The sequence below is a fragment of the Azolla caroliniana genome, unplaced genomic scaffold (genome assembly GCF_043228905.1).
Source record: "Azolla caroliniana isolate FFs.n. ecotype wild unplaced genomic scaffold, voAzoCaro1.0.p SCAF_9, whole genome shotgun sequence".
NCBI classification, from domain to species: domain Eukaryota; kingdom Viridiplantae; phylum Streptophyta; class Polypodiopsida; order Salviniales; family Salviniaceae; genus Azolla; species Azolla caroliniana.
The window spans coordinates 18335445-18477220 of NW_028230444.1; the positions used below are offsets into that span (position 1 = coordinate 18335445).

A 141776-nucleotide genomic window follows, 5' to 3' on the forward strand; every position below is an offset into this window, starting at 1 on the left:
GTCCGAACCGGGTCTCATACCTCTGCGGGGGACCCACCCCCCTGGCCTTTCCTGCCCGTTTGTCTTCCACCAAAACCTCGTAGTTTTGGCAAGCGGCTTCTACGAAGCCCGTTTTCTCTTCGATCGGATCGTCCCATCTGGTGACCTCTTGGACCCGCTATTCCGCGCGGTCCGCCTCTTCCTTCTTCAACCGAACTCCGGAGAAGCCTTCTAACACTAGCGGCTAGAATCCGGAGTCCTTCACCTTTCAGGACTCGTCACCCCCGACCTGAATTCCCGCCGACACTGAGTAGGTAATGACTTCTACATGCCGTGCTGCAGCCTCTTCCATCAACCTCTTCATTCCGTTGCGCCCCGTATTCAGTTCTACGGCTCTCCGGGTCTCACTCGTGTGCACCCGCCCGTTCTAGAGGTACACCACGTTGGCCCTGAGTGTGTCAGCGAAATCCGCGCAATCCTTTCGAATGTGACCGATTGCGTCACACCACATGCACCGCTGCCCAGCCGTCGGCCTCTGGTCGCGAGGTTGTTCGCCGCTGTCTCTCCAAGCCTGTGCGAACTACATGTTGCGCACCATCTGTGTCAGCTCCTCCAGAGCCGCTCCTCCGGATGGGCCTCTGACCGCGTCTTTCGATGCCGACCCTGACTCTAGCCAGATTCGGGTCTCATCCTTCCTACCGGCCGACACCGATATTGGCTCCTCGAGCCTCCTTGCCGGGACCGGCTCTGACCCCGACGAGCCTCCGTCGCTCCAACCGCGCCGTTTGTCGAAACGGCTGCAGACCCGTCTTACCACGACCCAGTTTGCCGTGAGCCCTTCGTCCGTTTCCAATAGGGGACCCACCTTTTCCCTGTTGAGTGTGTCCACCGACTTGACAAACAGTAGTACTCGACTCATTTCGAGCACGGTCCAGTCCAGCGTCGATAGCTGCGCGAACCATTTTTCGAACTCCTGGAGGAGCGCCGACGTGTTCCTCCCTTTTCCGGGGCTTTCCACCCACGCCATGAAGTCCTGCCTCGACAACCAAAGCAAGTCATCAAACCCGTACTTCTCGAGGAGCTGCAGCTCGAACTTCTCCCAAGTCTGGCATCCGGCCAGCACCTCGAGCACCTCCGCGTGGATGCTCGGCGTCACCACCCGAGGGAATCCGGACAACTACCTGTCCACCGGGATATCCCTCATGATCATTTCGGCCCGGTAAGCCTCCAAATAACTTGTGGCGTCTTTCCCTCCGAACCGGCCTATAGTGCCGACGATCGAGTCAACGGCTCTGTCGAGGGTACCCATCCCCTCACGAGCGCTTACCAGCCGGTCGACGGCTACCGCCATTGCCTCCGCTATCTTCGATCCCCTCATCTTTTGACTACTTTGCCACCTTTCCACGTCGTGTTCACCAATGATGTCGTGAAGTTTCGCGTTCGCGTGTAGGAAGAGGCGGGACCACAGGGGTCTTGGACCAAGGAGAGAGTGAGAGAGAGAGAGAGAGAAAGAGACAGAGAGATGCAAGCTCATAGGAAGAGATTAAGAGCAAGAAAGCAGGAATCCGGTTACTATAGTCAATAGCTTACAACTCGAACAGTTACAACTGGCAACCTTGGTAATGGACCCGACACGGGGTCCTACTCACACACATTGACGACAGCCACACGACTCGAAGAAACAAAGGGGAAAAGTGGAGAGACAGACTCTGCTGGAAGCACATGGGTTGTCCACGAAGCAGAGGCAGCGAACTCCCGACACCCGCAGAGAACGACGATCGGAGGAGAGAGAGCTCGGCACTCGGTTCTGCAGCAGCACTTCGTCCTCCCCAACGCGCGATCCCCTTTTTCTCCCCTCTCTCCTCTCCTTAAATAGTTCTCAAAAGGGGGTGCCCTTTCTCCCTAGTCAAATCGCTTTATTCCCTGTCCCTTCTGATAGAGATACGCACAATCCCTAATAAATGTGTACTACTTAGTATTTACATTAGCCGATCCATTTATGAATCATGTACACAATATAAAAATATCAATTCATGCGCCCATCCGTGTAAGAGCTGGTTCATGTGCCTTTTTCTCCGATTCTGCCTATGCCCGGTTTTCTTCACGACACCAGTCCACAGTCTTGTACTTTGTACTCACGCGGGCTGTCCGATCCGACCCGATTCTTTCCCAGAAGTCCGCGATGACTTCATACATTCCCATCGAACCTACGGAACGGTCCGGTCTTCTCTAAGGTCTTCACCGATCACCTTTCGCAACTCGCCCAAGGTGTCGTCAAAAGAGACCGCCTCCACGGCACCGCTGATCTCTTCGTCGGGGGAGAGGACTCCGCATCCCCTGAGCCGCTCCTCCACTCGCTTCCTTTCCCGGCCGCTGATGCCGGCCATAGTACAACCTCCGTTGTCGGAGAACCAAAATTTCCTACCTATGGTACAGGTCTTCCTCCGTACTGTACATTTGTGCGGTTTTTCCGGGGTGTCCGGACTATCGCGGCCCCACACCTTGATAGCCCTCTCTAAAAATCCCCTTGGGTTCGCCACTGAGGGTCTCACGGTTACGCTCATGGTTTGGTTGCACCGTCAAGAACTGAACTGAGTGATGCCCGTCTTGGTTCTTGACTCTTGCACCGTTGTCCAGCACCTTGGTCTCCATCCGTGCCACCGTGATGTATGGTTCTCCTAGTATAACCGGATGTGAGGACGTCTCCTGCACGAAGAAGTGTTGGTCGATCTCGACATCGCCGATTTTCACCCGTACGTTCGGGCAGGCTCCATGTAGTTCTTCCGTGGCGCGCGTCGCTGCCCGTATTTTCCAGCCGTGTTTGGTGTTAATCGGCCATTTCCCCTTTTGGTAGAAGTCCATGGACATCAAGTTGATTTCTGAACCGTGGTCCACCAATGCCACCACCGGCTCCTGGACATCCCCGACCTTAACAGGGGTCTCCGTGGTCGCTCTGGCCCAATGTGGCCTCGAATAGTGGCTCTCCGCCAACTCGTCTTCTAGCGCCATGTCCTCTATGTGCGTCGTTCGCACTTCCATCGACTTCTCCGGCTCTGGCTCCATCGACAGTCTCTTCCTCTTCACCAAGTCTACGATGGAGTCGTGGAACTCCTTCTTGGCGATCCCGAGCACTTCCCTCAGCAATAGTTCCACTTTGCTGTCGAGGATACGTTCCTCCAGGACCTTTCGTAGGTCCATGGTCCTTTCGATTTCCGTGCTGAACCGGTACTCGGCCTTCTTGGCTTTATCCGGTGCGCCGGTCGCACCGGCCTCATTCTGCCTTTGCCTGAATCGGGTCTCGTACCGTTGCGAGGGCTCAGCCCCTCCGGTTTTACCTACTCACTTGTCTTCCACCAGAGCCTCGTAGTTCTGGCATGCGGCTTCAACGAAGCCCGTCTTCTCTTCGACCGGGTCGCTCCACCCGGTTACCTCCCGGAGCCATTTTTCCGCGCGGTTCGCTTCTTCTTTCCTTAGTCGTGCGTCGGCGAGGCCTTCCAGCATCAATGGCCAAAATCCGGCTTCGTTCGTCTTCCGGCCTCACCACCTCTGACCCGGATCCCAGCCGACGCCGAGTAGTGGACGGTGTCTACGTGGTGAGCCGCCGCTTCTTCCATCAGCCGTTTCATACCCCCTCGTCCGACATTCAGGTCCAGGGCCCTTCGGGTCTCGCTAGCGTGCACCCGACCATTCCATAGGTACGCCACGTTGGCACTCATTGCCTCGGCAAAGTCCCCATAGTCCTTCCAGACGTGGCCGATCGCGTCGCACCACAAACACCGGTTTCCAGCTAGAGGCCTTCGGTCACGGGCCTGTTCGTCGTTGTCCCTCCATGCTTGTGCAATCTGGAGGTCCTTTACCATCCTAGTTAGCTCTTCTAGAGCTGCTCCTCCGGACGAACCTTTGACCATGCCGGTCGAAGTCGATCCGGTCTCGAGCCAGGCTCGGGTCTCTTCCCTTTGCGCTGGCGGGATTGGCTCGAGTTTCCTTGCTGTTATAGAGCCCGCCCCTGTTGATCCTTTATCGACCCACTCTCGCCGTTTGTCGAAACGGCCATAGACCCTCTTCACCACGGCCCAGTCAGTCGTCAGCCCGTCATCAGTCTCCAGCAGGAGACCCACTTGCTCCCAGTCCCTCGCATCCACCGACTTAACGAACAACAAGACGCGACTTGTGTCTAGTACGGTTCGGTCGAGCGCCGAAAGTCGCGCAAAGAGTTCTTCAAACTCCCGGAGGAACACCGACGCGTTTCTCCCCTTTTCGGGGGTCTCTACCCATTCCATGAAGTCCCGTTTCGAGAGCCGAAGCGCGTCATCAAGCCCGTATTTTTCGAGGAGCCGACCTTCAAACTCTTCCCAGGTCCGACTCTCAGCTAGTACCTCGGGCAACTCCGCATGGATGCCCGGCATCGCCACCCGAGGGAATCCGGTCAGTCACCTTTCTTCCGGAATGTCTCTCATTACCATCTCGGCTCGGTAGGCCTCCAAATAGCTCGTGGCGTCCTTCCCACCGAACCGTCCTATCGTGCCGACGACCGCTTCAATAGCCCTATCGAGGGCGCCTACGCCTTCGCGCGCACTCACTATCTGATCCACAGCCGACGCCATGGCTTCAGCAAGATCTGACCCCCTCATCTTTCTATTCCTCTGCCGCCTGTTCATGTCGGGTTCACCAATGATGTCGCGTTATTACGTGCGTGCATGGAGAACGAGGCGGGACCACCGAGGTCTTGGACCAAGAAATAGCGAGGAGGAGAACAGAAAGGCAACGGACGCTCTTGCACACGCACAGACATGGGAGCACATAGGAATCACAATCCAACAACACAACAGAACGAGACGACTAGAAGTCCGGGTACCTCAACGCGTATGTACATAAATAAATAAATATATATCAAGACGGTTACAACTAACAGGCCGGCGAGGCGAACACCGATGCCTGTTCACTCACACGCAAACAAAAGAGCGAGATGGAGACTCTGCCGGAAGCACACAAGCGTTCCACTAAGCAGAGTCAGCCTCCTGAAAACCTGCGCAAAATGGCTATGGAGAGTGGCAGAGGGGAAGAGCTCCGTCTCAGTCTGGCAACACTTCCTCCTCTCTAACGCACGATACCTCTCTCATCCCTCTCCCTCTCTTTTATAGCCCAAGGAGAGAGGCCGTTATCATCCGTTACATCATATTAATTCTCTGTCCTTTCGGACAGAGATACAACTCGATTCTCTCCCTATTGAATGTGCGTTACCTAGGATTTCACCTCAACCGACTTGTACCTACCTACTTGCTATACAACGAAAAGTGTGCTCACGTGTTAGTGCCGGTTTACACATGCTAAACTCGTTTTCCGCCTAGGGACGGTTTTCTTCGCGACAACAAACATGGCCACGCGTCCCCCTCGGTAAGGACCCACCAACATTCCAAAGTAGACATTAGGTAGGATTAGGCATAGTTTTAGCAATTAGTTAGTTCCACCTACACCACCTACCACCTCACCCAAATTACATCAGGTTAGAGGCATCCATTAGTCACTTTCACATTCACTTAAGTATTTAAAGGCACATGCACAACATCCAAGGCACAACACTAACTCCCTAGGACACGTGGCCATAATATCCTATTATGGCATCCACGCCCAAGAATCTCCAGGCTCCTCTTCATGCACAAAACCCTAGGCGTTCGCTAAAAAACAATTACCCCAAGCCCACTCTACACACAGACGTTTTCTTGCACACCCAGCATTCATCGCTTCCACGCTCTCAAGCTTCCTCTCGCTCTCAACACATTCATCGCTCCCACCGCTCTTGCTCACAAGCCCTCTCTTGCCCTCGTAGCCTCGCTGCCGCACCACAACCATCTCCTTCCCTCACTCTGTCTTGGCCTGGTCGAATCCTCCTTCCCCAATCTTCCACATAGCAGAACCCCGAGTCCAGTATGCCTCTTGCAGCTTCACAGGAAACCCACTCCTGGCTTCAAGAACGAGGCTTGGGTGGTTATTTAAAGGTGATCGATGCCCTTGCGCACCCTGATGCCCAAGCGGTCGCACGACGAATCCACCCGGACACAGTCACCAACAATATGATTCATGCTGCCTTGGACCTAAAACTAGGAGGTGACCATGAGGTCGAGATTCCCCCTTCCATGACCTTGAAGGAATACTTTGGTGCGTATTCCATATCTAGTAAAGCCTACCGCACCTACAGTAGATCCAACAAGGCATTCGGGGAACTCGCTCGCATCCTGATGGAGTACGCGTTCGTGCATACCAACCCTACCAGTATGCCACAGAGCAAAGCGGCGATCATCATCAGTGCTTAAGAGGGAAACAAAATCGACTGGGGAATCATCACAGGCGAAGGAATCCAAGCGGCGCTCGAATCCTTCCAAACCGGTAAGCGTCTGTTGCCTGTGATCAACCACTTCCTTACAGTCCTCTACCCACCTCCTTCGGTTTCCCCTCGTCGCACCCTGATCTCTCCGCCACCACCACGGAAACAACGCGGGCAGATTTTGGAGATAACTCAGGAAGAATGGGAAGAATCCTCATCTTCTCCACCTCCCGCAGGCATTCGGCACCCCGCTTCCGCCTCGGCCCCACCCCCACCCGTGTCGAATAGGATGAGGCCGAGGAGGCCATCCCCGAGGATGTCACCATACGCCAGAGGCCACCAAGGACATCAATGACCTCTCCTCAACCGAGCCCACGGCCCAGCAGCCAGCAGCCCTCGACTATCCGACAACAGAAGAGGAAATAGTCTGAGGAGCCAACACCACCGGCCCCGGACGCGCAGAACCAGCCGCCAAAAAGACGTCGTATCATTCGAGAGGCAACCACAGAAACCGAAGGCGACCAGCGGCAGAAATCAAAAGAGGCTAGCCCCCCCTTCATGGACATAGTACCAGCGGAGTCATGGCTCCAAGTCGGAACGATTGAGCATGGCCAAACCACAGATATCAGAGGAGGAAGTCCTCGGGTACAAAGATCTCCCCACGGAGGCATACGAGTTAAGTGCCCTACTTCGATTGGGCACAACTTACAAGTTAATGGATTTCCTCGTACGCGCCCAAGTAGCTGTCGCCGCTCGTATGGCCGAGGAGCACGCCGAAACAAAGATGATCCAACGTGCGCTAATGGGTGAAATCGAACCTCACGAGGATCGAGCCTTACAAAAGATAGGACGGAAGAAGCAAGTCCAGAATGCTTCGCTTCGGAACATGGCCTTAGTCGAGGCATATCGCAATCTACACCACACTACTCGGGCAGCCAAGGACATGGCCCGACGTATCAAAATGGCGCATCAGCAAGCCAAACGGGCTACCGACCTATGGCAAGCCGCTGAGGAGAAACTGGCGACACTCACGCACCAACAACCGCCCTTAATCCTCCCTGCGCCGAGTGAAGCTGTCTCACCAGCCACTCTTCTGAACCCGAGCCTGAGTTCTGAAGGTACCATAGCACACAAAGACGACACCGCCCACCCCACGGTAGCCACGGCCGAGGCCAGCACAATGACAGACTTGGTACAGGCAAGTGAGCCATTGTCACGGGCAGATATCAGCCCCCACCCCCAAACCAGCCACGGACATGGCCCGACGTATCAAAATGGCGCATTAGCAAGCCAAACGGGCTACCGACCTAGGGCAAGCCGCCGAGGAGAAACTGGCAACACTCACGCAGCAACAGCCGCCCTTACTCCTCCCTGCGCTGAGTGAAGCTGTCTCACCAGCCACTCTTCTGAACCCGAGCCCGAGTTCTGAAGGTACCGTAGCACACAAAGACTGTGACACTGCCCACCCCACAATAGCCACGGCCGAGGCCGGCACAATGACAAACTCGGTACAAGCAAGTGAGCCATCGTCACGGGCAGATATCAACCCGAACCCCCAAACCAGCCACGACTCGACACAAAGCCACCACCTCCGGAAGTCATGGAACGAGCGACACAGACAGACAGGGAGTCCTCGGCACAACTCCAGCAAGCGGCAACCCAGATAGGGCCTCCCCAATAAGGACTACCAGGAGGAGCTTCAGGCCCAGATCTCGTTGGCCGAAATGGCCGAACAGAATCAAAACAACATTCTTGGCCAGCCACGAGCCGCGAAGCGAACCTCAAGCGCTTGCTTGCTGAAAGGTTGGCCGCGCTTGAAGCACGAGAACAAGAGGTGATGACCCTCCAAGTCTCAATCACTGAGGCTAAGGAACGGTTCATCAAAGAAACCGAGCAGAATAGCCAACGAGAACAACAACTCTTTGCCGACAACCAGGAATTACGTCGTCATCAACGAGCCTTCTAGGACATGACCAACGAACATATGCAGAAGTGGAGGATCTCGAAGGAGCAATGAGCGAAAATTTCCGATGCATATCACCAGTTGCAATCCGAGCACATCGCCGTCAAAGAACAACTCTGGGACGCTTGGCAACTAAGAAGGGACGAAACTGTAGCTCAACTCACCAACCGTTATGAGCAGACCATCGCGCTCATCACAGAAAAAGCAAAAGATAATCAAGCTACGTTAGCACTCTTCGCCCGCAAAAGCCAAGCATAAGCCAAGGCCGCAAGGGAGGCACTGGAAGTTCACCGCGCGAGCATCGGCATGGACGATACCAAAATCAAGACCCTAATCCACAAGTATCGCCAACAATTCACCACGAAGATCAAAGAAACGCTTGACCATGTTTGGCAGGAGTGGTCAGCCCAAGCCGCGGACCTACACATACTACGCGCGAATGCCGAGAACCGACGGAAGGAGGGCCGAGGGTTTTACAAGATGGATGACACCAGCATCCAGACCCTTCGTGAGGACTTAAGATACAAGTGTATAATGGACGTATTCACACTATCCCTTTGTATAGCTCAAGTTTGGGCCATTTGTGTAATTAGCATAAATGGTAGTTGCCCTAAGTTTGTCACTATATAAAGTGACCTAGTAACCTTTTTGTAAGGTTGGTTGTATTATTGTTTCTATTGAATAGAAAGAGTCTTTTGTGCCTCCTCTCTCTCTCTCTCTCTATCTCTGTGCACGATCTTGGAAACTGTCATACGCAGGTACTCAACCCCAATCGAATGCTACTTGATCTTCCGCATTGACGGCCTTGTCTTCAACATTTGGTATCAGAGCGAGGTCCCTCAACCCGCAGTCGGCCGTCATCACAGCCTGCACAGTATTCGGCCTTTCGCTTCATCCTAGTCTGCAAAGCATTCGGTTTCTTGCGTCATTCGAAGAAACAGAGAAGAAAGTAGGCAAACACAAGCTTGAATCTCGCTGCGTTAGATCATCACTCAGAGTAAGCCAGTCGGCTGTACTCTACTTCCTTGATCGTAACTGCTTGAGGTGGGCTTCCTGCACAACGACGACTTCAAGGACAACCCCAGTTCGTGTTTCATTCGATTGGACAATAATCGGAAGGACCAGTCGGTTCCATTGCTCTCACCATTGCCGTCAACCGAAACCGAATCGGCTTGAAGTACTGTCGGATCGTTAAATCTAGGTTCAACTCGACTAAGACAGTTGTCGGTAGTCAATCCGAACCAAATCCCCGATTCTCCGTAATCAACATCACTTGTGTCCAACTTCGGCTAGAACGACACTGAGTGGGCCAAACCGCTGCACTTCACCAAAGTTCGTAGCCGACTTAGGGCAGAGTCATGACATCAACATCCGGCTCGTCAAAAATGAGTCTACGAAAGTTCGATGGATCGAACTTCAACTTCTGGAAGGAGCAAATGCAGGACTATCTCATAGTCAAGGGGCAAATCGATCCCATCGAAAATGAAGCACCTCTAGAAGGATACAAACCAATTGAGTGGCAGAAGCTAGACAGAATCGTCCGCGCCACGATTCGGATGCACCTATCGGAATCGGTATACTTTACGGTGCAATCGTGTACGACAGCATTCGAACTGTGGAAAACACTGTCGGACACCTACGAAAAGAAGGTCGCTGCAACGAAGATGTTTCTGATCCGGCGCCTCTACAACTTGCGGATGAAAGAATCAGATTCGGTTCAAGCACATCTCAATGAGTACGAAAGCATAAGCTCCCAAATCTCATCTCAGGGGACGGCAATCGAGGATGAACTCAGAGCAATGATACTCATGAGCAGCCTTCCCTCATCATGGGAAACTTTCGTCACAACCGTGTGCAACGCGTCAACCACGGCTGTTAAATACTCCGAAGTCACGAGCGCAATCCTGACCGAAGCAGCTCGGAGAAAGTCTTTCGCCAAAGACTCAACAGACGACGCTTATGTAGTACAAGGTTCGACAGAACGATCGAACATACGAGGAAGAGATTCCTCACGGCAGCCGAACAATCAGCGAAGACGGAGCCAGTCACGGGATAATCGAATCTGCAACTATTGCAAGAAACCCGGACACATCAAAGCCAACTGCCGCGCACTCAAGAACAAGAACGACAAGTCTCAGAAATCAGACAAGAAGAGTGGCCGGCATGAGGAGATCAATTACGTCAGCTTCTCAGCTGATGTGCTACCAAACGACCCAAATATACTATCAATCGAAAATCCAGTCGGATCAGAAGTTCTGCTCACGACTGAAGAATCGAGCACATGGCTCTTAGATTCGGGCGCGTCATTTCACGTGACTCCTCATCGATCCCAATTTCGGCAATATACGATCCGTCACTCCGACTCAGTTCGAGTCGGCAACTCGCAACACCGTGACATCATTGGAATCGGCACAGTAGAGCTCAACCTCACAGGTGGCTCTACACTTGTACTTCACAATGTCCGACATGTACCCGAGCTCTCAAGGCCATTGATCTCAGTCGGACAACTAGATGAAGACGGCATTCGTGCCGGTTTTTCTTCGGGAGGGTGGACACTCCACAGGGGGAACCTCCTGCTTGCTAGAGGACCCAAGATACACTCACTGTATCCGTTACATGTTACGCTCAGAGAGGGTAACCTGTTTTTGGTGGATATTCCTGTGTCATCACTATGGCACAGAAGATTAGGACACCTCAGCAAGGCCGGCATTACGCACCTATCTAGAGCCGGATACATCCCTAAACTCTCCTTCTCGGACCATCAATTCTACGAACATTGCCAGTATGGCAAACAAGCAACCGCATCACACCCGACATCAGCACCAAGAGAAACGAGACCTCTCGATTTAGTCCACTCGGACGTCTGTGGCCCAATGCCGCATCAGTCTCTCGGCGGTGCCTCTTACTTCGTCAGTTTTATTGACGATTCGACTCGAAAGGTGTGGGCTTATCCAATTCGCACCAAAGATCGTGTCTTCTCGATCTTCTCCGATTGGCTCGCTATGGTAGAAAATCAAACTGACCGAAAACTGAAATGCTTTCGGACCGACAATGGGGGAGAGTTCAAATCAGAAGAATTCGTCAAATTCTGCCGACAACGCGGCATCCGACGTGAATTTACGGCACCACACAGTCCGGAGCAAAACGGGATTGCAGAACGCATGAATCGGACAATCCAAGAACGGATAGTTTCCATGCTCCAACACTCCGGACTGTCGGATGGCTTCTGGGCAGAGGCTCTACTCACGGCAGTACACATAATCAATATGTCGCCAAGCAGACCTCTAGGACTTCAAATTCCTCAGGAACTATGGATCGGCAGTAAGCCGAATTACGACAAGCTGAGGATCTTCGGATGCGAGGCGTACGCCCTTATTCCGAAAGATGATCGCCGAAAACTTGCACCTCGGTCCAGGAAATGCATTTTCCTTGGATATGGATCAGACGGCGAAATGGGATACCGACTCTGGGACCCCGAACGCAGACAAATCGTTCGAAGTTCGGACGTTGTGTTCAACGAGTCGGCTATGAATCCATCAGTCGAAACACCGATCGAAGTCCGAAGGGTAACATTTTCCGATGTGCCGACCCTTCAAGAAGGCCCCGCTCCTAACACACGGTCAGCTCCACGGGTAGCTGAACCTTACACTACCGACTCGGACAACTCTGACTCGGCACAGCAGAATAATTCGCTTTCGGACCATCCGACCTCGATACCCGATACGACCAGTCCAATCATACCTCGACGATCCGAGAGACTGTCGCAACCTCCAGAGAGGTATTCTCCTGGAATTTTCTTCACCGACGCCGGCGAACCGACGTCTTACGAAGAAGCATCGACATCTGTCGATTCAGCCACCTGGCATCTGGCGATGGAGTCGGAAATGCACTCCATTCGGGCAAACAAGACTTGGGATCTGGTCGAATTACCTAAGAATCGACGTGCTCTTCCTTGCAAGTGGGTTTATCGACTAAAAGAGACGTCTGATTCGACCACCCCAAAGTACAAGGCCAGATTAGTTGCGAAGGGCTTCCGACAAGAATATGGCGTCGACTTCGACGAGATTTTTTCACCAGTGGTGAAAATGACAACCCTTCGTTTTCTACTCGGCGTAGTGGCAGCTGACAACTTGGAGCTGATTCAGCTAGATGTCAAAACAACCTTCCTCCATGGTGATCTTGAAGAGGAAATTTATATGGAGCAGCCAAAAGGCTTCGTGGCAACTGGCCAAGAACATCTAGTCTGCCGACTCAGGAAGAGTCTATACGGCCTCAAACAGGCACCGCGACAATGGTACAAGAAGTTCGACGACTTCATCCAATCGATCGGCTTCTCCAAAAGCGATGAGGACCATTGTCTTTTTACCAACACAGCTCAAGATGGATCACCCATCTTCCTCATCATTTACGTGGACGACATGCTAATTTCTGGACGCCACGCGGGCGAACTTGCCGATCTCATTCGGCAATTGCGGTTGAAGTTTGCCATGAAGGACCTCGGTCCGGCACGACACATACTTGGCATGAAGATTAGTCGGCATCGCGATAAACGACATCTTTTTTTGTCTCAGACCGACTATATCGGACGTGTCTTGGAACGCTTCAACATGCAATCAGCCAAATCTGCTTCAACCCCGCTCCCCATGAATCTTCGGCTCTCTCAGCGAGACTGCCCGACATCCGGTCCGGAGGGGGAAGATATGAAGTCGGTACCGTATGCACCGGCAGTCGGCTCCCTTATGTACCTGATGGTCGCGACACGGCCTGATATTTCTCATGCCGTAGGAGTCGTTAGCAGATTTATGCACAATCCTGGCCGATCGCATTGGAACGCAGTCAAGCATGTGTTCAAATATCTGGCTGGCACAAAAGACCACGGCATTCTTTTCGGTCCGAACTCAACCTCAGGCGTAGTCGGTTACACCGACTCGGACTTCGCCGGCTGTATAGACAGTCGGAAATCAACAACTGGATACTGCTTCAAATTCGGCAATGGAGCAATTTCGTGGAAGTCGAAACTTCAGGAGTGCACAGCGACCTCAACGACCGAAGCAGAATATGTAGCTGCGTCCGACGCTGCAAAAGAAGCTTTGTGGCTCGGCCGGCTGGCGCACACGTTTCGACAAGTCGACCATGACTCGGCCCCAGTTGTCTATAGCGACAGTCAAGGTGCTGTTGCCTTGTCGAAAAATCCGGTTCACCACAACGCCTCCAAACATATCGACGTTCGATATCACTTCGTTCGGGACTGCGTCATTTCAGGGAAAATCGGTCTAGAGAAAATATCCACAACCGACAATGTCGCAGATGGAATGACCAAGTGTCTTTCGGCATACCGCTTTCGGTCCCTTCGGCATCAGATGGGCGTAACGACAAACCAGTCCGGTTAGAGCCGGACACAGCGCAGGATGGTTTCAGACAACCGACATCAGTTCCTTAATGATCGGCTTCAACTCTTCCGACCCGACCAGTCCGGCCTTCTGCCTTCGGACCCTACCGACTCGAACAAAACTGATATGTCCGAGAACCTAGGTTTATACCTGTAATCTTAGATAACCCATGTATACGCCCATTACGGGGGAGTGTCGAATACAAGTGTATAATGGACGTATTCACACTATCCCTTTGTATAGCTCAAGTTTGGGCCATTTGTGTAATTAGCATAAATGGTAGTTGCCCTAAGTTTGTCACTATATAAAGTGACCTAGTAACCTTTTTGTAAGGTTGGTTGTATTATTGTTTCTATTGAATAGAAAGAGTCTTTTGTGCCTCCTCTCTCTCTCTCTCTCTATCTCTGTGCACGATCTTGGAAACTGTCATACGCAGGTACTCAACCCCAATCGAATGCTACTTGATCTTCCGCATTGACGGCCTTGTCTTCAACAATCTGCTCCTACCAACGTCCACATCCCAGCGGAGCCACAGACTATAACCCCGACCCTGCCTGCATCAGTCCCAATAGAGGAGGGCACACACGCCGACACCGCCATCCCCAACTCGGCAACACCACCCCCATCACCAACCCCACCAGCCGAGCAGCCAGCCCAACCCCACGCCCCCGGGGATATCCTCGGCATATTGGAAGAAGAATAAGACCAACCTCTAAGCCCCGTAGGAACGGGCCATTTTTGTAATTCGTGTGGTTTTGTTAAATCCATGGTGAACCGTGGGTCCGACGGACAAAGTCCTATCCCACGGGCGTGCCAGGTGTTGTCCATAGGCCAAAAATAGAAATTAGTTAAATATAATACGCCAGAAGTAAGGCGAGTAGGTAAGGGAGAATTAGGTAAAACGCCGAGTTTCGAGCCTCACAATCAACCAACCGCTCGGCGTTGTATGAAGGAAAAGAAGTATATAAACCGAGGTCTGCGTACCTCAGCAAGGGAGAGATATCCAGAGCCTAGGCGAGGTTGTTTAATAGATATAGGAGCTTTGTAAGGCTACCGGCTATGGGCCGTGTTTTTTGTAAACATCGCTAATGATTACAGTAATACATATCTATTTGCTCTTGTTGTTTTCATCTATGTGTCGTCGTTTCTAAGGTCTCAACTACGTATACGACCCGAGCTCTATTCCGGGTATGCTCTCCGTGTTCTTCCCTTAACGACACACCGTGCACAAGTCTTCACGATTACACTTCCCTTGATACCGATAGCTCGTAGGCATATCGAAGGTGTTTCCGGCAAAACGGTTAACACACCAAAACCTTTTGAGACAAATGACTAACTTACATGATCCTAAGCCTTCTCTAAATCTAGTTGTGACATAACAATATTTTGTTTTGATTCCTTATCATGATCAACAACCATTTGCACATTCAAAATATTATGGTATCTTTGTTTTCAATAAATCCATATCGCATAGGTTGGACAACAGAAAGTAAAAATATCCAAGTGAGTTAAATCCAAGTGCTTTTCCCCCTTCCAAAGGAAAGATATCCTCCATTTTTTGATGTGTGCATTCCAAGACAATTGGAAAAAGATTCCATAATGCATACCCTTTGAGACACGTGCAAGAATGCCTCATCATGCATTAGATATATGTCATCTAACTCTCCACGTCGATCTATATTGTGTAGATTGAAATGTATAACCAATATTTGTTCCATCAATCCAATGTCATCCATCATACTTTAAGACTTCTATCGTGAACATTCCCAAATCTCTCTTTTTGGGACATCCATTAGATTATTTATTGTGATAGGTTGGACCACATCAAAACACATTAAAATCACTTAAGAAAAATACTCATCTTCGAAACTCAAGAATTTGAGCTAAGTATCACCAAAGTTCAATGTGTTGAATGACATCATTTGGGGTGCAAATGCTAATGAACCATATCATTTCCTCCTTTTAGTTTACTTCAACCATCACGAGCCTTGCATACACATCACTTTGAACTACCACACGTTTCCATCCCTCTCTCAAAATAAGAACCATAACAGAGCATATATATCTTCCATTAGCTTTACAATAACATGCATCATATCCCTTATGTTGAAAAGAAGATCTTGACTTAGCATGTTACTTATGCACCATTGCACAAATATGTTCCATTGACCATCGAAAATAGTTCTCTACATATCATATACATCTTTGAAGAACACACTACCCTTACATTCTATGTAATATCCACTCCATAGCTCGCTAGTTGGCCTCATGGTGTTCTAAGCATGTTCCCATTGTGCAAGTGTCTCAAGATAATAACCTAAGCCTACAAAAACATTTTGCCTAAGACCGCAAAAACATTTTGTGTGGACTATGATTGGTTAGCCATTGTTTGTTGCTTGAGTAACTTATAAATGGCTACTTTCCAAGGTTGCTTCTCAAATGTTGTAGAGACTTTATCATTCTTATAAAATCTTAATCATAATACAACATTACCTCAATACACTCAAATTCCCTACTCCAAGCATTTCCTTGAAGATGACAATGCAAATCAATGCAACACTTCACATGTAATGCTTCCATTATGATTGTGTTGTCCATGTCCACTCCAATAGTAGAAACTTCAATTACATGTAATGCTTCCATTATGATTGCTTTCTCCATGCCCTCTTCAGTAGTAGAAACTTCAATTACTATGATTGGATCGAAAAATTGCCGACTATAATAATAGAAAATAAGACCTACCATTTTCATTTTCGTACTTGTGAATACATAAGATTACAAAGGTCTCTATCCTTTAAGAATATTACAACTCCTAGAATAGGTACAATAGGGACAAAAATGTATGCGAATTAAAATTATACAGCGAATTATATGTACATTCCAACACTGAAAGATCGCACAAATTATAAGTAATTTTTGTGCAGTTCTCCACATTAATCAAGCTGAGGAAGATACAAGTAAAGGATAATGAAGGTTTCATTTGTTAACAATGAACACTGGTATTTAAAACTTAGACGAATGAAATGGATGCTCAAGAATTTAAATGATACAATGTATGAATTCTTATGTACATCAAGAAAATCTCAAATATATGGATATCCACATTTCACCTCAAAACAAAATGTGCTTCATTTTGCATATACTCCAGCATTAATCAATGAAGAGGTTTAAGCCCCTACACATTAAATAACATTTTTTTCAGATCATGTACTGGATTTGGAAACATTGATGCAAGCTGGTAAGAGAATGACATGATTTGTTGAATGAATTACAACTAAAATCAGGAACAAAAGAACCTATTTAGAAGCATTTTGTTTGAATGGCATGTTTTACTAAATGAATTATGTCAATCATTTGCATGGTACCTTGGATGCCCGAAGCTCATTGGCTGGTAAGAGAATACTTTTATCTGAAGTGATAACTTTTGATAATGCTCCAGTGCTCATCCTAGAATGGAAAATCTCATAATCTTAAGATTGCAGCTAAGGCAGTACTTAACAATCTGCGAAAATGATTCCAATCATTTGTATTTTTCTAGGTTCATCATCATGGCCAAACAAATCTTTTTAGGTCAGAACACAGAAGAATAACCAACATCAATGATGCTCATAAGACAGCTGCATCAGGCTTCTCAATAGAGTTTTGAAAGACACCCATTTGCCTGGATGTAACATTCGCTGTATAATTATGGCCTTTCTTAAACTCATTCAACAGGCCATGGCTTTATCGCACTGGATTCTTTCATGATTCGCATTGATGTGTAACTACAGTTGAACTTGGTAGATGGATATTTCAAGTTATTAAAACTTACTGTAGTACAGCCGCCGCCGCCGATATTGAACCATTAGTTGCCATGAGCAGATCCAACAAGCATTGTACACCCTGTTTTATCATATACAATACAATGCACACTAGCATGATGAATTAGGCATAATCAAATTCAGCTGACATTACTACAATATCATGTCTAAAAATTTGCAACCACCTTGGGGAAATCTTTGTGCTTGGGTCCAATTCTTTGGCCATCATTCTTTTGCCCTTTACCAGGTGGAAGTATCCGAACAAGCTCTGGTGGTGGCTTGTAACCATCAAGCTCCACTGGTCGCCTTACTAGTTTTCATTTATTTGCCAAATATAGCATAAAAGCATTAGAGCATTTTCAGTATACAACAGCAAATAGCGTACCCAAAAAACGCAAAATTTAGGGAACAAATCCACACCTTTCGCAGCAATGAGTGTTCGAAGGCGTTCAAGTGCATACTCTCGGTTTGTATGTTGTGATCTCTCATCTGAAGCCTATAATATACCTTAGACAAACAAAGAAGCAACAGCAGAAAATCAATAAAGATTTCATACACAAGATAACAAATAAAGTGAACGATAAATTTGACATAAAAACGACTATAGATTCTACATGAAAGCTCTTCTTCAACACATTGAATGTTAGCGGCAGTCCCTAACTAGGCTGGGTTCTCAGAATTACTTCTTTACGTCATTTTGAGTTAAAACTAATCAATTCAATATAGGTTAACAAATTTCATAAACATAGCTTGAAAGTTTACATGACAACTCCACACTTTGGATACCTTCACTGTGGGTTGAGTGGGCATCTCTGGCATCAATCCACTCCATGTTTAGGATATTTTCTTTGCCACTTACATAAAAGCCTAATACTTTATACGCTCAGTACTCACACACAACATGATTTAGGATTTTGAATAGATCACTTAACCAACAATAATCTTGTGATGCAGTAAGGAACTTAGCTCCCTTAATAATAGTTAACAAGGTTATAAATTGAAGTGATTAAGGAGTATATGAATAAATAGGCTATTAATATTCAATAACTGGAGATAAAAATTACAATCGTTGTGGACTAAAGATAAGCTCTCAACAACCAAACATAATGTTCCTCCGATTCCATACCCCAATGGCACAATTGACAAATCCATTCTTGCATGGACCTAATTCTCAACTACTAAGATAATACTTAGTGGCTAACAATAGCAAACATAGTGTTCCTCGATTCCATACCCCAATGGCACAATTGGAAAATCCATTTTTGCATGGGTTTGCATGCATATCTGCCTATCTCTAGCTGGTGTGAAGAGGTCTTGAGCTGCCATATATCATACAATGAAGTGCATAAGATGCATGTGTGTTCATATAGCAAGATTTGATGATATATCCATCCTATGACATGTCAAATAGGACAAGGAACAGCGGTGAAGACTCAAAAATGGGTTTCATCATGGGATTGGCAACTATCTAATGGATGTTGCTGCATAAATCAATTTAGCTTTTGACATGGATATTATGTTCATATGCAGCTAAAACAGAAAAAACTATAAAAAAGATTGTACAAAATAGGTTTCACATAACAAGAAACAGTAGTCCTTGTGTAGCCATTCTATTACAGGACCAAATGATGTTTAGTGTAAGGAGGCCTGCAGGAGCTCCAAATTTTCCAAATACAATCCCTCGAAAGCCCAGTTTGCATTGGCCCATACATTCCCTTGCATGTAAGTTTGAAAACACACAGGACTTCAGTGATAGCCTTGAACACCCAACCACCACCAAAGTGTCCAAGTTGTGAAGAGGGTGGAAGAATAGTCGGGTATACGATCTGCTCATTACTTTCACGGTTCAAATAAAGATTTTGTCCATGAGGGCAGAAGAATTGTCAGGCATACAATCTGCTCATTACTTTCACTGTTCAAAGAAAGATTTTGTCCATGAGGCTGGATGAATTGACAGGTATACAACATGCTCACTACTTTCACTGTTCAAATGAAAATATGTCCATGAGGGTAGAAGAATTGAAAGGTACAGATCGGCTCACTACTTTCATCGTTCAAAGAAGATTTTGTCTATGAGGATGGAAGATTTGTCAGGAAAATAATCCAGTCACTACTTTCATTGTTCAAAGAAGAATTTGTCCATGCAATTAAGGTTAAGTTGATTTGTTTGGGTAATAGAGTCATATCACCTTGTTATCCTGAATTGGCCTCTGGTCATTGTTCCTCGAAGACTATAGAAACTATGTTTACTCTCATATCAATCCCTAAAATGTATTTACGAACATTGGACCATGGCATCTGGAACTTTCAGAGGCAGTAAAACATCAGCTGAACCACAAATTTGGTTACAATTTCACACTTGAGAAATCTTATGTGAAGAAAAAAACTAATTCTTAAGGATTTGCTCCTGAAACTCGACATTTGACATAGCTACAATTTCATCACTCAAGAAAACTTATGTGAAGGAAAAAGCAAATTCTTAAGAACTTGCTCCTGAAACTCTAAATACATTGTTTACCCCAAAAAACAGCCCTTTTTCAGCATTTCATTATGAGTAATTAATAGAAGAGGATACAATAAGAAAAATTGCAAGAAAAATTGAAAGAGAGAAAATCACTTATAAGGCCTGAAACTTTCAGCACTCCAAAATCACTCTCCATTAGATCTAAAGCTGAAAATTTGAGTTTCTTTGGTACACTTCTCATAGAAGACACATAATTTGCAGCTGTGATATGATAAGCCTCATATTCTCTTTTGGTCTTTTAGAGAAATTAATCTCTCTTCATTGATGACAAATCATGGAGATCCAAACTGGTCATAATTATTACGTGGAAGAGTCATTGGCATGCAACAACTTGGACACAGAGACAGCACTGCGGGGTTCCTGCAGAATATCCTTACACTAGCCTGCTTGATAGGCATTTCATATTGGTATACATATATGTGACACATATAGGAAGGAATACGATTGATTTACAACATCCACCAATCCAGGAAAACCATCCGAATCCTCAGTTACACCTCATTTTAGAGTCTCATTGTTTTACCCTAAACCTATTCTAAATCTGTCATCTGTTCTCAACACCTGGAGGACATACACACATGTTGCACCTTCTGTATCATGGGCAGATTTTGTCCCCTAATAGTGATAGATCAACCTATCAATATATATATATATATATATATATATATATATATATATATGCATGCATATGGATGGATGGATGGATGGATGGGTGTATGTACTTTGATAATGCATGTATGAAGGTCTATATGCATATGAATTTGTGTATGTGTGTGCATATGCATGCATGTATATGTCTGTATGATGTATGTACGCTCAGAGAACATATGTATGAGTGGAAGTATGTGTACGCACGTACATATGTATGTATGTATGTATGTATGTATGTATGCATGTTCCTGTGTATGTATGAAGCAATATTAGTGTCACCTGAGATACAAGGCCCGTAGGTAGGTGTTTTAAACGGACAGCGCTCTCCGTTTTGTTGCGATGTTGGCCACCGGGGCCTGAAGCACGAAACGTATCCATGGAACACTGCAAGAAGAGTTCTTTATTCGACAGAGAAAGATAATCCGGAGGACAAGAAACGCCAGCAGCAGGAGGGGGAGGAGGAGACACAGAGCATGCTCTCAAAGTGAGTCGAAAGCAAGGGGAGGGTGGAATTCGTAGCCATAGCTGCTTCGAACCTGAGATCATAGGCGACATCATCATCTCTTCAAAAATCGCCCACAAAAAGCAAAAAACAAAGGGAACAACAGAGGACAGGGGGGAGAGAGAGAGAGAGGTCCTTAGGATCTTTGTGTGGCATTCTAAGAGTACCTTCTTCTTCTTCTTCTTCTTCTTCTTCTTCTTCATGTCTCAAGTCTATGTTGTTGATTGTATTGTGTGACTATATTCAGCCTACATGTGTTCTGTACAAGCTAATCGTTACGCCACGCTTCTTTTTAATCCTATTTGAATCGATCTTTTACAGTGTAAGAAAAGCCAATGCCTGCCTGTATTTCGCACGTAACGAAATGTTTATCCAAACGTAAGCACCTTTTAAATATATACATACACTTAACCTAGCGCATGTTCTTTCAAACTTCTTATGTCATTATTTACGCTTAGATCAAGTGGCTATATGCATGAAAGAAATGATGGATAACAATTAGGCATAAAATTCAAGATTATTGCATTCAATCTACACCAAATCAGCCGATGGTAATAAATTCAAGGTCGTTTACACCAAATCAACCTTAATTTTGAGGTGTTTGCACATTAGGATTAAGGGCAAATAGTACAAAGACATCATATATTGTGTATAAATATAGCTTTAACGAGATAATTCTATTACGAGACTGATTGTAAGTCATAGCATTGCGATGAACACAAATCAATATTTTTCAAATTTTCAGAATTGAAAATTGATTAGGAATGCTATTCTCATTTATGATAATTATATCCTACGTTTGGGAATAAGTTTCATATGGAATTTTCAGAATTAAAAATAGATCCAAACTGCTATTTCAGAAACCATACATAAGGGCCAACCAATGTTTTGTTCACAAAGATGAAAACAGAGTCCAGCATGAAATGAGTTTCTACAAGTAGGGAAATGTCATTATGAGATGGAAACCCTACAAAAGAATGTTCATGAATGTACCTTGATTACACCATGGAAGTGCAGTTAATTGTGCATAAGAAAAAGTACGTGTGAGAGGAAGACTATATATGTATACATATAAATATATTGAATCCATGTTCTCTCCTTCCAGATCTATTTAATAGAAAACATTAGTACTTCCACTCCTATTAGTTACTCCATTCATGCGCGAAGGACACAATAAAAATCTCAACTGAAATTGAAAAGCTTTTCAATTTGACTTTTAGCAACTATAAATTTATATATTTAGTGTTAACTTCAGTTCAACTTGCGAACAAATGAGAATGTTTGTGCAATGAGAGGTAATAATGAGACTCCAATTCATTCAGAGCAATTGCAGCTTGCTCTCCAACAGTGCTAAGAAGATTCTCAGTCTCTTCACATTGCTTCTCAAATTTTGCGACTCGGTGTTCTATGTGCTCATTCAAGGTGTTGAAATCAGAGAATACTGCGGTCTGCTTGAGTTCAGAAACAAGCTTCAGAAGTGAATCTGCTGCCTGAACCTGTTGTTAGTCAGGAAAATGATAAGGAATGACTGAAAAACATGTGCACAAACATAGATCAAACATTCTAATGCAATATTGATAAATAATCTAAACACAATATCCAAATAATTGAAATATCATACATATTGAATGTACATTTAAATGCAATATTTGTCAAATATCCCAAAACAATAATATCAAACATTTCAACATACCATACCCAATGATTGAGGAAAGGTTGGTGGAATCATTAAGGATGAAGTGGGAAGATGCTAAGAGGACAAAGCTAGAATACTACAATGCAAATGTCAACCCTGATTGTTGGTCTCAATATAAAGCAAGAATGCCTATTGATCATATCGAACCTTGTCTCATTACCAATATGAGTAGTATTGCTTGTAGAGCCCTTACACTACTTCGCACTCGATCTCACAAGTTAGGTATTGAAGTTGCATCATGGTATCAAAATGTAACGAATTTGAAGATATGCAAAGTATGCAATGAAGGCATGGTAGAGGATGAATGTCACTTGCTCTTCACATGCTCAACATATAGTGCAATTCGTTCAAGATATGCTGACATACTAAGAGGGAGTGATAACTTAAGTGCCATACTTAAGACACCACCTAGAAGGTTGAGCTCATATGTGTATGCTTTATTCACACATAGAGACTTTGTGCTTCAATGTATGAATACCCCTTCTTAGGAAGGAGACACATATCAAGAACACACATGTACTCTGGTCCCATAGGTCAAAATTGGCCTCTTTATGGACGATAAAAATTCTAATTCTAATTCTAATGTTCAAATGAGGTAATATTTGAACGTTCTAATATGGCATATCAAAATTTAAAATACAAAATTTATCAAACATCCAAATATGTTAATATTGAACAATCAAATATAGCATATCAAACTTCTAAAATTGATATATCAAACTTCTAAAATCGACATATCAAACATTCAAATATGGCATATCAAACGTTCACATATGGCAAGCATTCAAATTATGGCATTATCAAATATTTGAATGATGCAGAAAAACCAAACACATACAACGCGGGCAGCATGAACTTCCATTTGAAATTCCTCCTGAGAATTCCTGACAGGATCATTTATCTGAATTGAAGCAGAAATAATTGAACTGTTAATAAGGAAATCCATTTAGAGCAGATGTAAATAAAGAAATAAAAATCAAATGAATTTTGACTATGTATGTCCAGGATCGAACACTTCCAAATACACTACATTGAACATTTCGAAAGAAACCTTTGAAGCATTAATTCCTCCCCAACCCTCTACGGATTCTATTATGCTTTTGTTGAGAAAACCTGATAAGCAATCTTAATTTGCTGGGGTGATATCAACAAAAAATTTGTAGCGCAAACGTTCAATAGATGGATAAATTAAGATATCAAAATCTAAAACACAGTTTAGGTATCATACTGTATGGTTGGTACAGTCAAGTATGGGACGCCAAGTATTTCAAACTACTAGATCACGTGAAATGAAGATAACTACACACATTTTGAAATTGTGTATAAATATAAGTCCAGAGAAAATCTTTATGTTTGTTGAGAGGGAAATGAAAAAACGGGGAGTTTATTTCATTTAACACTTTTGAGGAAAAAAAGATAAGAATATGATACATGGCAAACTAGCACATACCAAGGCGAAAGGATGGATTAACTTTTATATTCAGATCCCTATTTCAATAATGAAGGTCATTGAAGTTCTCCCTCTTTGTACATAATATTAATCATTTCACCTAATTCAGTTTCTGGTATTGATGCACTATATGTAGAAACTAAAAAGGTAGATTAGCAATCAGCCTAAGCTTTAAAATACACTAGTTAATTGTGCATTTGCAATAATTGTCATTCATTTACAGAGCCAAAAACGTATCTATGCATTTTGAATTCCAATCATTTGACTTGAGCACAACTTATAGCAACCTTCAAGGGGCTCTAGATGCTGTTGTTGAATAAGAGATTGTGTGGTATCTAAAAAATTCTTGGACTTACAAAATTATAAAAAGGATCCTAATTGCCATGAATATAGTGGATTCGTTTTCGAAAAAATAATTAGTTCCAAGTTTTAAACCCTTGTTTCAATACATGATTTTCATATTACACTTAAAAACTCATGGTATTTGAGTCATATGCATCTAACAAAAGATGCAAGCACATATAACAAGATAGACTAGCTGTGTTACGAGCATAACCATAACCGTAATCATGGGCTAATGTATAAGGATAAAGGGTGGGATTGAGTTACCTCAATTCTATGGTAGGAGAGATAACTTTAGAGTGTTTCTCATCACTTGACTATTTTTTATAAAAAATAGCAACCAAGTGTGAAACACACGGGAGGACCTAGGGTTTGAGCCTATACAAGAAGGCTAGCTACCTTCATCAAAGGGCATCTCTTTTCTTTATTGTTTAGAGAGAGAGACTCTGATGAACATAACCATAACCATAGTTGCGGGCTAATTTGTAAGGATGAAGGGTGAGGATTGCGTTATCTCAATCCTACATGAGTATATAAAAAATAGAGAACCCCAAAGGCTTGTTACTAAGAAATGATTTGATATTATGATAAACTAAAAGCATAGATGTATTTGGTTAATATATGTAAAATTCCCACAACATTTGGCTTATCTTTACCAAAATTAATACATGTAAATTCATATCTTTCTTGTAAAAAATTTGGCGAGTCTTGTAAGAATCTTTCAAAAACCTGGAATGTATAAAACAGTTAAAAACAAATGTCCAAACATCTTGAGAATTTGAGAGAGAAGTTGTTCTCGATTTGGCAGATCTTTGAAGGCCATTGGGAGTGAAAATTCATGAGCCTCTTGTAATGTTATACAAATCTTCTGAAAACTTCGATCCTAAACAGAGTTGAGAGCTGCTAACAACCAAATATAATATCTCCCTATTGTTTTCCCTAACACAACAATTTCCTCATACAAGAAATCAATCATCAAGGATTTGCATGTGAGCAACGGGAACGATAATTATAACAAAAAATAGTTTTTAGTTGAAAGTTTCCGAAGACTTTCAAAAATCTTCTATTATGGAAATCATTTCATTCTTCCCTATTTTGTTTCCGTTCCTTTCAAAGTTGTGACAGCTTGAGTTTCCTCATCTCTAATGAAAGCATATACATATAGACGGAGGGAAGATCAACGGAGGCCAAAATGAAGAAGAAAAACACAGGAAGACAGATAAGAGAGGGGAGGAGATCAATGGTGCATACCCGTGCTGCTTTGAGGAGATGGGAGAAGTTGTCGAGGAGGCTGATGATGTCCGCGTCGGCGCGTTGAAGCAGAGAGCGCTGGCGCTGGGCGGCAGCAATGACAGCGGCAGCTGTAGGTCCCGACGCCATCCCCGATCCAGAGCCGCCGCCGAAGCCCACACCTGATCCACCTGATCCACCTGCAGAAGCTGAAACTGAAGCTGAAGCAGAAGCAGCAGAAGGAACGCCCTTGTTCATCATCGTCCCCACTCTCAATCACACTCTCACTCTTCTTCTTCTTCTTTCATCTTTCTTCTTTCTTCTTTCTTCTTTCTCCTCCAATTTGAATTCTGTAACCAAAGCTTCTTTGCTGCACTGTATAATGTATGGTGTATGTGTATGTGTAAATGTGTATGGTGTATGGTGTATGTGTAAATGTGTATGTGTATGGACCGTATGGTGTATGGTGTACGGTGTATTGTGTATTGTATATTGTGTATTGTGTATTGTGTATTGTGTATTGTGTATGTGTATGTGTATGTGTATGTGTATGTGTATGTGTATGTGTATGTGTATGTGTATGTGTATGTGTATGTGTATGTGTATGTGTATGTGTATGTGTATGTGTATGTGTATGTGTATGTGTATGTGATGGTGTATGGTGTATGGTGTATGTCTCTATCCGTGTATGTGTATTTGCCTGTGTTGTGCATGTGCCTGTGTGTGTACATTATTTCCTAATAAGACATGTCTCAATATCTCTCATCTTTGACGTTGTTGAGCGACTCACCACACCATGACCCTTTGCTGGCCACGCAAATTTCACTAAATGCCTCCCATGCCACGATTTCGTGCCTCAAATCAAAAGTATGATAACTCAACAATTGCATCACTGTAACATGGCACGAACTCACTGAACCACAAAGTGTACATGTCAATGGAATATATTGTCATATCCTTATGAGGTGTGATACATTTGTTTTCACGAAATGCCTCCCATGCCACGATTTCATGCCTCAAATCAAAAGTATGATAACTCAACAATTGCATCATTGTAACATGGCACGAACTCACTGAACCACAAGTGTACATGTCAATGGAATATATTGTCATATCCTTATGAGGTGTGATACATTTGTTTTCACGAAATGCCTCCCATGCCACGATTTCGTGCCTCAAATCAAAAGTATGATAACTCAACAATGCATCATTGTAACATGGCACGAACTCACTGAACCACAAAGTGTACATGTCAATGGAATATATTGTCATATCCTTATGAGGTGTGATGGATTTGTTTTCATATCCGTATGAGGTGTGACATTTCTAACATACAGAATATTGGTTATAGGCCAAATATATACGAGAAACATGCTCATGATATAATTTGTGGAGAACTACCCTTTACTAGGTGGTAGTGGCTAATGCGTAATCGACTTGCAATATGCGAGGAACCTTTTAGGGTCTGCAACTAGTATAAAATGACAAGAGCTCTCACGAGAAAGGGGCATTTGAGTACCCTAACTTTGGGGATAGCTTTTGTTCATCATTCTCTCCCCCCTTCGAATATTTTAAGAGCCACTTTCCTCAATATGACATTTCCACATTAATTAATTGAAATATAAATCTCATTTACTTAACAATTATCTATTTAATTGAGATAACTCACGTGTTTCTTGTATTGTAATTATCTATTTAATGGAGATAACTCACATGTTTCTTGTGTCGTAATTATCTATTTAATCAAGACAAACATATTTTGAAACTAATGTAGTGATTAGGTGTGTGTTATAGTTAGTTTTAGTTAAGACACCCTCAAGACTTCCACGATTTCATGGAGTGGAGTGATAAGTGGTTTTATGCGTTAAAATACAATGTCGCATTCACCATTAGTGAATGGCACATGTGATTCGTCAATTGGCCCATCGTAAGGAATGGGACCCCTTGAGACTCAATAGTGACCCTTGGAAATGTGACACCTCAAGTATGAGTTATATGGATCCAATTCAAGAAACTTGATTCATTAACACCACAAGTCGATGACATGAGGCAAGTCTTATTCATGTTGTGAAATGGACCGCAAGTAGACGGGAGAGATAGACCGAAAGGTACAGAGAGAAAACAACAAGATACAAATAGGCAAAGTATACACAATGCACAAGTTTTACGTGGAAACCCTAAAACAGGGGGAAAAACCACGGGAAAACAGATCTTCACTATATTAGTGGGTATACAAAAAAAAAAGTAAAAAAAAGAAGGAAACCAGATTACAACCTCTGCACAACAGAGTATTCCCCTTACGGTTCAGACAACAAAGTACCTCTTTGTCCGCACGCAAGCTCTGTTTCTCACGCGTCACACTTATTCTCACACTCACTCTGTTGTACGGTATAGAAAACTCTCTTCAGCATCACATTCCTCACACATCATAATGTTTGCCCTAGGTGTATTTATACTTATACACATTATGGGCTATTATCATTAATAATAATAATAATACTCCCTGTGTTAATCAACCGACTAATCAACTAGTCGTCTCGACTAGCTGACTCCTATGTCGACTGTCCAGCCAGCCCGACTAGTCAGTCGCGTCTTCGACTTGGATCCCCTCCATTATTGTCGACTCCCCATGTCTTCGACTGTCGGCTCTTCCTCAGCCCAACTAGTCGGCAATTCCTTATTTTCGACTATTGGCTCTTCTCAGCCCGATCAGTTGGCTCCTCCCACAGGAGAGACATATTCCTAACAAACTCCCCCTTCACTCCTGTGGGAGGGAGTCAGTTAGTCATGTCTATTGTTGACAGACTGTGAGTCTGTCCATCGGTAGGTTCTTCGTGAGCATGTCAGATCCATTGTCGTCAGTATGGATCTTCACAAGGGTAAACTCCCCGTCATCCACTTTCTCTCGCAACTAGTGATACCTTCTCTATATGTGCTTGGTCCAAGAGTGGTACACAACATTGTTGGCTAGATGTATGGCACTCTGGTTGTCACAATGAAGTAAGAATTCTCTTTGCTTCATTCCCAACTCAGTGAGAAAATTCTTCATCCAAATTAGTTATTTTCCAGCCACTACCGTTGCCATATACTTCGCCTCTATGGTTGACAAGGCCACAAACTTCTGCAATCTTGACTGCCACGACACTGCTCCCGCTGGATAGGTCATCACGAATCCAGAAGTGGATCGACTTGAATCTGCATCCCCCGACATGTCTGAATCGGTAAAACCTTTGAGCGTAAGTTTTCCGACACCATACCTAAGGCATACCCCCAAGGTGCCTTTTGTGCCCTCTTTCTGTGCTCGGGCCATTATAATGAAGTTTTCCCGACAAAACTTCCACTTGCCATTTCGAAAGTTACCACTATAACCTTCATCGTCCATTCTTCCAGTCGATATCAGATTCAGTCTAATATCAGGCACATGTCTGACATCCTTCAGGATCAGTTAACAACCAGGCTACGTTGTCAAGCATATATTTCCGACGCCAACTATCTTGCATTCCCCATTATCTCCCATCTTTACATAGCCATGGTCTTCGATTGTGTAAGTCTAGAAACACTCTCTCGAGGGAGTTATATGGAAGGATGCACCGAAGTCAATCACCCAGGTGCTCTCTTTACTTGCAAGATTTGCACTTGCCTACTCGCAAATGAACAAGATCTCCTCTTCACTTGTGGCTATGGTTGATGTGCCCTTCTCCTCAGAAATCTTTCTGGGTTCAACATCCTTTGAGGCACCTTTTTCCTTCTTAAGGTGTCGACAATCCTTGTGGAATTGTCCAAATTTTCCACAATAGAAACATGTGAGCTTACCTCTGGACTTGGATTTGGCATGGGATTTGTCCCTTCTTTGTGAACTTCTTTATCTGTTCCTCCCTCTGTCGGGATGTTGAGCCATATTTGACTCTGACTAGTACATGACACCCTTGTCCTTCATTCTAGTCTCCTCGTTCAAGATACATGTCTTTACCACTTGCAGAGACAAGTTTTCTTCTTGACACGATGTGGTGAGAGTTACAACCAGGTTCTCCCCGCTTTCCAGCAATGTGCACATTAAAAAATAGGGCTTGCATACCATCATCAAGGGGAAACTTGACTGCCACAAGTTGGTTCACATATCCCACGAATGTGTTTATGTGCTCAACTATACTTTCTCCATCTCTGTATTTCAGCCTTACTATCTTTGTCATCAAAGACATCTTGTTGAGGACATTCTTCCTCTCGTACAACCTTGACAATTTCTATCACATCTCGTGGGCATTTTTGTCGTTAGCCACATGTTGAAGAACATTGACATCTATGCACTGTCTGATGGTGGCCACCGCCTTCCTGTTGAGGAGTTTCCATTCAGACTCTAATACCCCCGTGGGTATTTGCTCTCTATCAATGGGCTTGTACAGATCTTTGACGATGAGAAGATCTACCATCTTGATCTTCCAATCTACGTAGTTGTGCAAGTTCAGGACCAACATTCCTGGAAAACCACTCACACCTCCTTCCATCTTTGCACCCCAATCTCTGATACCAGATTGTTGTGAAATGGACCGCAAGTAGACGAGAGAGACAGATGGAAAGGTACAAATAGAAAACAGAAAACAACAAGATACAAGTAGACAAAGTATACGTAGTGCACAGGTTTTACGTGGAAACCCTAAAACATGGGAAAAAACCATGGGAGAACAGATCTTCACTATATTATTGGGTATACAAAAAAAGGAAAAGAAAGAAAGAAAGAAGGAAACGAGATTACAACCTCTGCACAACAGAGTATTCCCCTTGGGCTTCAAACAACAAGTACCTCTCTGTCTGTGCACAAGCTCTCTTTCTCACACACTCACTTTGTTCTATACTATAGAAAACTCTGTTCAACATCACATTCCTCACACAGCATAATGTTTGCCCTAGGTGTATTTATACTTAAACACATTATGGGCTATTTACAAACTTAGCTATTATCATTAATAAAAATAAAAATACTCTCTATATTAATCAGCCGACTAATCAACTAGTCGACTGTCTAGGCGGCCCGACTAGTTGGCCTTGTCGTCGACCATCTGGTCAACCTGACTAGTCAGTTGCGTCTTCAACATGGATCCCCTCCACTACTGTCAACTCTCCATGTCTTTGACTATCGGCTCTTCCTCAGCCCGACCAGTCGGCAATTCCTTATCTTCGATTGTCGGCTCTTCTCAACTCGATCAGTCGGCTCCTCCCACATGAGGGACATATTCCTAACAATTCATAAGGTTAAGATCATGGCCAATTGAATGTGTTATTTTTGTATGACGAAAGATAATAATGAATGGGTAACACTCTGAGGGTCATTAGCGAGACTTGAGGTGTGTCACCTTCCTCAAGGTCGACGGCTCGAGGGATTCGGGACATTACTCCCCGATGGCAAAAACCACATTATATTTCAACACATAGAATCACTTCTTCACTCAATGCAACTATGAAGGCCTTGAGGGCTGCTTAAGTTAAACTATCATTGATGCACACCTAATCATTACACTAATTGAAATATATGTTTACTTTGATTAAATATATCATCACTAGATAAAACACATTTAAGTTGTCTCAATTAAATTGATAATTATTGAGTAATAGACATATATATCTCGATTTATTAGTGTTGAAAAGTTAAATGAAAGAAAGTGACTCTTAATGGATATAAAGGGAGGAGAGAATGAGGACCAAAAGGTAACCCTCAAGTTAGGGTACCCACATGCCCCTTTTACATGAGGGCTTTTGCTCTTTTATGCACATTGCAAACCCTAAAAGGTCCCTTTCACATTGTAAGCTAACCATTGCCAATAGTTTCCCACATATTATAACATGAGCATGATTTTTGTATACAATTGGCCTATAACCGATATTCTAAATTTTGAAAATATTACACCTCATATCAATATGAAAACAAAGAAATATGACATGATATTCCATTAACATGTACACTCATAGTCCTACATTTGAATATTACAATATCTAAAAAACTCTTGATGTTCTATGGCGAACACTAAAGACAGAAAAATACTCATCTAATCCAGCAGCATCATGTGATTGAGGTTGAAAACTCTACATTAACGTCAACTCTAAATGGGCATATAATCCTCTTTAAGTTGTTTGTTTAGCATTAACATATGCACGAAGCGTATCATATTGTAGTGGATTAACACATTGAGACCTAAACTTTTCTTTTCAAATAGTATCTCGTAAACATTGTATTCAACCTACTATTTGAACACCAACCAAAAAGGAAATGTAATTTTTTTTTATCTCAATAATATAAATTTGTGTGGGTAACTCATACAAACAATATAGCTAATTCATGAAAGCAATGCTAATCCCATAGCTATAATTGTACTTCTACTAATAAATAACTCATTTTGGTAACTCTATACACCACTACCCAAATAGAGGGCATTACCTCTTTGCTTTTGAATTAAGTCTCCCTTCTCGATGTAATGGAACATGTACCTCAATAGGCAATTCATGATCAATAGAGATAGTTGCCTTGTTCTTCAAGCTGAGACAACATTTTAAGATGCAATCTCCAGTTTTGTCTCACAGGCAATTTTGGCCCCTTAGAAGGCATTAATATATTTTCCTTGCTTATTTATATAGATAGATAGATAGATAGACACATGCAAGAGGTATTAGTGCAAAAGTAGGCAATGGAAGGACATGTCATGATATTCTTGTAAGTTCTTAGATCCCAAAATACAGAGATGAACTTGGATGGGTGTAGGTGAGAGTTTCACAAGACATCAGATTTAAATAGTAGAACATCTTGAGGTTTACTAACATTGCCTGAATATAGACAACAATTTCTTGCATTGATAGACATCCAAGGCTAGATAACTTGTTGTGTGCTGCACCTTGACCCCCATCAACACAATACTGGTGGATTGAACTCTAGTATACATCCATCGTAGATTCTAGTCCATAAGAGTTCAATGCACAATGAGCTTGATGGATTTTGGTATCCAATTTGCAGGGCATGTCCCATTCGCCTTATCATTTCAATATTGTCATCTTATGCAATGACCAAAATAATAAACAAAGCTTCTTTGATATTAGGCAACATGGAATCCCAAGTAGGGAATCAACTTGGGATCATGATGATATGGTAAACCGGCTCGAGCCCCAAGGGCTCGACAATTTGAACCTGCCTGGTACCATTATAATTATGAATTCCTTTAAGAATAATCTTATATTTAGAATATTTTAGAAAAGAAGGGATGCATGAGCAACTTACCACTAAGGCTCCAAAAGAAAGCATTTCCTCTGGTGGCATTCCAACACACAAAGCTGTTATATACCAACATACGCCATTTGTAAGAGTTATATTAATGCAAACTTATAAGCTTTTGATGAGAAAGGCTTTTATTGATATGCTGATACATACAGTAGAGCACAGCACCGATGAACGCATCTCCAGATCCTGTGGTATCCACAAGTTCCTCACTTGGTATTGTTTCCGCAGAACCAACCAAGAACCTCCCAGAAAATTGCTTTGTGCATTCATCATTAGTATCACATGATTGAAATAATCCCACCTAAAATGAAACGAAATAAGATGCCATGCATACAGATTTATGTAATTATTACCTTGATCTTCTTTATAAATTTTTCAATAGCACTTAAAACAAGAAAACAATTTTTCCTTTACCTTTGATGATAGAACAAATGGTCTGTTTTCTCCTTTACATTCCTTCTCCTCTAACAATTTCTGATATACAGTGTTTGCATCCAATATCTCCAAGGATGAAGAATCTAGTATCAATAACATCCAAGTATTTTCAGGATATTTTTTCTTCCTGTTTTTGAAAGAAAAAATATCCATACAAAATATGTCATTTACTTTAATCAGCCCGCATGTGCCGTCATATTCCTTTTCTTTTCAATGAAAAATCTGTGTTACTATAGATGAAAACATACAGAGGGTGCATTACTATAGATGAAAACATGCAAAGGTCCATAGGCTGCAATAAACATGGTTGATAAAATGGCAACGTATAAGAACTATTACAAGGATCATAAAATAGTCTTAAATATTGATGTACAAGAATCCATTATGGAGGGCTATAATGCCAGTCTGCAACATCCACTGGATAAGTAAAGAACAAGAACAAGCATCCTCAAACTCAAAGAAAATGACATTGATTCTCGTGAGCAGCATGGGCGGAACCAGCAGATGTCTTCGAATATAATAAATATAATACATGGTGAGCAGGTTAAAAGTGTCCAAACTGGCCCAGAATGCCAAAAGATCAAAATATAATACTTGTACAAGCAAGGAAAATATCTCCAGAAAGTTCCAAAGAAATGCTCTAGGAGTAAAGGTGAAATTGGACACGAAGAGTCCTTGGGGTCTTTATTCCCCAACATCGCTATCTATCTGATTCTAGTTCAATTCATATTGTTTTCCAAACCCAAAAACATGATTTCATCACTCCTAGTAAATGTTCAACATTACCATATTTACGAACATCAAATAATGAAGTCAGCAATGCCTACTTTAGCCATTTTTGCAGAGGAATCATTTCCATTATCAGATTTAGTAATTCAAATCAAGTAGCAAAAGAGAAGAAATGTTTAGTTACCGGAAAAGTTCTTCTCCAACATCAAACAACCAGAAGCACCAAGTGTGACAATCACAAATTTAACATCTGGCAATCTGAAGGCTATTTCAATTAATGCTTTTGGCAAGGTTGATGCTTCAGTCCACATCTATAAACCCAACGAAAATTATAGCTCACAGTTTAAAACTAGCAATTTCAGCATTGCAGTAAACAAACTCCAACATATTAATGAATTCCCTTTGGGGAGCATAGACACAAGAATTCACATATTTATGACTTCAGATCTCATTTTGATTCTTTCAGTTTCTTCAAGAATAATACATCTAGTGACCTATTCATTCCTAAATTAGTACATGTACATATTTTAATTTGTATGTATGATCATTTTGTTACCTGTGGGAAATTAGCAGAGCATACAACATATTCAGCAAGTGCCAATAGCTCATCCAAACCTTCTCTCTTCTTTTCAGCATCAATCAGAATAGGTATTGATCTGCTCTTAGCCTAAGAAAACATCCAAATAATAGCAAGCATCAGCACTTTAATAAATAAAGAAAAGATACATCTGATGGTGAAAAAAGCAACACAGAAATTATACATGTTCGTGACATCAATGATAGCAGCAACAAAAAGCATGAAGCAAATAGACACATAAATTATACTAATAAAGAGATTCCAGATTCAGGATTTAGGAGTCAGATGCAGACAAAAATAACCCTTGCAAGCTCAAAACCAGCAGCAATTATCTCTTCACATTTATGGAAGGCAGTCAGTCAGACTTCAAAGTTGTTAATCTGAAGGAATATTGAGTATAGGATAGTGAGCCTAGGTTCTCTGCACAAAAATCAACAATGGGATAAAAACCCAATAACTGGATGATTGACTCTATACGAAAGACTATTTCCAGAGCTTGCGTATTAAAATTATGAGGCTACGTTGTTGATAGTGCATTCTTAATTTTTATAGAATAATTTCTAGCAGGTCTTTCACTCACAAAGTATTTATTCAAAGACTGCACTGGAAGCATTTATTCTTATGTGTCAAACTCTAGCTCTATTTCTTATAAGACTCCTGCATCGTTCATATTTCAACAAGAAATGTTAGAAGACCCAGTCAATATTGATCAGCTAAACCCCCAAAAATCTCCAAGAAATGTCAACCAAGAGTCTATAATGATTAAAGCAGCGCCTATTACACCATGTGTTTAGTGTTTCATAGGAAGCTGTAGGATTCAAGTTCAATATACCAGATGCTCAAAATGTCATGTGCCAAGATTGGATCCCCTCATGGAGCAGCAGATATGATCGAATTTGTATAACACCTAGAATCATGTACATAATATTTATATGGTAAATTTGCTTTGGCCCAGCCCGATTGTTGTTTATTTCTTAACAAAATAACCAAATGCATTTCAGTAGGATTGAGCTTGGAACATTTTGGCCAAAATGCAAAGGATTTTCTGGCACAATATATGATGTTTTTAGTCATTGGGCCAAGGTGTGGTAGCACAATTGCAGGAACCTGCATGTGTTATGCCAGTAAATCCTTCATCTCATGGCAGTAGTGCTGTTTCGAGATGCATTCAGCACCATTGAAGGTATTTCCAACAGTAGATGTTGGAGATGTATACAAAATGCCACCATTAAATCAACTAAAATTTTCTAAACTTTCTCTTACATTACTAACATGGTAGCAGGCCAGAGAGAGAGAGAACACAAGTAGGACATCTTTTACCCCAAAAACAAACTCTATGAAAAACTCTTGGGAAAAACTTGAACCCTGGACGTAGCAAACGTGTTTGGCATGTTTTTGCAACATGCTCCAAAAATGTATGAAACGACACTTATGTGCAGGATACTATCAACTGGTTCTTACAGAAGTGCTCTTGGTTATTTCACTTTAAGGAAGCCAAGATCAGAGGCCAGAAACAAAGTCCACATTTAACGATAAAAGTATTCTGGTACATAAGCTTCCAGGTGTTACACAAATCGAACCAGATGTGCAGCTCTATGGGGGGTCTGATCTGGTATATTGTTCTTGATTTTTTAGGCACACCCATCTGCAGATTTTAGATGAAACACGGCCACATCTTAAGCACTAATCCCATCATTTTTCAGAGATAAGAAAATTCTAGTTTCCTGTGTGATACGTGACTAAATATTATCTTTATTTAGATCACACGGTTTCTTAGGGGTTGATACTTGATCATCTGCATCTTTAGTACTTGCAAGACATTCCATTTTATCTGGACGTTGAAATGCAGGCAAACTAGAAGACTTACAAATAGTGTTATAGACATTCAATAGATATAACATATTAATTGCTACTTCGATCCATAGGGACCCCTGGTCATTTTTCAGAGATAAGAAAATTCTAGTTTCCTGTGTGATACGTGACTAAATATTATCTTTATTTAGATCACACGGTTTCTTAGGGCTTGACACTTGATCATCTGCATCTTTAGTACTTGCAAGACATTCCATTTTATCTGGACGTTGAAATGCAGGCAAACTAGAAGACTTACAAATAGTGTTATAGACATTCAATAGATATAACATATTAATTGCTACTTCGATCCATAGGGACCCCTGGTCATTTTTCAGAGATAAGAAAATTCTAGTTTCCTGTGTGATACGTGACTAAATATTATCTTTATTTAGATCACACGGTTTCTTAGGGGTTGATACTTGATCATCTGCATCTTTAGTACTTGCAAGACATTCCATTTTATCTGGACGTTGAAATGCAGGCAAACTAGAAGACTTACAAATAGTGTTATAGACATTCAATAGATATAACATATTAATTGCTACTTCGATCCATAGGGACCCCTGGTCATTTTTCAGAGATAAGAAAATTCTAGTTTCCTGTGTGATACGTGACTAAATATTATCTTTATTTAGATCACACGGTTTCTTAGGGCTTGACACTTGATCATCTGCATCTTTAGTACTTGCAAGACATTCCATTTTATCTGGACGTTGAAATGCAGGCAAACTAGAAGACTTACAAATAGTGTTATAGACATTCAATAGATATAACATATTAATTGCTACTTCGATCCATAGGGACCCCTGGTCATTTTTCAGAGATAAGAAAATTCTAGTTTCCTGTGTGATACGTGACTAAATATTATCTTTATTTAGATCACACGGTTTCTTAGGGGTTGATACTTGATCATCTGCATCTTTAGTACTTGCAAGACATTCCATTTTATCTGGACGTTGAAATGCAGGCAAACTAGAAGACTTACAAATAGTGTTATAGACATTCAATAGATATAACATATTAATTGCTACTTCGATCCATAGGGACCCCTGGTCATTTTTCAGAGATAAGAAAATTCTAGTTTCCTGTGTGATACGTGACTAAATATTATCTTTATTTAGATCACACGGTTTCTTAGGGCTTGACACTTGATCATCTGCATCTTTAGTACTTGCAAGACATTCCATTTTATCTGGACGTTGAAATGCAGGCAAACTAGAAGACTTACAAATAGTGTTATAGACATTCAATAGATATAACATATTAATTGCTACTTCGATCCATAGGGACCCCTGGTCATTTTTCAGAGATAAGAAAATTCTAGTTTCCTGTGTGATACGTGACTAAATATTATCTTTATTTAGATCACACGGTTTCTTAGGGGTTGATACTTGATCATCTGCATCTTTAGTACTTGCAAGACATTCCATTTTATCTGGACGTTGAAATGCAGGCAAACTAGAAGACTTACAAATAGTGTTATAGACATTCAATAGATATAACATATTAAGTGCTACTTCAATCAATAGGGACCCCTGGTCAACAGTTGAAGATTTTCTACAGTTTTCCAGATCAATATCAGTTGGGGCCCCTCCATCATTTCTTGTGGAAACATGGAGAAATCAAAAGCTTTGTTATAGGAACTAATATTAAAGTCTGAGTTGTTTGCCATAGATAATGATTCAAGATCACCACAGTAATGCAGCATGCTTATTTCACATATCTGTTAACTTTCTAATATCAATGTTTAACCTTTGTGGTTGTGTTTTTAGGCATCCAACAACCATTTTTATTACAGTTTATAAATGCCACAAAAAAGGTCTTTAATACCCATCTTACAAATGATTTTGCAGTAAGATTATTAAATCTAAAATTCGGATTGACAGATCCTAATGGGATTCAAACAACATAATCTCTATTTCTTTAAAGATTGTAGATTTTGAGATTTTTCTTTCTGCACATTTCTGAATCTTTGTTAATGAAATATATCTTAAGTACCTGTTTCGCAAGAAGTAAAGCTGTATCTGCAAGCCGTCCATCCAAATACAGTATATATGCTCCATCTAATATCTGAGATAAAGCACCTGAAGGCAACTCCTGAGGATCCAAGGGAGAGCTTCCTGGTGTATGGATACACGTGCGGGTGTTCCTACATGCAGGCATATGCATATCATTATTCAAATCCATGACCTCACGTAGTAATCAGAGAAACAATATATTAAATGAAATATACTCTCCACCTACGATTCCTGGTCCACAATTATATAAGTAAATGGTGAGCTCCCAGTTTCTGGTGTCTGCAAAGTTACGTGCATTGGAGAAATAGAAAGCAATTCACCGAACTTGTTAGTTACAGCATAATGAGTCCACGCTCATTAAGAAAACAATGACCTTGCAATAAATCAGTTTCTAATTCAAAAGAGGAAAAGTAATATTGATTGGGCAGGCAACATTCTATATCTTTACATGGATTAAGTTGGTTTAGTTCACCATAAAGAAGTGCACGTCAAAAATACTTGAAAAGAAATCATAAATATGAGAAATTAATGTAGAATTCAATTCATAATGCATAGGAAGCAGCAAAGGATCAGCTAATAACCAAAGAACCTCACTTACCACAACAAATGAGGTATCTATACCATCATGACTCAGTTCATCAATAATAAGCTTTCCAAATGCATCTTGCCCTACCTGTGAAGAATCATTGCTTAAAACTCGCATGCATTAATGACAAATTACTTGGAAGTCCACTTCCCTCCATTAACTTGTTACCGTCTTGCCTTTGATAAAAGCCTTGGTTTTAGTCCTAATCTGGCTAAAGCTGTCAAACAATTCCCAGCATTCCCACCACCTTGAATCTGTATGATATATTTCCTAAAGTTAAGCTTCATCAACAAATCATAGCCTTGTTTTATACCAATGTATACTTCATTTGAAAACAGTGACATATTCTTCCAAAGAACATATTTAATAGCCATAACAAATCAAGAAGGAAATGCAGCTTAGCTTACAATTCTTACAAACCTTGAAATCTGTACTACGAATTTTATCATCAGGCTGAGGAAAGCTCGATACTGATGCGAGATAATCTATAGAAACTCCACCACATCCAACCTACAAAAACTTGAATGATAACTCAGAAAAAAATCATATTTGTGTTGGATGTTTCCGCCTCAAATCTAATAATGCATTATGCCACCAATATCAAACACCATACCACGACACTCTTTTCTGGCAATGGACGATATTCTCGCTTCTCATTCTTATCCTCTTTTGTCAAGTACTTGGTGTCTACCCTAGCTATTGGTAAATTCCTGTTCCAAAAGTGCAAGACAAGACCGGTCGGTGCTTATGCATCAATAATGTAGATTGGTTTAAATATTTTCCATCTTGGGCTTAAACTCAGCAAATGTTTGAAATACACACTTACTTACATATTTAACATCATAAACATGATCAATGAATTAAAAACATGCATAAAACTGTGGTTCTCCTGTTCACCAACCATATAATTCTTGAGCCACAGCCCATCAGCTAGCTAGAGGCATTGAACATGTCTCATACTATTCCCCAGGGATGCAGCAAAAGGTAACTAAATCAGTAAAACTTTCTAAAATACCATATATTCTCGATAATTACTCGGACCTTAACAATCTGAGCTTCGATGAACTGAAACTTCTGCCTTCAAAAGTTCTCCAACATGGGCAAATCCAGGATGCAGGCATCTCTGAAGTGAGGGAAGCACCTTCAATAACAGGTGATAATGACCTTGCTATATGAGTGTGACATATCTGTGGTCCAGATAGACGGCCTAAGTGCAAGAAAAATTTCTATTGCCCAATTCTCATCAGAGTCAAGTGACTCACAATTTATTACACATCATAATTCCTTCATGCAGAATCAACTGCTGCATCTTGTTTAGCACAACATCCCACGCGCATTCATCATTGCATTGCATTGCATACCATTATGGTGTTTCTTTTCAACAAAAACAAAACTCAAATTCGGTTTCTTTTCTCAGAGAAACAAGTAAATTTGGAGGGCTCCCAATAGCTTACCTTGATAAGTAAAGAATCACTAGTAGCTGCAAGTGCGAGAGCGGAAGGAAAAATGCAAAAGAAGATTACTTACGATTTGGGCAAGGTTAATTTCATGGTTATTGCTGGGAAGCATGGGGCCACAGTGGAGGTCGCCATAGCTTTACTTGAGTATACTCATTTATCTGATCTCCTTTCCTCTCTCTCTCTCTCTCTCTCTCTTTGTGTGATGTCAATACATGCATATGCTCTACACCACAGTATGAACCATACGTAACATACGTGTATTCGCATTCGAGAATGTTTCAATCATTCGAGTATAGTAAACAAGCTTGCGAATTGTTGTTGTTCACGATGGCCTTGTTTACGGGCATTTGTTTTTTGCCTAGGTAGTTATGACTTTGTTTGTCCAAAGATCTATGGCTTTGTTGGTATGAACAGAAACCCCTTTCGTGCTCGTCTCTTCTTGCTACTCAAATCAAGAGATGGACAATCTTATATGGAGCAATGACTAGGCTTCTTCTTATGTTGGTTTTGTTTGTGCCATGGATTGGGTGGGACCTCATGCCGAGTGATAAAGTTTGTTTCGAGAGGTAATCAACTATGTGCAGAGTCTTATGTTTGATACACTCTTTCTCTACCCCTCTTTGTTTCCTCCTTAATCATGTCAAATTAGTAAGCAGAAGGCTTCGACCTTAGCAACAATATTGTCTCAAAATACACCTTTGAACTGGTAGCACAATGGTTATGTTGTTTTGCGATATTCACCCTCAAATGCAACCATATATCGAGGGTTGTATACACAAGTCTACAACTACTTTCTCATAGTGGATGTGTGGATGTTCGTAGAAATGTTGTGATTTTGTTTGTTTGCAAAACATGACACAATATTGACTTGAAAAAATATTACATAGCAATTGATGGATCAAAAACATATAAATAGTGTCCACAACTTTATTGTGCAAAGGCATGTGCCACTCGTCAAGTATTTTGTTATTAGTTTTCCCAGTTCTCTTCTCTTCACAACCAACTTGGGTATGTTGAGCATGACTACTAGCAAGAAACATGTTGGAGATTGATGGTATAGTCCTCGATTCTATCACCTTTATATGTGGTCTCCTAGCTTGTCGTAGCAAAGGTGTTATTGGCAAAGGCTGAGAGTTGTATTCATGGATTATAATTATCCTTATCTTGACAAATGTCATCGCTTATATTTGGTCCTTTCTTTGATGATATATACTTGTTGACATGGAAAATATTATATAAGATTTGTATGGTGCCTCTAGCCTTTTTAATTTTAATACCAATGGAGCATATTTTTTATGGAAAAAAAGATGATTTTTATAAATGCATCATGTCACATTGTGTGTTACCATCTAATGTCTTGTGAAAGTGCATTTCTACTCCTTTTATTGTGAAAAATGCAATCCAATAAGAGTGTATTGTTAAAGGTAATTTATACTCATTCAATTGTGAAGAATACAAGAATGTTAGTTGTAAAGTCGTTCTTTTAGTAGCAAAAGACTACTTTGCATGAGGTCATACTAAAACTTCAAAGGAATTTTATAATGAATGCACATCAAGCCCATTGATGCAAGACTCTAACACACAATGTTAATGATTCACATAAACTTGTTAAAGGGCATTGGTATCATCTTCACTCTTTGTGTTGAAATGAGAAAATGTGAATGTTTGAAAACCATCTTTTTAGGAGCAACATTTTGAGCATGATATTCAAACTAAAGCACGAAAGATTATAAATGGCCAATGATAAGATAAGGACCTAACATAAACATGCCTAGTGAGCCCTTTCTTACTTCCTCAACTTTGCAATTGCATTTTGTAGGAATCAAGACATAGTGTAAACATGGCTACTGAGACTTCTCTTACTTACTAGTGGCTTGAAATAAGAAAAATGGATTTGCTAAAACTACGTAAACAAAGACCAAACTTGGAACAAGTTTTGGGATCATTCTATTGGCTGTCAAAACATAAACGCAACATGTGATTTGCCCTAAATCATATTGACTCAAACTTCGCCCTTAATGGTGCTTGGTTAATGGATGGTAGCTATTTAAGAAACTCTCAATGCATGTTATTTTATATTTAACCCCAAAGATCTTCCCAACCTTAGCAAAAATAACTTCAATGATTCTAATTCCATGAGGAATACCATACCTCTTGGAAAATCTTAAGTTTATGCTACAAAATTGAGTGTGCTTGGATTGAGTCCATGTTGCTTTTATTGGTTCTACATAAAGGGATTTGGAAAGTCCAAAAAATGCTCAAAGTCACATTGGAGCAACGGATTGGCAAAATTTAGTAACATGACATAGTTATCACTCCAACTCCCACTTTAATTGTGGATGTCTAGATTGGAGACACATTGGTAATTTGTAATGAAATTGTAGATTTATGTTGTCTATAAATGGGATATCATTGAAGGATTAAGTCACTAAATTGTTTAACCTAGTAGAAACAATACAATGAATAATAAGAGCTACATGGATAACAAATCATTGTCATTTATTGGAGGCAACTTGTAGCCACATGGAATGGAGTGCATTCTGCCTTGTTGAACGCAAAAAATGCCACAATGGGCAAAATACTACATACCTTATTCCAAGATATATATGTATAGGAACAAAAAAATTAGCAATGGGTTTCTCTCAAGTATTGAAGCATGCGACAAATCCCATCTCTGTAGATACCAAATAATGCATTGAATTTGTGTTTTGTAAACTTGGAAAGGGTATTCCTTCTCATTAACACGTTCTTCTTGCCACATATATATGCTGCTTTATTTTCACTCACTTCCCCCCCCCCAAAAAAAAACTCCTTCCATTAGTTATAAAATTTTACAGATGAGATTGGTATATACAAATCCATGTAGGGACACGATAGGTTGGAGCAAAAATGTCAACTTATTATATGCATCAATGTAAAGGGATAGATGAATTTCCCTAAACTTGCTCACCCTAGTGAATAAGAAGATGGTTCAAATTAGTTTGGAAACGAGGAAACAATTTCCATCAAATTGACCTTATTCATTTATAACTTCTAACTCATACAAATGAGATGTGAACTATTAATATCAATGGCATGTGTTGCATTACAATGTAGAGCATATGTATATGAGACAGCATGGGCCCCACAACCAATCAACACATTCTTTAACTTTTTTGCTTTTAGAATGATAAGTTCCTTGTGTTCATGTCTTCTATCACAAAATGATGTACAAGTGAACGCTAAAAGGCAATGAAGAACACTTCTCGTGTTGTTGTCTTACTTTCGAAATTGATTACAGGTACGTATGTTCAATGTTGTCTCACATTTACAGACTTTATGAAATGTGGGTGTGAGGGTGCAAACCGGCGTTTTCCAGGACTTTTATTATTATTTTCAAGAGCATCATTGAATGCGGACACAAATTTTTTACGCAAATCACTAGAGATGAACACAATCCTGTCAAGGTTGTGCCGGTAAGTATGGAATTAGATTTCTTATAGGCAAGAATTTTTTCCTTTTTTCTTTTTCATTTGATAAAGTTAAGTACAGTAATGTGGGTCACAAAACGTATTCATCTGGACGAACTGCCTTCCTATGCTATGCTCAGGAAAGCAACAACGCCACCGGAAATGGAAGGCTACTGCTAATATGTTATATAAGTGGGAGGGTGTGAAGGATTCAAACCATTTGCTTGTTATTAGAAAATGCTGCAAAATGTAAATGAGCCCAAAGAATAAAGGGTATTCCTGAAATTGGCCAAAACAGGAGGGTATTTCTGCAATTTCCCAAAACAGGAAAAGAAGAAGAAGAAGAAGAAGAAGAAGAAGAAGTGTGAAGAGGAAGGAGGAAGAAGAGATGGGGAAGGCAGGGTGCTTCAGCTCCTTTCTGTGTTTTACTCTCAAATTCTTCAATTTCATCATCGCTTTTGTGGGCGTAGACCTCGTCCTCTCCTCGCTCTGGTTCCTCTACACCCTCCCTGCCTCCCATGAATCCATCGCCGCCGATTGGTTCACCTTGCCCAATGCCTGGTAATGAAGGCTCTTCACCTCATCAATTCTATTTCGGAGCTTCCTTCATTCCTCCATAGCCGATTTATTAACATAAATTGCTCAGAATTGCTCTTTGATATCGTCATAACGGAACCATGTGTGTGTGTATATATGTTGTGTGCATGCGTGTCTGTATATGTATATGCATGTGGTATGCAGCTGAATAGCGAAAAAAACCTACCAAACTTGCAAGAAAGAGACAGTAATCAGAGATAACGATTAATTGGTCAGAAAACATGGCTGTTTCTTGATACGTCCGTAGTAGATGAAAGTAGGGCGGTTTCATCACGTAGAAGTGGCAATGTAAACCTTATGAAATTGTCGCAATACTCCTTTCAGGTATAAATTCTCTGTATGTGTGTATGTACGTATGAATGTGGGTGAGTGTGTATATATGCCTCCATTGTATTTATCTGTGTGCTAATGTAATTTCTGTAATGGATGTATATGTGTGAATGTATGTAATGTATGGACACATGCATGTGTAATGTTCCCTCCAGTAATATATATTACCCAAAAAAGCTTGTAATATGTATGTGCTCTTCGTCTTGTTACTCTCTCCCTTATATAGATGACATATAAATATGTGTATCATCAATATATATGTATGCCTATATAGGAAATGCTTACATATAGAAATAGTAGACTATCTTCTGCTACTGCGGAACCTTTTACTGCTAATTAGGAAGCAATGTTATAACTTTCTAGTTGAGTTTTGAGCTTATGTTTAAATTACAGGTTTTCCTTCTTCTTGTTGGCTCTTGGTGTCATTCTTTGTATGACAGCTTTAGTTGGGCATTTGGCTGCAGAAACAGGAAATGGGTGCCTCCTTTCATGTGTATCCTCACCATTTTTGGAAGTTTCTTGATAGTTGGGTGGCATTGTAGCATCCATTGCGTACTTCTGTTCTCCTTATTTGTGTATTCCTGTTGTGAAATCTTACATGTTTACTTCTATATAACCCAAATCATGGTTCATAAACGTTGTTTGGACATCCCGACTCTGTTACTAGGCATTGTTGTTTACGTTGCAAAGTCGCAGAACTTTTAGTTGTATATCACCATAACAATGGTTAGTGTACATTTTTCTAGAAGTTGTAGGTTTGTGACCGGGCACCGTAGCATTCATGTCTTTATGTTACAATGTCCTACATTTCTCTAACCATGGTTTGTATTCTGCATTTTGTGTTTATGTAGCAAAATGTTTTAAGTATTTTCATGTGAATATTGGGAATGAATGCCAACCACTATTTTTATACATTTTTCTTTTTTGCTGTACATTTAGGTATTTATGTGGCTCGTACACTTCCCCTTTCTAATTAATTAGCATATGACCTTAACTGGCTTCAGTATATACTTTTCTTGCTTTTGCTTATGTTTTCCCAAGGGGCCTTTGTTACAAACATCGTTGTAAATAAGAATTGGGAGGAGGTATGTTCAATTATCTTTTGATGTGTTAAAATCAACTGGTTTGTGTGGGTATTAACATCTGAGTTTATCTCAGAGTATCCCGAATGATCCATCTGGTTTATATGACTACATCAAGAAGTTTGTTGAAACGAATATGGATGTGTGCAAGTGGGGAGGATTTGCTATTGTAGTCGTTGAGGTAAATAGAAGATTTGATCGAATGATAAGTGTGAATGTTGTGCATTTTTAAATATAGACCCTCTAAATATATTGTAATGTCTACAATAGGCTATTGCTGCGGTGCTTGCACTGTGGATCAAGACTATTGCACCGAGATCATGTTGCGGATCATATGATAGTGATGATGAATATCTAGAGCCTGGTGAATGTATGCTTTCAAAGTCGGCTACTCGGAAATCTCTTCTGAAGCATGGTAAAAATGGTGCAAAGACAACTTCAGGAGTAGTTCAGGGTGTTCCTTATCGAGGTATTCCAGCAAATGGAAGGGTTAAAGTGGTTTATGACACATCCTTTACCTAGTTGTCGTTTTTCTTGGTGTGGGCATGAGATCGATTATTATCTCTGAAGTCATTAAAGAAACTATATAAACATGTAAGTAAAATACTGTATGTACTTCTATATGCTATTATTGGATACATGACTTTTTAATAAGAGTGCCTATTAAGCAATTGTTTTACATGCATCTCTTTCCCTTTGAAAGAAATTGCAGGCCTCAATGGCCTAATTGGGTTGTTTGATAGTAATTTGTTCTTTGTGCTGCAGGTGAATTCGTGGGTCTTCAAGAAAATAAGGTTTTTTATACATATTAAAGTGTTGTTTTGGTTTGCACTATTGAGCTCTTATGGCCATGAGATGAGCAAAAGGAGCTTTGTAATACATGCATGTCTTTTGGGTTTTAAAGGTTATTCTTCAATTAGAATTATGAAGAAAGTGAATTCGATTTTTAAAATTTTTTTATAGGGGGATCTCAAAAGCCATTTATTGAACCTTTAATTGCACAAAATCATTAGAAGTAAATATCATAAATATGAGCTTAACAATCCATTTTGATTCAGTAGATAGACTGATGACATACTTATATATATAGATGTTTTTACATTATTTAACGTTTGGAGGAATGGGCACCTAGAAGCCCATTGGGAGGGAGTTGGGCCTACTCTTTGATATTCTCCTTGATCCCCTAGTAGTTAAAGGGTCACTCTGCAACTTTGGGGTTAGGGATGAATGTGTATATAAACTTCTTGGGTTTACTCATGAGAGTTTAGTTGCCTTAGGGTGTAGAGGGAGTGGGGTGCAAATGTCTATATTTTGTCTATATAGGGCATCCTACTATAGGGGCGCCATACGTTTCTATGAGTAGGTGCTAGTAAGGTGTAACAAGGTATAACACATCCAAAGTTGGGATGCTCCTTAGGCATTGAACAATCATTGTTTTGATCTATATTGGATGTCCATCCACTTTCCCGATCCTATTGTGGGGCATCTTGTCCCTAAAGTGTTAACATTGCAACACATGGGGTAGGAGCAATGTTGAAGATGCAAAAACCAATAATAAGTAGCAAAGATGGTCAAGAACATTCCCATCTTTGTAGGAAATGTTTGAAAGGTACCAAACTATACTTGTTTGGTCATGACTACTTTGTCGATCCTACCATGGGGGAAGAGCAATGTTGAAGATGCAAAAACCAACAATATGTCGCAGAAATGGCTAGGAACATTCCCATCTTTTTTAGGAAAAGCTTGACAGCTACCGAACTATACGCCTTTGATCATGACTAGGGTGGGTGGAACAATTACTTGTGCTGCAAAGGGATTTGTATCGATTTAACTCTTTTTTGTTAAGTGTCACATCTCTGTACCTTTGCATATCCTTGTCTCACTTCCAAGTTCCTCTTCTTTCATTTCCCTTCCCTTTCTTTTTATTTTCTCCAAAAGAGGAGCTACTTACCCATTAGGTAGAAGAGATTTTTACAAAAAGGCTATGCAATGTGGCTTATATGGCTACACATATTCTCTCATATTTTTTACTTAATGTAAGTAGGTAGCTAGAGCATTCTTAATGTAACTGTCCTTCCCTTTCTCTTCTTTGAGAGCATTCTTACATTAAACTGTTGTATATTTTGACATATCTTTATTTTCTTAATTTAGTTTTCATAGCAAATACCACTTGAGCAAATTGAATGTTGGAATCACATAAACAAATTTAATCAAGGAGTTAAGTGTAAGGTATAAGTGAAAACACTTACAAACCAATAACAATGAGTAACAAGAGCATGTTCCGCATCAAAGAAATGGCTTTATATGTAAGTGTTGTTGACTCGTGTCTTTCACATGATGGTATAATGAGCAAAGTTTGAAATGTTCATCTTGTCTACAGGAAATTCAGCATGTCCCACTATCCATATTTTGGTGACACTAAGTTGTGGTAATATTCTAGTGCTTTTCACAAATTTATTAACACAATTGTATGTACAACTCCAAAAACGAGAATCTCAAGAAAACAGCCAGTACAATAAAGTTTTCAGATGACCCAATAAATAACACACAAAAAAAACAACATTGGAGGATTCAAAGAAATGACAATTAGTGATGTTTTTTTATCATGTTCTATAAACTCTATACTTCCATGAAATTGAAACATGTGGGACAAAGTGGTTAAGGATGAGCACTAACTTCTGCAGAGAATATACTGAATATAGAAGTTTCTGATCATGCATATGAACAAGATCATCAATCTTTGAGATTGTATATGTGCTGATTTTAAGTATTGTAAGTGTATCATAAGGCCTTGGGGGAGAACACAATATTAAATGCATAGTAAGCATTGCTTGCTTCTACATCTCAGATGATAGATAGACATAATGATACTTGACGAGCCTCAGCGTGATCATTTTGCAAATTGGAAGGACTCTACATTGCAATGAAGCTTCACGATTTTTGGCTGACTTGACATGTTACCTTTAGGATTACCTCCCAAAGTATAATCTCTAGAGGCACGCACACACATTATAAACAGTACCAGAAAAAAAGTTTTAACCTGTTCCCAAAAGCCAAAATGTTAGAAGGAACGAGGGTATTGTCATCAACCAGCTAAGGAAAGCCATAGCTGCTGCCGTCTCATACTTTCCACAATAGTTGTGAGCACAATTATTTAGATCATCATCAATTAGGACAGTGATACCAGCAGTGGCACATGCTCCTGCAAAGGTCATTGTGGAAGTGACCTGTTCAAATGTCGTTAAAAGACACTATGATTTAGTCACATGTATGAAACTTGTAGCTAAGTTTCATGTCCAGGCTTAGAATGATATGCAACTGAACATGCTATATAAAAACTGAAATGAATGAAGCTCCAAATGTTCAGAAGCATGATTCATAACTTACCCCGTCTCCCACGGTAAATAAGCTGATCAGAAGCCAATGGTGCAAGCTCCTCCTCACTGAAAGAGCATAGATATCAACAATTCCTGCAAGTAGGCTCCATACAGCTTGGAGAAGAGTGGCAATAAGAAGATAACTGTATATGGAGTTCATGTCAGTCTCAAATCAATACTTGATAATTAAAACATCAAGCGTCAATTTGTTTTGGATAATGTCAATCTACAGTTATTATCCATCTCAATCTTATTTCCTAAATCTCTCACACATGCATGGATGACACAATGCCCGACACAAGCGTGCAATCGATATAAATGGCCAACATAGGCTTTATACATTCTAATGAGAAGTAATCTTTTTTGGGGGAAGCATTATATGTCCACGAGGAAGACCAAAGCCCCGACAAGCAGCCCCAACATTTATTCTTGCAGAAGCTTATGGGTATGCGTAACATGAGAGAAAATGGGTGTGTTGAAGAAGATGAGATATCTCAAAATCACAGGGAATACCAAGGTTGATTTTCAGAAAGGCAAGAGAAAGGTTCATACCATCAAGAAGTTTGAAGAAGATGACATCTCTACAAATGTGGGAGCACCATTGTCCAATATAGTTCTGAGCACGAAAAAATGAAAGAAGGATGCCTTTTGTTCTCTTTCATGAAGAAATAGTTTCACAAGGAAGTACTACCGAAGACTAGATGGACATGTTAAATCTCAAGTGGCTAAAATCAAAATATTTTGTCTCCCACAAAACTTACAAAATAAGAATTCAATCCTCAACATTCGTTGCCGACTTGTATATAATATACTCAGGTTTCTCAGTACTTATGTGGGCCACATTTCATCTCATATTATCCTATCTTCATTTCTATGCTTTTTTCTTCACGTGGCATCTCTCACAAAAACTATATTATAAGGGGGCTCTAGACTAATTGCAATTTATTTCAATCATAACTATAACTGAGAAAATGGATTCATGGAAAAAGTTTAGGCAGTTCACTCTTTGCCTAAGCTAGCCTAACAATACATTTCCCCAGTTTAGGTAAAAGGTTTCATGTAACATGTAATGTATAATAATTGAAGGACCTATTGCAGGATCTATTGCAAGTTGGTTCTAATGAATTCATAAAGGATGACTGTCTGGCATCCATTTTTATAATTGGAGTTAGGTTTCATCCATGGCACAATTAAAAATAATGAGAGAAAACGACGAGTTTATGGGAATTTAGTAGTAACATTATATATTTTTGTCGGTTCTATTTATAAATATTTCAAATTGGGACATCAAAAAACTTAACATACATTCTCATGAATAAGGTTCTTAACATGAAAATATATAGGTTGCTTTTCTTTAATAATGTGAATTATCTACTGATCAATAGAGAAAGTTAGCTTCTTTAATTCTTTCATTGTTAATGTAATGGTCTAAATATCCACATTGGTACTGTAACATCTTTCTTTCTCATTTCATGACGCTGGTCAGGGATATTATCAGTGGAATCAGCCATTGGGATAAAAAAAATCTAGCCTTGTCTCTTCTAATGCAATTAATACTAACAGTAACATAAATGCAACTGTTAAACCAAAAAGTTAATAAGACACTCTACTGCCCCCTCCATGTCTTATACCTTCTCGAATGTAAACGACAAGAAAATGTTTTTTATCTCTTTATGAACTGATTCAGCACCATATATTTCCTTCCTTCAATCTTTATTTTTCTCTTTCACTGTGTGTGCGTGTGTGTGTGTGGTTACACTCTTTGCTTGACTACTCAACCACAGACACAAACTCATGGAAGATCAAACCTGTGAAATTCGGAAACTAGGTTTTACATTTTTTGTGCACAGATGCAGAGAGTCCGTTTTAAATATTTTATATATAAAATTACCTATCTGATTTCTTTCTTTTCTTTATCTGCTTAATGATGACATATGATTGAAGGAGAAAAGTTTGTGTTCTGCTTACCAGAAGGCAGTGACCTGAGAGAAATCTGGAGTGGTGACCAACATTACAATGGAAAATACGGCAAAGAAAATTTGACCAAGTCGAAGAAGAAAGCCTCCTAGAGTACCAGGCATTCCTTGATAATCCTTCATTCTCACTCGCGTAGGAGGTTCAATGAAAGCAGGAGGTACCCCCACAGGGTGAACTAAAGAACGACTGACCAGTTCCATATATTCTTGCGAAGAAAGAATCCTTCACAGAAGGAAGGTGCGGATCAGAGAAAAATCTTCATTCCTGAATGAATTCAAGAACAAATAACCAGTTCCATATATCCACGGGAATAGAGAATCCTTTATAGGAAAACACCTGACTCTGGGAAAGATCTTTCCTGCATGAAGTAAAGAAGTTTCGTATCCTTCCAGATAAAACAATCCTTTACAGAAGGAAATACCTAACTGACAGAAGCATTCGTTTTCCTGGATGAACTAAGTAAAGAACGACTAGACAGTTCATATCCTTACAAAAAAGAATCCTTTACAGGAGAAGGACCAAGCTCAGACAAAGATCTCCTTTCCTCTTCCTCCTCCTTCAGGATGTACTGAAGAACAACGGAACAGTCCCATATGATTACAAAAGAAAAATCTGATCAGAGAATGATATTCTTTCGTCTTCCTCCTCCTCTACCTCCCACAGAATGAACCAAAGAGGGAGTTTCCAGCTGCGTAGAGGTGGACAGAATCCTTTCAACCTCAAATGAACTATCTCCTTTATTTCCTTGTTTTTTATTATCTGATATACCACCATGAAAAACTGGTTCTTTGTTCAGACGCTGAGATGTTCGCCCGTACAGACAGATAGAGTTCCCATGGCGCCGAGAGGTAATCGCAATCAGAGAAGGACATACGCATCCAAGCTATCGGATATAGCTTCTAACAGAGGAGAACAAATCATGAGACCCTAATCATCAGGAGAACAAATCCTTCATGGAGAAAGGGATGGATTCAACGATGAAGAAGCGACAGCGATAATACGGCAGAAGGACGACGGCACCATTGAAGGTATGGCGGTGCTTTCTTTATTTACACAGGCGCGCTCTTCCTCTCTGTCTGTTCCGTCTGTTCTGCTCTGCTGTGTGTGTACGTGTGTGTTGTGGTAGCAGGAGGCTCCATGTAAGCTTGGGTTCACACGCCAAGAAGAAGGAGATAGAAGATATGGAGAAGCAAGAAGAATATGAAAAAGAAGGAGCTCTCTCTCTCTCTCATCTCTTCTTCACACTTTATTTTAGCCATTACTTCATCATATTTTTGAATTGAAGCCAATAACAAAATATATGATATGATCTAAGAAGATTAGTCGAGTCATCAAATAAAGCTAATAGATTTCGGAGCTATACTTCTTGTAGTGTTTGGTCGAACAATGGCAAACACTAGTAATTGTGGTCGCAAAGTATAAGAGTAAGATCGGAACTAAGTCAAGATCACCAACGATTCTTAATATTAATACCAACATTACCGCAACGTTACCGTTCTCGTCTCATGATACCAACCGCTAGATTCTTCCACTCGTACGTAAACTTGCATTGTTGAATCTCGAATACGCTACCTTCTATTAATTCTACCCTAACCAAATGAAGAGTATCGCGCATGCGACGTCTTAGTGGCGGCCTTCGTGTAGGTTGTTTCTAAATCTTAAACGACGTCATCCTTGTGGACGACTACATTCAAATGCACACCATACAACAACTAGGCGTCATCACATTCTCGCGTCTACTCGCTTGTATTCAAACTAGGAGCACGGCGAGCCTAAGCAAGAAAGGCATTGTTCATATGTTCCCTCGAGCGAGTGCGCATTAAAAATATGTGAACGGCATCGTCGTGATCGATGATTACGTTCAAATGAGCGACTTTTATCCCTTCCCCAATCCACGCATGTATTGATTGCGCAACGTTACCGAGCACTCTCGTTGTCATCGTCGTATTCCGATTCTCGAGAAGCGGAACCTAATCCTAATCGATCCTACTAGGGATCGAACCTAGAATCTCTGGTTTCGTAGACCAGCGCCTTATCCATTGGGCCATAGGATCTTCGGTTTTCCGTTGGTAATTGTAGTCCCATTGAGGATCGCGATTGACGTGCGGCACACTTTTGACGAGGAATTTGTGCCGGATAAACCATTCCATTTCTTTTACCTGTTAAACATCATCATCCTCGTAAATGAATGCAACCATTAAGCCAAAACAGTGGATACAAAGATCACATTTTCTGGACGGTTGAGACGAATGCGCATTATGACTCCGTGAATGATTCTCGGTCGTCGTGCACTAGGGTCACGATTCTAAACCGACCCTACTAGGGGTCGAACCTAGAATCTTTGGTTTCGAAGACCAACGCCTTATCCATTAGGCCATAGGATCTTCGACCTTTCATCGAAAAGCGAAGGGAATGAAGATCTCACATGTGAACGGATAGGACCTCTTATTTCTCGTCATATTTCTTGATCGTCGTATTTTTCGTAGGATCTCTTGTCTCTTACCTTACCATTATATTACTCGCCACATTACGGAGATGAGCTTAAATGGGTTTATCGGATAAAGGTATGCGGTGTGACGTATGCAATCCATAGAAAAGCATTCATGACCGTACAAATGACCTTCGAGAAGAGTTTTCGTCTCGAACTGCCAATCTCTGATGCGCAACGTTACCGTTCTCGTCTCATGATACCAACCGCTAGATTCTTCCACTCGTACGTAAACTTGCATTGTTGAATCTCGAATACGCTACCTTCTATTAATTCTACCCTAACCAAATGAAGAGTATCGCGCATGCGACGTCTTAGTGGCGGCCTTCGTGTAGGTTGTTTCTAAATCTTAAACGACGTCATCCTTGTGGACGACTACATTCAAATGCACACCATACAACAACTAGGCGTCATCACATTCTCGCGTCTACTCGCTTGTATTCAAACTAGGAGCACGGCGAGCCTAAGCAAGAAAGGCATTGTTCATATGTTCCCTCGAGCGAGTGCGCATTAAAAATATGTGAACGGCATCGTCGTGATCGATGATTACGTTCAAATGAGCGACTTTTATCCCTTCCCCAATCCACGCATGTATTGATTGCGCAACGTTACCGAGCACTCTCGTTGTCATCGTCGTATTCCGATTCTCGAGAAGCGGAACCTAATCCTAATCGATCCTACTAGGGATCGAACCTAGAATCTCTGGTTTCGTAGACCAGCGCCTTATCCATTGGGCCATAGGATCTTCGGTTTTCCGTTGGTAATTGTAGTCCCATTGAGGATCGCGATTGACGTGCGGCACACTTTTGACGAGGAATTTGTGCCGGATAAACCATTCCATTTCTTTTACCTGTTAAACATCATCATCCTCGTAAATGAATGCAACCATTAAGCCAAAACAGTGGATACAAAGATCACATTTTCTGGACGGTTGAGACGAATGCGCATTATGACTCCGTGAATGATTCTCGGTCGTCGTGCACTAGGGTCACGATTCTAAACCGACCCTACTAGGGGTCGAACCTAGAATCTTTGGTTTCGAAGACCAACGCCTTATCCATTAGGCCATAGGATCTTCGACCTTTCATCGAAAAGCGAAGGGAATGAAGATCTCACATGTGAACGGATAGGACCTCTTATTTCTCGTCATATTTCTTGATCGTCGTATTTTTCGTAGGATCTCTTGTCTCTTACCTTACCATTATATTACTCGCCACATTACGGAGATGAGCTTAAATGGGTTTATCGGATAAAGGTATGCGGTGTGACGTATGCAATCCATAGAAAAGCATTCATGACCGTACAAATGACCTTCGAGAAGAGTTTTCGTCTCGAACTGCCAATCTCTGATGCGCAACGTTACCGTTCTCGTCTCATGATACCAACCGCTAGATTCTTCCACTCGTACGTAAACTTGCATTGTTGAATCTCGAATACGCTACCTTCTATTAATTCTACCCTAACCAAATGAAGAGTATCGCGCATGCGACGTCTTAGTGGCGGCCTTCGTGTAGGTTGTTTCTAAATCTTAAACGACGTCATCCTTGTGGACGACTACATTCAAATGCACACCATACAACAACTAGGCGTCATCACATTCTCGCGTCTACTCGCTTGTATTCAAACTAGGAGCACGGCGAGCCTAAGCAAGAAAGGCATTGTTCATATGTTCCCTCGAGCGAGTGCGCATTAAAAATATGTGAACGGCATCGTCGTGATCGATGATTACGTTCAAATGAGCGACTTTTATCCCTTCCCCAATCCACGCATGTATTGATTGCGCAACGTTACCGAGCACTCTCGTTGTCATCGTCGTATTCCGATTCTCGAGAAGCGGAACCTAATCCTAATCGATCCTACTAGGGATCGAACCTAGAATCTCTGGTTTCGTAGACCAGCGCCTTATCCATTGGGCCATAGGATCTTCGGTTTTCCGTTGGTAATTGTAGTCCCATTGAGGATCGCGATTGACGTGCGGCACACTTTTGACGAGGAATTTGTGCCGGATAAACCATTCCATTTCTTTTACCTGTTAAACATCATCATCCTCGTAAATGAATGCAACCATTAAGCCAAAACAGTGGATACAAAGATCACATTTTCTGGACGGTTGAGACGAATGCGCATTATGACTCCGTGAATGATTCTCGGTCGTCGTGCACTAGGGTCACGATTCTAAACCGACCCTACTAGGGGTCGAACCTAGAATCTTTGGTTTCGAAGACCAACGCCTTATCCATTAGGCCATAGGATCTTCGACCTTTCATCGAAAAGCGAAGGGAATGAAGATCTCACATGTGAACGGATAGGACCTCTTATTTCTCGTCATATTTCTTGATCGTCGTATTTTTCGTAGGATCTCTTGTCTCTTACCTTACCATTATATTACTCGCCACATTACGGAGATGAGCTTAAATGGGTTTATCGGATAAAGGTATGCGGTGTGACGTATGCAATCCATAGAAAAGCATTCATGACCGTACAAATGACCTTCGAGAAGAGTTTTCGTCTCGAACTGCCAATCTCTGATGCGCAACGTTACCGTTCTCGTCTCATGATACCAACCGCTAGATTCTTCCACTCGTACGTAAACTTGCATTGTTGAATCTCGAATACGCTACCTTCTATTAATTCTACCCTAACCAAATGAAGAGTATCGCGCATGCGACGTCTTAGTGGCGGCCTTCGTGTAGGTTGTTTCTAAATCTTAAACGACGTCATCCTTGTGGACGACTACATTCAAATGCACACCATACAACAACTAGGCGTCATCACATTCTCGCGTCTACTCGCTTGTATTCAAACTAGGAGCACGGCGAGCCTAAGCAAGAAAGGCATTGTTCATATGTTCCCTCGAGCGAGTGCGCATTAAAAATATGTGAACGGCATCGTCGTGATCGATGATTACGTTCAAATGAGCGACTTTTATCCCTTCCCCAATCCACGCATGTATTGATTGCGCAACGTTACCGAGCACTCTCGTTGTCATCGTCGTATTCCGATTCTCGAGAAGCGGAACCTAATCCTAATCGATCCTACTAGGGATCGAACCTAGAATCTCTGGTTTCGTAGACCAGCGCCTTATCCATTGGGCCATAGGATCTTCGGTTTTCCGTTGGTAATTGTAGTCCCATTGAGGATCGCGATTGACGTGCGGCACACTTTTGACGAGGAATTTGTGCCGGATAAACCATTCCATTTCTTTTACCTGTTAAACATCATCATCCTCGTAAATGAATGCAACCATTAAGCCAAAACAGTGGATACAAAGATCACATTTTCTGGACGGTTGAGACGAATGCGCATTATGACTCCGTGAATGATTCTCGGTCGTCGTGCACTAGGGTCACGATTCTAAACCGACCCTACTAGGGGTCGAACCTAGAATCTTTGGTTTCGAAGACCAACGCCTTATCCATTAGGCCATAGGATCTTCGACCTTTCATCGAAAAGCGAAGGGAATGAAGATCTCACATGTGAACGGATAGGACCTCTTATTTCTCGTCATATTTCTTGATCGTCGTATTTTTCGTAGGATCTCTTGTCTCTTACCTTACCATTATATTACTCGCCACATTACGGAGATGAGCTTAAATGGGTTTATCGGATAAAGGTATGCGGTGTGACGTATGCAATCCATAGAAAAGCATTCATGACCGTACAAATGACCTTCGAGAAGAGTTTTCGTCTCGAACTGCCAATCTCTGATGCGCAACGTTACCGTTCTCGTCTCATGATACCAACCGCTAGATTCTTCCACTCGTACGTAAACTTGCATTGTTGAATCTCGAATACGCTACCTTCTATTAATTCTACCCTAACCAAATGAAGAGTATCGCGCATGCGACGTCTTAGTGGCGGCCTTCGTGTAGGTTGTTTCTAAATCTTAAACGACGTCATCCTTGTGGACGACTACATTCAAATGCACACCATACAACAACTAGGCGTCATCACATTCTCGCGTCTACTCGCTTGTATTCAAACTAGGAGCACGGCGAGCCTAAGCAAGAAAGGCATTGTTCATATGTTCCCTCGAGCGAGTGCGCATTAAAAATATGTGAACGGCATCGTCGTGATCGATGATTACGTTCAAATGAGCGACTTTTATCCCTTCCCCAATCCACGCATGTATTGATTGCGCAACGTTACCGAGCACTCTCGTTGTCATCGTCGTATTCCGATTCTCGAGAAGCGGAACCTAATCCTAATCGATCCTACTAGGGATCGAACCTAGAATCTCTGGTTTCGTAGACCAGCGCCTTATCCATTGGGCCATAGGATCTTCGGTTTTAATCGCGATTGACGTGCGGCACACTTTTGACGAGGAATTTGTGCCGGATAAACCATTCCATTTCTTTTACCTGTTAAACATCATCATCCTCGTAAATGAATGCAACCATTAAGCCAAAACAGTGGATACAAAGATCACATTTTCTGGACGGTTGAGACGAATGCGCATTATGACTCCGTGAATGATTCTCGGTCGTCGTGCACTAGGGTCACGATTCTAAACCGACCCTACTAGGGGTCGAACCTAGAATCTTTGGTTTCGAAGACCAACGCCTTATCCATTAGGCCATAGGATCTTCGACCTTTCATCGAAAAGCGAAGGGAATGAAGATCTCACATGTGAACGGATAGGACCTCTTATTTCTCGTCATATTTCTTGATCGTCGTATTTTTCGTAGGATCTCTTGTCTCTTACCTTACCATTATATTACTCGCCACATTACGGAGATGAGCTTAAATGGGTTTATCGGATAAAGGTATGCGGTGTGACGTATGCAATCCATAGAAAAGCATTCATGACCGTACAAATGACCTTCGAGAAGAGTTTTCGTCTCGAACTGCCAATCTCTGATGCGCAACGTTACCGTTCTCGTCTCATGATACCAACCGCTAGATTCTTCCACTCGTACGTAAACTTGCATTGTTGAATCTCGAATACGCTACCTTCTATTAATTCTACCCTAACCAAATGAAGAGTATCGCGCATGCGACGTCTTAGTGGCGGCCTTCGTGTAGGTTGTTTCTAAATCTTAAACGACGTCATCCTTGTGGACGACTACATTCAAATGCACACCATACAACAACTAGGCGTCATCACATTCTCGCGTCTACTCGCTTGTATTCAAACTAGGAGCACGGCGAGCCTAAGCAAGAAAGGCATTGTTCATATGTTCCCTCGAGCGAGTGCGCATTAAAAATATGTGAACGGCATCGTCGTGATCGATGATTACGTTCAAATGAGCGACTTTTATCCCTTCCCCAATCCACGCATGTATTGATTGCGCAACGTTACCGAGCACTCTCGTTGTCATCGTCGTATTCCGATTCTCGAGAAGCGGAACCTAATCCTAATCGATCCTACTAGGGATCGAACCTAGAATCTCTGGTTTCGTAGACCAGCGCCTTATCCATTGGGCCATAGGATCTTCGGTTTTCCGTTGGTAATTGTAGTCCCATTGAGGATCGCGATTGACGTGCGGCACACTTTTGACGAGGAATTTGTGCCGGATAAACCATTCCATTTCTTTTACCTGTTAAACATCATCATCCTCGTAAATGAATGCAACCATTAAGCCAAAACAGTGGATACAAAGATCACATTTTCTGGACGGTTGAGACGAATGCGCATTATGACTCCGTGAATGATTCTCGGTCGTCGTGCACTAGGGTCACGATTCTAAACCGACCCTACTAGGGGTCGAACCTAGAATCTTTGGTTTCGAAGACCAACGCCTTATCCATTAGGCCATAGGATCTTCGACCTTTCATCGAAAAGCGAAGGGAATGAAGATCTCACATGTGAACGGATAGGACCTCTTATTTCTCGTCATATTTCTTGATCGTCGTATTTTTCGTAGGATCTCTTGTCTCTTACCTTACCATTATATTACTCGCCACATTACGGAGATGAGCTTAAATGGGTTTATCGGATAAAGGTATGCGGTGTGACGTATGCAATCCATAGAAAAGCATTCATGACCGTACAAATGACCTTCGAGAAGAGTTTTCGTCTCGAACTGCCAATCTCTGATGCGCAACGTTACCGTTCTCGTCTCATGATACCAACCGCTAGATTCTTCCACTCGTACGTAAACTTGCATTGTTGAATCTCGAATACGCTACCTTCTATTAATTCTACCCTAACCAAATGAAGAGTATCGCGCATGCGACGTCTTAGTGGCGGCCTTCGTGTAGGTTGTTTCTAAATCTTAAACGACGTCATCCTTGTGGACGACTACATTCAAATGCACACCATACAACAACTAGGCGTCATCACATTCTCGCGTCTACTCGCTTGTATTCAAACTAGGAGCACGGCGAGCCTAAGCAAGAAAGGCATTGTTCATATGTTCCCTCGAGCGAGTGCGCATTAAAAATATGTGAACGGCATCGTCGTGATCGATGATTACGTTCAAATGAGCGACTTTTATCCCTTCCCCAATCCACGCATGTATTGATTGCGCAACGTTACCGAGCACTCTCGTTGTCATCGTCGTATTCCGATTCTCGAGAAGCGGAACCTAATCCTAATCGATCCTACTAGGGATCGAACCTAGAATCTCTGGTTTCGTAGACCAGCGCCTTATCCATTGGGCCATAGGATCTTCGGTTTTCCGTTGGTAATTGTAGTCCCATTGAGGATCGCGATTGACGTGCGGCACACTTTTGACGAGGAATTTGTGCCGGATAAACCATTCCATTTCTTTTACCTGTTAAACATCATCATCCTCGTAAATGAATGCAACCATTAAGCCAAAACAGTGGATACAAAGATCACATTTTCTGGACGGTTGAGACGAATGCGCATTATGACTCCGTGAATGATTCTCGGTCGTCGTGCACTAGGGTCACGATTCTAAACCGACCCTACTAGGGGTCGAACCTAGAATCTTTGGTTTCGAAGACCAACGCCTTATCCATTAGGCCATAGGATCTTCGACCTTTCATCGAAAAGCGAAGGGAATGAAGATCTCACATGTGAACGGATAGGACCTCTTATTTCTCGTCATATTTCTTGATCGTCGTATTTTTCGTAGGATCTCTTGTCTCTTACCTTACCATTATATTACTCGCCACATTACGGAGATGAGCTTAAATGGGTTTATCGGATAAAGGTATGCGGTGTGACGTATGCAATCCATAGAAAAGCATTCATGACCGTACAAATGACCTTCGAGAAGAGTTTTCGTCTCGAACTGCCAATCTCTGATGCGCAACGTTACCGTTCTCGTCTCATGATACCAACCGCTAGATTCTTCCACTCGTACGTAAACTTGCATTGTTGAATCTCGAATACGCTACCTTCTATTAATTCTACCCTAACCAAATGAAGAGTATCGCGCATGCGACGTCTTAGTGGCGGCCTTCGTGTAGGTTGTTTCTAAATCTTAAACGACGTCATCCTTGTGGACGACTACATTCAAATGCACACCATACAACAACTAGGCGTCATCACATTCTCGCGTCTACTCGCTTGTATTCAAACTAGGAGCACGGCGAGCCTAAGCAAGAAAGGCATTGTTCATATGTTCCCTCGAGCGAGTGCGCATTAAAAATATGTGAACGGCATCGTCGTGATCGATGATTACGTTCAAATGAGCGACTTTTATCCCTTCCCCAATCCACGCATGTATTGATTGCGCAACGTTACCGAGCACTCTCGTTGTCATCGTCGTATTCCGATTCTCGAGAAGCGGAACCTAATCCTAATCGATCCTACTAGGGATCGAACCTAGAATCTCTGGTTTCGTAGACCAGCGCCTTATCCATTGGGCCATAGGATCTTCGGTTTTCCGTTGGTAATTGTAGTCCCATTGAGGATCGCGATTGACGTGCGGCACACTTTTGACGAGGAATTTGTGCCGGATAAACCATTCCATTTCTTTTACCTGTTAAACATCATCATCCTCGTAAATGAATGCAACCATTAAGCCAAAACAGTGGATACAAAGATCACATTTTCTGGACGGTTGAGACGAATGCGCATTATGACTCCGTGAATGATTCTCGGTCGTCGTGCACTAGGGTCACGATTCTAAACCGACCCTACTAGGGGTCGAACCTAGAATCTTTGGTTTCGAAGACCAACGCCTTATCCATTAGGCCATAGGATCTTCGACCTTTCATCGAAAAGCGAAGGGAATGAAGATCTCACATGTGAACGGATAGGACCTCTTATTTCTCGTCATATTTCTTGATCGTCGTATTTTTCGTAGGATCTCTTGTCTCTTACCTTACCATTATATTACTCGCCACATTACGGAGATGAGCTTAAATGGGTTTATCGGATAAAGGTATGCGGTGTGACGTATGCAATCCATAGAAAAGCATTCATGACCGTACAAATGACCTTCGAGAAGAGTTTTCGTCTCGAACTGCCAATCTCTGATGCGCAACGTTACCGTTCTCGTCTCATGATACCAACCGCTAGATTCTTCCACTCGTACGTAAACTTGCATTGTTGAATCTCGAATACGCTACCTTCTATTAATTCTACCCTAACCAAATGAAGAGTATCGCGCATGCGACGTCTTAGTGGCGGCCTTCGTGTAGGTTGTTTCTAAATCTTAAACGACGTCATCCTTGTGGACGACTACATTCAAATGCACACCATACAACAACTAGGCGTCATCACATTCTCGCGTCTACTCGCTTGTATTCAAACTAGGAGCACGGCGAGCCTAAGCAAGAAAGGCATTGTTCATATGTTCCCTCGAGCGAGTGCGCATTAAAAATATGTGAACGGCATCGTCGTGATCGATGATTACGTTCAAATGAGCGACTTTTATCCCTTCCCCAATCCACGCATGTATTGATTGCGCAACGTTACCGAGCACTCTCGTTGTCATCGTCGTATTCCGATTCTCGAGAAGCGGAACCTAATCCTAATCGATCCTACTAGGGATCGAACCTAGAATCTCTGGTTTCGTAGACCAGCGCCTTATCCATTGGGCCATAGGATCTTCGGTTTTCCGTTGGTAATTGTAGTCCCATTGAGGATCGCGATTGACGTGCGGCACACTTTTGACGAGGAATTTGTGCCGGATAAACCATTCCATTTCTTTTACCTGTTAAACATCATCATCCTCGTAAATGAATGCAACCATTAAGCCAAAACAGTGGATACAAAGATCACATTTTCTGGACGGTTGAGACGAATGCGCATTATGACTCCGTGAATGATTCTCGGTCGTCGTGCACTAGGGTCACGATTCTAAACCGACCCTACTAGGGGTCGAACCTAGAATCTTTGGTTTCGAAGACCAACGCCTTATCCATTAGGCCATAGGATCTTCGACCTTTCATCGAAAAGCGAAGGGAATGAAGATCTCACATGTGAACGGATAGGACCTCTTATTTCTCGTCATATTTCTTGATCGTCGTATTTTTCGTAGGATCTCTTGTCTCTTACCTTACCATTATATTACTCGCCACATTACGGAGATGAGCTTAAATGGGTTTATCGGATAAAGGTATGCGGTGTGACGTATGCAATCCATAGAAAAGCATTCATGACCGTACAAATGACCTTCGAGAAGAGTTTTCGTCTCGAACTGCCAATCTCTGATGCGCAACGTTACCGTTCTCGTCTCATGATACCAACCGCTAGATTCTTCCACTCGTACGTAAACTTGCATTGTTGAATCTCGAATACGCTACCTTCTATTAATTCTACCCTAACCAAATGAAGAGTATCGCGCATGCGACGTCTTAGTGGCGGCCTTCGTGTAGGTTGTTTCTAAATCTTAAACGACGTCATCCTTGTGGACGACTACATTCAAATGCACACCATACAACAACTAGGCGTCATCACATTCTCGCGTCTACTCGCTTGTATTCAAACTAGGAGCACGGCGAGCCTAAGCAAGAAAGGCATTGTTCATATGTTCCCTCGAGCGAGTGCGCATTAAAAATATGTGAACGGCATCGTCGTGATCGATGATTACGTTCAAATGAGCGACTTTTATCCCTTCCCCAATCCACGCATGTATTGATTGCGCAACGTTACCGAGCACTCTCGTTGTCATCGTCGTATTCCGATTCTCGAGAAGCGGAACCTAATCCTAATCGATCCTACTAGGGATCGAACCTAGAATCTCTGGTTTCGTAGACCAGCGCCTTATCCATTGGGCCATAGGATCTTCGGTTTTCCGTTGGTAATTGTAGTCCCATTGAGGATCGCGATTGACGTGCGGCACACTTTTGACGAGGAATTTGTGCCGGATAAACCATTCCATTTCTTTTACCTGTTAAACATCATCATCCTCGTAAATGAATGCAACCATTAAGCCAAAACAGTGGATACAAAGATCACATTTTCTGGACGGTTGAGACGAATGCGCATTATGACTCCGTGAATGATTCTCGGTCGTCGTGCACTAGGGTCACGATTCTAAACCGACCCTACTAGGGGTCGAACCTAGAATCTTTGGTTTCGAAGACCAACGCCTTATCCATTAGGCCATAGGATCTTCGACCTTTCATCGAAAAGCGAAGGGAATGAAGATCTCACATGTGAACGGATAGGACCTCTTATTTCTCGTCATATTTCTTGATCGTCGTATTTTTCGTAGGATCTCTTGTCTCTTACCTTACCATTATATTACTCGCCACATTACGGAGATGAGCTTAAATGGGTTTATCGGATAAAGGTATGCGGTGTGACGTATGCAATCCATAGAAAAGCATTCATGACCGTACAAATGACCTTCGAGAAGAGTTTTCGTCTCGAACTGCCAATCTCTGATGCGCAACGTTACCGTTCTCGTCTCATGATACCAACCGCTAGATTCTTCCACTCGTACGTAAACTTGCATTGTTGAATCTCGAATACGCTACCTTCTATTAATTCTACCCTAACCAAATGAAGAGTATCGCGCATGCGACGTCTTAGTGGCGGCCTTCGTGTAGGTTGTTTCTAAATCTTAAACGACGTCATCCTTGTGGACGACTACATTCAAATGCACACCATACAACAACTAGGCGTCATCACATTCTCGCGTCTACTCGCTTGTATTCAAACTAGGAGCACGGCGAGCCTAAGCAAGAAAGGCATTGTTCATATGTTCCCTCGAGCGAGTGCGCATTAAAAATATGTGAACGGCATCGTCGTGATCGATGATTACGTTCAAATGAGCGACTTTTATCCCTTCCCCAATCCACGCATGTATTGATTGCGCAACGTTACCGAGCACTCTCGTTGTCATCGTCGTATTCCGATTCTCGAGAAGCGGAACCTAATCCTAATCGATCCTACTAGGGATCGAACCTAGAATCTCTGGTTTCGTAGACCAGCGCCTTATCCATTGGGCCATAGGATCTTCGGTTTTCCGTTGGTAATTGTAGTCCCATTGAGGATCGCGATTGACGTGCGGCACACTTTTGACGAGGAATTTGTGCCGGATAAACCATTCCATTTCTTTTACCTGTTAAACATCATCATCCTCGTAAATGAATGCAACCATTAAGCCAAAACAGTGGATACAAAGATCACATTTTCTGGACGGTTGAGACGAATGCGCATTATGACTCCGTGAATGATTCTCGGTCGTCGTGCACTAGGGTCACGATTCTAAACCGACCCTACTAGGGGTCGAACCTAGAATCTTTGGTTTCGAAGACCAACGCCTTATCCATTAGGCCATAGGATCTTCGACCTTTCATCGAAAAGCGAAGGGAATGAAGATCTCACATGTGAACGGATAGGACCTCTTATTTCTCGTCATATTTCTTGATCGTCGTATTTTTCGTAGGATCTCTTGTCTCTTACCTTACCATTATATTACTCGCCACATTACGGAGATGAGCTTAAATGGGTTTATCGGATAAAGGTATGCGGTGTGACGTATGCAATCCATAGAAAAGCATTCATGACCGTACAAATGACCTTCGAGAAGAGTTTTCGTCTCGAACTGCCAATCTCTGATGCGCAACGTTACCGTTCTCGTCTCATGATACCAACCGCTAGATTCTTCCACTCGTACGTAAACTTGCATTGTTGAATCTCGAATACGCTACCTTCTATTAATTCTACCCTAACCAAATGAAGAGTATCGCGCATGCGACGTCTTAGTGGCGGCCTTCGTGTAGGTTGTTTCTAAATCTTAAACGACGTCATCCTTGTGGACGACTACATTCAAATGCACACCATACAACAACTAGGCGTCATCACATTCTCGCGTCTACTCGCTTGTATTCAAACTAGGAGCACGGCGAGCCTAAGCAAGAAAGGCATTGTTCATATGTTCCCTCGAGCGAGTGCGCATTAAAAATATGTGAACGGCATCGTCGTGATCGATGATTACGTTCAAATGAGCGACTTTTATCCCTTCCCCAATCCACGCATGTATTGATTGCGCAACGTTACCGAGCACTCTCGTTGTCATCGTCGTATTCCGATTCTCGAGAAGCGGAACCTAATCCTAATCGATCCTACTAGGGATCGAACCTAGAATCTCTGGTTTCGTAGACCAGCGCCTTATCCATTGGGCCATAGGATCTTCGGTTTTCCGTTGGTAATTGTAGTCCCATTGAGGATCGCGATTGACGTGCGGCACACTTTTGACGAGGAATTTGTGCCGGATAAACCATTCCATTTCTTTTACCTGTTAAACATCATCATCCTCGTAAATGAATGCAACCATTAAGCCAAAACAGTGGATACAAAGATCACATTTTCTGGACGGTTGAGACGAATGCGCATTATGACTCCGTGAATGATTCTCGGTCGTCGTGCACTAGGGTCACGATTCTAAACCGACCCTACTAGGGGTCGAACCTAGAATCTTTGGTTTCGAAGACCAACGCCTTATCCATTAGGCCATAGGATCTTCGACCTTTCATCGAAAAGCGAAGGGAATGAAGATCTCACATGTGAACGGATAGGACCTCTTATTTCTCGTCATATTTCTTGATCGTCGTATTTTTCGTAGGATCTCTTGTCTCTTACCTTACCATTATATTACTCGCCACATTACGGAGATGAGCTTAAATGGGTTTATCGGATAAAGGTATGCGGTGTGACGTATGCAATCCATAGAAAAGCATTCATGACCGTACAAATGACCTTCGAGAAGAGTTTTCGTCTCGAACTGCCAATCTCTGATGCGCAACGTTACCGTTCTCGTCTCATGATACCAACCGCTAGATTCTTCCACTCGTACGTAAACTTGCATTGTTGAATCTCGAATACGCTACCTTCTATTAATTCTACCCTAACCAAATGAAGAGTATCGCGCATGCGACGTCTTAGTGGCGGCCTTCGTGTAGGTTGTTTCTAAATCTTAAACGACGTCATCCTTGTGGACGACTACATTCAAATGCACACCATACAACAACTAGGCGTCATCACATTCTCGCGTCTACTCGCTTGTATTCAAACTAGGAGCACGGCGAGCCTAAGCAAGAAAGGCATTGTTCATATGTTCCCTCGAGCGAGTGCGCATTAAAAATATGTGAACGGCATCGTCGTGATCGATGATTACGTTCAAATGAGCGACTTTTATCCCTTCCCCAATCCACGCATGTATTGATTGCGCAACGTTACCGAGCACTCTCGTTGTCATCGTCGTATTCCGATTCTCGAGAAGCGGAACCTAATCCTAATCGATCCTACTAGGGATCGAACCTAGAATCTCCGGTTTCGTAGACCAGCGCCTTATCCATTGGGCCATAGGATCTTCGGTTTTCCGTTGGTAATTGTAGTCCCATTGAGGATCGCGATTGACGTGCGGCACACTTTTGACGAGGAATTTGTGCCGGATAAACCATTCCATTTCTTTTACCTGTTAAACATCATCATCCTCGTAAATGAATGCAACCATTAAGCCAAAACAGTGGATACAAAGATCACATTTTCTGGACGGTTGAGACGAATGCGCATTATGACTCCGTGAATGATTCTCGGTCGTCGTGCACTAGGGTCACGATTCTAAACCGACCCTACTAGGGGTCGAACCTAGAATCTTTGGTTTCGAAGACCAACGCCTTATCCATTAGGCCATAGGATCTTCGACCTTTCATCGAAAAGCGAAGGGAATGAAGATCTCACATGTGAACGGATAGGACCTCTTATTTCTCGTCATATTTCTTGATCGTCGTATTTTTCGTAGGATCTCTTGTCTCTTACCTTACCATTATATTACTCGCCACATTACGGAGATGAGCTTAAATGGGTTTATCGGATAAAGGTATGCGGTGTGACGTATGCAATCCATAGAAAAGCATTCATGACCGTACAAATGACCTTCGAGAAGAGTTTTCGTCTCGAACTGCCAATCTCTGATGCGCAACGTTACCGTTCTCGTCTCATGATACCAACCGCTAGATTCTTCCACTCGTACGTAAACTTGCATTGTTGAATCTCGAATACGCTACCTTCTATTAATTCTACCCTAACCAAATGAAGAGTATCGCGCATGCGACGTCTTAGTGGCGGCCTTCGTGTAGGTTGTTTCTAAATCTTAAACGACGTCATCCTTGTGGACGACTACATTCAAATGCACACCATACAACAACTAGGCGTCATCACATTCTCGCGTCTACTCGCTTGTATTCAAACTAGGAGCACGGCGAGCCTAAGCAAGAAAGGCATTGTTCATATGTTCCCTCGAGCGAGTGCGCATTAAAAATATGTGAACGGCATCGTCGTGATCGATGATTACGTTCAAATGAGCGACTTTTATCCCTTCCCCAATCCACGCATGTATTGATTGCGCAACGTTACCGAGCACTCTCGTTGTCATCGTCGTATTCCGATTCTCGAGAAGCGGAACCTAATCCTAATCGATCCTACTAGGGATCGAACCTAGAATCTCCGGTTTCGTAGACCAGCGCCTTATCCATTGGGCCATAGGATCTTCGGTTTTCCGTTGGTAATTGTAGTCCCATTGAGGATCGCGATTGACGTGCGGCACACTTTTGACGAGGAATTTGTGCCGGATAAACCATTCCATTTCTTTTACCTGTTAAACATCATCATCCTCGTAAATGAATGCAACCATTAAGCCAAAACAGTGGATACAAAGATCACATTTTCTGGACGGTTGAGACGAATGCGCATTATGACTCCGTGAATGATTCTCGGTCGTCGTGCACTAGGGTCACGATTCTAAACCGACCCTACTAGGGGTCGAACCTAGAATCTTTGGTTTCGAAGACCAACGCCTTATCCATTAGGCCATAGGATCTTCGACCTTTCATCGAAAAGCGAAGGGAATGAAGATCTCACATGTGAACGGATAGGACCTCTTATTTCTCGTCATATTTCTTGATCGTCGTATTTTTCGTAGGATCTCTTGTCTCTTACCTTACCATTATATTACTCGCCACATTACGGAGATGAGCTTAAATGGGTTTATCGGATAAAGGTATGCGGTGTGACGTATGCAATCCATAGAAAAGCATTCATGACCGTACAAATGACCTTCGAGAAGAGTTTTCGTCTCGAACTGCCAATCTCTGATGCGCAACGTTACCGTTCTCGTCTCATGATACCAACCGCTAGATTCTTCCACTCGTACGTAAACTTGCATTGTTGAATCTCGAATACGCTACCTTCTATTAATTCTACCCTAACCAAATGAAGAGTATCGCGCATGCGACGTCTTAGTGGCGGCCTTCGTGTAGGTTGTTTCTAAATCTTAAACGACGTCATCCTTGTGGACGACTACATTCAAATGCACACCATACAACAACTAGGCGTCATCACATTCTCGCGTCTACTCGCTTGTATTCAAACTAGGAGCACGGCGAGCCTAAGCAAGAAAGGCATTGTTCATATGTTCCCTCGAGCGAGTGCGCATTAAAAATATGTGAACGGCATCGTCGTGATCGATGATTACGTTCAAATGAGCGACTTTTATCCCTTCCCCAATCCACGCATGTATTGATTGCGCAACGTTACCGAGCACTCTCGTTGTCATCGTCGTATTCCGATTCTCGAGAAGCGGAACCTAATCCTAATCGATCCTACTAGGGATCGAACCTAGAATCTCTGGTTTCGTAGACCAGCGCCTTATCCATTGGGCCATAGGATCTTCGGTTTTCCGTTGGTAATTGTAGTCCCATTGAGGATCGCGATTGACGTGCGGCACACTTTTGACGAGGAATTTGTGCCGGATAAACCATTCCATTTCTTTTACCTGTTAAACATCATCATCCTCGTAAATGAATGCAACCATTAAGCCAAAACAGTGGATACAAAGATCACATTTTCTGGACGGTTGAGACGAATGCGCATTATGACTCCGTGAATGATTCTCGGTCGTCGTGCACTAGGGTCACGATTCTAAACCGACCCTACTAGGGGTCGAACCTAGAATCTTTGGTTTCGAAGACCAACGCCTTATCCATTAGGCCATAGGATCTTCGACCTTTCATCGAAAAGCGAAGGGAATGAAGATCTCACATGTGAACGGATAGGACCTCTTATTTCTCGTCATATTTCTTGATCGTCGTATTTTTCGTAGGATCTCTTGTCTCTTACCTTACCATTATATTACTCGCCACATTACGGAGATGAGCTTAAATGGGTTTATCGGATAAAGGTATGCGGTGTGACGTATGCAATCCATAGAAAAGCATTCATGACCGTACAAATGACCTTCGAGAAGAGTTTTCGTCTCGAACTGCCAATCTCTGATGCGCAACGTTACCGTTCTCGTCTCATGATACCAACCGCTAGATTCTTCCACTCGTACGTAAACTTGCATTGTTGAATCTCGAATACGCTACCTTCTATTAATTCTACCCTAACCAAATGAAGAGTATCGCGCATGCGACGTCTTAGTGGCGGCCTTCGTGTAGGTTGTTTCTAAATCTTAAACGACGTCATCCTTGTGGACGACTACATTCAAATGCACACCATACAACAACTAGGCGTCATCACATTCTCGCGTCTACTCGCTTGTATTCAAACTAGGAGCACGGCGAGCCTAAGCAAGAAAGGCATTGTTCATATGTTCCCTCGAGCGAGTGCGCATTAAAAATATGTGAACGGCATCGTCGTGATCGATGATTACGTTCAAATGAGCGACTTTTATCCCTTCCCCAATCCACGCATGTATTGATTGCGCAACGTTACCGAGCACTCTCGTTGTCATCGTCGTATTCCGATTCTCGAGAAGCGGAACCTAATCCTAGTCGATCCTACTAGGGATCGAACCTAGAATCTCTGGTTTCGTAGACCAGCGCCTTATCCATTGGGCCATAGGATCTTCGGTTTTCCGTTGGTAATTGTAGTCCCATTGAGGATCGCGATTGACGTGCGGCACACTTTTGACGAGGAATTTGTGCCGGATAAACCATTCCATTTCTTTTACCTGTTAAACATCATCATCCTCGTAAATGAATGCAACCATTAAGCCAAAACAGTGGATACAAAGATCACATTTTCTGGACGGTTGAGACGAATGCGCATTATGACTCCGTGAATGATTCTCGGTCGTCGTGCACTAGGGTCACGATTCTAAACCGACCCTACTAGGGGTCGAACCTAGAATCTTTGGTTTCGAAGACCAACGCCTTATCCATTAGGCCATAGGATCTTCGACCTTTCATCGAAAAGCGAAGGGAATGAAGATCTCACATGTGAACGGATAGGACCTCTTATTTCTCGTCATATTTCTTGATCGTCGTATTTTTCGTAGGATCTCTTGTCTCTTACCTTACCATTATATTACTCGCCACATTACGGAGATGAGCTTAAATGGGTTTATCGGATAAAGGTATGCGGTGTGACGTATGCAATCCATAGAAAAGCATTCATGACCGTACAAATGACCTTCGAGAAGAGTTTTCGTCTCGAACTGCCAATCTCTGATGCGCAACGTTACCGTTCTCGTCTCATGATACCAACCGCTAGATTCTTCCACTCGTACGTAAACTTGCATTGTTGAATCTCGAATACGCTACCTTCTATTAATTCTACCCTAACCAAATGAAGAGTATCGCGCATGCGACGTCTTAGTGGCGGCCTTCGTGTAGGTTGTTTCTAAATCTTAAACGACGTCATCCTTGTGGACGACTACATTCAAATGCACACCATACAACAACTAGGCGTCATCACATTCTCGCGTCTACTCGCTTGTATTCAAACTAGGAGCACGGCGAGCCTAAGCAAGAAAGGCATTGTTCATATGTTCCCTCGAGCGAGTGCGCATTAAAAATATGTGAACGGCATCGTCGTGATCGATGATTACGTTCAAATGAGCGACTTTTATCCCTTCCCCAATCCACGCATGTATTGATTGCGCAACGTTACCGAGCACTCTCGTTGTCATCGTCGTATTCCGATTCTCGAGAAGCGGAACCTAATCCTAATCGATCCTACTAGGGATCGAACCTAGAATCTCTGGTTTCGTAGACCAGCGCCTTATCCATTGGGCCATAGGATCTTCGGTTTTCCGTTGGTAATTGTAGTCCCATTGAGGATCGCGATTGACGTGCGGCACACTTTTGACGAGGAATTTGTGCCGGATAAACCATTCCATTTCTTTTACCTGTTAAACATCATCATCCTCGTAAATGAATGCAACCATTAAGCCAAAACAGTGGATACAAAGATCACATTTTCTGGACGGTTGAGACGAATGCGCATTATGACTCCGTGAATGATTCTCGGTCGTCGTGCACTAGGGTCACGATTCTAAACCGACCCTACTAGGGGTCGAACCTAGAATCTTTGGTTTCGAAGACCAACGCCTTATCCATTAGGCCATAGGATCTTCGACCTTTCATCGAAAAGCGAAGGGAATGAAGATCTCACATGTGAACGGATAGGACCTCTTATTTCTCGTCATATTTCTTGATCGTCGTATTTTTCGTAGGATCTCTTGTCTCTTACCTTACCATTATATTACTCGCCACATTACGGAGATGAGCTTAAATGGGTTTATCGGATAAAGGTATGCGGTGTGACGTATGCAATCCATAGAAAAGCATTCATGACCGTACAAATGACCTTCGAGAAGAGTTTTCGTCTCGAACTGCCAATCTCTGATGCGCAACGTTACCGTTCTCGTCTCATGATACCAACCGCTAGATTCTTCCACTCGTACGTAAACTTGCATTGTTGAATCTCGAATACGCTACCTTCTATTAATTCTACCCTAACCAAATGAAGAGTATCGCGCATGCGACGTCTTAGTGGCGGCCTTCGTGTAGGTTGTTTCTAAATCTTAAACGACGTCATCCTTGTGGACGACTACATTCAAATGCACACCATACAACAACTAGGCGTCATCACATTCTCGCGTCTACTCGCTTGTATTCAAACTAGGAGCACGGCGAGCCTAAGCAAGAAAGGCATTGTTCATATGTTCCCTCGAGCGAGTGCGCATTAAAAATATGTGAACGGCATCGTCGTGATCGATGATTACGTTCAAATGAGCGACTTTTATCCCTTCCCCAATCCACGCATGTATTGATTGCGCAACGTTACCGAGCACTCTCGTTGTCATCGTCGTATTCCGATTCTCGAGAAGCGGAACCTAATCCTAATCGATCCTACTAGGGATCGAACCTAGAATCTCTGGTTTCGTAGACCAGCGCCTTATCCATTGGGCCATAGGATCTTCGGTTTTCCGTTGGTAATTGTAGTCCCATTGAGGATCGCGATTGACGTGCGGCACACTTTTGACGAGGAATTTGTGCCGGATAAACCATTCCATTTCTTTTACCTGTTAAACATCATCATCCTCGTAAATGAATGCAACCATTAAGCCAAAACAGTGGATACAAAGATCACATTTTCTGGACGGTTGAGACGAATGCGCATTATGACTCCGTGAATGATTCTCGGTCGTCGTGCACTAGGGTCACGATTCTAAACCGACCCTACTAGGGGTCGAACCTAGAATCTTTGGTTTCGAAGACCAACGCCTTATCCATTAGGCCATAGGATCTTCGACCTTTCATCGAAAAGCGAAGGGAATGAAGATCTCACATGTGAACGGATAGGACCTCTTATTTCTCGTCATATTTCTTGATCGTCGTATTTTTCGTAGGATCTCTTGTCTCTTACCTTACCATTATATTACTCGCCACATTACGGAGATGAGCTTAAATGGGTTTATCGGATAAAGGTATGCGGTGTGACGTATGCAATCCATAGAAAAGCATTCATGACCGTACAAATGACCTTCGAGAAGAGTTTTCGTCTCGAACTGCCAATCTCTGATGCGCAACGTTACCGTTCTCGTCTCATGATACCAACCGCTAGATTCTTCCACTCGTACGTAAACTTGCATTGTTGAATCTCGAATACGCTACCTTCTATTAATTCTACCCTAACCAAATGAAGAGTATCGCGCATGCGACGTCTTAGTGGCGGCCTTCGTGTAGGTTGTTTCTAAATCTTAAACGACGTCATCCTTGTGGACGACTACATTCAAATGCACACCATACAACAACTAGGCGTCATCACATTCTCGCGTCTACTCGCTTGTATTCAAACTAGGAGCACGGCGAGCCTAAGCAAGAAAGGCATTGTTCATATGTTCCCTCGAGCGAGTGCGCATTAAAAATATGTGAACGGCATCGTCGTGATCGATGATTACGTTCAAATGAGCGACTTTTATCCCTTCCCCAATCCACGCATGTATTGATTGCGCAACGTTACCGAGCACTCTCGTTGTCATCGTCGTATTCCGATTCTCGAGAAGCGGAACCTAATCCTAGTCGATCCTACTAGGGATCGAACCTAGAATCTCTGGTTTCGTAGACCAGCGCCTTATCCATTGGGCCATAGGATCTTCGGTTTTCCGTTGGTAATTGTAGTCCCATTGAGGATCGCGATTGACGTGCGGCACACTTTTGACGAGGAATTTGTGCCGGATAAACCATTCCATTTCTTTTACCTGTTAAACATCATCATCCTCGTAAATGAATGCAACCATTAAGCCAAAACAGTGGATACAAAGATCACATTTTCTGGACGGTTGAGACGAATGCGCATTATGACTCCGTGAATGATTCTCGGTCGTCGTGCACTAGGGTCACGATTCTAAACCGACCCTACTAGGGGTCGAACCTAGAATCTTTGGTTTCGAAGACCAACGCCTTATCCATTAGGCCATAGGATCTTCGACCTTTCATCGAAAAGCGAAGGGAATGAAGATCTCACATGTGAACGGATAGGACCTCTTATTTCTCGTCATATTTCTTGATCGTCGTATTTTTCGTAGGATCTCTTGTCTCTTACCTTACCATTATATTACTCGCCACATTACGGAGATGAGCTTAAATGGGTTTATCGGATAAAGGTATGCGGTGTGACGTATGCAATCCATAGAAAAGCATTCATGACCGTACAAATGACCTTCGAGAAGAGTTTTCGTCTCGAACTGCCAATCTCTGATGCGCAACGTTACCGTTCTCGTCTCATGATACCAACCGCTAGATTCTTCCACTCGTACGTAAACTTGCATTGTTGAATCTCGAATACGCTACCTTCTATTAATTCTACCCTAACCAAATGAAGAGTATCGCGCATGCGACGTCTTAGTGGCGGCCTTCGTGTAGGTTGTTTCTAAATCTTAAACGACGTCATCCTTGTGGACGACTACATTCAAATGCACACCATACAACAACTAGGCGTCATCACATTCTCGCGTCTACTCGCTTGTATTCAAACTAGGAGCACGGCGAGCCTAAGCAAGAAAGGCATTGTTCATATGTTCCCTCGAGCGAGTGCGCATTAAAAATATGTGAACGGCATCGTCGTGATCGATGATTACGTTCAAATGAGCGACTTTTATCCCTTCCCCAATCCACGCATGTATTGATTGCGCAACGTTACCGAGCACTCTCGTTGTCATCGTCGTATTCCGATTCTCGAGAAGCGGAACCTAATCCTAATCGATCCTACTAGGGATCGAACCTAGAATCTCTGGTTTCGTAGACCAGCGCCTTATCCATTGGGCCATAGGATCTTCGGTTTTCCGTTGGTAATTGTAGTCCCATTGAGGATCGCGATTGACGTGCGGCACACTTTTGACGAGGAATTTGTGCCGGATAAACCATTCCATTTCTTTTACCTGTTAAACATCATCATCCTCGTAAATGAATGCAACCATTAAGCCAAAACAGTGGATACAAAGATCACATTTTCTGGACGGTTGAGACGAATGCGCATTATGACTCCGTGAATGATTCTCGGTCGTCGTGCACTAGGGTCACGATTCTAAACCGACCCTACTAGGGGTCGAACCTAGAATCTTTGGTTTCGAAGACCAACGCCTTATCCATTAGGCCATAGGATCTTCGACCTTTCATCGAAAAGCGAAGGGAATGAAGATCTCACATGTGAACGGATAGGACCTCTTATTTCTCGTCATATTTCTTGATCGTCGTATTTTTCGTAGGATCTCTTGTCTCTTACCTTACCATTATATTACTCGCCACATTACGGAGATGAGCTTAAATGGGTTTATCGGATAAAGGTATGCGGTGTGACGTATGCAATCCATAGAAAAGCATTCATGACCGTACAAATGACCTTCGAGAAGAGTTTTCGTCTCGAACTGCCAATCTCTGATGCGCAACGTTACCGTTCTCGTCTCATGATACCAACCGCTAGATTCTTCCACTCGTACGTAAACTTGCATTGTTGAATCTCGAATACGCTACCTTCTATTAATTCTACCCTAACCAAATGAAGAGTATCGCGCATGCGACGTCTTAGTGGCGGCCTTCGTGTAGGTTGTTTCTAAATCTTAAACGACGTCATCCTTGTGGACGACTACATTCAAATGCACACCATACAACAACTAGGCGTCATCACATTCTCGCGTCTACTCGCTTGTATTCAAACTAGGAGCACGGCGAGCCTAAGCAAGAAAGGCATTGTTCATATGTTCCCTCGAGCGAGTGCGCATTAAAAATATGTGAACGGCATCGTCGTGATCGATGATTACGTTCAAATGAGCGACTTTTATCCCTTCCCCAATCCACGCATGTATTGATTGCGCAACGTTACCGAGCACTCTCGTTGTCATCGTCGTATTCCGATTCTCGAGAAGCGGAACCTAATCCTAGTCGATCCTACTAGGGATCGAACCTAGAATCTCTGGTTTCGTAGACCAGCGCCTTATCCATTGGGCCATAGGATCTTCGGTTTTCCGTTGGTAATTGTAGTCCCATTGAGGATCGCGATTGACGTGCGGCACACTTTTGACGAGGAATTTGTGCCGGATAAACCATTCCATTTCTTTTACCTGTTAAACATCATCATCCTCGTAAATGAATGCAACCATTAAGCCAAAACAGTGGATACAAAGATCACATTTTCTGGACGGTTGAGACGAATGCGCATTATGACTCCGTGAATGATTCTCGGTCGTCGTGCACTAGGGTCACGATTCTAAACCGACCCTACTAGGGGTCGAACCTAGAATCTTTGGTTTCGAAGACCAACGCCTTATCCATTAGGCCATAGGATCTTCGACCTTTCATCGAAAAGCGAAGGGAATGAAGATCTCACATGTGAACGGATAGGACCTCTTATTTCTCGTCATATTTCTTGATCGTCGTATTTTTCGTAGGATCTCTTGTCTCTTACCTTACCATTATATTACTCGCCACATTACGGAGATGAGCTTAAATGGGTTTATCGGATAAAGGTATGCGGTGTGACGTATGCAATCCATAGAAAAGCATTCATGACCGTACAAATGACCTTCGAGAAGAGTTTTCGTCTCGAACTGCCAATCTCTGATGCGCAACGTTACCGTTCTCGTCTCATGATACCAACCGCTAGATTCTTCCACTCGTACGTAAACTTGCATTGTTGAATCTCGAATACGCTACCTTCTATTAATTCTACCCTAACCAAATGAAGAGTATCGCGCATGCGACGTCTTAGTGGCGGCCTTCGTGTAGGTTGTTTCTAAATCTTAAACGACGTCATCCTTGTGGACGACTACATTCAAATGCACACCATACAACAACTAGGCGTCATCACATTCTCGCGTCTACTCGCTTGTATTCAAACTAGGAGCACGGCGAGCCTAAGCAAGAAAGGCATTGTTCATATGTTCCCTCGAGCGAGTGCGCATTAAAAATATGTGAACGGCATCGTCGTGATCGATGATTACGTTCAAATGAGCGACTTTTATCCCTTCCCCAATCCACGCATGTATTGATTGCGCAACGTTACCGAGCACTCTCGTTGTCATCGTCGTATTCCGATTCTCGAGAAGCGGAACCTAATCCTAATCGATCCTACTAGGGATCGAACCTAGAATCTCTGGTTTCGTAGACCAGCGCCTTATCCATTGGGCCATAGGATCTTCGGTTTTCCGTTGGTAATTGTAGTCCCATTGAGGATCGCGATTGACGTGCGGCACACTTTTGACGAGGAATTTGTGCCGGATAAACCATTCCATTTCTTTTACCTGTTAAACATCATCATCCTCGTAAATGAATGCAACCATTAAGCCAAAACAGTGGATACAAAGATCACATTTTCTGGACGGTTGAGACGAATGCGCATTATGACTCCGTGAATGATTCTCGGTCGTCGTGCACTAGGGTCACGATTCTAAACCGACCCTACTAGGGGTCGAACCTAGAATCTTTGGTTTCGAAGACCAACGCCTTATCCATTAGGCCATAGGATCTTCGACCTTTCATCGAAAAGCGAAGGGAATGAAGATCTCACATGTGAACGGATAGGACCTCTTATTTCTCGTCATATTTCTTGATCGTCGTATTTTTCGTAGGATCTCTTGTCTCTTACCTTACCATTATATTACTCGCCACATTACGGAGATGAGCTTAAATGGGTTTATCGGATAAAGGTATGCGGTGTGACGTATGCAATCCATAGAAAAGCATTCATGACCGTACAAATGACCTTCGAGAAGAGTTTTCGTCTCGAACTGCCAATCTCTGATGCGCAACGTTACCGTTCTCGTCTCATGATACCAACCGCTAGATTCTTCCACTCGTACGTAAACTTGCATTGTTGAATCTCGAATACGCTACCTTCTATTAATTCTACCCTAACCAAATGAAGAGTATCGCGCATGCGACGTCTTAGTGGCGGCCTTCGTGTAGGTTGTTTCTAAATCTTAAACGACGTCATCCTTGTGGACGACTACATTCAAATGCACACCATACAACAACTAGGCGTCATCACATTCTCGCGTCTACTCGCTTGTATTCAAACTAGGAGCACGGCGAGCCTAAGCAAGAAAGGCATTGTTCATATGTTCCCTCGAGCGAGTGCGCATTAAAAATATGTGAACGGCATCGTCGTGATCGATGATTACGTTCAAATGAGCGACTTTTATCCCTTCCCCAATCCACGCATGTATTGATTGCGCAACGTTACCGAGCACTCTCGTTGTCATCGTCGTATTCCGATTCTCGAGAAGCGGAACCTAATCCTAGTCGATCCTACTAGGGATCGAACCTAGAATCTCTGGTTTCGTAGACCAGCGCCTTATCCATTGGGCCATAGGATCTTCGGTTTTCCGTTGGTAATTGTAGTCCCATTGAGGATCGCGATTGACGTGCGGCACACTTTTGACGAGGAATTTGTGCCGGATAAACCATTCCATTTCTTTTACCTGTTAAACATCATCATCCTCGTAAATGAATGCAACCATTAAGCCAAAACAGTGGATACAAAGATCACATTTTCTGGACGGTTGAGACGAATGCGCATTATGACTCCGTGAATGATTCTCGGTCGTCGTGCACTAGGGTCACGATTCTAAACCGACCCTACTAGGGGTCGAACCTAGAATCTTTGGTTTCGAAGACCAACGCCTTATCCATTAGGCCATAGGATCTTCGACCTTTCATCGAAAAGCGAAGGGAATGAAGATCTCACATGTGAACGGATAGGACCTCTTATTTCTCGTCATATTTCTTGATCGTCGTATTTTTCGTAGGATCTCTTGTCTCTTACCTTACCATTATATTACTCGCCACATTACGGAGATGAGCTTAAATGGGTTTATCGGATAAAGGTATGCGGTGTGACGTATGCAATCCATAGAAAAGCATTCATGACCGTACAAATGACCTTCGAGAAGAGTTTTCGTCTCGAACTGCCAATCTCTGATGCGCAACGTTACCGTTCTCGTCTCATGATACCAACCGCTAGATTCTTCCACTCGTACGTAAACTTGCATTGTTGAATCTCGAATACGCTACCTTCTATTAATTCTACCCTAACCAAATGAAGAGTATCGCGCATGCGACGTCTTAGTGGCGGCCTTCGTGTAGGTTGTTTCTAAATCTTAAACGACGTCATCCTTGTGGACGACTACATTCAAATGCACACCATACAACAACTAGGCGTCATCACATTCTCGCGTCTACTCGCTTGTATTCAAACTAGGAGCACGGCGAGCCTAAGCAAGAAAGGCATTGTTCATATGTTCCCTCGAGCGAGTGCGCATTAAAAATATGTGAACGGCATCGTCGTGATCGATGATTACGTTCAAATGAGCGACTTTTATCCCTTCCCCAATCCACGCATGTATTGATTGCGCAACGTTACCGAGCACTCTCGTTGTCATCGTCGTATTCCGATTCTCGAGAAGCGGAACCTAATCCTAGTCGATCCTACTAGGGATCGAACCTAGAATCTCTGGTTTCGTAGACCAGCGCCTTATCCATTGGGCCATAGGATCTTCGGTTTTCCGTTGGTAATTGTAGTCCCATTGAGGATCGCGATTGACGTGCGGCACACTTTTGACGAGGAATTTGTGCCGGATAAACCATTCCATTTCTTTTACCTGTTAAACATCATCATCCTCGTAAATGAATGCAACCATTAAGCCAAAACAGTGGATACAAAGATCACATTTTCTGGACGGTTGAGACGAATGCGCATTATGACTCCGTGAATGATTCTCGGTCGTCGTGCACTAGGGTCACGATTCTAAACCGACCCTACTAGGGGTCGAACCTAGAATCTTTGGTTTCGAAGACCAACGCCTTATCCATTAGGCCATAGGATCTTCGACCTTTCATCGAAAAGCGAAGGGAATGAAGATCTCACATGTGAACGGATAGGACCTCTTATTTCTCGTCATATTTCTTGATCGTCGTATTTTTCGTAGGATCTCTTGTCTCTTACCTTACCATTATATTACTCGCCACATTACGGAGATGAGCTTAAATGGGTTTATCGGATAAAGGTATGCGGTGTGACGTATGCAATCCATAGAAAAGCATTCATGACCGTACAAATGACCTTCGAGAAGAGTTTTCGTCTCGAACTGCCAATCTCTGATGCGCAACGTTACCGTTCTCGTCTCATGATACCAACCGCTAGATTCTTCCACTCGTACGTAAACTTGCATTGTTGAATCTCGAATACGCTACCTTCTATTAATTCTACCCTAACCAAATGAAGAGTATCGCGCATGCGACGTCTTAGTGGCGGCCTTCGTGTAGGTTGTTTCTAAATCTTAAACGACGTCATCCTTGTGGACGACTACATTCAAATGCACACCATACAACAACTAGGCGTCATCACATTCTCGCGTCTACTCGCTTGTATTCAAACTAGGAGCACGGCGAGCCTAAGCAAGAAAGGCATTGTTCATATGTTCCCTCGAGCGAGTGCGCATTAAAAATATGTGAACGGCATCGTCGTGATCGATGATTACGTTCAAATGAGCGACTTTTATCCCTTCCCCAATCCACGCATGTATTGATTGCGCAACGTTACCGAGCACTCTCGTTGTCATCGTCGTATTCCGATTCTCGAGAAGCGGAACCTAATCCTAATCGATCCTACTAGGGATCGAACCTAGAATCTCTGGTTTCGTAGACCAGCGCCTTATCCATTGGGCCATAGGATCTTCGGTTTTCCGTTGGTAATTGTAGTCCCATTGAGGATCGCGATTGACGTGCGGCACACTTTTGACGAGGAATTTGTGCCGGATAAACCATTCCATTTCTTTTACCTGTTAAACATCATCATCCTCGTAAATGAATGCAACCATTAAGCCAAAACAGTGGATACAAAGATCACATTTTCTGGACGGTTGAGACGAATGCGCATTATGACTCCGTGAATGATTCTCGGTCGTCGTGCACTAGGGTCACGATTCTAAACCGACCCTACTAGGGGTCGAACCTAGAATCTTTGGTTTCGAAGACCAACGCCTTATCCATTAGGCCATAGGATCTTCGACCTTTCATCGAAAAGCGAAGGGAATGAAGATCTCACATGTGAACGGATAGGACCTCTTATTTCTCGTCATATTTCTTGATCGTCGTATTTTTCGTAGGATCTCTTGTCTCTTACCTTACCATTATATTACTCGCCACATTACGGAGATGAGCTTAAATGGGTTTATCGGATAAAGGTATGCGGTGTGACGTATGCAATCCATAGAAAAGCATTCATGACCGTACAAATGACCTTCGAGAAGAGTTTTCGTCTCGAACTGCCAATCTCTGATGCGCAACGTTACCGTTCTCGTCTCATGATACCAACCGCTAGATTCTTCCACTCGTACGTAAACTTGCATTGTTGAATCTCGAATACGCTACCTTCTATTAATTCTACCCTAACCAAATGAAGAGTATCGCGCATGCGACGTCTTAGTGGCGGCCTTCGTGTAGGTTGTTTCTAAATCTTAAACGACGTCATCCTTGTGGACGACTACATTCAAATGCACACCATACAACAACTAGGCGTCATCACATTCTCGCGTCTACTCGCTTGTATTCAAACTAGGAGCACGGCGAGCCTAAGCAAGAAAGGCATTGTTCATATGTTCCCTCGAGCGAGTGCGCATTAAAAATATGTGAACGGCATCGTCGTGATCGATGATTACGTTCAAATGAGCGACTTTTATCCCTTCCCCAATCCACGCATGTATTGATTGCGCAACGTTACCGAGCACTCTCGTTGTCATCGTCGTATTCCGATTCTCGAGAAGCGGAACCTAATCCTAATCGATCCTACTAGGGATCGAACCTAGAATCTCTGGTTTCGTAGACCAGCGCCTTATCCATTGGGCCATAGGATCTTCGGTTTTCCGTTGGTAATTGTAGTCCCATTGAGGATCGCGATTGACGTGCGGCACACTTTTGACGAGGAATTTGTGCCGGATAAACCATTCCATTTCTTTTACCTGTTAAACATCATCATCCTCGTAAATGAATGCAACCATTAAGCCAAAACAGTGGATACAAAGATCACATTTTCTGGACGGTTGAGACGAATGCGCATTATGACTCCGTGAATGATTCTCGGTCGTCGTGCACTAGGGTCACGATTCTAAACCGACCCTACTAGGGGTCGAACCTAGAATCTTTGGTTTCGAAGACCAACGCCTTATCCATTAGGCCATAGGATCTTCGACCTTTCATCGAAAAGCGAAGGGAATGAAGATCTCACATGTGAACGGATAGGACCTCTTATTTCTCGTCATATTTCTTGATCGTCGTATTTTTCGTAGGATCTCTTGTCTCTTACCTTACCATTATATTACTCGCCACATTACGGAGATGAGCTTAAATGGGTTTATCGGATAAAGGTATGCGGTGTGACGTATGCAATCCATAGAAAAGCATTCATGACCGTACAAATGACCTTCGAGAAGAGTTTTCGTCTCGAACTGCCAATCTCTGATGCGCAACGTTACCGTTCTCGTCTCATGATACCAACCGCTAGATTCTTCCACTCGTACGTAAACTTGCATTGTTGAATCTCGAATACGCTACCTTCTATTAATTCTACCCTAACCAAATGAAGAGTATCGCGCATGCGACGTCTTAGTGGCGGCCTTCGTGTAGGTTGTTTCTAAATCTTAAACGACGTCATCCTTGTGGACGACTACATTCAAATGCACACCATACAACAACTAGGCGTCATCACATTCTCGCGTCTACTCGCTTGTATTCAAACTAGGAGCACGGCGAGCCTAAGCAAGAAAGGCATTGTTCATATGTTCCCTCGAGCGAGTGCGCATTAAAAATATGTGAACGGCATCGTCGTGATCGATGATTACGTTCAAATGAGCGACTTTTATCCCTTCCCCAATCCACGCATGTATTGATTGCGCAACGTTACCGAGCACTCTCGTTGTCATCGTCGTATTCCGATTCTCGAGAAGCGGAACCTAATCCTAATCGATCCTACTAGGGATCGAACCTAGAATCTCTGGTTTCGTAGACCAGCGCCTTATCCATTGGGCCATAGGATCTTCGGTTTTCCGTTGGTAATTGTAGTCCCATTGAGGATCGCGATTGACGTGCGGCACACTTTTGACGAGGAATTTGTGCCGGATAAACCATTCCATTTCTTTTACCTGTTAAACATCATCATCCTCGTAAATGAATGCAACCATTAAGCCAAAACAGTGGATACAAAGATCACATTTTCTGGACGGTTGAGACGAATGCGCATTATGACTCCGTGAATGATTCTCGGTCGTCGTGCACTAGGGTCACGATTCTAAACCGACCCTACTAGGGGTCGAACCTAGAATCTTTGGTTTCGAAGACCAACGCCTTATCCATTAGGCCATAGGATCTTCGACCTTTCATCGAAAAGCGAAGGGAATGAAGATCTCACATGTGAACGGATAGGACCTCTTATTTCTCGTCATATTTCTTGATCGTCGTATTTTTCGTAGGATCTCTTGTCTCTTACCTTACCATTATATTACTCGCCACATTACGGAGATGAGCTTAAATGGGTTTATCGGATAAAGGTATGCGGTGTGACGTATGCAATCCATAGAAAAGCATTCATGACCGTACAAATGACCTTCGAGAAGAGTTTTCGTCTCGAACTGCCAATCTCTGATGCGCAACGTTACCGTTCTCGTCTCATGATACCAACCGCTAGATTCTTCCACTCGTACGTAAACTTGCATTGTTGAATCTCGAATACGCTACCTTCTATTAATTCTACCCTAACCAAATGAAGAGTATCGCGCATGCGACGTCTTAGTGGCGGCCTTCGTGTAGGTTGTTTCTAAATCTTAAACGACGTCATCCTTGTGGACGACTACATTCAAATGCACACCATACAACAACTAGGCGTCATCACATTCTCGCGTCTACTCGCTTGTATTCAAACTAGGAGCACGGCGAGCCTAAGCAAGAAAGGCATTGTTCATATGTTCCCTCGAGCGAGTGCGCATTAAAAATATGTGAACGGCATCGTCGTGATCGATGATTACGTTCAAATGAGCGACTTTTATCCCTTCCCCAATCCACGCATGTATTGATTGCGCAACGTTACCGAGCACTCTCGTTGTCATCGTCGTATTCCGATTCTCGAGAAGCGGAACCTAATCCTAATCGATCCTACTAGGGATCGAACCTAGAATCTCTGGTTTCGTAGACCAGCGCCTTATCCATTGGGCCATAGGATCTTCGGTTTTCCGTTGGTAATTGTAGTCCCATTGAGGATCGCGATTGACGTGCGGCACACTTTTGACGAGGAATTTGTGCCGGATAAACCATTCCATTTCTTTTACCTGTTAAACATCATCATCCTCGTAAATGAATGCAACCATTAAGCCAAAACAGTGGATACAAAGATCACATTTTCTGGACGGTTGAGACGAATGCGCATTATGACTCCGTGAATGATTCTCGGTCGTCGTGCACTAGGGTCACGATTCTAAACCGACCCTACTAGGGGTCGAACCTAGAATCTTTGGTTTCGAAGACCAACGCCTTATCCATTAGGCCATAGGATCTTCGACCTTTCATCGAAAAGCGAAGGGAATGAAGATCTCACATGTGAACGGATAGGACCTCTTATTTCTCGTCATATTTCTTGATCGTCGTATTTTTCGTAGGATCTCTTGTCTCTTACCTTACCATTATATTACTCGCCACATTACGGAGATGAGCTTAAATGGGTTTATCGGATAAAGGTATGCGGTGTGACGTATGCAATCCATAGAAAAGCATTCATGACCGTACAAATGACCTTCGAGAAGAGTTTTCGTCTCGAACTGCCAATCTCTGATGCGCAACGTTACCGTTCTCGTCTCATGATACCAACCGCTAGATTCTTCCACTCGTACGTAAACTTGCATTGTTGAATCTCGAATACGCTACCTTCTATTAATTCTACCCTAACCAAATGAAGAGTATCGCGCATGCGACGTCTTAGTGGCGGCCTTCGTGTAGGTTGTTTCTAAATCTTAAACGACGTCATCCTTGTGGACGACTACATTCAAATGCACACCATACAACAACTAGGCGTCATCACATTCTCGCGTCTACTCGCTTGTATTCAAACTAGGAGCACGGCGAGCCTAAGCAAGAAAGGCATTGTTCATATGTTCCCTCGAGCGAGTGCGCATTAAAAATATGTGAACGGCATCGTCGTGATCGATGATTACGTTCAAATGAGCGACTTTTATCCCTTCCCCAATCCACGCATGTATTGATTGCGCAACGTTACCGAGCACTCTCGTTGTCATCGTCGTATTCCGATTCTCGAGAAGCGGAACCTAATCCTAATCGATCCTACTAGGGATCGAACCTAGAATCTCTGGTTTCGTAGACCAGCGCCTTATCCATTGGGCCATAGGATCTTCGGTTTTCCGTTGGTAATTGTAGTCCCATTGAGGATCGCGATTGACGTGCGGCACACTTTTGACGAGGAATTTGTGCCGGATAAACCATTCCATTTCTTTTACCTGTTAAACATCATCATCCTCGTAAATGAATGCAACCATTAAGCCAAAACAGTGGATACAAAGATCACATTTTCTGGACGGTTGAGACGAATGCGCATTATGACTCCGTGAATGATTCTCGGTCGTCGTGCACTAGGGTCACGATTCTAAACCGACCCTACTAGGGGTCGAACCTAGAATCTTTGGTTTCGAAGACCAACGCCTTATCCATTAGGCCATAGGATCTTCGACCTTTCATCGAAAAGCGAAGGGAATGAAGATCTCACATGTGAACGGATAGGACCTCTTATTTCTCGTCATATTTCTTGATCGTCGTATTTTTCGTAGGATCTCTTGTCTCTTACCTTACCATTATATTACTCGCCACATTACGGAGATGAGCTTAAATGGGTTTATCGGATAAAGGTATGCGGTGTGACGTATGCAATCCATAGAAAAGCATTCATGACCGTACAAATGACCTTCGAGAAGAGTTTTCGTCTCGAACTGCCAATCTCTGATGCGCAACGTTACCGTTCTCGTCTCATGATACCAACCGCTAGATTCTTCCACTCGTACGTAAACTTGCATTGTTGAATCTCGAATACGCTACCTTCTATTAATTCTACCCTAACCAAATGAAGAGTATCGCGCATGCGACGTCTTAGTGGCGGCCTTCGTGTAGGTTGTTTCTAAATCTTAAACGACGTCATCCTTGTGGACGACTACATTCAAATGCACACCATACAACAACTAGGCGTCATCACATTCTCGCGTCTACTCGCTTGTATTCAAACTAGGAGCACGGCGAGCCTAAGCAAGAAAGGCATTGTTCATATGTTCCCTCGAGCGAGTGCGCATTAAAAATATGTGAACGGCATCGTCGTGATCGATGATTACGTTCAAATGAGCGACTTTTATCCCTTCCCCAATCCACGCATGTATTGATTGCGCAACGTTACCGAGCACTCTCGTTGTCATCGTCGTATTCCGATTCTCGAGAAGCGGAACCTAATCCTAATCGATCCTACTAGGGATCGAACCTAGAATCTCCGGTTTCGTAGACCAGCGCCTTATCCATTGGGCCATAGGATCTTCGGTTTTCCGTTGGTAATTGTAGTCCCATTGAGGATCGCGATTGACGTGCGGCACACTTTTGACGAGGAATTTGTGCCGGATAAACCATTCCATTTCTTTTACCTGTTAAACATCATCATCCTCGTAAATGAATGCAACCATTAAGCCAAAACAGTGGATACAAAGATCACATTTTCTGGACGGTTGAGACGAATGCGCATTATGACTCCGTGAATGATTCTCGGTCGTCGTGCACTAGGGTCACGATTCTAAACCGACCCTACTAGGGGTCGAACCTAGAATCTTTGGTTTCGAAGACCAACGCCTTATCCATTAGGCCATAGGATCTTCGACCTTTCATCGAAAAGCGAAGGGAATGAAGATCTCACATGTGAACGGATAGGACCTCTTATTTCTCGTCATATTTCTTGATCGTCGTATTTTTCGTAGGATCTCTTGTCTCTTACCTTACCATTATATTACTCGCCACATTACGGAGATGAGCTTAAATGGGTTTATCGGATAAAGGTATGCGGTGTGACGTATGCAATCCATAGAAAAGCATTCATGACCGTACAAATGACCTTCGAGAAGAGTTTTCGTCTCGAACTGCCAATCTCTGATGCGCAACGTTACCGTTCTCGTCTCATGATACCAACCGCTAGATTCTTCCACTCGTACGTAAACTTGCATTGTTGAATCTCGAATACGCTACCTTCTATTAATTCTACCCTAACCAAATGAAGAGTATCGCGCATGCGACGTCTTAGTGGCGGCCTTCGTGTAGGTTGTTTCTAAATCTTAAACGACGTCATCCTTGTGGACGACTACATTCAAATGCACACCATACAACAACTAGGCGTCATCACATTCTCGCGTCTACTCGCTTGTATTCAAACTAGGAGCACGGCGAGCCTAAGCAAGAAAGGCATTGTTCATATGTTCCCTCGAGCGAGTGCGCATTAAAAATATGTGAACGGCATCGTCGTGATCGATGATTACGTTCAAATGAGCGACTTTTATCCCTTCCCCAATCCACGCATGTATTGATTGCGCAACGTTACCGAGCACTCTCGTTGTCATCGTCGTATTCCGATTCTCGAGAAGCGGAACCTAATCCTAATCGATCCTACTAGGGATCGAACCTAGAATCTCCGGTTTCGTAGACCAGCGCCTTATCCATTGGGCCATAGGATCTTCGGTTTTCCGTTGGTAATTGTAGTCCCATTGAGGATCGCGATTGACGTGCGGCACACTTTTGACGAGGAATTTGTGCCGGATAAACCATTCCATTTCTTTTACCTGTTAAACATCATCATCCTCGTAAATGAATGCAACCATTAAGCCAAAACAGTGGATACAAAGATCACATTTTCTGGACGGTTGAGACGAATGCGCATTATGACTCCGTGAATGATTCTCGGTCGTCGTGCACTAGGGTCACGATTCTAAACCGACCCTACTAGGGGTCGAACCTAGAATCTTTGGTTTCGAAGACCAACGCCTTATCCATTAGGCCATAGGATCTTCGACCTTTCATCGAAAAGCGAAGGGAATGAAGATCTCACATGTGAACGGATAGGACCTCTTATTTCTCGTCATATTTCTTGATCGTCGTATTTTTCGTAGGATCTCTTGTCTCTTACCTTACCATTATATTACTCGCCACATTACGGAGATGAGCTTAAATGGGTTTATCGGATAAAGGTATGCGGTGTGACGTATGCAATCCATAGAAAAGCATTCATGACCGTACAAATGACCTTCGAGAAGAGTTTTCGTCTCGAACTGCCAATCTCTGATGCGCAACGTTACCGTTCTCGTCTCATGATACCAACCGCTAGATTCTTCCACTCGTACGTAAACTTGCATTGTTGAATCTCGAATACGCTACCTTCTATTAATTCTACCCTAACCAAATGAAGAGTATCGCGCATGCGACGTCTTAGTGGCGGCCTTCGTGTAGGTTGTTTCTAAATCTTAAACGACGTCATCCTTGTGGACGACTACATTCAAATGCACACCATACAACAACTAGGCGTCATCACATTCTCGCGTCTACTCGCTTGTATTCAAACTAGGAGCACGGCGAGCCTAAGCAAGAAAGGCATTGTTCATATGTTCCCTCGAGCGAGTGCGCATTAAAAATATGTGAACGGCATCGTCGTGATCGATGATTACGTTCAAATGAGCGACTTTTATCCCTTCCCCAATCCACGCATGTATTGATTGCGCAACGTTACCGAGCACTCTCGTTGTCATCGTCGTATTCCGATTCTCGAGAAGCGGAACCTAATCCTAATCGATCCTACTAGGGATCGAACCTAGAATCTCTGGTTTCGTAGACCAGCGCCTTATCCATTGGGCCATAGGATCTTCGGTTTTCCGTTGGTAATTGTAGTCCCATTGAGGATCGCGATTGACGTGCGGCACACTTTTGACGAGGAATTTGTGCCGGATAAACCATTCCATTTCTTTTACCTGTTAAACATCATCATCCTCGTAAATGAATGCAACCATTAAGCCAAAACAGTGGATACAAAGATCACATTTTCTGGACGGTTGAGACGAATGCGCATTATGACTCCGTGAATGATTCTCGGTCGTCGTGCACTAGGGTCACGATTCTAAACCGACCCTACTAGGGGTCGAACCTAGAATCTTTGGTTTCGAAGACCAACGCCTTATCCATTAGGCCATAGGATCTTCGACCTTTCATCGAAAAGCGAAGGGAATGAAGATCTCACATGTGAACGGATAGGACCTCTTATTTCTCGTCATATTTCTTGATCGTCGTATTTTTCGTAGGATCTCTTGTCTCTTACCTTACCATTATATTACTCGCCACATTACGGAGATGAGCTTAAATGGGTTTATCGGATAAAGGTATGCGGTGTGACGTATGCAATCCATAGAAAAGCATTCATGACCGTACAAATGACCTTCGAGAAGAGTTTTCGTCTCGAACTGCCAATCTCTGATGCGCAACGTTACCGTTCTCGTCTCATGATACCAACCGCTAGATTCTTCCACTCGTACGTAAACTTGCATTGTTGAATCTCGAATACGCTACCTTCTATTAATTCTACCCTAACCAAATGAAGAGTATCGCGCATGCGACGTCTTAGTGGCGGCCTTCGTGTAGGTTGTTTCTAAATCTTAAACGACGTCATCCTTGTGGACGACTACATTCAAATGCACACCATACAACAACTAGGCGTCATCACATTCTCGCGTCTACTCGCTTGTATTCAAACTAGGAGCACGGCGAGCCTAAGCAAGAAAGGCATTGTTCATATGTTCCCTCGAGCGAGTGCGCATTAAAAATATGTGAACGGCATCGTCGTGATCGATGATTACGTTCAAATGAGCGACTTTTATCCCTTCCCCAATCCACGCATGTATTGATTGCGCAACGTTACCGAGCACTCTCGTTGTCATCGTCGTATTCCGATTCTCGAGAAGCGGAACCTAATCCTAATCGATCCTACTAGGGATCGAACCTAGAATCTCCGGTTTCGTAGACCAGCGCCTTATCCATTGGGCCATAGGATCTTCGGTTTTCCGTTGGTAATTGTAGTCCCATTGAGGATCGCGATTGACGTGCGGCACACTTTTGACGAGGAATTTGTGCCGGAGGAACCATTCCATTTCTTTTACCTGTTAAACATCATCATCCTCGTAAATGAATGCAACCATTAAGCCAAAACAGTGGATACAAAGATCACATTTTCTGGACGGTTGAGACGAATGCGCATTATGACTCCGTGAATGATTCTCGGTCGTCGTGCACTAGGGTCACGATTCTAAACCGACCCTACTAGGGGTCGAACCTAGAATCTTTGGTTTCGAAGACCAACGCCTTATCCATTAGGCCATAGGATCTTCGACCTTTCATCGAAAAGCGAAGGGAATGAAGATCTCACATGTGAACGGATAGGACCTCTTATTTCTCGTCATATTTCTTGATCGTCGTATTTTTCGTAGGATCTCTTGTCTCTTACCTTACCATTATATTACTCGCCACATTACGGAGATGAGCTTAAATGGGTTTATCGGATAAAGGTATGCGGTGTGACGTATGCAATCCATAGAAAAGCATTCATGACCGTACAAATGACCTTCGAGAAGAGTTTTCGTCTCGAACTGCCAATCTCTGATGCGCAACGTTACCGTTCTCGTCTCATGATACCAACCGCTAGATTCTTCCACTCGTACGTAAACTTGCATTGTTGAATCTCGAATACGCTACCTTCTATTAATTCTACCCTAACCAAATGAAGAGTATCGCGCATGCGACGTCTTAGTGGCGGCCTTCGTGTAGGTTGTTTCTAAATCTTAAACGACGTCATCCTTGTGGACGACTACATTCAAATGCACACCATACAACAACTAGGCGTCATCACATTCTCGCGTCTACTCGCTTGTATTCAAACTAGGAGCACGGCGAGCCTAAGCAAGAAAGGCATTGTTCATATGTTCCCTCGAGCGAGTGCGCATTAAAAATATGTGAACGGCATCGTCGTGATCGATGATTACGTTCAAATGAGCGACTTTTATCCCTTCCCCAATCCACGCATGTATTGATTGCGCAACGTTACCGAGCACTCTCGTTGTCATCGTCGTATTCCGATTCTCGAGAAGCGGAACCTAATCCTAATCGATCCTACTAGGGATCGAACCTAGAATCTCTGGTTTCGTAGACCAGCGCCTTATCCATTGGGCCATAGGATCTTCGGTTTTCCGTTGGTAATTGTAGTCCCATTGAGGATCGCGATTGACGTGCGGCACACTTTTGACGAGGAATTTGTGCCGGAGGAACCATTCCATTTCTTTTACCTGTTAAACATCATCATCCTCGTAAATGAATGCAACCATTAAGCCAAAACAGTGGATACAAAGATCACATTTTCTGGACGGTTGAGACGAATGCGCATTATGACTCCGTGAATGATTCTCGGTCGTCGTGCACTAGGGTCACGATTCTAAACCGACCCTACTAGGGGTCGAACCTAGAATCTTTGGTTTCGAAGACCAACGCCTTATCCATTAGGCCATAGGATCTTCGACCTTTCATCGAAAAGCGAAGGGAATGAAGATCTCACATGTGAACGGATAGGACCTCTTATTTCTCGTCATATTTCTTGATCGTCGTATTTTTCGTAGGATCTCTTGTCTCTTACCTCACCATTATATTACTCGCCACATTACGGAGATGAGCTTAAATGGGTTTATCGGATAAAGGTATGCGGTGTGACGTATGCAATCCATAGAAAAGCATTCATGACCGTACAAATGACCTTCGAGAAGAGTTTTCGTCTCGAACTGCCAATCTCTGATGCGCAACGTTACCGTTCTCGTCTCATGATACCAACCGCTAGATTCTTCCACTCGTACGTAAACTTGCATTGTTGAATCTCGAATACGCTACCTTCTATTAATTCTACCCTAACCAAATGAAGAGTATCGCGCATGCGACGTCTTAGTGGCGGCCTTCGTGTAGGTTGTTTCTAAATTTTAAACGACGTCATCCTTGCGGACGACTACATTCAAATGCACACCATCCAACAACTAGGCGTCATCACATTCTCGCGTCTACTCGCTTGTATTCAAACTAGGAGCACGGCGAGCCTAAGCAAGAAAGGCATTGTTCATATGTTCCCTCGAGCGAGTGCGCATTAAAAATATGTGAACGGCATCGTCGTGATCGATGATTACGTTCAAACGAGCGACTTTTATCCCTTCCCCAATCCACGCATGTATTGATTGCGCAACGTTACCGAGCACTCTCGTTGTCATCGTCGTATTCCGATTCTCGAGAAGCGGAACCTAATCCTAGTCGATCCTACTAGGGATCGAACCTAGAATCTCTGGTTTCGTAGACCAGCGCCTTATCCATTGGGCCATAGGATCTTCGGTTTTCCGTTGGTAATTGTAGTCCCATTGAGGATCGCGATTGACGTGCGGCACACTTTTGACGAGGAATTTGTGCCGGATAAACCATTCCATTTCTTTTACCTGTTAAACATCATCATCCTCGTAAATGAATGCAACCATTAAGCCAAAACAGTGGATACAAAGATCACATTTTCTGGACGGTTGAGACGAATGCGCATTATGACTCCGTGAATGATTCTCGGTCGCCGTGCACTAGGGTCACGATTCTAAACCGACCCTACTAGGGGTCGAACCTAGAATCTTTGGTTTCGAAGACCAACGCCTTATCCATTAGGCCATAGGATCTTCGACCTTTCATCGAAAAGCGAAGGGAATGAAGATCTCACATGTGAACGGATAGGACCTCTTATTTCTCGTCATATTTCTTGATCGTCGTATTTTTCGTAGGATCTCTTGTCTCTTACCTGACCATTATATTACGCGCCACATTACGGAGATGAGCTTAAATGGGTTTATCGGATAAAGGTATGCGGTGTGACGTATGCAATCCATAGAAAAGCATTGATGACCGTAGAAATGACCTTCGAGAAGAGTTTTCGTCTCGAACTGCCAATCTCTGATGCGCAACGTTACCGTTCTCGTCTCATGATACCAACCGCTAGATTCTTCCACTCGTACGTAAACTTGCATTGTTGAATCTCGAATACGCTACCTTCTATTAATTCTACCCTAACCAAATGAAGAGTATCGCGCATGCGACGTCTTAGTGGCGGCCTTCGTGTAGGTTGTTTCTAAATTTTAAACGACGTCATCCTTGTGGACGACTACATTCAAATGCACACCATACAACAACTAGGCGTCATCACATTCTCGCGTCTACTCGCTTGTATTCAAACTAGGAGCACGGCGAGCCTAAGCAAGAAAGGCATTGTTCATATGTTCCCTCGAGCGAGTGCGCATTAAAAATATGTGAACGGCATCGTCGTGATCGATGATTACGTTCAAATGAGCGACTTTTATCCCTTCCCCAATCCACGCATGTATTGATTGCGCAACGTTACCGAGCACTCTCGTTGTCATCGTCGTATTCCGATTCTCGAGAAGCGGAACCATTCCATTTCTTTTACCTGTTAAACATCATCATCCTCGTAAATGAATGCAACCATTAAGCCAAAACAGTGGATACAAAGATCACATTTTCTGGACGGTTGAGACGAATGCGCATTATGACTCCGTGAATGATTCTCGGTCGTCGTGCACTAGGGTCACGATTCTAAACCGACCCTACTAGGGGTCGAACCTAGAATCTTTGGTTTCGAAGACCAACGCCTTATCCATTAGGCCATAGGATCTTCGACCTTTCATCGAAAAGCGAAGGGAATGAAGATCTCACATGTGAACGGATAGGACCTCTTATTTCTCGTCATATTTCTTGATCGTCGTATTTTTCGTAGGATCTCTTGTCTCTTACCTCACCATTATATTACTCGCCACATTACGGAGATGAGCTTAAATGGGTTTATCGGATAAAGGTATGCGGTGTGACGTATGCAATCCATAGAAAAGCATTCATGACCGTACAAATGACCTTCGAGAAGAGTTTTCGTCTCGAACTGCCAATCTCTGATGCGCAACGTTACCGTTCTCGTCTCATGATACCAACCGCTAGATTCTTCCACTCGTACGTAAACTTGCATTGTTGAATCTCGAATACGCTACCTTCTATTAATTCTACCCTAACCAAATGAAGAGTATCGCGCATGCGACGTCTTAGTGGCGGCCTTCGTGTAGGTTGTTTCTAAATTTTAAACGACGTCATCCTTGCGGACGACTACATTCAAATGCACACCATCCAACAACTAGGCGTCATCACATTCTCGCGTCTACTCGCTTGTATTCAAACTAGGAGCACGGCGAGCCTAAGCAAGAAAGGCATTGTTCATATGTTCCCTCGAGCGAGTGCGCATTAAAAATATGTGAACGGCATCGTCGTGATCGATGATTACGTTCAAACGAGCGACTTTTATCCCTTCCCCAATCCACGCATGTATTGATTGCGCAACGTTACCGAGCACTCTCGTTGTCATCGTCGTATTCCGATTCTCGAGAAGCGGAACCTAATCCTAGTCGATCCTACTAGGGATCGAACCTAGAATCTCTGGTTTCGTAGACCAGCGCCTTATCCATTGGGCCATAGGATCTTCGGTTTTCCGTTGGTAATTGTAGTCCCATTGAGGATCGCGATTGACGTGCGGCACACTTTTGACGAGGAATTTGTGCCGGAGGAACCATTCAAGTTCTTTTACCTGTTAAACATCATCATCCTCGTAAATGAATGCAACCATTAAGCCAAAACAGTGGATACAAAGATCACATTTTCTGGACGGTTGAGACGAATGCGCATTATGACTCCGTGAATGATTCTCGGTCGCCGTGCACTAGGGTCACGATTCTAAACCGACCCTACTAGGGGTCGAACCTAGAATCTTTGGTTTCGAAGACCAACGCCTTATCCATTAGGCCATAGGATCTTCGACCTTTCATCGAAAAGCGAAGGGAATGAAGATCTCACATGTGAACGGATAGGACCTCTTATTTCTCGTCATATTTCTTGATCGTCGTATTTTTCGTAGGATCTCTTGTCTCTTACCTGACCATTATATTACGCGCCACATTACGGAGATGAGCTTAAATGGGTTTATCGGATAAAGGTATGCGGTGTGACGTATGCAATCCATAGAAAAGCATTGATGACCGTAGAAATGACCTTCGAGAAGAGTTTTCGTCTCGAACTGCCAATCTCTGATGCGCAACGTTACCGTTCTCGTCTCATGATACCAACCGCTAGATTCTTCCACTCGTACGTAAACTTGCATTGTTGAATCTCGAATACGCTACCTTCTATTAATTCTACCCTAACCAAATGAAGAGTATCGCGCATGCGACGTCTTAGTGGCGGCCTTCGTGTAGGTTGTTTCTAAATTTTAAACGACGTCATCCTTGTGGACGACTACATTCAAATGCACACCATACAACAACTAGGCGTCATCACATTCTCGCGTCTACTCGCTTGTATTCAAACTAGGAGCACGGCGAGCCTAAGCAAGAAAGGCATTGTTCATATGTTCCCTCGAGCGAGTGCGCATTAAAAATATGTGAACGGCATCGTCGTGATCGATGATTACGTTCAAACGAGCGACTTTTATCCCTTCCCCAATCCACGCATGTATTGATTGCGCAACGTTACCGAGCACTCTCGTTGTCATCGTCGTATTCCGATTCTCGAGAAGCGGAACCTAATCCTAGTCGATCCTACTAGGGATCGAACCTAGAATCTCTGGTTTCGTAGACCAGCGCCTTATCCATTGGGCCATAGGATCTTCGGTTTTCCGTTGGTAATTGTAGTCCCATTGAGGATCGCGATTGACGTGCGGCACACTTTTGACGAGGAATTTGTGCCGGATAAACCATTCCATTTCTTTTACCTGTTAAACATCATCATCCTCGTAAATGAATGCAACCATTAAGCCAAAACAGTGGATACAAAGATCACATTTTCTGGACGGTTGAGACGAATGCGCATTATGACTCCGTGAATGATTCTCGGTCGCCGTGCACTAGGGTCACGATTCTAAACCGACCCTACTAGGGGTCGAACCTAGAATCTTTGGTTTCGAAGACCAACGCCTTATCCATTAGGCCATAGGATCTTCGACCTTTCATCGAAAAGCGAAGGGAATGAAGATCTCACATGTGAACGGATAGGACCTCTTATTTCTCGTCATATTTCTTGATCGTCGTATTTTTCGTAGGATCTCTTGTCTCTTACCTGACCATTATATTACGCGCCACATTACGGAGATGAGCTTAAATGGGTTTATCGGATAAAGGTATGCGGTGTGACGTATGCAATCCATAGAAAAGCATTGATGACCGTAGAAATGACCTTCGAGAAGAGTTTTCGTCTCGAACTGCCAATCTCTGATGCGCAACGTTACCGTTCTCGTCTCATGATACCAACCGCTAGATTCTTCCACTCGTACGTAAACTTGCATTGTTGAATCTCGAATACGCTACCTTCTATTAATTCTACCCTAACCAAATGAAGAGTATCGCGCATGCGACGTCTTAGTGGCGGCCTTCGTGTAGGTTGTTTCTAAATTTTAAACGACGTCATCCTTGTGGACGACTACATTCAAATGCACACCATACAACAACTAGGCGTCATCACATTCTCGCCTCTACTCGCTTGTATTCAAACTAGGAGCACGGCGAGCCTAAGCAAGAAAGGCATTGTTCATATGTTCCCTCGAGCGAGTGCGCATTAAAAATATGTGAACGGCATCGTCGTGATCGATGATTACGTTCAAACGAGCGACTTTTATCCCTTCCCCAATCCACGCATGTATTGATTGCGCAACGTTACCGAGCACTCTCGTTGTCATCGTCGTATTCCGATTCTCGAGAAGCGGAACCTAATCCTAATCGATCCTACTAGGGATCGAACCTAGAATCTCTGGTTTCGTAGACCAGCGCCTTATCCATTGGGCCATAGGATCTTCGGTTTTCCGTTGGTAATTGTAGTCCCATTGAGGATCGCGATTGACGTGCGGCACACTTTTGACGAGGAATTTGTGCCGGATAAACCATTCCATTTCTTTTACCTGTTAAACATCATCATCCTCGTAAATGAATGCAACCATTAAGCCAAAACAGTGGATACAAAGATCACATTTTCTGGACGGTTGAGACGAATGCGCATTATGACTCCGTGAATGATTCTCGGTCGTCGTGCACTAGGGTCACGATTCTAAACCGACCCTACTAGGGGTCGAACCTAGAATCTTTGGTTTCGAAGACCAACGCCTTATCCATTAGGCCATAGGATCTTCGACCTTTCATCGAAAAGCGAAGGGAATGAAGATCTCACATGTGAACGGATAGGACCTCTTATTTCTCGTCATATTTCTTGATCGTCGTATTTTTCGTAGGATCTCTTGTCTCTTACCTGACCATTATATTACGCGCCACATTACGGAGATGAGCTTAAATGGGTTTATCGGATAAAGGTATGCGGTGTGACGTATGCAATCCATAGAAAAGCATTGATGACCGTAGAAATGACCTTCGAGAAGAGTTTTCGTCTCGAACTGCCAATCTCTGATGCGCAACGTTACCGTTCTCGTCTCATGATACCAACCGCTAGATTCTTCCACTCGTACGTAAACTTGCATTGTTGAATCTCGAATACGCTACCTTCTATTAATTCTACCCTAACCAAATGAAGAGTATCGCGCATGCGACGTCTTAGTGGCGGCCTTCGTGTAGGTTGTTTCTAAATTTTAAACGACGTCATCCTTGTGGACGACTACATTCAAATGCACACCATACAACAACTAGGCGTCATCACATTCTCGCCTCTACTCGCTTGTATTCAAACTAGGAGCACGGCGAGCCTAAGCAAGAAAGGCATTGTTCATATGTTCCCTCGAGCGAGTGCGCATTAAAAATATGTGAACGGCATCGTCGTGATCGATGATTACGTTCAAATGAGCGACTTTTATCCCTTCCCCACCCTAATCCTAATCGATCCTACTAGGGATCGAACCTAGAATCTCTGGTTTCGTAGACCAGCGCCTTATCCATTGGGCCATAGGATCTTCGGTTTTCCGTTGGTAATTGTAGTCCCATTGAGGATCGCGATTGACGTGCGGCACACTTTTGACGAGGAATTTGTGCCGGGTAAACCATTCCATTTCTTTTACCTATTAAACATCATCATCCTCGTAAATGAATGCAACCATTAAGCCAAAACAGTGGATACAAGATCACATTTTCTGGACGGTTGAGACGAATGCGCATTATGACTCCGTGAATGATTCTCGGTCGTCGTGCACTAGGGTCACGATTCTAAACCGACCCTACTAGGGGTTGAACCTAGAATCTTTGGTTTCGAAGACCAACGCCTTATCCATTAGGCCATAGGATCTTCGACCTTTCATCGAAAAGCGAAGGGAATGAAGATCTCACATGTGAACGGATAGGACCTCTTATTTCTCGTCATATTTCTTGATCGTCGTATTTTTCGTAGGATCTCTTGTCTCTTACCTCACCATTATATTACTCGCCACATTACGGAGATGAGCTTAAATGGGTTTATCGGATAAAGGTATGCGGTGTGACGTATGCAATCCATAGAAAAGCATTCATGACCGTACAAATGACCTTCGAGAAGAGTTTTCGTCTCGAACTGCCAATCTCTGATGCGCAACGTTACTGTTCTCGTCTCATGATACCAACCGCTAGATTCTTCCACTCGTACGTAAACTTGCATTGTTGAATCTCGAATACGCTACCTTCTATTAATTCTACCCTAACCAAATGAAGAGTATCGCGCATGCGACGTCTTAGTGGCGGCCTTCGTGTAGGTTGTTTCTAAATTTTAAACGACGTCATCCTTGTGGACGACTACATTCAAATGCACACCATACAACAACTAGGCGTCATCACATTCTCGCGTCTACTCGCTTGTATTCAAACTAGGAGCACGGCGAGCCTAAGCAAGAAAGGCATTGTTCATATGTTCCCTCGAGCGAGTGCGCATTAAAAATATGTGAACGGCATCGTCGTGATCGATGAGTACGTTCAAATGAGCGACTTTTATCCCTTCCCCAATCCACGCATGTATTGATTGCGCAACGTTACCGAGCACTCTCGTTGTCATCGTCGTATTCCGATTCTCGAGAAGCGGAACCTAATCCTAATCGATCCTACTAGGGATCGAACCTAGAATCTCTGGTTTCGTAGACCAGCGCCTTATCCATTGGGCCATAGGATCTTCGGTTTTCCGTTGGTAATTGTAGTCCCATTGAGGATCGCGATTGACGTGCGGCACACTTTTGACGAGGAATTTGTGCCGGATAAACCATTCCATTTCTTTTACCTATTTAACATCATCATCCTCGTAAATGAATGCAACCATTAAGCCAAAACAGTGGATACAAGATCACATTTTCTGGATGGTTGAGACGAATGCGCATTATGACTCCGTGAATGATTCTCGGTCGTCGTGCACTAGGGTCACGATTCTAAACCGACCCTACTAGGGGTCGAACCTAGAATCTTTGGTTTCGAAGACCAACGCCTTATCCATTAGGCCATAGGATCTTCGACCTTTCATTGAAAAGCGAAGGGAATGAAGATCTCACATGTGAACGGATAGGACCTCTTATTTCTCGTCATATTTCTTGATCGTCGTATTTTTCGTAGGATCTCTTGTCTCTTACCTGACCATTATATTACGCGCCACATTACGGAGATGAGCTTAAATGGGTTTATCGGATAAAGGTATGCGGTGTGACGTATGCAATCCATAGAAAAGCATTGATGACCGTACAAATGACCTTCGAGAAGAGTTTTCGTCTCGAACTGCCAATCTCTGATGCGCAACGTTACCGTTCTCGTCTCATGATACCAACTGCTAGATTCTTCCACTCGTACGTAAACTTGCATTGTTGAATCTCGAATACGCTACCTTCTATTAATTCTACCCTAACCAAATGAAGAGTATCGCGCATGCGACGTCTTAGTGCCGGCCTTCGTGTAGGTTGTTTCTAAATTTTAAACGACGTCATCCTTGTGGACGACTACATTCAAATGCACACCATACAACAACTAGGCGTCATCACATTCTCGCGTCTACTCGCTTGTATTCAAACTAGGAGCACGGCGAGCCTAAGCAAGAAAGGCATTGTTCATATGTTCCCTCGAGCGAGTGCGCATTAAAAATATGTGAACGGCATCGTCGTGATCGATGATTACGTTCAAATGAGCGACTTTTATCCCTTCCCCACCCTAATCCTAATCGATCCTACTAGGGATCGAACCTAGAATCTCTGGTTTCGTAGACCAGCGCCTTATCCATTGGGCCATAGGATCTTCGGTTTTCCGTTGGTAATTGTAGTCCCATTGAGGATCGCGATTGACGTGCGGCACACTTTTGACGAGGAATTTGTGCCGGATAAACCATTCCATTTCTTTTACCTATTAAACATCATCATCCTCGTAAATGAATGCAACCATTAAGCCAAAACAGTGGATACAAGATCACATTTTCTGGACGGTTGAGACGAATGCGCATTATGACTCCGTGAATGATTCTCGGTCGTCGTGCACTAGGGTCACGATTCTAAACCGACCCTACTAGGGGTTGAACCTAGAATCTTTGGTTTCGAAGACCAACGCCTTATCCATTAGGCCATAGGATCTTCGACCTTTCATCGAAAAGCGAAGGGAATGAAGAGCTCACATGTGAACGGATAGGACCTCTTATTTCTCGTCATATTTCTTGATCGTCGTATTTTTCGTAGGATCTCTTGTCTCTTACCTCACCATTATATTACTCGCCACATTACGGAGATGAGCTTAAATGGGTTTATCGGATAAAGGTATGCGGTGTGACGTATGCAATCCATAGAAAAGCATTCATGACCGTACAAATGACCTTCGAGAAGAGTTTTCGTCTCGAACTGCCAATCTCTGATGCGCAACGTTACTGTTCTCGTCTCATGATACCAACCGCTAGATTCTTCCACTCGTACGTAAACTTGCATTGTTGAATCTCGAATACGCTACCTTCTATTAATTCTACCCTAACCAAATGAAGAGTATCGCGCATGCGACGTCTTAGTGGCGGCCTTCGTGTAGGTTGTTTCTAAATTTTAAACGACGTCATCCTTGTGGACGACTACATTCAAATGCACACCATACAACAACTAGGCGTCATCACATTCTCGCGTCTACTCGCTTGTATTCAAACTAGGAGCACGGCGAGCCTAAGCAAGAAAGGCATTGTTCATATGTTCCCTCGAGCGAGTGCGCATTAAAAATATGTGAACGGCATCGTCGTGATCGATGAGTACGTTCAAATGAGCGACTTTTATCCCTTCCCCAATCCACGCATGTATTGATTGCGCAACGTTACCAAGCACTCTCGTTGTCATCGTCGTATTCCGATTCTCGAGAAGCGGAACCTAATCCTAATCGATCCTACTAGGGATCGAACCTAGAATCTCTGGTTTCGTAGACCAGCGCCTTATCCATTGGGCCATAGGATCTTCGGTTTTCCGTTGGTAATTGTAGTCCCATTGAGGATCGCGATTGACGTGCGGCACACTTTTGACGAGGAATTTGTGCCGGATTAACCATTCCATTTCTTTTACCTATTAAACATCATCATCCTCGTAAATGAATGCAACCATTAAGCCAAAACAGTGGATACAAGATCACATTTTATGGACGGTTGAGACGAATGCGCATTATGACTCCGTGAATGATTCTCGGTCGTCGTGCACTAGGGTCACGATTCTAAACCGACCCTACTAGGGGTCGAACCTAGAATCTTTGGTTTCGAAGACCAACGCCTTATCCATTAGGCCATAGGATCTTCGACCTTTCATTGAAAAGCGAAGGGAATGAAGATCTCACATGTGAACGGATAGGACCTCTTATTTCTCGTCATATTTCTTGATCGTCGTATTTTTCGTAGGATCTCTTGTCTCTTACCTTACCATTATATTACTCGCCACATTACGGAGATGAGCTTAAATGGGTTTATCGGATAAAGGTATGCGGTGTGACGTATGCAATCCATAGAAAAGCATTCATGACCGTACAAATGACCTTCGAGAAGAGTTTTCGTCTCGAACTGCCAATCTCTGAGGCGCAACGTTACCGTTCTCATCTCATGATACCAACCGCTAGATTCTTCCACTCGTACGTAAACTTGCATTGTTGAATCTCGAATACGCTACCTTCTAGTAATTCTACCCTAACCAAATGAAGAGTATCGCGCATGCGACGTCTTAGTGGCGGCCTTCGTGTAGGTTGTTTCTAAATTTTAAACGACGTCATCCTTGTGGACGACTACATTCAAATGCACACCATACAACAACTAGGCGTCATCACATTCTCGCGTCTACTCGCTTGTATTCAAACTAGGAGCACGGCGAGCCTAAGCAAGAAAGGCATTGTTCATATGTTCCCTCGAGCGAGTGCGCATTAAAAATATGTGAACGGCATCGTCGTGATCGATGATTACGTTCAAATGAGCGACTTTTATCCCTTCCCCAATCCACGCATGTATTGATTGCGCAACGTTACCGAGCACTCTCGTTGTCATCGTCGTATTCCGATTCTCGAGAAGCGGAACCTAATCCTAATCGATCCTACTAGGGATCGAACCTAGAATCTCTGGTTTCGTAGACCAGCGCCTTATCCATTGGGCCATAGGATCTTCGGTTTTCCGTTGGTAATTGTAGTCCCATTGAGGATCGCGATTGACGTGCGGCACACTTTTGACGAGGAATTTGTGCCGGATAAACCATTCCATTTCTTTTACCTATTAAACATCATCATCCTCGTAAATGAATGCAACCATTAAGCCAAAACAGTGGATACAAGATCACATTTTCTGGATGGTTGAGACGAATGCGCATTATGACTCCGTGAATGATTCTCGGTCGTCGTGCACTAGGGTCACGATTCTAAACCGACCCTACTAGGGGTCGAACCTAGAATCTTTGGTTTCGAAGACCAACGCCTTATCCATTAGGCCATAGGATCTTCGACCTTTCATTGAAAAGCGAAGGGAATGAAGATCTCACATGTGAACGGATAGGACCTCTTATTTCTCGTCATATTTCTTGATCGTCGTATTTTTCGTAGGATCTCTTGTCTCTTACCTGACCATTATATTACGCGCCACATTACGGAGATTAGCTTAAATGGGTTTATCGGATAAAGGTATGCGGTGTGACGTATGCAATCCATAGAAAAGCATTGATGACCGTACAAATGACCTTCGAGAAGAGTTTTCGTCTCGAACTGCCAATCTCTGATGCGCAACGTTACCGTTCTCGTCTCATGATACCAACCGCTAGATTCTTCCACTCGTACGTAAACTTGCATTGTTGAATCTCGAATACGCTACCTTCTATTAATTCTACCCTAACCAAATGAAGAGTATCGCGCATGCGACGTCTTAGTGGCGGCCTTCGTGTAGGTTGTTTCTAAATTTTAAACGACGTCATCCTTGTGGACGACTACATTCAAATGCACACCATACAACAACTAGGCGTCATCACATTCTCGCCTCTACTCGCTTGTATTCAAACTAGGAGCACGGCGAGCCTAAGCAAGAAAGGCATTGTTCATATGTTCCCTCGAGCGAGTGCGCATTAAAAATATGTGAACGGCATCGTCGTGATCGATGATTACGTTCAAATGAGCGACTTTTATCCCTTCCCCAATCCACGCATGTATTGATTGCGCAACGGCGGGAATACGAGTCGGTAGAGAGAATCTAAAGACGATGAAGCCGGGAGTTGGGTTTTGGCCAACGGTATTTGAGTGTGAAAAGAAAGGAAAAATAGATTTGGAGGATCTCAAACATGTTGATCGGAATGTGCGATGAATAACCGGATGGTCGGATCCAGTCAACGATAACACAAGCTTTGCGGAGGTTGTGTGTGACAACTATGAGGCTCTTGTCAAAGAGAAGAGGAAAAGAACCGGTGAAGAAGATGGCACCTCAAAGCGTCACAATACAAGGAATGCAAGGAAAGAAGGACAAGCCCAACCTACGCCACGAAAAGAGATAGGAGGAACAAGCATGAAGCCCGGTGGATCGAGCCAACCTTCTCGGATGGAAGTCGATGAATCTGTGAAGAAAGGAAAGGAACGAGTGGCACCGACTTACAAGCTACGGTCGGACATAGAACAAACAACCAACTTGCGGAAGGTCCTTGAGGAGAAGGTTTTAGACAGTCATGTCGACCTTACCTTGAGAGAGTTACTTGGGATCGCTAAGAAGGAGTTCCACAATACTATCATGGACTTGATTAAGCGGAAGCGGCAATAATCGGATGAAGAAGAGGTGAAAACAAGTGCTATAACCATGGCAAGATCCGAGGAGGAGGAGGAAGAAGTGATGGCGGACAGCTATTAGTCTCGGCCTCATTGGGCAAGAGCGACAACGGAGACACCGGTGAAGATTGGAGAGAAGAAGGAGTCTGTGGTAGCCTTGATTGACCATGGTTCGGAGATCAACCTCATGTCGACCGAATTCTAGAAGAAAGGAAGATGGCCGATCAACACAAACCACGAATGGAAGATACAAGTGGCAATGAAGGCCACGGAAGACTTGTACGGAGCTTGCCCCAATGTTAAAGTCACAATCGGAGATGTGGAGGTGGATCAACACTTCTTCGTGCAAGACTCGGCTTCACATCCCGTCATCCTAGGACAACCATATATCACATCGTCCCGGATGGCGACTAAGGTGTTCGATAATGGAGCGGCCTTCGTGCGAGTCAAGAGCCTTGACAATCAAAGGTCTGTTCAATTCCATACGGTGCGGGCTAATCATGAAATGAACCGAGATAGCCTTGGAGACGAATCCTCGGATATTTAGAGTGGACTATTGAAGCGTGGGGCACAAATAGTCCGAGCAATCATAAGTCCCCACAAGGAAGCAAAATAAGTGGATCGCAAGGAGAAGCAACATGTGTGACACCTAGTGGCGCATGTAAACTAACACTACTCAACAAGAAGGACAAGCGCCGGATACAAGACTTCGAGAAGGTGCTGAAAGAAGAAAGCATAATCGAAGAAGAAGAATTTGTGTTTCATATTCTGGAGGAAGCCTCATTTAACGACACCATCGGCGAAATCAAGGAAGTCGTGGACTTGAGCTATCCTCACGATAAACATGTGATTTCGGTTAACTCTATCGACATGTACGCTATCATCGATGAATATCACCGAGGCATCTTGATGGATGAAGCTGAAGTTAACACAAAATATAAAACGGTGGATAAGAAGATCAAACCAGTTGCGGTTCCGCTACCGGAAGATAGCTGGCAGAAGATGAAGGAAGTTGCTAATGATCCGAGCTTAAGGGATCCAAAGGCAATAGGTCATGTCTTCACAAAGGAGACAAAAGGAAAGCGACAAGTTGGAAGGGAAGATTTCCTTCTCCCTGAAGAGGAGAGAATGTTCCGCGGAATGCTTGAGAGACATGGGAAAGCCTTTGCCTTCTCTCCACAAGAGATCGGATGTGCCGACCCGAACATAATAGAGCCAATGGTGATTTTTACGGTGTTGCATGTACCTTGGAACCTCAAGCCGATACCGGTTCCAAGAGCTCACATTCCGAAGTTGATTGAGCTTCGAAAGGAAAAGGTTAGGATGGGAAAACTTGAGCCATCCAATGCTCCCAACTCCAATAGATGGTTTACGGTGCCGAAGAAGAATGGGTCCTTACGCTTTATTCAAGATCTCCAACCCGTCAACAAGGTGACGATCTTAAATGCCGGAATTGGTCCAAGTGTGGATGAATTTGCCGAAGCCTTCGCGGGAAGATCGATCTATTCCATTGGTGATCTCTACTCGGGCTATGATCAATTTCAATTGGCCGTCGATAGTAGAGACATAACAACAATGAGGACGTTGATCGGGTTGGTAAGGATGTGCACCTTACCCCAAGGTGCAACAAATTCCGTAGCCCACATGGTGAATGCCATGAATAAAGTGTTGAGGGATTGCATCCCCGATATCACAATGCCCTTCTTAGATGATATTCCAATCAAAGGATGCTCGATGGAAGAAAAAGATGAATCGAAAGATGAAGATGGTTGCCGAAGATTCGTCATCGATCATATAAAGGATAGCGAGAAGGTGTTGCAAAAGCTTGAGGATGCGAATCTCATGTTTTCGGGAGAGAAGTCTGCATTCAGTCAACCAGAAATATTGGTAGTAGGACACTTATGTGGGTCTTATGGCCGGAAGCCATCTCCATCCAAGGGGAACGCTATTCAAGAGATAAAAGAAGAATGTGTGTCTCAAATGGAGGTGTGTAGATTCTTGGGAGCATGTGCATTCTATCACATATGGATTCCACATTATGCCCATGTCGTTGAACCATTGTATGGACTATTAAAGAAAAGGAAGAAGTTCGAATGGGAAGATGAGCATACCTACGCGATTCAAAAGCTAAAGAAACTATTATTGGAAGCTCTAGCACTGCGCAAACCCGACTACAGCGATGGAACCCCGATATATGTGACGGTGGATACAAACCCAACCGGAATTGGATGGGTGATAAACCAAGAAGACAAAGAAAATAATCATTATGCAATCCAATTCGGTGCGAAGGTGTTAACCGAAAGACAAAGGAAGTATGCCCAAGTAAAGAGAGAGCTATGGGGAATAGTATCCGCACTTAAAACTGACCGTGACTACCTTATAGGAACAGAGGTCATAATCGAAACCGATTGTCTACCTATTCTTGGAATGATATCCGGTTGTGCTACACTGGATATTGCTATGTTGCGATGGATTGCCTATATCAAGTCCCTCAACCCCGAGATTTGGCATATAAACGGAAAGCATAATGTGGTGGCCGATATGTTGTCAAGGGCGAGGTATGAGGGTGAAGAAGATTTGCACTCCGACGAAGAGGATGTTGGCCTAAACTTCTTTACGGTTTCTTGTGCTTGGGTGCTAGCAGTGTTCAAAGTAGAAGATTATGAGGGTGAATTCATCGAAATTGGAAAATACTTAAGCTCTCTTACAAAAGATGAATCATGGTCAAAGGAATACTTCTACCGAATTAGGAAGAAGGCCTAAAAGTTCTTTCTCAATGAAGGACATCTATGGAAGTTTCCGAAGAAGAAGAATGGAACTCCACTTCGAGTGGTGTGCAAGAAACAGGATCAACAAACACTAACTGCTGAATTTCATGATAGTGTGTGGGCAGGTCATCATGGTATAAGGGCAACATTTGCAAAGCTCAAGGAGAAGTATTGGTGGCCGGGTGTTTACAAAGATGTAGCAAGCTATGTTGAAACATGTGAGCAATGTCAATTATACTCGAATATTCAACATAGGGATGAACTTTATCCGACATATCCATTATCAATGCACTATAAGTGGTTGGTAGACATAGTGGTTATGTCAAGGATTGGGGCAAATGAAATATCTCGTGCTAGCAAGAGAGGATCTCACCAACCAAGTAGAAGGACGGGCGCTAAGGAATAAAACAACTTCGGTGGTTTGTAGGTTTCTCCTTGAAGATGTTATTTGTCGATACGGATGTGTCGGCAAAATAGTGGCCGATAGAGGAGAATTAGATGCGAATGAAGCTAAAGAGTTCTTTTCAAGAATAGGCGTCAAATTATCGCTCACCATGGCATACAACCCGGACGCAAATGGGAAGGTGGAACGAGGACATAGTCCAATTGTAAAAGCTCTAGCAAAGGCTTGCGACGGCAAGATGGGAAATTGGCCACGATTACTATCTTATGCATTGTGGGCAGATAGAACTACACATAGCACGACTACGGGATATATGCCCGCCGAACTCATATTAGGACAAAAACCAATCATGTCGATTGAGCAAAGTGTTGCTTCGTGGACGTCTTTGCCATGGCAAGAGGAAATGAGTCGAGAAGACTTGCTAGCCACGAGGATTCAACAATTAGAACAAAGGCCCGAAGATGTCGAGTTGGCAATAGAACGGTTGTGCCAAGCTCGATTGAAGAACAAGGAGAATTTTGATAGAAAGCATCGTCTTCGACAAAGAAAAATTGAAGAAGGAGATTGGGTTCTTGTCTATGATAGTAATCTCGATAATCAATATAGCACTACTCGAAAGTTCGCAAAACGATGATTTGGCCCGTATATGGTCAAGAAAATAGAAAGCAATGCAACCTATTTTTTAGCGGAGTTAGATGGAACTCAACCTGCTTTGCCAATAGCAGGGCAGAGGATCAAGATCTTTAAGACAAGAGAAGCCCCAAATCTTGAGATCGAAGATCTAGATGATGTATCCTCGAACATCGAGGTTGAAGAAGAGTAATTAAAAAAGAGGAACCTCACCACAATTGGCACATACCGGTGGATGTGCAGGTTTGGTGGGGGTGAATGTCGTGTGGTTTATCACACACGATATGAAAACTAATAAAATAATTATTTACAATTAGCTTAATATATGGATATGGAAAGATAGATGTGTTCAAGAGCTTCATAGCGTATTTTACTACGCATAAAACGGATAAACAAGTATCAACTTATGTGAGTGTGAAGTTTAAAGAAAAGAAAAGAAAAGACAAAATTGTGAGATATCCCACATATATAGGACAACATTAGAACCCAGAATATATAAGTGAAACCAAAACATATTTATTTTATCAATGTGTGGAGCATAGAATGTTCAAGGTGACTTGGGCTACACTATGTGGTGTGCATGCTTTGGGCGTATGTGTGTGTGCATGGCTGCGTGGACATAAGTCCCTGCGTCCTACACGCTATGCCAACCTCCTCTCCCTTGCACCACAATCACCTTGATACCTACCCCGAAAGATTGAGGGTAGGCCGTGTTCCTAACCGGAAACAAAAGGCATTGTTCATATGTTCCCTCGAACGAATGCGCGTTAAAAACATATAAACGACATCGTCGTGATAAATAGTTACATTCAAACATTGTGATAGATTATTACATTCAAATACCTAATGTTATCCCTTCCCCAATACACGCATGTATTGATTGCGCAACATTTCCAAGTACTCTGTCATCATTGTTTTTCGATTCTCAAAATGAGGAACCTAATCCTAATCGATCCTACTAGGGATCGAACCGAGAATCTTTGGTTTTGTAGACCAGCGCCTTATCCATTGGGCCATAGGATCTTAGGTTTTCCGTTGGTTGTACTTCCATTGAGGATTGTGATTTACATACAATACACTTTTGATGAGAAACTTGTGCCAAATAAACCATTCCATTTCTTTTATTTAACCATCATCATCCTCGTAAATGATGAATGAATGCATCCAACCAAAAAAAAGGATAGAAGATCAAATTTTCTAGACGGCTGAGACGAATGCGCATTATGACTCCATGATTCTTCATCGTCGTGTTCTTGATGTCCTACACTAAGATCATGATTCTAAACCGATCCTACAAGGGGTCAAGCCTAGAATCTTTGGTTTCGAAGACCAACGCCTTATGCACTAGGCGATAGAATCATCGACCTTTTATCAAAAAGAAGATCCCACATGTGAACGTATAGGATCTCTTACATCTCATCATATTTCTTAAGCGTCGTATTTTTCATAGGACCTGTTGTCTCTTATCTTACCACTATATTCCTGGCCACGTTATAGAGATGAGCTTAAATATGTTTATCGGATAAAGGTATGCAGTGTGACGTATGTAATCCATAGAAAAGCATTCATGAACATACAAATAACCTTAAGGAAGAGTTTTTGTCGCAAACTATCAATCTCTAATGTTTAGATACCATTCTAGTCTCATCATACCAACCGCTAGATTCTTCCACTCGTACGTAATTTTGCATTGTTGAATCTTAAATATGCTACCTTCTATTAATTCTACTAAACTAACCAAATGAAAAGTATCACACATGCAAGGTCTTAGTGGTGGCCTTTGTGTAGATTGTTTCAAAGTTTTAAACGACGTCATCCTTGTTAACGACTACACTAAATGGTTCACCATGGTTCTTCATCGTCGTGTTCTTGATGTCTTACACTAGGATCATGACTTAAACCGATCCTACTATGGACCGAACCTAAAATGTTTGGTTATGAAGACCCATACGATCTTCGACTTGTCATTGAAAAGAAGATTTCATATGTGAACGTATAGGATCTCTTATTTCTCATCATATTCTTTAATCATCAAATTTTTCATAGGATCTCTTGTCTCTTGTCTTACCATTATATTACACACCACATTACGAAGATGAGCTTAAATGGGTTTATCATATAAAGGTATGTGGTGTGACGTATGTAATCCATAGAAAAGCATTCATGACCATACAAATGACCTTAAAAGACGGTTTCTGTCTAGGTACCGTTCTCTTCTCATTATACCACCCGCTAGATTCTTCCACTCGTAAGTAATTTTGCATTGTTGAATCTCGAATATGTTATCTTCTATTAATTCTATTAGACTAACCAAATGAAAAGTATCATGCATGTGACGTCTTAGTGGTGGCCTTCATGTAGATTATTTCTAAATTTTAAACGACGTCACCCTTGTTAACGACTACAATCAAATACAAATTATACAACAACTAGGTGTCATCACATTCTTGCATCTACTCGCTTGTATTCAAACTAGCCCAGCGAACAACACGACGAGCATAAGCAAAACAACCATTGTTCATATGTTCCCTCCAGCGAATGCGCATTAAATATATGTAAACGGCATCATCGTGATAGATTATTACATTCAAACACGCATGTATTGATTGCGCAAAATTACCTAGTACTCTGTCATCGTTGTATTTCCATTCTCGAGAAGAGGAACCTAATCCTAATCGATCCTGCTAGGGATCGAACCTACAATCTTTGTTTTCATTGACCAGCGCCTTATCCATTGGGCCATAGGATCTTGACTATCCATTGGTTTACTTCCTTTAAGGATCGTGATTGACATGCGATACACTCTTGATGAGGAATTTGTGCCAGAGAAACCATTCTATTTCTTTTAACTAAATTTCATCATCGTCGTAAATGAATGCATCCAGCCAAATTAGATCATCATTCTAAACCGTGAATCCTAATAGGGGTGCAACCTAGAATCTTTGGTTTCGAAGACAAATGCCTTATCCATTAGTCTATAGGATCTTCGACCTTTCATCGAAAAGATGATTCACATGTGAACGAATAGAATCTCTTATTTCTCATCATATTTCTTAATCATCCTATTTTTCATAGGGTCTCTTGTCTCTTATCTTACCATTATATTACTCGCCAAATTACAGAGATGAGCTAAAATGGGTTTATCGAAAAAAGGTATGCGGTGTGACGTATGTAATCCATAGAAAAACATTCATGACCATACAAATGACCTTGAAGAAGAGTTTTTGTTTCAAATTGTCAATATCTAATGTGTAGATATTGTTCTCGTCTCATCATACTAACCGTTAGATTCTTCCACTCGTACGTAATTCTGCAGTGTTGAATCTTGAATATGCTACCTTGTATTAATTCTACTCGACTAACCAAATGAAAATGATCACACATGTGACTTCTTAGTGGTGGCGTTCATTTACATTGTTTCTAGATTTTAAATGAAGTCATCCTTGTTGACGACTACATTCAAATACATATCATACAACAACTAGGCGTCATCGCACAACATACCGAGTACTCAATCATCATTGTATTTCGATTCTCGAAAAGAGGAACCTCATCCTAATTGAACCTAGAATCTCTGGTTTCATAGACCAGCTCCTTACCTATTGGTCCATAGGATCTTGAGTTTCCGTTGGTTGTACTTCCATTGAGTTTCCATTGGTTGTAATCGTGATTGACATGCGACACACTTTTGATGAGGAATTTGTGCCAAATAAAGCATTCAATTTCTTTTACCTAAACATCATCATCCTCGTAAATAAATGCATCTTATCGTAATAGTGTATACAAGATCACACTTTCTAGATGGTTGAGACGAATGCGCATTATGACTCCACAATTCTTGATCATCGTGATGCATCCAGCCAAAACAGAAACAGTGTATACAAGCTTACCTTTTCTAGACGGTTGAGACGAATGTGCATTATGAATCCATGATTCTTGATGCCGTACACTAGGATCACCATTCTAAACCGATCCTAATAGGGTTGCAACCTAGAATCTTTGGTTTCGAAGACCAATGCCTTATCCATTAGCCTTAGGATCTTCGACCTTTCATCGAAAAGATGAATCACATGTGAACGGATAGAATCTCTTATTCTCACCATAGTTTTCATAGGATCACTTGTCTCTAGTCTTACCATTATATTACTTGCCACATTACGAAGATGAGCTTAAATGGGTTTATCGGATAAAGGTATGCGGTGTGACGTATATAATCCATAGAAAAGCATTCATGACCATACAAATGACCTTAAAGAAGAGTTTTTATCTTAAATTGTGAACCTCTAATGTCTAGATATCATTCTCATCTCATCATACCAACCACTAGATTCTTCCACTCGTACATAATTTTGCATTGTTGAATCTCGAATATGCTACCTTCTATTGATTCTACTCAAATATGTATTCATTGCGGTGTGCAACATTGCCCAGTACTCTATCATCGGATGTATTTCAATTCTCGAGAACAGGAACCTAATCCTAATCAATCCTACTTGGGTTCGAACCTAGAATCTCTGGTTTCGTAGACCAGTGCCTTATCCATTGGGCCATAGGATCTTTGATTTCCATTGGTTATACTTCCATTGAGGATCATCATTGACATGCGATACACTTTTGATGAGGAATTTGTGCCAAATAAACCATTCCATTTCTTTTGCCTAAACATCATCATCCTCGTAAATGAATGCATCCAGCCAAAACAATGTATACAAGATCACATTTTCTAGATGGTTAAGACGAATGCGCATTATGACTCCATGATTCTTGATCATCGTGATGCATCCAACCAAAACATTGTATCCAAGATCACATTTTCTAGACGATTGAGACGAATGCGCATTATGACTCCATGATTCTTGATCATCATGTTCTTGATGTCGTACTCTAGGATCACAATTCTAAACCGATCCTATTGGGGTCAAACCTAGAATCTTTAGTTTCGAAGACCAATGCCTTATCCTTTAGGCTATAAGATCTTCAACCTTTCATCGAAAAGATGATCACGCATGTGAACGGATAGAATCTCTTATTTCTCATCATAATTCTTAATTATCATATTTTTCATAGCATCTCTTGTCTCTTATCTTACCATTCTATTACTCGCCACATTACGAAGATGAGCTTCAATGGGTTTATCAGATAAAGATATGCGATGTGACGTATGTAATCCATAGAAAAGCATTCATGACCATACAAATGACCCTAAAGAAGAGTTTTTGTCTCAAATTGTCAATCTCTAATGTGTAGATATCGTTCTCGTCTCATACTTTAGGAATGTGTAAACCCTAAACCCTTCAAACATGGATTTTCCGACACCATACTTTAGGCATACCCCCGAGGTGCCTTTCAAGTACCTAAGGATCCACTTCACAGGTGCCTAGTGTTCTCTTCCCGGATTACTCATGTATCAACTTACTGTTCCCACAGAAAATGCTTTGTGTGGTCTTGTGCAAACCATACAACTGTCAACGGCTGAGGCATATGGTACTTTTGTCAGCTCAGCCTTTTCTTTCTCCCCTCTCGGGCATTGCTTTGCATTCAACTTGCAGTTGGTCGGTAATATAGTGTCAGGAATAGTACTAAAGCAGAGATGGAATTAGTACTAAGAAGAGCAGTATTATTAGTACTAAGAGGACGGGACTGCGTAAGATTCCCGACAGAGGAAGTGAGAAGAGGAAAGAGAGAGAGATACCGAGGATGAGAGAGAGAGAAAGATTATGACAGTAGCTAATATATTATGTGAAAAGATAAGTACAAAGCGGCTGAGAGGCTTAAGACTGGCGTTGAACCAATTTGGTTCAACATAATGCCTAGTGCCTTCTTTTATAGTGTTGTCAGGAGTAATCCTGAAACTTCTAGAATGTTCCAGAGAAATCTGGAATATACATTACTTTCTTATAATAAAACATAAATGAAAATAATATCCTATGAATTACAATAGATGGTGTGATGGGTAAGAGCTCGACCCATATACCATAAGGTCATGGGTTCGAGTCTTGCCATATGATGACACTATCTCCCCCTTAAAGACGACGAGTGGAACGAGTCGGCGCTGATTGCGAACCGGGTTTGTCCGGATACTTTCGGTGGAAATCAGCAAGCAGATCCTGAGCATTGGCAACATGCTCGACGGGTTCCCAAGTGCATTCGCTCGGACTATAACCAACCCAATTGACCAAATAATAAAGTTTGTTGCGATACTCCGGGCCGACGTCTAACTCCAACGGGGGCGGCGGTGGTGTAACACGATCGGGAATGGTGTTTGCTTTATAAGGTTCAAGAAGAGAACAATGGAAAACCGGATGTATCTGAAGCTGCGGAGGGAGATCAAGGCGGAATGTGACATCATTAACTTTACCCGTAATACGGAAAGGACCGAGTCGTCGATAATCCAACTTGTCGCACGGTCGAGTAGTCTTGATGGGACGACGTAAGAGCCATACTCGATCTCCGATGGCAAAAGATGAGGGAAGCCAATGACGATGCGCGTAAGTCTTCTGTGTCTGTTGAGCATGACGAAGATGAGTCGAGAGATCTGTCTGGATCTTGCGTAGTCTCTCCAAATGATCCCCGACACGAGGATTGGTAGGTAGCTCCGGGGTGTCGATCACCGACCAGCGAGGATGAGAACCGGTATAAGCGTAGAATGGGGAGACTCGAGTCGAGGAGTGAACAGCATTATTATACGCAAACTCCGCAAAGTGGAGAATCTCGGCCCAATCGTCCTGTTGATAACTTAGGAAACACCGAAGATATTGCTCTAACGTTTGGTTTGTTCGTTCTGCCTGCCCATCGGTCTAAGGATGGTAGCCGGAGGAGAGGTTGCAAGAGACCTTGAGCATCTTGAAGATATGCTGCCAAAATTTGGAGACAATTTGCGGTCCTCGGTCACTGATTGATACTGTCTGGGAGGCCATGATGCCGAAATACCTCACGCATGATTAGGGCAGCGGTTTCCTCGCTAGTGATGGCCTTAGTACACGGAACAAAATGTGCCATCTTCGTATATCGATCGATGATGGTTAAGATAGCATCGAACCCCTGCGAGACCGGCAGATCTGTAATAAAATCAAGACAAATAGACTGCCACGGCTTACTTGGAATCGGTAAGGGTTCCAACAAGCCATATGGATGGTGTCATGGCATCTTTGCTCGGCAGCAAGCATCACAGGTCCGAACGTAGTCGTGAACAAAATGGCGCATGTGGGGCCACCAAAAAGATCGTTGCACTAGCTCCAACGTCTTAGTACTACCGAAATGTCCCGCCGTATGGGTGTTGTGACAATGCTGGACAATTTGAAGGCGACAGGAGTAATCGGGGACATATACGCACTTTTTAAAGAATAACAAACCATCATGATATTCGAATTGTCGGTAGTCAATACCTGGTTGTTGAGACTAAGAACAGGATGCCCGAGAAGTATCAATGTGCGCAAGGATGTCTTGAGCAAAACTATCCGTCTTCAAGTTTGCACGTATGTCCTCGGTAATCCGTGAATCCATCGGGGTCTGAAAAATCCGCGTCGTGTGCAATCGTGTTGGTCCCAAGATTACTTGCTTTTGATTATCAAATGTTGGATCACCAGGACGAGGTGCAAGATATGAACGCCGTGATAGTGCATCTGCTTTTCCTTGCTGCTTCCCCGGTCGATCTGTGATTTTGAAGTCGAAACGCGTGAGGAATTGCGCCCACCGAGCTTGTCGTCGATTTAGTATGCGAGCATTCTAGAAATAAGCAAGATTTTTATGATCACTAAAGACAAAAACCTAATGTGGAGAGCCCTCTAAGAAATGCCGCCATTGTACAAATGAATCCACGATGGCTAATAACTCCTTGTCATGTATTTCGTAGTTGATTTCCGCAACATCGAATTTGCGTGAATGGAAAGCCACCAGATGCAACTCTTCTTTATCTCCTTGTTGAGAAAGGATGCTACCAAGGGCGAAATTTGAAGCATCGGCCTCCATGATGAATGGTTTGCTAGTATCCACATAAGCTAGAATCGGTGCTGATGTAAAGGCTTTCTTAAGATGCCGAAAAGCCATATCTGCTTCAATGGACCAAAGAAATGCTTGGCCCTTCTTCGTAAGTTGTGTGAGGGGTAAGATAATCTTCAAGTAATCCTGTATAAAATTACGGTAGAAGTTAGCAAAACCTAGAAAACATTGTACATCTCATACCGACCGTGGAATTTGCCACTCTAGTACAGTTTGGACTTTAGCTGGATCCATGGCGATGCCCTTTGAGGAGATGACGTAGCCTAGAAATTCCACTTGCTTGCAGTCAAAGCTACATTTTTCTAGCTTGGCATAAAGACCATTCTCGCGGAGTCGCTTTAGTACTAATAGTACATGAGAATCGTTCTCTTGCTGGGTCTTCGAATAAATCAATAGATCATCAAGATAGATGATCAAATAGATATCCAAGAGGTCTCTGAATATATCATTTGTCATGTGTTGGAAGACTGCGGGTGCATTGGTTAGGCCGAACGGCATAACAGTATACTCGAAATGCCCATACCGTGTGCAAAAGGCGGTCTTCCATTCATCTCCCGGTCGGATCCGCACGAGGTTATACGCTCCTCGTAGATCGATTTTGGTAAAAAACTTGGCACCATTAACTCACTCCAAAAGACTTGATATAAGAGGAAGTGCATACCTATTCCGGATGGTGACCTTATTCAATCCGCAGTAATCAACGATGAGACGAAGTGAGCCATCTTTCTTCTTGACAAGGAAGATGGGTGCACCGGCCGGAGATTTCGAATGACGGATGAACCCGCTTGCCAAGTTCTCCTCTATGTAGGCTCGAAGGACTTCTAACTTGGTGGGTGACAAGTTGTAAATTGGTCCCCATGGTGGCTCAGTTCCTGGTTGTAAATCGATGGGACAGTCATAGGGACGGTGATGAGGAAGGGTACCGGCTTTTACCTTGACAAATACATCGGCATAAGGATGATATTTTGCCAGAAGTTGTACTGGAGTCCTTCTTAATAGTGCTGGAAGGATGTACTAATATTGCAAATAGGAACATTGCCTCCTTGTGTCCTTCTTCGCGTAATTGATGGAGTGAAATGGTCGAAACTCGGTGAGTAGATTCTTGGGGTGGTCGATAGCGGACTTCTCTTGTTCCTCAATCTATGGCTGGATTATGTAATTCAAACCAAGGTAATCCTAGGACAATGGGATGCTCTGGACTACTAATTATATTAAATGATATTACACACACAAAACTACCTAGGACAACATCAATGGGTTCTGATTCTTCTACAATATTCCCGGAAGCAATGGGACGACCATCAATGACCACTACAGATGCGGGACAAGGAAGTTTTCTTAGGGATATCTAAGAAGCTTGGGCAAAATTTCAAATCCATGAAACAGGAATTAGCTCCAGAATCTAAGAGTGCTAGGACGGGTACTGGGGGAGTACTTTTAGTACTAACAATGACTTGGGCTAGGAACACATTGCTAACTTGCTGGGAAGGAATGGAACCAGTAATGGGTTGTACAAATCTAGGGCTGCTGTCCAACCAAACGGCTCCTATTTTGGTTGGACTCAATCGTTTAACTCTTCATCTAATTGACTAAGGATTTCAAATTTGTTTGAGATACTTGGGCTATTAGTACTATGAATACTATCTGACACTCTATTAGTACTATTAATACTATCTGACACTCCGAAGGGAAGAATTGACTCGGGTTTAGTAGAGGCGACGATTTGATTTACCTGTCTTCTTGGCCTATGGGGACAATTGATGGCGATATGCCCTGGTCCACCGCAATAAAGGCATAATCGATTGGCAACGAGTAGACGGAAATTTGCCGCGTAGGCAGAGGCTGGACGATCGCCTTGACGCAATCTTCGGATCTTGTTGATCGCCGTCCTGATGTTGTCGGTATCTCCAAAGCATGCTTTAAACTCACCAATAAAATCTTCAAAGTTATTAAGCAAGGGTGATTGTTTTTCTAGAAGCGGAGCGAACCATGCCAAGGCTGAGCCGCTAAGTAACATGCCTATTAGGCCGACTCGAGATGCATCAGTGGGATATCAGGAAGGATGCATCTCGATGACTAAGCATACCTGATTAAGGAATCCCCGGAATTGCGATCACCTTCCATCAAATTTCACAGGAAGTCCAATCTTGGGCTCTTTATGAAATCCTTGGGGACTTGATCCTTGTTGTTGCAACGCTGCTTCAAGTTGTTGTACCTGTAATGCTAACTCCCCATGTTGTTGTTGCGTTTGTTATTTTTCGAGAGCGATTTGTTGAAGATCCCCTATCAACCGTTGGTTTTCTTGTTCCAGGGCAACAAACTTTTCTTTTTGGCACTGTAACTCGGAGAAAACGGATTGATATTCTTGGGCGCTAACAGTAGCCATAGTATAGGGAAAAGGGTAGGAAGATGAGGGAGAACGACAAGTAGGCTGGAGGAAAGGGAAAATTGGTTCAAACTATCAGGAATAGTACTAAGGCAGAGATGGAATTAGTACTAAGAAGAGCAGTACTATTAGTACTAAGAGGACGGGACTGCGTAAGATTCCCGACAGAGGAAGTGAGAAGAGGAGAGAGAGAGAGAGATAGCGAGGATGAGAGAGAGAGAAAGATTATGACAGCAGCTAATATATTATGTGAAAAGATAAGTACAAAGCGGCTGAGAGGCTTAAGACTGGCGTTGAACCAATTTGGTTCACCATAATGCCTAGTGCCTTCTTTTATAGCGTTGTCAGGAGTAATCCTGAAACTTCTAGAATGTTCCAGAGAAATTTGGAATATACATTACTTTCTTATAATAAAATATAAATGAAAATAATATCCTATGAATTAGAATAGATGGTGTGATGGTTAAGAGCTCGACCCATATACCATAAGGTCATGGGTTCGAGTCTTGCCATCTCATGACACACAGAGTCAAATGGCTTTGTTTCCGACATGTTGAATCTTTCTAGGATCTTCATCATGTTTTTCTCTTGTCACAACCACGGTACTTTCTTACTTCTATCCTGAACTATGCGCATCCCTAAGATCTGTTTAGCAGGTCCAAGATCTTTCATGGCAAACGATTTTCCTAGAACTTTCTTCAAGCTTCCAATCTTCCTTGTATCTTGACCAACTATCAACATGTTATCTACATATAATAAGAGAATCAAGAAGTCACCTTCATCGTGCCTTTTAACGAACACATAGTGATCCGCATGTGTTTTCTAGAACGCATATGCCACCATGAAGGAATCAAACTTCTTGTACCACTGGCGTGGAGCTTGTTTTTGACCATACAAGCTTTTCTTCAGTCGACACACCTAGTTCTCTTTCCCTTTGTCCTCAAAGCCTTCAAGTTGTTGCATGTAGATCTCTTCATCCAACTCCCCATGCAAGAATGTTGTCTTGACATCCAACTATTTGATATCCAGATCCATACTGGCAGCTATGCTCAGAACAATTTGGATGGATGTCATCTTCACGACATGCGCGAATATTTTGTCGAAATCGATACCCTTTTTCTATTGGAAACCCTTCACCACAATGCGGGCTTTATACCTAATGTTGAAATCGCCCTCTTCTAATGTGGAACAAGATCAACACTCTTCTTCTATAAGCTCCTATAAGATCATCAGTGGATAATTGATCGTAACATCTATAGCATAAAAGACAAACAATACAACTAGTATGCCAAAGAGAGAGAGATAGTTGAGCACAATGTAAAGAATATATTACAACTTAAAGCAACAACCCCTTAACTACGGTTAAGTCAGTCAATTTATATCTTGACTAACTTAGGGCAACTGCCCTTCTCACTATTTTCATAAATAGCCTAAGCCTAGTGTGTACAAAAGGAGACAATGTGAATACGTCCATTAGAAGCCCGAATTCAACACTCCCCCATAATGGGCGTATACATCTGAAATCTGTAGACCGAAATGAATGTACAATACAGATTGATACAAGGTTTAGGAACAGTCGAGAATTCGTTCGAGCCAGTGAACTCCGAAGATCAAAAGGCCGGATTGGCCGAGTTCGGAGAGACTAAAGCCGAAGTTCGAACTATCCAGGCCTATTGTCCGAGAAACGTTGTCGTAGTGTAATTCGTACACTACGTGAAAAGTTACATTTTTGGTCTCTCCGGATAGGACATGGAGTACCCGGTGAGAAACGGACGAAGAGATCGGTAAGGAGATCCCGGTAAGAACCGGACAAAGAAAACTATCAAGCATCGGATAAAGCAGAACCGGAAAGAACCGGAAAGAGCCGGATGAAGAGACGTATTTGTAAATAGAAGAAAGTATAAAAATATATATATTACATGCATAGGGCAAGATTCGAACCTTGCACCTCCATGTTAATAATGTTAAGCCTTATCATTATAGTAGGGTATTATGAATTGTAAAGTTATACTAAACTTTATTCCATGTAAAATTTCTATACATGCATGGTACAAAAGTTATTCATGCATAGACACTCGAGTTAGAAAGAAAAGATGAGATAGAAAACTAATCATGCACATGCAGTGTGCATGAAAACTAAAGATAGAAAAAGCATGATGCTTGCATGTGATAAACTTAGACTCTTCCAACACTATATAAGGAAGAGAGAAAGATGTGTAGAGGTTGTTGATTATTTTACAAGGGTTGATTAATATAAGATAATCGTGGGATTCACGAATTTGCTAACTATTCTCTCTTAATTTGATTACTCACTAATACACTATACTCGTGGGATTCACGAGGTTTTCATATCTTTCTTTCTTACAATATATTTCATATTCTTAATTGCCTTAGAATTTTCTTTCCTCCTAGTCCAAAACCCCAGCGGTTCCCACCTGACTCACGCAACGATCCAAAGCCGAAAGGCACGACAACGTTCGGAGTGTCTGATTTAATTGGACTAATTCTTCATTATGCCCATTCGATGCCAAAGGGATCGAAATCGATCCGCCGAGAGGCACTTGGTTAGTGTGTCTGCGACATTAACGGTTGTCGATATTTTCTCTAGACCGATTTTCCCTGTAATGATGACATCCCGAACGAAATGATATCGAACGTCGATATGCTTGGAGGCGTTGTGATGAACGGGATTTTTCGACAGAGCAACAGCACCCTAACAGTCACTATACACAATTGGAGCCGAGCCGATTTCGGCTTGTCGAAACGTGCAGGTTTTCCGACCGATCCATAAGGCCTCTTTCGCCACATCGGATGCGGCTACGTATTCGGCCTCGGTCGTTGATGTGGCAATACACTCCTAAAGTTTTGATTTCCATGAGATGGCTCCATTATTGAATTTGAAACAATATCTGGTTGTCAATTTACGGCTGTCTATGCAGCCCGCAAAGTCAAAGTCGATATATCCAACTCTACCTAAGATGTGTCATGATATGGCAAGACTCGAACCCATGACCTTATGCTACATGGGTCGAGCTCTTACCATTAGACTATGAATTGTAATTTGTAGAATATTATTTTAATTTACATTTTATCATAGAAAATTGATGTATATTCCAGATCTCTCTAGAACATTCTAGAAGCTTCAGGATTATTCCTAAAAACACTATAAAAGGAGGCACAAGGCATTGTTTGGAACCAAATTGGTTCAACGCCAATCTTAAGCCTCTTAGCCGCTTGTACTTATCTTTTCACATATTATATTAGTTGTTGTCATCATCTTTCTCTCTCTCATCCTCGCTATCTCTCTCTCTCCTCTTCTCACTTCCTCTCTCGGGAATCTTACACAGTCCCGTCCTCTTAGTACTAATAGTACTGCTCTTCCTAGTACTAATTCCATCTCTACTTTAGTACTATTCCTGACAGTTTGAACCAATTTTCTCTTTCCTCCAGCCTACATGTCATTCTCCCTCATCTTCCTACCCTTTTCCCATACTATGGCTACTGTTAGCGCCCAAGAATATCAATCCGTTTTCTCCGAGTTACAGTGCCTAAAAGAAAAGTTTGTTGCCCTGGAACAAGAAAACCAACGGTTGATAGGGGATCTGCAACAAATCGCTCTCGAAAAACAACAAACGCAACAACAACATGCGGAGTTAGCATTACGAGTACAACAACTCGAAGCAGCGTTGCAACAAGGATCAAGTCCCCAAGGATTTCATAAAGAGCCCAAGATTGGACTTCCTGTGAAATTTCATGGAACGCGATCGCAATTCCGGGGATTCCTTAATCAGGTATGCTTAGTCATCCAGATGCATCCTTCCCGATATCCCACTGATGCATCTCGAGTCAGCCTAATAGGCACGTTACTTAGTTGCTCAGCCTTGGCATGGTTCGCTCCGCTTCTAGAAAAACAATCACCCTTGCTTAATAACTTTGAAGATTTTATTGGTGAGTTTAAAGCCTGCTTTGGAGATACCGATAGCATCAGGACGGCGATCAACAAGATCCGAAGATTGCGTCAAGGCGATCGTCCAGCCTCTGCCTACGCGACGGATTTCTGTCTACTCGCCTCATATATCCCCTGGGATTATCAAGCCCTCATGGAGCAGTTTCGCTACGGCTTGCGCAATGATGTCAAAGATTTGCTTTTAACCTTCCCCGAAGAACCAAAGTCTCTTATGGAGGCAATCAGTCGAGCGGTCCGATGCGACAACCGCCTTTTTGAACGGCGTTCGGAACATCAGTTACAAATACCACGCTCTCGGCTGGAACCCACATACGCCTTAGTCACGGCTAAACCGTTTGCACGGGATGTACCTCAAGCCAATATTCCGACACCGATGGAGATCGACACCATGCGTCGACGCGGCCCGTTATCCGAAGAAGAAAAGCAACGACGACGTGCCAATCGATTATGTCTTTATTGCGGCTGACCAGGGCATATTGCCATCAATTGTCCCCATAGGCCAAGAAGACAGGTAAATCAAATCGTCGCCTCTACTAAACCCGAGTCAATTCTTCCCTTCGGAGTGTCTGATAGTATTAATAGTACTAATAGAGTGTCAGATAGTATTCATAGTACTAATAGCCCAAGTATCTCAAACAAATTTGAAATCCTTAGTCAATTAGATGAAGAGTTAAACGATTGAGTCCATCCAAAATAGGAGCTGTTTGGTTGGACAGCAGCCCTAGATCTGTACAGCCCATTACTGGTTCCATTCCTTCCAAGCAAGTTAGCAATGTGTTCCTAGCCCAAGTCATTGTTAGTACTAAAAGTACTCCCCCAGTACCCGTCCTAGCACTCTTAGATTCCATAGCTAATTCCTGTTTTATGGATCGAAATTTTGCCCAAGCTTCTTAGATATCCCTAAGAAAACTTCCTTGTCCCGCATATGTAGTGGTCATTGATGGTCGTCCCATTGCTTCCGGGAATATTGTAGAAGAATCAGAACCCATTCATGTTGTCCTAGGTAGTTTTGTGTGTGTAATATCATTTAATATAATTAGTAGTCCAGAGCATCCCATTGTCCTAGGATTACCTTGGTTTGAATTACATAATCCAGCCATAGATTGGAGAACAAGACAAGTCTGATATCGACCACCCGAAAAATCTACTCACTGAGTTTCGACCATTTCACTCCATCAATTACGCGAAGAAGGACACAAGGAGGCAATGTTCCTATTTGCAATATCAGTACATCCTTCCAGCACTATTAAGAAGGACTCCAGTACAACTTCTGGCAAAATATCATCCTTCTGCCGATGTATTTGACAAGGTAAAAGCCGGTACCCTTCCTCATCATCGTCCCTATAACTGTCCCATCGATTTACAACCAGGAACTGAGCCACCATGGGGACCAATTTACAACTTGTCACCCACCGAGTTAGAAGTCCTTCGAGCCTACATAGAGGAGAACTTGGCAAGCGGGTTCATCCGTCATTCGAAATCTCCGGCCGGTGCACCCATCTTCCTTGTCAAGAAGAAAGATGGCTCACTTCGTCTCATCGTTGATTACCGCGGATTGAATAAGGTCACCATCTGGAATAGGTATGCACTTCCTCTTATATCAAGTCTTTTGGAGCGAGTTAATGGTGCCAAGTTTTTTACCAAAATCGATCTACGAGGAGCGTATAACCTCGTGCGGATCCGACCGGGAGATGAATGGAAGACCGCCTTTTGCACACGGTATGGGCATTTCGAGTATACTGTTATGCCGTTCGGCCTAACCAATGCACCCGCAGTCTTCCAACACATGGCAAATGATATATTCAAAGACCTCTTGGATATCTGTTTGATCATCTATCTTGATGATCTATATATTTATTCGAAGACCCAGGAAGAGCACGATTCTCATGTACTATTAGTACTAAAGCGACTCCGCGAGAATGGTCTTTATGCCAAGCTAGAAAAATGTAGCTTTGACTGCAAGCAAGTGGAATTTCTAGGCTACGTCATCTCCTCAAAGGGCATCGCCATGGATCCAGCTAAAATCCAAACTGTACTAGAGTGGCAAATTCCATGATCGGTACGAGATGTACAATGTTTTCTAGGTTTTGCTAACTTCTACCGTAAGTTTATACAGGATTACTCGAAGATTATTTTACCTCTCACGCAACTTACGAAGAAGGGCCAAGCATTTCTTTGGTCTGTCGAAGCAGATATGGCTTTTCGGCATCTTAAGAAAGCCTTTACATCAGCACCGATTCTAGCTCATGTGGATACAAGCAAACCATTCATCATGGAGGCCGACGCATCAGATTTCGCCCTCGGTAGCATCCTTTCTCAACAAGGAGATAAAGAAGAGTTGCATCCGGTGGCTTTCCATTTGTACAAATTCGATGTCGCAGAAATCAACTACGAAATACATAACAAGGAGTTATTAGCCATCGTGGATTCATTTGTGCAATGGCGGCATTTCTTAGAGGGCTCTCCACATCAAGTCTTGTCTTTAGCGATCATAAAAATCTTGCTTATTTTCAGAACTCTTGCGTACTAAATCGACGGCAAGCTCGGTGGGCGCAATTCCTCACGCGTTTCGACTTCAAAATCACATATCGACCGGGGAAACAGCAAGGAAAAGCAGATGCACTATCACGGCGTTCATATCTTGCACCTCGTCCTGGTGATGCAACATTTGATAATCAAAAGCAAGTAATCTTGGGACCAACACGATTGCACATGACACGGATTTTTCACACCCCGATGGATTCACAGATTACCGATGACATACGTGCAACCTTGAAGACGGATAGTTTTGCTCAAGACAGCCTGACGCACATTGATACTTCTCAGGCATCCTGTTCTCACTCTCAACAACCAGGTATTGACTACCGACAATTCGAATATCATGATGGTTTGTTATTCTTTAAAAAGTGAGTATATGTCCCCGATTGCTCATGTCGCCTTCAAATCGACTAACATTGTCACAACACCCATACGGCGGGACATTTCGGTAGTACTAAGACGTTGGAGCTAGTGCAACGATACTTTTTGGTGGCCCCACATGCGCCATTTTGTCGACGACTACGTTCGGACCTGTGATGCTTGCTGCCGAGCAAAGATGCCACGACACCATCCATATGGCTTGTTGGAACCCTTATCGATTCCAAGTAAGCCGTGGCAGTCTATTTGTCTTGATTTTATCACAGATCTGCCGGTCTCAAAGGGGTTCGATGCTATCCTAACCGTCGTCGATCGATATATAAAGATGGCACATTTTGTGCCATGTACTAAAGCCATTACTAGCGAGGAAACTACTGCCCTAGTCATGCGTGAGGTATTTCGGCATCATGGCCTCCCAAATAGTATCATCAGTGACCGAGGACCGCAATTTGTCTCCAAATTTTGGCAGCATCTCTTCAAGATGCTCAGGGTCTCCTGCAACCTCTCCTTCGGCTACCATCCTCAGACCGACGGGCAGGCGGAACGAACAAACCAAACGTTGGAGCAATATCTCCGGTGTTTCTTGAGTTATCAACAGGACGATTGGGCCGAGATTCTCCACTTTGCGGAGTTTGCGTATAATAATGCTATTCACTCCTCGACTCGGGTCTCCCCATTTTTCGCTTATACCGGTTTTCATCCTCGTTGGTCGGTGATCGATACCCCGGAGCTACCTACCAACCCTCGTGCCGAGGATCATTTGGAGAGGCTACGCAAGATCCAGATGGATCTCTCTACTCATCTTCGTCGTGCTCAACACACACATAAGACTTATGCGGATCGTCATCGGATTCCCTCATCTTTTGCCATCGGAGATCGAGTATGGCTCTTACGTCGTCACATCAAGACTACTCGACCGTGCGACAAGTTGGATTATCGACGACTCGATCCCTTCCGTATTACGGGTAAGATTAATGATGTCACATTCCGCCTTGATCTCCCTCCGGAGCTTCAGATACATCCGGTTTTCCATTGTTCTCTTCTTGAACCTTATAAAGCAAACACCATTCCCGATCGTGTGACACCACGGCCGCCCCCGCTAGAGTTGGACGTCGGCCCTGAGTATGAAGTTGCTGCCATCCTCAATTCCAAACTTGTTCGCAACAAACTTTATTACTTGGTCTATTGGCTCGGTTATAGTCCCAGCGAACGTACTTGGGAACCCGTCGAGCATGTTGCCAATGCACAGGATCTTCTTGCTGATTTCCACCAAAAGTATCCGGACAAACCCGGTCCGCAATTAGCGCCGACTCGTTCCACTCGTCGTCGATAAAGGGGAGATAGTGTCATGATATGGCAAGACTTGAACCCATGACCTTATGCTACATGGGTCGAGCTCTTACCATTTGACTATGAATTGTAATTTGTAAGATATTATTTTCATTTATGCTTTATCATAGAAAATTGATGTATATTCCTGATCTCTCTAGAACATTCTAGAAGCTTCAGGATTATTCCTAAAAACACAATAAAAGGAGGCACAAGGCATTGTTTTGAACCAAATTGGTTCAACGCCAATCTTAAGCCTCTTAGCCGCTTGTACTTATCTTTTCACATATTATATTAGTTGTTGTCATCATCTTTTTCTCTCTCTAATCCTCACTATCTCTCTCTCTCCTCTTCTCACTTCCTCTCTTGGGAATCTTACGCAGTCCCATCCTCTTAGTACTAATAGTACTGCTCTTCTTAGTACTAATTCCATCTCTGCTTTAGTACTATTCCTGACAAGATGTCGTTCGAGCTGAATAGAATACCAAGGTCTTTTATGCCCACCAGATATCTGAACACATGCTTGACTACGTTCCAGTGCGATCGGTCGGGATTATGCATGAATCTTCTGACGACTCGAACGGCGTGAGCGATATTAGGCCATGTCACGACTATCGCGTACATTAGGGAGCCAACCGCTGGTTCATATGGTACCGACTTCATAATTTTCCCCTCCGGACTGGATGTCGGGCAGTCTCGCTGAGATAGCTAAGTATGAGTAGGGAGCGGGGTAGAGGCAGATTTTGCCGATTGCATATTGAAGCATTCGAGGACACGTCCAATGTAGTCGAACTGGGATAGGAACAATTGTCGTTGATTACGATTCCGACTTATCTTCATAGCAAGAATGTGTCGTGCCGGACCGAGATCCTTCATGGCAAACTTCAACCGCAGTTGCCGAACAAGTTCGGCTAGTTCGCCAGCGTCCCGAGATTAGCATGTCGTCTACGTAGATGATGAGGAAGATGGGTGATCCATCTCGAGTTGTTTTTGTGAAGAGACAATGGTCCTCATCTCTCTTTGAGAAGCCAATTGATTGGATGAAGTTGTCGAACTTCTTGTACCACTGTCACAGTGGCTATTTCAGGCCGTAAAGACTCTCCCTGAGTCGGCAGACTAGATGTTCTTGGCCGGATGCCACAAAGCCTTTCAGCTGCTCCATATAAATTTCCTCCCGAAGATCATCATGGAGGAAAGCCGTTTTGACATCTAGATGAATTAGCTCCAAATTCTCAATTGCCACTACGCTGAGCATAAAGTGACGGGTGGTCATTTTCACCAATAGCAAAAAAAAATCGTTGAAATCGACGCCGTGTTCCTATCGAAAACTCTTTGCTACCAATCTGGCTTTGAATTTTGGGTTGGCTGAATTAGACGTCTCCTTAATTCGATAGACCCACTTGCACAGAAGAGCACGTCAATTTTTCAGTAATTCGACCAAATCCCATGTCTTGTTTGCATGAATGGAGTTCATTTCGGACTCCATTTCCAAATGTCAGGTGGCCGAATCAATAGACATCGATGCTTCTTCGTTGACGTCGGTTCTCCAGCGTCCGTAAAGAAGATACCATGAGAGTATCTCTCCGGGGTCTCTCATATCTTTGAGGTATGACTGGACTAGTCGCATCGGGTGTCGTGGTCAGATGGTCCAAAGCCGAATCGTTCGGCTATGTTGAGTCAAAATTCTCTGAGTCGGTGTTTGAAGGTTCAGCTACCTGTAAAGCTCACTGTGTGTTGTGCACTGGGCCTTCGGGAAAGGTTGGCAGATTGGAAAAGGTTACCCTTCGGACTTCGATCGGCTTTTCGACCGATTAATGCATGACCAACTCATTGAACACGACGTCCAAACTTCGGACAATCTATCTGTGTTCGGGGTCCTAGAGTCGGTATCCCATTTTGCCATCTAGTCCATAACCGAAGAAAATACATTTCCGGGATTGTGGTGCAAGTTTGCGGCGATCATCTTTTGGGATGAGGGCATACGCCTCACATCCGAAAATCCTCAGCTTGTCATAATTTGGCTTACTGTCGGTCCATAATTCTTGAGGTATCTGTAGTCCTAGAGGCCTACTCGGCGACATATTGATTATGACTGTTGTAAGTAGGGCCTCTGCCCAGAAGCCATCCGACAGTCCGAAGTGTTGGAGCATGGAAACTATCCGTTCTTGAATTGTTCGATTCATTTGCTCGGCAATGCCATTCTGCTACGGACTATGAGGTGCCATAAATTCAAGACACGACGTTGTCGTGAAGAAAATCGTCCACGAGCGGAATCGGTGCGCCGGAGCATAGGAACCGGCTCTTCATGCACGTACGCCTTACGTTGTACATAAGAGAGAATTAGGGACATGGAAGATCCGAGGTAGGTAGATTCAGTAGGTAGGAAGTTAATAGGAAACGGCTCTCTTCTTGCCTATAAAAGGAGGGAGACGAGGAAGAGGAAGGGATCGCGAAGTAAGAGGGGACGAAGTGTTGTCGGATTGTGGACCGAAGGCTTCTCTCTCTTTCAAAACTCCATAGCTTCTTTCTGTGCAGGTTTCGGGAGGCTCGCGCTGCTCTGAGGAAAGCCCGAGTGCTTCCGGCAGCACCTCCAACCTACTCCTTTCTTTCTGTGCGTTTACGAACAGGCATCGGCATCTGTTCGCCGGCCTGTTCGGTTGTAACGGACTTCGTGTTCTTGTTGTTTGTCTTTGTTAATACATACATACATTCGTGTCTCTCTGTGTCGTTGTCCTACTCGCGTCTTTGTGTCGAAGGGCCGTGTTCCTGTGGTTCTACGCTCGCACCTAGTGGGTCTCTTCCCTTCTCCTTTCTCTCTTGCTCTTCGGTACAGGACCCCCGAGGTCCCGCCTCATTCCACGCATCCGCGAGGAATACCTCGACATCTTGGTGAACCCGACGTGAAGGAGGCGGCAGAAGAGCAGAAGATGCAAGGGTCGGATCTTGCGGAGGCCATGGCTTCGGCCGTGGATCGGATATTGAGTGCACGCGAGGGCACCGGTGCCCTTGACAGAGCCATTGAGGCGGTCGTCGGTACGATCGGCCGGTTCAACGGAAAGGATGCCACGAAGTATTTGGCGTCCTACGGGGCAGAAATGCTGATGCGGGACATTCCGGAAGAGAGTCGTCTTGCCGGGTTTCCTCGAGTGGCGATGCCGAGCATCCATGTGGAGGTGCTCGAGGTGCGGGCGGAGAGCCGTACCTGGGAGGAGTTCGAAGGCCGACTCCTAGAAAAATACGGGCTGGACGACGCGCTCCGGCTTTCGAAACGAGACTTCATGGAATGGGTGGAGTCCCCCGGCAAGGGAAGAAACGCATCGGCACTCCTCCGGGAGTTCGAAGAACACTTTGCGTGCCTTTCGGTGCTTGATCGAACCGTTCTGGATACGAGCCGGGTCCTACTGTTCGTCAAGTCGGTGGATGAGCAGGACTGGGATCAAGTCGGCTCCTTGCTGGAAACCGAAGACGGGCTGACGACCGACTGGGTTGCGGTTAAGAGAGTCTGTGGCCGTTTTGACAAACGGCGGGAATGGGCTGACAACGGGGCGGCCGGTGCGGGCTCTGTCACAGCAAGGAGGCTTGAACCGGCACCGCAAGGGCGAAGGGAAGAAACCCGGGAATGGCTCGAAACCGGTCCGGCTTCGACCGGCATGGTCAATGGCTCGTCCAGAGGAGCAGCGCTAGAGGAGTTGACGCGGGCGATAAAGGATCTCCAGATCGCCCAGACTCGAAGGGAAGGTGGCGAACCGGCTCGTGACCGACGGCCGGTAGCAGGGAACAGGTGCATGTGGTGCGACGAGGTCGGCCACATCCGGAAGGACTGCGGCGTAGGGAAGCCATATCTCTCAAAAACCCTAAAATTCCCTACGGAAGCCATAACACTCAAAAACCCTAATCTTGCCTACGGAAGCCATAATACTCATATAACCTAATCCTAATTTTCCCTACGGAAACCATATCTACCAAAACCCCTAATTTTTCTTTTCTATTAATCTTAGTAAATCTAAAACTTCTAAATCCCAATCTTGGGACATATTGTAATTTCTTTTTCCTTTGTTAATGAAAATTATTAAATTTCTTCTTTTCGTTAATTGTTAAAAATATAAACGCACGAATGTGATTATCCTCTGGTCGGAGGCCCCGGGGTCCTGCCTCAAGTTCGCGTATCCTCGTCGTATTTTCGCGACAACGTGTCCAGTTTGTCGGCTAACAGCACCTTGGTCAGCACATCCGACCCGTTCTCCTTCGTGTGGATCTTCATGAGCACGGAGTCTTGATCTTCTACCTTCTCCTAGACCCAGTGATATCTTCTCTAGATGTCCTTGGTCCGGGAATGGTAGGCCACGTTCTTAGCAAGGTGGATGGCCCTTTGACTATCGCAGTAGAGTCGATATTCCTCCTGTTGAATCCCTAGCTCTCCGATGAAGTCATTCATCTAGATTACTTCCTTGTCGGCTTCCATAACTGCCATGTACTCCGCTTCCGTTGTTGACAATGCAACGGATTTCTGCAACCTCGACTATCACGATACGACTCCCCTGCATATGTCATGATATATCCGGATGTGGACCAGTTGGTATCCGCATCTACTGACATATCTGAATCTGTAAAGCCTTCTAGTTGGGATTTACCTGATCCGAACTAGAGTTACATACTCGAGGTTCCTTTTAAGTACCAGAGTATCCACTTGACCGCGTTCCAGTGTTCTCTTCCCTGATTGCTCATGAATCGGCTGACCACTCCGACTGTGTATCCGATATCTGGTCGGGTGCACACCATCGCGTACATCAAGCTTCCAATGATAGAGGCATATGGTATCTTCATCATATTTGACTTCTCTGCCTTTGTCTTCGAGCTCTACTTTCTAGAAAACTTGCAGTTTGCCAGAAATTTCGACCCGACCGACTTCGCATCCGACATGTTGAACCAGTTAAGTACCTTTGTCACGTACTTCTCCTGTGACAGCCATAGTGTTGTTGGGGTGGGGGGTGAAGCCTAGAATGGCTTCAGCCCCCTCCCAAGGGGGTTATGATAGTGAGAGAGCAAGAGAGAAAGACAAATACAAAATGACACAAAATGAGAGTGGAAAAATGTATATTCATTAGATGCCCCATAAGGGGTTTATATATTCATTAGATGCCCCATGAGACGGTCGTTACACTCTTGTCACATGCAATTAATTGTGCATGTGCTCACACATACTCATCATCACACACTCATTTACATTACACATACACATCAACCACATCATTACACATACCCTTATGCCTCCCCGTATATTCTTACGGGTAATACATGGCACGCCTATGGGATAGTGCATTGCACGGTGAACCCACTCGCCATGGCAACTCTTCTTAACCGGAACTCCATCGATCATCTCAACGGTCAGAAATCCCTCGACCGGATCACTACTCTACAATCGATAACTTCGATCGGAGCTTTGCTTGACTCGAACCTTCTTGTTCGGTCAGCACAAGTCGCGATTGGATCATACACCAATCAGCTAGTTTAATATGGCATGGGTCGTGAAATCGTGTTGTGCATTTGTGTATTCTTTCTTTCATCATGTGAAGTGAGTTTTATATTTTTTACCCTCATAAGTTTTTTGAATTTTATTTTCGGCCCTTGTGTTTTCGAAATTTTGCTTTCTACCCTCCAAATTTTGAAATCTCATGTGATGCCCTTGAGATTTTGGAATTTCATCTTCTCTGCCCTTATGTTTTTTGAATGCCCCTCTCTTTCTTGCTTCCATTCATATTCTCGCCTTTCACTTCTAGCGGATTGCGGCGGCGGCAACGATAACGGCAGTAGTGGCAGCAACGATTGATCTCTCTTCAAATAACTCTCAGTTGTGCATCTTGGCCATATTCTCGGCAGTGCTCTCCTTATTTTTGATGCTACCACATCAAATGCTCTATCGTGTGCTCTTGATTTGATTGGAGGAAGACATAGAACAACTTCGATGCCTTGAACTACTTATGTGATGAATTTCTGCAGAAACTAAGGAACATTTGAATAAGAGGTCAATCTTTCAAAAGGTTCCATTAGATCTACTGAATAGGAATGATAGAATAATCAGCATCCATTTGCTTCCATTATCTGTACAAGGATTCCATGTTCTTCTCCTCAGGTCTGATTTCCTTGTCTTCTTTCGCCTTCATAGTCTCATCTCACATATCAATAGCTTTCTCCATGTCTTTCGAGCATACATTCTCCTCTCCCCTTGACTTTTCAATTTCCATATCCTGATCTATAGCGCTATTGGTTCCGACTTTAGATCCAGCTTCCCTCTTTTTATGGCTTGGAAGATCTCTACTGTTCCATCTCCATCGAAAGGAAGGAATCCACACAGCATCGCGTAAAGAATCACTCCTAAGCTCCATATGTCTACTTTCTCGTCAAGCCACCGGCAAGAACCTCGGGAGCAAGGTACCATGCCATCCCTTCCATCTCAGTGAGAGATCTCCTCTTCGACAAGTCTGCAAAAGCACCAAAATCTGCAAGCTTGAGCTCTCCATAGCCACTGTTTCTCCGAGGCAGAGCAAAACAGCCCTGAGTATGGTCATCACAGCCTGTGCAGACTCGAACTTGGAAAGACGACCCCTCCTCCCACGAACTCACACAGATCTCCACCTTTGCACAGATCCAAGAAGACATGCACGTACTCTTCGTCTTCAAAGTGATCATGCAGAAACAGAATGTTGGGATGGCCTCTAAGCTTCTCGAGCATGGCGATCTCAACCCTTACATGGCGTAGAGCATCAGGGTTGGATTTCTTGATGGACATGCACGTGAATCTCTGTCTTGAGGACTGATCAAAGACGAAACGAACAATTCCTTCTACTCCTTCGCCGATCTGTTGTCCAAACGTGTACGAGTTTTCCATAAAATTTGCAGGGGATGGGAAGGATTCAGATAGAAGAAAGATGTGGAAGGAAGTTCTGATAAGAAGAAAAGGGATTTCAAGAAACCTGCAGATGAGGGAGCAAGAAGAAGGAGAGGTAGGGGGAGAGCGTAATGCATGACAAATTTGTACCTCTGCTCTGAGCATGTGCCTCTTGCTTTGTACTCGGCTCTACCCAATCCAATACACTACAGACAATGAAAGTGAGGAGGAAAGGAGAAAGAAAGAAGGAACTAAGGAAGGATACACAACAAAAACGGTGAAGAAGGCAAGTTAACGGACACATTCGTAGAGAGTCAAAGCAGAAGCAAAGGCAGAAAGAAGAAGGTAAGCTAGACGAGCTCAAACACAGTAGAAATGGATCGACTTCTTCTCCCGGGGGTGCAATGGAGCGAGAGAGACCTAGACTTCCTCTCAAAGGAGGGTCGGCTGTTCGGGCGCGCCAAAAGTGTTGTTGGGGTGGGGGGTGAAACCTAGAATGGCTTCACCCCCCTCCCAAGGGGGTTATGTTAGAGAGAGACCTAGAGAGAAAAACAAATACAAAATGACACAAAATGAGAGGGGAAAAATGTATATCCATTAGATGCCCCATAAGGGGTTTATATAATACATAATGTAATGGTAAATAATGACCGTTACAAAAGAGACGACCGTTACACTCTTGTCACATGTAGATCTCTTCTTCGAGGTCGTCATGTAGGAATGTTGTCTTGATGTCCAGTTGCTCTACCTCGAGGTCCATGCTTGTCGCTATGCTCAACATCGTCCGAATGGATGTCATCTTTACTACCAGGGCAAAGATCTCGTCGAAATCCACTCCTTTCTTCTATTGAAAACCCTTCACCACGATCCGAGCCTTGTATCTCGGTGGATTTTTGGCGTTTCCAAGTTTCAGCTTGTACACCCACTTGTTTCGGAGTGCCCTCTTTCCTTTCGGCCACTCCGTCATTTCGTATGTGTGGTTCTCATGCAAGGAATCCATCTCATCCTGCATGGAACTCTACCACTTGCGGATGTGTGTGTCTTTCTTTGCTTCTTCGAAGCTTTTCGGCTCCCCCTCATCGGTCAACAATACGTGCTCTGCATCCGGAAATCTCTGGGGGGCTCTTCTCTCCCTGAGAGGATATCTTCTTCCTTGGTTCTCGTCCACTGGTTCCTCTGTCTGTTCTTCATCTGAATCTGATTCGGGGTCTACTCTCGTTCCGGTGTCTTGATCTTCTTCTTCTTCGATCAGTTCGGTCTCTTGTCTAACTCTGGCTGATTCTTTGTGTTATCCTACTTCCGGCCGGATGGGTCCCGTCGGTCAATCCAGAGTCCGCTATCTTCTTCTTTGACTCCCAATCTGCAATAGTCTTGTCTTCCATGAAGACTATGTCTCGACTCCGGAACACCTACTTGTCGACCAAGTCCCACATTCGGTATCCAAACTCATCATCGTCGTATCCAAGGAATATACATGGTCGGGACTTTGGATCCAACTTTGCACTCTTATCCTTTGCCACATGCACATAAGCGAGACAACTGAATACCTTCAGATGCCGATAAGTCACGTCTTTACTCTCTGTGGTGTGTCTCCTTCCAATGGTGCTGAGGGTGATCTCTTAATCACGTACGTCGTCGTCATCAACGCCTTAATCCAAAACATCTTGGATAACTTTTCATGTGCTAGCATGCTTCGGACTCTCTCCATTATGGTCTGGTTTATCCGTTCAGCCATCTCGTTCAATTCCTACGTCTTCGGCACAGCGAATTCGAGGGGGATTCCCTTCGACCGGTAGTACTCCTCGAACTACCCCCGATATTCGCTTCTGTAATCTGCTCAAACAGCCTTTAGCTTCCGACCAGTTTCCCTTTCCACTCTCGCGTGGAGCTCCTTGAAGACGGACAGCACCTGATCCTTCGTCTTCAACGATGAGACCCACAGCTTCCGGTTGTGGTCGTCTCTGAACATCACGAAGTACTGCGATCCGGGATGTGACTTCATGTCCATTTGACACACATCGGTATGCACTAGCTCCAGTGGTCCGTTCCGTCTCATCGGTGGTCTTGACCGGAAGGAGGTTCGCTTTTGCTTGCCGGCCAAGCAATCGGTGCACTTCTCAAGATGCACGTCTTTCACCTCCAGAATGAGGTTATCTACGACAAGTCTTTTCATCCCCTTCTGGCTCATATGACACGGTCTCTTGTGCCACAGCTCACCGGCATTGTCGGATGCTACGTTCACTTCTTCCCGGCATATCCGGGCATGCATCAAGTATAGCGTGTTGATCTTCCGGGCTCGAGCCACGATCAAGCTTCCTTTGCTGAATTTCAGTACTCCGTTCCGGAGGCTACCTATCAAGCCTTCATCATCTAGCCGACCGGCTGATATCAGGTTCAACCAAACCTCCGAAACGTGTCGGACATCCTTCAGCAGAAACTTGCACCCAGTTGATGTCGTCAACCACACATCTCCAATGCTAACAATTCAGCATGACCCTTCATTCCCCATCCAGACACAGTCGAGATCTCAGGCTTTGTAGGACGAGAAGCATTTTCATACCGGTGTCAGGTGGAACGATGCTCAAAAATCGACAACCCACGTTGTCTCGTCACCGACAAGGTTTAACTCATTCTCCTCGGTGATGAGCAATAGATCTTCTTCACTTGTCGCGATCGCCGATGTTCCTTTCTGAACCAGACCTCTCCAGTCTGGACTCTTCTTCGAATTGATGGTGTCGGCCCCTTTCTCTCTCCGAAAATGCCGACAGTTCTTCTGGAGGTGCCCCGGTTTCACATAATAGACGCAAGTAGGCCTTCCCCTTGACTTCGATATCGTCCCCGATTTGTCCCGGTTTTGGGGACTCCAATTTCGGCCTCTTGCCCGATTTTAGTCATCTTCCATAACCAAAGCCTTTAGGTCGATTCCGGATTCCCGATCCTTGCGGCGAGCTTCTTCATCTAGCAAGCTTGATTTTACGCTTGCTAGGGACAACTACTTTCCTTCCGACCAAGCGTTGCCCAAAGTGACAATTAGCGTCTCCCAACTGTCCGGGAGGGAACCGAGCAGGAGCAATGCAAGTACCTCGTCGACCAGAGGTACTTCAAGCGAATTTGTTTGATTTATGAACCCCTGGAATGCGTTCATGTGCTCCGCCATGCTAGATTCGTCCTGGTACCGGAGTTTCACTAACTTCCAGGATACCAAAACCCGATTTACGATGTTTTTGCTCACTAGTTGGTGCCGATTTTCTCCTAGAGCACATGAGCCTTACTTTTGTCATTGAAGTTGTTGTACAGGCTCATGTCGATAAAGCACCATATGTATATCTTCATCTTCATGTGCATCACCTCCCATGTCATGGCATTGATCTTGTCCGGTTTCGTGTCCCCGAATTGTACCCGCAGCCAGAGATCTTTGACCACGAGCATGTCCCTCATCTTTGACTTCCACACTGGGTAGTTGGAGTCGGTGAGCTTGAACATACTTCCGAATGACTCTTCCATTTTCTTGTTGGTGCTGATACTAGTTTGTGCGGAATAGCGCTCAGCCACAACCGAGACTCAAACACTTTATGAAAGAACAAAAAACAGAAATGGGGGTTCATACACTTATACAGAAGAGACGACACGAGATGTTTACGTGAAAAACCCTCACAAGGAAAAAACCAGGGGATCCCACAGACCCCAACTATCACTATATGAGAAAGGAGGTACAACGGGAGACTCAGAGGCAACGACCTCGAGCTCTATATCTTCGCCAACCGGAGGCTTTTCTTCTCTCTCTCTCTCTCTCTCTCTCTCTCTCTCTCTCTCTCTGTGTGTGTGTACAACTAACAACCCTTCTCACTCACTAACAAGTGATTGCTATGACTTTGCGACTATTTACAAATATAGCCTTTACAAGCACACCAGAAACATATTTACAAATGTGTCCCTAGATCCAGTTAACACCAGATCCATTCGGATACCTTCCGATCCGGTTACTGCATCCAATCCAGTTACTTGTCATCGAAAAGAAGATTTCATATGTGAATATACAGAATCTCTTATTTCTCGTTGTAAACGAATACGTTGTGCGGAAGTGTGTGCGTAAACACAGAGTATACAGTTCGAAGGAATAAGACAGTTCGGTAAAACACAGAAAACGCAGAGATGGAGAGGGAGAGGGAGAGGGAGAGAGAGACTATAGATCAAATTCAAAATAATTCTCTATTCTATTCTGTACATACTTTGTGCTCAGTGAGCACCTTATATACAAGCCCTGACAATCGGGCTGACACAAGTACTAACAGTACTTGAATGCTCATAAATGAGCCGACTACACAAACTCCCAAAATTATTCCTTTACGAGGAATAGCGCTCTAACGGCCTCTTCGGTTTGCACACCGATGCGGCCCTGTTGTGCGTACTTTTTCACGCACCCAGTCTACACACTGGGTTACGTTGCATACTTCGCACCGAATGTTGAGCTTGTCTCTCAACACTCCCCCTCAAGCTCAACTTGAGGTTCCACTTGCTCCGTCGGATCTACACTCTGGTTCCTTCTGGCTTCACACCTCGCTCGTGCTCCTCGACCCGTTCGATTCCGCGCACTTCGACCCTTCCAGTCAGCTTGTCTGCTCGTTCAGCCCTTCTCAACTCCCTTGTTGTCGCAGTGTCGACGCATCCTTCGCTGCCCTTTTTCCCGCATGGCCTTTAGTTGATTCGGTGTATCCGAATCAAACATTCTGATTGAATCGAACTCTTCTGATTCAATTTCACTCTCATCTGAATTGGTTGTCTCCAATTCGTTCTCAATCTTTAGGCCCCTGACAACATCCGACCATGTCTTAGTCTTGGCCTCATCTCCCCCTGTTTCGGTTGTCCTCGGCTCCTTCTTATGCTTACAGCCCTTGCCCTTGCTTCCGTCTTCGGCTTCTTCAGCCGGTTCGAAGTCAAATTCTCCATCCGACTCCGCATCTCAGTCACTTCCGCCATGATGCTTACCTCTGCTCCTTTCATGCTTTTGTCCCAGTTCTTCCTTTCTCCCCCTCAAGTTCGGCATGTCGAGGTGACGCAACCCAAGCGCACCTGAGAAATGTCGTAACTTGTCGAGACTAAGAGGTTTTGTGAAGATGTCAGCAATATGCCAATTAGTCGAAACATGCATTGGTTCGACTACACCTGAAAGGACCCGCTCACGGACAAAATGGTAATGCACTTCAATGTGCTTGGTCCAGGCGTGGAACACGGGGTTTTTCACAAGGTGGACATTGCTGAGGTTGTCGCAATAGATCGTCATCGGATCAGACACCTCTACTTGCAGATCCCGTAATAGTCGTTTCAGCCAAATGACTTCGCACGTAGCGATAGTCGCCCCTCGATATTCGGCCTCTGTGCTCAACAGTGCTACTGTCGACTGCTTTTTGCTGCTCCACACGATCACCGCACTTCCGAATGAGAATGCGTATCCAGATGTGGATCGACAATCGTGGGCGTTTCTGGCCCAATCGGCATCCGTGTAGCCAACTAACTGTTCGGCAACGCTTGCTCGATATAGCAACGCCATGTCTTTCGTGCCGCTTACATATCGCAATATCCGTTGCGCGCATTGAAAGTGTTCAGCCGTAGGCTGCAACATGAATTGATTGATCATGCCAACCGGGTAGTTGAGGTCTGGCCAAGCGAGTAATAATCAAATAGATGAGGCTTCCGACAATCTGTCGAAACCGTGTCGGGTTGCATGCCCTTCCCGAGTCTTGACGTTTCTATCCAGAGAGGTCGAGATGGGCTTACAGTTTGCCATCCCGAACTTGAAGAACATATTCAGCGCATAATGACGCTAGCTGATCAAAATATGCCTTCGAGGGTACGGATCACTTCGATCTCGAGGAAGTAATGAAGGTCTCCGAGATCCTTCATTTCAAACGATGCCGCAAGCTGAGACTTCACGCGGCGGATTTCATCAAGGTCGGCACCGGCGATGACTAAATCATCAACGTACAAGAGCAGGTTGACCGGTCCATATTGCCCTTGCCGAACAAATAGAGAAGAGTCTGATTTCAATGGCGCAAACCCCATCCTACGCAACTGTTGCGTAATCTTTGCGTTCCAAGCTCGCGGGGCTTGCTTTAGTCCATATAAGGATTTCTTCAATTGGCAAATTGCCGAGGTGTTTTGTTCGGATAGAAATCCGAGGGGTTGTACCATGTACACCTGCTCCTCAAGATCACCTTGCAGGAACGCGTTCTTTACATCCATCTGATGTAAATGCCACCCCTTTGCCACAGCTACCGCGAGCAAAACACGGACATTCGTCATCTTCGCGACAGGCACGAAGGTCTCGTCATAGTCCACGTTGTGCTTTTGTGCGTAGCCTTTCGCTACTAAACGGGCCTTGTATAGGCTAACTGAGCCGTCGGTGTTGTACTTAACCTTGTACACCCACTTACATCCGATCGGCTTCACACCTTTCGGTGCGTCAACCAGGTCCCAGGTTTCATTTTCCGCCAATGCGCACATCTCTTCCTCCATTGCAGCACGCCAGTTCGCGTCTTTCGCCGCTTCTATGTAGCTCTCCGGCTCACGCACTTCCGCCACTCACGTCATGAATGCGTAATGGTGCGCCATGTACTCATTATACCCGTACCTCTTTACGGGGTTCTTCTGGTGTGTAAATCGGCGTAATTCGTGATTACCCAATTTTGTGACCTTTTCGGTCGATTTTGACCTCTTCCGTGGAGGTTCCTTCTCGACTGGCTTGAGGTCAGATTCGCTTCAAACTGGCTCGGCACTACCGAAATCGTATTCCGGCATCTTCTTATTCCCTTTCTCCTTGCGCGTAAACTGTCTCCGCAGTTCTTTACGCAGGGACATCACAGCCGAGTCTCCACTACTCACCGTCTCATTATC

The 141776-nt window shown here is 43.3% G+C and overlaps 5 protein-coding genes and 38 non-coding genes across 44 annotated transcripts; 1 reads left to right on the forward strand and 42 right to left on the reverse strand.

Annotated features, from left to right (window-relative positions):
• Window positions 1–16656: 16656 nt before the first annotated feature.
• Window positions 16657–21225, reverse strand: LOC147860396 (Class I peptide chain release factor). Its single transcript, XM_087324171.1, has 6 exons — window positions 20909–21225; window positions 17875–17950; window positions 17640–17764; window positions 17466–17536; window positions 17020–17101; window positions 16657–16829 (listed from the first exon to the last, which is right to left on the reverse strand). Exons 1-6 carry the CDS (start codon window positions 21188–21190, stop codon window positions 16809–16811), a joined length of 657 nt encoding a protein of 218 aa, XP_087180297.1. The 5' UTR covers window positions 21191–21225; the 3' UTR covers window positions 16657–16808.
• A 1088-nt stretch (window positions 21226–22313) lies between these two features.
• Window positions 22314–26166, reverse strand: LOC147860397 (mediator of RNA polymerase II transcription subunit 22a-like). The gene is made up of 3 exons (XM_087324157.1): window positions 25871–26166; window positions 23666–23728; window positions 22314–22627 (listed from the first exon to the last, which is right to left on the reverse strand). The coding sequence occupies exons 1-3, from the start codon at window positions 26108–26110 to the stop codon at window positions 22388–22390; spliced, it is 543 nt and encodes a 180-aa protein (XP_087180283.1). The 5' UTR covers window positions 26111–26166; the 3' UTR covers window positions 22314–22387.
• Window positions 26167–32524: 6358 nt separating this feature from the next.
• Window positions 32525–40962, reverse strand: LOC147860398 (uncharacterized). Of its 2 annotated transcripts, XM_087324669.1 has the most exons (13): window positions 40834–40962; window positions 39920–40016; window positions 39727–39816; window positions 39483–39560; window positions 39319–39393; window positions 38947–38999; window positions 38701–38851; window positions 34828–34938; window positions 34456–34582; window positions 33522–33625; window positions 33258–33408; window positions 33108–33160; window positions 32525–33021 (listed from the first exon to the last, which is right to left on the reverse strand). In XM_087324669.1, the coding sequence occupies exons 1-13, from the start codon at window positions 40896–40898 to the stop codon at window positions 32926–32928; spliced, it is 1251 nt and encodes a 416-aa protein (XP_087180795.1). In that variant the 5' UTR covers window positions 40899–40962; the 3' UTR covers window positions 32525–32925. The 2 variants fall into 2 exon arrangements, with proteins under 2 accessions (XP_087180795.1, XP_087180796.1); XM_087324670.1 differs by lacking the exon at window positions 39920–40016.
• Window positions 40963–44437: 3475 nt separating this feature from the next.
• On the forward strand, window positions 44438–46970 carry LOC147860399 (tetraspanin-19-like). Its single transcript, XM_087324671.1, has 5 exons — window positions 44438–44776; window positions 45536–45635; window positions 46147–46227; window positions 46301–46405; window positions 46495–46970. The coding sequence occupies exons 1-5, from the start codon at window positions 44604–44606 to the stop codon at window positions 46744–46746; spliced, it is 711 nt and encodes a 236-aa protein (XP_087180797.1). The 5' UTR covers window positions 44438–44603; the 3' UTR covers window positions 46747–46970.
• A 1799-nt stretch (window positions 46971–48769) lies between these two features.
• Window positions 48770–52349, reverse strand: LOC147860400 (CASP-like protein 5A1). Its single transcript, XM_087324672.1, has 3 exons — window positions 51570–52349; window positions 49612–49744; window positions 48770–49451 (listed from the first exon to the last, which is right to left on the reverse strand). The coding sequence occupies exons 1-3, from the start codon at window positions 51776–51778 to the stop codon at window positions 49260–49262; spliced, it is 534 nt and encodes a 177-aa protein (XP_087180798.1). The 5' UTR covers window positions 51779–52349; the 3' UTR covers window positions 48770–49259.
• Window positions 52350–53559: 1210 nt separating this feature from the next.
• On the reverse strand, window positions 53560–53632 carry TRNAR-ACG (transfer RNA arginine (anticodon ACG)). The gene has a single exon. It is a non-coding gene; the product is annotated as a tRNA-Arg (tRNA).
• Window positions 53633–54738: 1106 nt separating this feature from the next.
• On the reverse strand, window positions 54739–54811 carry TRNAR-ACG (transfer RNA arginine (anticodon ACG)). The gene has a single exon. It is a non-coding gene; the product is annotated as a tRNA-Arg (tRNA).
• Window positions 54812–55917: 1106 nt separating this feature from the next.
• Window positions 55918–55990, reverse strand: TRNAR-ACG (transfer RNA arginine (anticodon ACG)). Its single transcript has one exon. It is a non-coding gene; the product is annotated as a tRNA-Arg (tRNA).
• A 1106-nt stretch (window positions 55991–57096) lies between these two features.
• Window positions 57097–57169, reverse strand: TRNAR-ACG (transfer RNA arginine (anticodon ACG)). Its single transcript has one exon. It is a non-coding gene; the product is annotated as a tRNA-Arg (tRNA).
• Window positions 57170–58275: 1106 nt separating this feature from the next.
• TRNAR-ACG (transfer RNA arginine (anticodon ACG)) lies at window positions 58276–58348 on the reverse strand. The gene has a single exon. It is a non-coding gene; the product is annotated as a tRNA-Arg (tRNA).
• A 1080-nt stretch (window positions 58349–59428) lies between these two features.
• On the reverse strand, window positions 59429–59501 carry TRNAR-ACG (transfer RNA arginine (anticodon ACG)). Its single transcript has one exon. It is a non-coding gene; the product is annotated as a tRNA-Arg (tRNA).
• A 1106-nt stretch (window positions 59502–60607) lies between these two features.
• TRNAR-ACG (transfer RNA arginine (anticodon ACG)) lies at window positions 60608–60680 on the reverse strand. Its single transcript has one exon. It is a non-coding gene; the product is annotated as a tRNA-Arg (tRNA).
• A 1106-nt stretch (window positions 60681–61786) lies between these two features.
• TRNAR-ACG (transfer RNA arginine (anticodon ACG)) lies at window positions 61787–61859 on the reverse strand. The gene has a single exon. It is a non-coding gene; the product is annotated as a tRNA-Arg (tRNA).
• Window positions 61860–62965: 1106 nt separating this feature from the next.
• Window positions 62966–63038, reverse strand: TRNAR-ACG (transfer RNA arginine (anticodon ACG)). The gene has a single exon. It is a non-coding gene; the product is annotated as a tRNA-Arg (tRNA).
• Window positions 63039–64144: 1106 nt separating this feature from the next.
• Window positions 64145–64217, reverse strand: TRNAR-ACG (transfer RNA arginine (anticodon ACG)). Its single transcript has one exon. It is a non-coding gene; the product is annotated as a tRNA-Arg (tRNA).
• A 1106-nt stretch (window positions 64218–65323) lies between these two features.
• Window positions 65324–65396, reverse strand: TRNAR-ACG (transfer RNA arginine (anticodon ACG)). Its single transcript has one exon. It is a non-coding gene; the product is annotated as a tRNA-Arg (tRNA).
• A 1106-nt stretch (window positions 65397–66502) lies between these two features.
• TRNAR-ACG (transfer RNA arginine (anticodon ACG)) lies at window positions 66503–66575 on the reverse strand. The gene has a single exon. It is a non-coding gene; the product is annotated as a tRNA-Arg (tRNA).
• A 3464-nt stretch (window positions 66576–70039) lies between these two features.
• On the reverse strand, window positions 70040–70112 carry TRNAR-ACG (transfer RNA arginine (anticodon ACG)). The gene has a single exon. It is a non-coding gene; the product is annotated as a tRNA-Arg (tRNA).
• Window positions 70113–71218: 1106 nt separating this feature from the next.
• TRNAR-ACG (transfer RNA arginine (anticodon ACG)) lies at window positions 71219–71291 on the reverse strand. Its single transcript has one exon. It is a non-coding gene; the product is annotated as a tRNA-Arg (tRNA).
• A 1106-nt stretch (window positions 71292–72397) lies between these two features.
• On the reverse strand, window positions 72398–72470 carry TRNAR-ACG (transfer RNA arginine (anticodon ACG)). The gene has a single exon. It is a non-coding gene; the product is annotated as a tRNA-Arg (tRNA).
• A 1106-nt stretch (window positions 72471–73576) lies between these two features.
• TRNAR-ACG (transfer RNA arginine (anticodon ACG)) lies at window positions 73577–73649 on the reverse strand. The gene has a single exon. It is a non-coding gene; the product is annotated as a tRNA-Arg (tRNA).
• A 1106-nt stretch (window positions 73650–74755) lies between these two features.
• On the reverse strand, window positions 74756–74828 carry TRNAR-ACG (transfer RNA arginine (anticodon ACG)). The gene has a single exon. It is a non-coding gene; the product is annotated as a tRNA-Arg (tRNA).
• A 1106-nt stretch (window positions 74829–75934) lies between these two features.
• On the reverse strand, window positions 75935–76007 carry TRNAR-ACG (transfer RNA arginine (anticodon ACG)). The gene has a single exon. It is a non-coding gene; the product is annotated as a tRNA-Arg (tRNA).
• A 1106-nt stretch (window positions 76008–77113) lies between these two features.
• TRNAR-ACG (transfer RNA arginine (anticodon ACG)) lies at window positions 77114–77186 on the reverse strand. Its single transcript has one exon. It is a non-coding gene; the product is annotated as a tRNA-Arg (tRNA).
• Window positions 77187–78292: 1106 nt separating this feature from the next.
• On the reverse strand, window positions 78293–78365 carry TRNAR-ACG (transfer RNA arginine (anticodon ACG)). The gene has a single exon. It is a non-coding gene; the product is annotated as a tRNA-Arg (tRNA).
• A 1106-nt stretch (window positions 78366–79471) lies between these two features.
• TRNAR-ACG (transfer RNA arginine (anticodon ACG)) lies at window positions 79472–79544 on the reverse strand. Its single transcript has one exon. It is a non-coding gene; the product is annotated as a tRNA-Arg (tRNA).
• A 1106-nt stretch (window positions 79545–80650) lies between these two features.
• TRNAR-ACG (transfer RNA arginine (anticodon ACG)) lies at window positions 80651–80723 on the reverse strand. The gene has a single exon. It is a non-coding gene; the product is annotated as a tRNA-Arg (tRNA).
• A 1106-nt stretch (window positions 80724–81829) lies between these two features.
• On the reverse strand, window positions 81830–81902 carry TRNAR-ACG (transfer RNA arginine (anticodon ACG)). The gene has a single exon. It is a non-coding gene; the product is annotated as a tRNA-Arg (tRNA).
• A 1106-nt stretch (window positions 81903–83008) lies between these two features.
• On the reverse strand, window positions 83009–83081 carry TRNAR-ACG (transfer RNA arginine (anticodon ACG)). The gene has a single exon. It is a non-coding gene; the product is annotated as a tRNA-Arg (tRNA).
• A 1106-nt stretch (window positions 83082–84187) lies between these two features.
• TRNAR-ACG (transfer RNA arginine (anticodon ACG)) lies at window positions 84188–84260 on the reverse strand. Its single transcript has one exon. It is a non-coding gene; the product is annotated as a tRNA-Arg (tRNA).
• Window positions 84261–85366: 1106 nt separating this feature from the next.
• On the reverse strand, window positions 85367–85439 carry TRNAR-ACG (transfer RNA arginine (anticodon ACG)). The gene has a single exon. It is a non-coding gene; the product is annotated as a tRNA-Arg (tRNA).
• A 1106-nt stretch (window positions 85440–86545) lies between these two features.
• Window positions 86546–86618, reverse strand: TRNAR-ACG (transfer RNA arginine (anticodon ACG)). Its single transcript has one exon. It is a non-coding gene; the product is annotated as a tRNA-Arg (tRNA).
• A 3464-nt stretch (window positions 86619–90082) lies between these two features.
• On the reverse strand, window positions 90083–90155 carry TRNAR-ACG (transfer RNA arginine (anticodon ACG)). Its single transcript has one exon. It is a non-coding gene; the product is annotated as a tRNA-Arg (tRNA).
• Window positions 90156–92440: 2285 nt separating this feature from the next.
• Window positions 92441–92513, reverse strand: TRNAR-ACG (transfer RNA arginine (anticodon ACG)). Its single transcript has one exon. It is a non-coding gene; the product is annotated as a tRNA-Arg (tRNA).
• A 1106-nt stretch (window positions 92514–93619) lies between these two features.
• TRNAR-ACG (transfer RNA arginine (anticodon ACG)) lies at window positions 93620–93692 on the reverse strand. The gene has a single exon. It is a non-coding gene; the product is annotated as a tRNA-Arg (tRNA).
• Window positions 93693–95805: 2113 nt separating this feature from the next.
• TRNAR-ACG (transfer RNA arginine (anticodon ACG)) lies at window positions 95806–95878 on the reverse strand. Its single transcript has one exon. It is a non-coding gene; the product is annotated as a tRNA-Arg (tRNA).
• Window positions 95879–96984: 1106 nt separating this feature from the next.
• TRNAR-ACG (transfer RNA arginine (anticodon ACG)) lies at window positions 96985–97057 on the reverse strand. The gene has a single exon. It is a non-coding gene; the product is annotated as a tRNA-Arg (tRNA).
• Window positions 97058–98163: 1106 nt separating this feature from the next.
• TRNAR-ACG (transfer RNA arginine (anticodon ACG)) lies at window positions 98164–98236 on the reverse strand. Its single transcript has one exon. It is a non-coding gene; the product is annotated as a tRNA-Arg (tRNA).
• A 1028-nt stretch (window positions 98237–99264) lies between these two features.
• Window positions 99265–99337, reverse strand: TRNAR-ACG (transfer RNA arginine (anticodon ACG)). The gene has a single exon. It is a non-coding gene; the product is annotated as a tRNA-Arg (tRNA).
• Window positions 99338–100442: 1105 nt separating this feature from the next.
• Window positions 100443–100515, reverse strand: TRNAR-ACG (transfer RNA arginine (anticodon ACG)). Its single transcript has one exon. It is a non-coding gene; the product is annotated as a tRNA-Arg (tRNA).
• A 1027-nt stretch (window positions 100516–101542) lies between these two features.
• TRNAR-ACG (transfer RNA arginine (anticodon ACG)) lies at window positions 101543–101615 on the reverse strand. The gene has a single exon. It is a non-coding gene; the product is annotated as a tRNA-Arg (tRNA).
• Window positions 101616–102720: 1105 nt separating this feature from the next.
• TRNAR-ACG (transfer RNA arginine (anticodon ACG)) lies at window positions 102721–102793 on the reverse strand. Its single transcript has one exon. It is a non-coding gene; the product is annotated as a tRNA-Arg (tRNA).
• A 1105-nt stretch (window positions 102794–103898) lies between these two features.
• Window positions 103899–103971, reverse strand: TRNAR-ACG (transfer RNA arginine (anticodon ACG)). The gene has a single exon. It is a non-coding gene; the product is annotated as a tRNA-Arg (tRNA).
• Between the last annotated feature and the right edge of the window lie 37805 nt (window positions 103972–141776).

Excerpts from the sequence above, each read along its gene's own strand:
- LOC147860396 (XM_087324171.1), bottom strand. The coding sequence starts at position 21,190 with ATGATGATGTCGCCTATGATCTCAGGTTCGAAGCAGCTATGGCTACGA. Across the intron at positions 17,951-20,908 it reads CTACGGGCCTTGTATCTCAG|GCTTCAGATGAGAGATCACA; the intron begins GTGACACTAATA and ends GGTATATTATAG. Across the intron at positions 17,537-17,639 it reads AGCACAAAGATTTCCCCAAG|GGTGTACAATGCTTGTTGGA; the intron begins GTGGTTGCAAAT and ends ATGATAAAACAG.
- LOC147860397 (XM_087324157.1), bottom strand. The coding sequence starts at position 26,110 with ATGATGAACAAGGGCGTTCCTTCTGCTGCTTCTGCTTCAGCTTCAGTT. Across the intron at positions 23,729-25,870 it reads ATCTCCTCAAAGCAGCACGG|ATAAATGATCCTGTCAGGAA; the intron begins GTATGCACCATT and ends GCTTCAATTCAG. Across the intron at positions 22,628-23,665 it reads AAGTTCATGCTGCCCGCGTT|GTTCAGGCAGCAGATTCACT; the intron begins GTATGTGTTTGG and ends GACTAACAACAG.
- LOC147860398 (XM_087324669.1), bottom strand. The coding sequence starts at position 40,898 with ATGGCGACCTCCACTGTGGCCCCATGCTTCCCAGCAATAACCATGAAA. Across the intron at positions 39,817-39,919 it reads TGCCAGAAAAGAGTGTCGTG|GTTGGATGTGGTGGAGTTTC; the intron begins GTATGGTGTTTG and ends AAGTTTTTGTAG. Across the intron at positions 33,161-33,257 it reads CATCGGTGCTGTGCTCTACT|CTTTGTGTGTTGGAATGCCA; the intron begins GTATGTATCAGC and ends GGTATATAACAG.
- LOC147860399 (XM_087324671.1), top strand. The coding sequence starts at position 44,604 with ATGGGGAAGGCAGGGTGCTTCAGCTCCTTTCTGTGTTTTACTCTCAAA. Across the intron at positions 44,777-45,535 it reads TTCACCTTGCCCAATGCCTG|GTTTTCCTTCTTCTTGTTGG; the intron begins GTAATGAAGGCT and ends TTTAAATTACAG. Across the intron at positions 46,228-46,300 it reads TAAATAAGAATTGGGAGGAG|AGTATCCCGAATGATCCATC; the intron begins GTATGTTCAATT and ends AGTTTATCTCAG.
- LOC147860400 (XM_087324672.1), bottom strand. The coding sequence starts at position 51,778 with ATGGAACTGGTCAGTCGTTCTTTAGTTCACCCTGTGGGGGTACCTCCT. Across the intron at positions 49,745-51,569 it reads TCTCAGGTCACTGCCTTCTG|TTATCTTCTTATTGCCACTC; the intron begins GTAAGCAGAACA and ends CTCCATATACAG. Across the intron at positions 49,452-49,611 it reads TATTTACCGTGGGAGACGGG|GTCACTTCCACAATGACCTT; the intron begins GTAAGTTATGAA and ends ACATTTGAACAG.